The sequence below is a fragment of the Rissa tridactyla genome, chromosome 5, assembly GCF_028500815.1.
Source record: "Rissa tridactyla isolate bRisTri1 chromosome 5, bRisTri1.patW.cur.20221130, whole genome shotgun sequence".
Taxonomy (NCBI): domain Eukaryota; kingdom Metazoa; phylum Chordata; class Aves; order Charadriiformes; family Laridae; genus Rissa; species Rissa tridactyla.
In genome coordinates this window covers 17,029,241-17,173,419 of record NC_071470.1, presented here as the reverse complement: position 1 = coordinate 17,173,419, position 144,179 = coordinate 17,029,241, and the positions used below count along the sequence as shown (strand labels likewise).

The 144,179-nt window shown below is 40.4% G+C and overlaps 2 protein-coding genes across 5 annotated transcripts; both read left to right on the top strand.

The window, feature by feature from the left end:
- Positions 1–31,280: 31,280 nt before the first annotated feature.
- Positions 31,281–87,493, top strand: NWD2 (NACHT and WD repeat domain containing 2). Its single transcript, XM_054203593.1, has 7 exons — positions 31,281–31,431; positions 52,846–52,934; positions 58,392–58,508; positions 78,552–78,755; positions 80,587–80,731; positions 81,036–81,625; positions 83,558–87,493. Exons 1-7 carry the CDS (start codon positions 31,281–31,283, stop codon positions 87,491–87,493), a joined length of 5,232 nt encoding a protein of 1,743 aa, XP_054059568.1.
- A 6,867-nt stretch (positions 87,494–94,360) lies between these two features.
- C5H4orf19 (chromosome 5 C4orf19 homolog) lies at positions 94,361–140,149 on the top strand. 4 transcript variants are annotated; one of them, XM_054204172.1, is made up of 6 exons: positions 94,361–94,496; positions 114,622–114,671; positions 117,207–117,297; positions 120,254–120,308; positions 136,901–136,948; positions 138,045–140,149. In XM_054204172.1, the coding sequence occupies exons 5-6, from the start codon at positions 136,917–136,919 to the stop codon at positions 138,994–138,996; spliced, it is 984 nt and encodes a 327-aa protein (XP_054060147.1). In that variant the 5' UTR covers positions 94,361–94,496; positions 114,622–114,671; positions 117,207–117,297; positions 120,254–120,308; positions 136,901–136,916; the 3' UTR covers positions 138,997–140,149. The 4 variants fall into 4 exon arrangements, 3 of the variants coding, with proteins under 3 accessions (XP_054060147.1, XP_054060148.1, XP_054060146.1); XR_008466824.1 differs by lacking the exon at positions 136,901–136,948 and having other exon boundaries at positions 138,045–138,149; XM_054204173.1 differs by lacking the exon at positions 120,254–120,308.
- Positions 140,150–144,179: the final 4,030 nt, after the last annotated feature.

Genomic DNA, 144,179 nt, shown 5'->3' with positions numbered 1-144,179 from the left:
GCGAGAAGCCTAGTTACCATATGTGCATCGAAGTTATCTTATTGCCAGCAGCTGAAAAAGTGTGGGTGCCAGTGTGTGAATACCAAATAATAAAGGAATCCCCAGGAGACGTCTGATTCAATTTCCTCTCCAGTACAAGACAAACATGAAAATTCATTGTCTTGATTAGCTTTAGTGCAGGGAAACATCTTTCACAGCTGATTGTAAATCTTCTGAATGATCTCATTTAGCTTTTAACCTTCTTCTTTTTTTTATCCCTGCACAGATTATTCCAGCCCAGACATTCATTTATTTAAATAGCGTAAGACATGCATATGTTGTCTCCAGTCAGAACGAGAAGCCTCTGAAGTGCACAAATAAGACTAAGAACATTGTAAACATCCTTCAGAGTTTTTTAGTACAAACATATACTGCAGATCTTATTCCTAGAAATAAGAAAACTAGGAGGAGTGTCCCCATCACAGATAAAATACATCTACTTTCCTCAAAACTGCTAGTGTTAAGACCAGGGAATGGGGAAATAGTTTAAAAGCCGGAGACCACACCCTGTGTTTTAAATCACCTTTCTAAGGACCTCCACAAAGACATGAAAGCCAGTAACGTGCGAAAGCACGGTGCCAGTCTAGGTCACAGAAAGAGTGGGTGAGTGCTGTGATCTAATGAGGCACAGGCAGCATGCTCACACAGCTGCATCACTCTTACAGTCACTGCATCTGGTTTATCTCTGCCAGCTCCTCTGCCCTTCCATTGTTTCATCTGTGATGATTCTGTTACCATCACCGAAGGAATTCTTCAAATGTCAAGAACTGTTATGACCAAGAGAGAAATCGCTCTCTAACATGTTTTTTCCAGAATTGTATTAATGCAAATGATGATGGAAATGACTGATCTGCTTTCAAAAGGCATATGGGAGATTAAATCACAAACAGAGCATCATATCTCAATCTGGTTTCTATCAGTATTCTTCCTCATAGGTCAGAAAATCTAAAATCAAAGCTGTTACACGCTTCCATGGGCAAAGTATAAGCAATCAGAATCTCAAAAAATATAGTACTACCTCAGATACTCTTTGGCCTTATTTATGCTTTAGAAAATTCAGTTAGCTATAAACTTTACAGAATCTTCATGAAATAACTAAACACTGTCTTCTCAAAAGTGCAAAATGTGCAAAAAAAATGGGATGTGCTTTTTCCCACCATCTTTTCCTAATACGGAAGGTGGCAACGAAGATCAGAGGAATATTTCATTTGTGCGTTTTTCATTCACACACATGTCCACAAGACCTTATAAGAATTATGAAAATTAATCCCTGCCTTCAAATATAATTTAAAGGCAGAAAGATTCAGGATGTCTCACTTTAATTCTTCAAATTCAGATCTCACCTAAACCAGCAACTTAGGTTTTCTCTACAGTCTGCAGGGAGAGATGGGCATGTTTAACCAGCTCTTCAATTCATATTTCCTAAAGCCTCTCGGGATGCAATGTAGAGCCTGTGGAGATATTTTCTCTCCTGAATGATGACCAGGTTATAGGAAGCCTCCAGGAGCTTCCTATAGAGCTCAGAGCAACCAGAGATCACCCCACAGAGCTCACCCCGCAGAGCACAGAGCGAACAACCAGTGCTCACCCCAACTGACCGTCGAGTCACAAGGTGTCACTTGTGTATAGAGATCCAGCCATGGTTGCTACCCCGTCGAAGGCTGCTGTTAAAAAAACTGTGGGCACCCAGACAGAGCCCCCACGCGAACATGTGGGCGTCCAGGCCTCTGGCTGCAGAGAGTGACGGAGCCTGGCACTCATGATGGAGGGCAGCGGAGACAACACCTGTGTCAGATGTGAACAGGTAAGTGATCTGCTCATTCTGGTGGCTGAGCTGAAGGGGGAAGTGGAGAGGCTGAGGAGTATCAGGGAATGTGAGAGGGAGAGTGACTGGTGGACCCACTCCCTGAGAGAAAGGGAACAGGGTGAGGCCCCACACAAGTCAGAGGACCCCCTCCCCTCTCGTCTCCAGGCGGTAGGAGGGGATCACAGAGAAGAGGGGGAATGGAAACAGGTCCCTGCTCGGGGAAGCAGGTGAGTCCCCTCCCAGCCCCTCCCACCTTCCCAGTTGCCCTTGCGTAACAGGTATGAAGCCCTGCAGGAGGAACTGGCTGTTGGAGAGGAGGATGATACACCCAGGCCAGAAATGTTAGAAAAAAGAAGTTGCCATGGACCCAGCATCACAACTGGCTCCAAAAGGAAAAGCAGACGGGTCATTGTTGTGGGTGACTCTCTACTGAGGGGGGCAGAGGGGCCAATATGCCGCCCTGACCCACTTCACAGGGAAGTCTGTTGCCTCCCTGGGGCACGGGTCAGGGGTGTGTTGGACAAACTTCTGGCCCTAGTAAACTCCTCTGACTATTACCCCCTCTTAGTATTTCAGGTGGGTAGTGATGAAGTGGGTAGAAGGAGCCCAAAATCGATTAAAAGAGATTTCAGAGCCTTGGGGCAGCAGCTTAAGGGATCAGGAACGCAAGTTGTATTCTCCTCTATCCCTTCAGTGGCAATCATGAATGAGGAAATTAACAGGAAGAGGCATCAGGTCAACTCATGGCTCCGGGACTGGTGTTATTGGCAGGGCTTTGGGTTTTTTGATCACAGGCTGCTATATGAGTCACCTGACCTGCTGGTGGCAGGTGGGACACACCTGTCCCAGAAGGGGAAAAGAATTTTGGGGCAGGAGTTAGCAAGGCTCATTGACAGGGCTTTAAACTAAATATGAGGGAGGAAGGGGAGATAACCGGGCCCATCAGGAATAAACCCAAGGGAGGCATGCCAGGGCTTAACGGATGGTTGACTAGCGAGGACTCTCGCTCTGCCATTTCATTTGAGAGAAGGGAGAGACATTTAGAAATCATGGAAGCACCTGAGAGGGGTCTGGTAGGAAATGGGGCCCACACTCACAAAAAGGTGTTGGAATCGTTAGCACATCTGAAGTGCATCTATACCAATGCACGCAGTATGCGCAACAAACAGGGTGAGCTTGAAGCCATGATGCACCAGGAAAACTATGACATAGTGGCTATCACAGAAACATGGTGGGATGCCTCACACGACTGGAGTGCCACAATCGATGGCTACAAGCTCTTCAGGAGGGACAGACAGGAAAGGAGAGGCGGTGGAGTGGCCCTCTATGTTAGAGGATGTTATGAGAGCTTGGAAATCAAGTATAGTGATGATGGGGTGGAGACTGTTTGGATTAGGTTAAGGTCTGATAAAGCTGATATTGCTGTGGGAGTCTGCTATAGACCTCCCAACCAAAGCGGTGAGGCGGATGAAGCTTTCTATAAGCAGCTGGGGGAAATCTCACAGTCACTTGCCATTGTTCTTGTGGGGGACTTTAACCTCACGGATATCTGCTGGGAATACAACACAGCAGAGAGGGAACAATCCAGGAGGTTCCTAGAATGTGGAAAATAACTTCCTCACACAGCTGGTAAGTGAGCCAACCAGGGAAGGTGCCCTCCTGAACCTGCTTCTTGTGAACAGGGAAGAACTTGTGGGGAAAGTAAAGGTTGGTGGCCGTCTAGGGCACAGTGATCATGAGATGATCAAATTTCTGATTCTTGGGGAAAGAAGGAGAGGGGTTAGTAAAACTGCCACCTTAGACTTCCTGAGGGCAAACTTCGACCTGTTCAGAAGACTGCTGGACAAAATCCCTTGTGAGGCTGCCCTGAAGGATATAAGAACCCAGGAAGGCTGGACATACTTCAAGAGAGAAGTCTCAAAGGCACAGGAGGAGGCTGTCCCCGTGTGCCAAAACACAAGTAGGCGGGGAAGGAGACCGGCCTGGCTAAATAGGGACCTTTGGCTGGACCTCAAGAACAAAAGGAGAGTCTATGACCTTTGGAAGAGGGGGCAGGTCTCTCATGAAGACTATAAGGATATAGCGAAGCTACGCAGGGAGAAAATTAGGAGAGCCAAAGCGCAGCTAGAGCTCAACCTAGCTACAGCTGTTAAGGATAACAAAAAATGTTTCTATAAATTCATTAACAACAAAAGGAGGATTAGGGAAAATCTCCCTCCCTTACTGGATGCAGACGGAAACATAGTCACAAAGGATGAGGAAAAGGCTGAAGTGCCCAATGCCTACTTTGCCTCAGTCTTTAGCAGTGGAACTAGCTGTTCCCTGGGCACCCAGCCTCATGAGCTAGGGGACAGGGAGGGGAAGCTGAACAAGGTCATTGCAATTAAAGAGGACGTGATCAGTGACCTGCTACACCACTTGGATGTGCACAAGTCTATGGGACCGGATGGGTTACATCCAAGAGAGCTGAAAGAGTTGGCAGACGTGCTCGCCAAGCCACTTTCCATGATCTACCTGAAGTCATGGCTAACTGGGGAGGTCCCAATGGACTGGAGGGTAGCAAATGTAGCACCCATCTACAAAAAAGGCAGAAAGGAGGATCCAGGAAACTATAGACCTGTCAGTCTGACCTCGGTAGCAGGGAAGGTCATGGAGCAGATCATCTTGAGTGCCATTACATGTCATATAACGGACAAGCAGGGGATCAGGCCTAGTCAGCGTGGGTTTATGAAAGGCAGGTCCTGCCTGACGAACCTGATGTCCTTCTATGACAAGATGACCCGATTATTGGATAAGGGAAAGGCTGTGGACATTGTCTACCTAGACTTTCGAAAAGCATTTGACACTGTCCCCCATAGAATTCTCATGGAAAAACTGGTGGCTCATGGCCTGGATGAGCATACGATCTGCTGGATCAAGCACTGGCTGGATGGACAGTCCCAAAGAGTGGTGGTCAATGGAGTTAAATCCAGCTGGCGGCCGGTCACAAGTGGTGTCCCTCAGGGCTCGGTGCTGGGACCATTTCTGTTTAACATCTTTATTGATGACCTTGATAAGGACATAGAGTGTATCATCAGCAAGTTTGCAGATGACACAAAGCTAGGCGCGAGTGTTGATCTACATGAGGATAGGGAGGCTCTACAGAGAGACTTGGATAGATTGGACCGATGGGCCAATGCTAATGGAATGTGCTTCAACAAGGCCAAGTGCCGGGTCCTGCACTTGGGCCACAACAACCCCATGCATCGCTACAGGCTTGGGGAAATGTGGCTGGAGAGCTGCCTGGCAGAAAAGGACCTGGGGGTTCTAATTGACAAGCGGCTGAACATGAGCCAGCAGTGTGCCCAGGTGGCCAAGAGGGCCAATGGCATCCTGGCTTGTATTAGAAACAGTGTGACCAGCAGAAGGAGGGAGGTGATTGTCCCCCTGTACTCAGCACTGGTGAGGCCACACCTTGAGTATTGTGTCCGGTTTTGGGCACCTCAATATGAGAGAGATATCGAGGTGCTGGAGCAAGTGCAGAGGAGGGCAACGAAGCTGGTGAAGGGCCTGGAGAATAAATCTTATGAGGAGCAATTGAAGGAGCTGGGACTGTTTAGTTTGAGGAGGAGGAGGCTGAGGGGAGACCTCATCGCTCTCTACAACTACTTGAAAGGACACTGTAGAGAGGTTGGTGCTGGTCTCTTCCCACAGGTAATTAGCAATAGAACAAGAGGGAATGGCTTCAAGCTGCAGCAGGGTAGGTTTAGGCTGGACATTAGGAAAAAATTCTTCACAGAAAGAGTGGTCAGACACTGGAATAGGCTGCCCAGGGAGGTGGTGGAGTCACCATCCCTGGATGTGTTTAAGACTTGTTTAGCTGTGGTGTTAGGGGATATGGTGTAAGGAAGAACTTTGTAGAGTGGAGTTGATGGTTGGACTTGATGATCCCAAGGGTCTTTTCCAACCTAAATGATTCTATGATTCTATGACAGCCCAAATGATTGGTTTAAGTTAGATATCTGACTCTCAGAAAACTAACCTACAAAAATCCTACCTTAACTCGTTATGTTAGATTTTCCATAATACCTACCCAGAGAGAAGAAATAATTAACAAACAAACAAACATTATCACCAATATATATTGTCAGTGCATCATCAAAGAAGGGTGTATTTGGACAGTTTTGATAGCTGTCTGGCATGCAGATGCCATCCTGACGCATCCATTACAAGTGCACAGAGTGGCCATCACGCTTCCTCCTCCAGAGAGGAGGAAATCATAATATGATGTGTTTTCTGATAACTTTAATTCCATTAAAAATAATAAATATGTAACAACATCAATACATAAATCAGTTTTTAATAATGTTTTGTATGAACGTTCTTATGAATGCATCGAGTACCTATCCCTGTCCAGAACTTCCAGTGAGAAGCAGACAAACATTTCTCCCCAAAACCAAGGAAGAATAGAACAAACCTTCCAATCCTGATTTCAGCAGGGACTGGGAATGGCAGCAAAGGTGAAGTAGTGCCCGTTCTTCTTCAGAACTTACTTAATTTCCTATGCATTTTGTCTTTTTCCGGTTATTTTATTACCAAATTAATAATACAGAATACCAACAGTGTGGAGAGAGTCTGAGGATACATCTGCAGACATCCACCAACCATTGTACGTGCGTGTCAATGCCAGACACGCATCTGGTCAGCCTGCATCAGAGGACAAGTCTGGAGGGAACTGAGTGAAGGCTGCCACCTCTTGGTGAATTAAATAGCACAAAAATCGGGTTATCTGCTGGAAAATGACACGCCATATGTATTGAGTTCACCTTCATTCATCTGAAAGTATGCAGCCAGTAACAGATCCTTTATGTCATACCAGTGTATGTTTTAATGTATGTCAGTGTCATAAAAAAAATGCCTAATATTATACAGAGTCTTCCACAAAGGCCAGGATTACAGAATTTCCAAAACAAATGAGCTTCATGAGTCTCCATTCAGAAATATACCTGGACTGTCAAACAGTAACACCACTTGAGGTGATGTCTTATATTCCAAACAGATGATACACAGTGAATAACATTAAAAGACCCCCATAAATTTTGTATCCAAAGTGTGTCAAACACATCAGATAAAGGGAGGATTTCAGACTTGACCAATCTCTAATGTGAAGTTGTCGGTAAATTCCCCTTCATTTTGCTCTACTACTGGCCTTTAATAGATGACAGGGTAAAATGACTTTTATATAGCTCGCTTAGCACATACTGATACACATTAACGCTCCCCCCCCCCAGCTGAAACGTAAGATTGCTTTGTAAAAAGTTGTCAATTTCTTTTTATTTTCCTCTGGTTCAACACCCCAATTTGAGTGCTCCAGCTTTTTCTCTTCTTTGGCAATAGTTCTGGAGCTTTCATAAAAGTTTAGTAATATTGATAAAATCCCCAAAGCCGCAATAGCAGCACTGCAAGAGTTGCCGCTGTTGCTGTTTCTATCAAAGACCTTCATATTGAATTAAATCTAATGATGACTCTGCAAGGTCTCAATAAATATCAGCATGCATTTTAAATAATATCTGTCTTGTATTTTACATATATTACCTTGATCGAACTTGTCCTCACGACTTACATAGGACAGAAATCTGACAGTGATATAATCCATGTATTTTTTCTTCGGGTAAAAGCCTGTGAGATAAATACAAAGTCAGTGCATTCAAATGCCATTTAACTTTGTTTCTGTTGCATTTCTCCTTGACGAAGAACTGACACATTTACTCCTCTGACCAATACTAAGAAGACCAAATTAAAATGAAATGTCTATGTTAGTGCGAAACAAGTGCACAACTCTTTTTTTAGCACGCAAATACAATTACCACAATGATGCTACTTTTACTGACACTCCATATTCTATCTTAAGAAGCCTGAGACATAAGTACCTTCTCCTGACTGGACAAAACCCATCCCAAGAAACATTGAGGAGGATGGTTTGCCCGTCCACGCCATTTACCCCAGTTTTGGGGTGTTGGGGCAGGGGGTGGAACAAGGCTTGGTCCGGTTTGGGGAGCAGAAAGAGATGAAATACTTTAAGACTTTGAACCAACAGCCACTGAAATTAATGAAAGCCTCTCAAAAGAAGGTGCCAGAGGTTCTCTTCAGAAGAGCCATGGTTAAGTGGACACACAGTTCCCAGTTTGTCTTTAATTCCATTTGTAACCCTAAAGGCCCAGCCCCTGCAGAGGTCACTGCAGCTGGGGATTTGGGTCAAGACAAAAACGGTGGGTGGATAAATGTTCAGAGAAGTGCTTTGACTACAGAGTGCTATATTCATTGTTCTGCTGGGATCAGCACTGCTAAAATTTTCTGAAGTAAAATTTAAAAAATTACCCATTATATCTGTTTAAGCCAGCTAGTAATGAAAAACTTACACCAGGCATCTGCAATGTTGACAGGTCTTTTTATAGGCCTACCGAATGTGTTAAAGAAAGTTTTATCAAAATAATTGCTTTGAAAAAGGCACGCTTTGACATCACTTATTGGCTCTGAGTTCATAGCTCACCATGTCAGATTAGGCAGTATATTCCACTTCAGTTTACAATAAGTGCCACCAGGTATTTATGGAATAAAGAAAAATGGTTTAGTATCAAAGAAGTATTTAAGCCTTTAATGGGATGGATTACCAGCTCTATCTCAGAAGAGGTGTACAGACAGATACAAATATTGTTGCTTAACTGACATTGAAGAATTACTCCCGATACAGGCGTGTCCCACAAAATAGGAAATGAATTAATCTGCTCATAGTGCAAATAATTTTGCTTCTTACTACAGGCCTCCTTTAAGGACCACAGTAAGTTCTGGAGCTAATTTTTCACAGAAGCTCCGCACGGTATGATTTAGCTTAATAATATCTAACTTGCCAATGACTTTTTTTCCTATCTTCTGCAGAGCTTTCTGACTTCTAAACAAAACCCTCACTCAAAATTGCATTTAGAGTAGAGAAACAAAAAAGAAACTTGAATGTCAACATGAAGAGTCTGATTCTATAACAGCAAAGACATTCCTAGGAGAATTAGACATTTTTGTAGCCTCTTAAATTCTGATTTCTGGACTTTTGAGTGTGAATTACTTCAACAGACTGAATATCTCCCTGGCAGGCATTTTCATATTATTTACAGATTACTTGGTCTGGCCTACTACATGCAGAGCTTACTCCGGTGTGAGTTCAATACAGACACTCTCATTAGTCTAGGTATTACATGCCCTTCCCCATAACTGGCCTCCGAGTATTACCTATATCGCAACTCCATATTCTTATGCGCCTAACTAGACTTGGAGTCATCCAAGCACACAATCAAAAATACGACACCTAGTATAAAAACTAAGTTGAGATCAAGCCAGATGATTGTTTTTCATTTGGCCTCCATCATATTTGTGACTTGCTCCCTGGCTACTAAATAAACCTTTCCCATCCTGGTCTATAATCTCTTAATAGGGCTGACAAGCTTCTCGTAAAAAGCTTGAATACTTTTTGGCTCCCACAGGCGGGCTACAACTACCCTGTAAGTATTTGGTCTAAACAGATTGATGTATTAGGGGCAATTTGAAAGAGTGGCAACCAGGGCATGTGTGTAGTTTTAGTCCAATCACCTTCTTCAAAAACTTGCTCCTGTGTATGGACCTGTTCCATCTGGAACCAGTTGATTTGAGTTTGGGAGGAACGGATTGCTTCTGAGGGGTCAGCAGGTTCCTGGGTGGAAATGAGGGTGTTCGGGGATTTGGCAGGAGGAACTACTTTTATCTTCGGAGCAAAATGAGTTTTCAGTGTAGAGATATGAGAGGTAAATGTATCACTCATATCTGAACAGGTGTTTAAAATCTTATCCTTCTAGCAATGTAGTAAAGTAGCTATGCTATTATGTCAGGCTATGCTCCCACTGCAGAATCACATCTACAGGCAGTAATTCTGAAACATCCCTATCTCTATTTTAAAATAATCTAGCACAGAATCAGAGCAGGAGCTATAGATGTTGTCACCAACAATTTGTGGTGTCTAGGTGGGTGAGGCAAAGATAATCCATATGGCAGTGATAACACAATATGGAACTTAAGCTTAATTCCTTAGAGAACCTACGGCTATCTACTATTAAAGTATTTTTTAAAAAATCTGATTTTAGGTTCCTCAAGGAAACGTGTTTGAGTTATTGCCCATATCATTTATAATTAATTCAATAGACAATCATCCTTGTTCATAAGCTCTATTCTGAATACTTGAACATTCTGAATATTTTTTGTTGGACATTTCAAGGTTACTTTTCTCATAAAATTTGCATTTAATTCTGACTAGACAAAGGCATCTAAATCAGTCCAAAGTCATAGTACAGTGGCTTTCTATATATATGTAAAATATATAACTTGAATAGGTAGTAAGCGTGCCTCTTCAAGTATCAAGCTAATTACATGACATACTACCACTTCTCTGGCCATTTTAGCCACTGCTCTGTAATTTTTAATATCAGCTTCTCTTGTGCTTTGACTAGCTATAAGCTGCTAGACTAACAATAGCAGAGAGGATGTTAATTTAGCACTGAAGATGCATGCTGTAGTTTGACCCAAATATATCCTATTGTTGTAGGATTGCTTGGTGAAATCTTATGGCTCCTGTTACTCAGGAACTAAACTCACTGGAAATGTTCTGATGAATGCTTGTCGGAAAATGTCAATGTGTGGAACACAAACTGTTGTATTAAAAATATCTCAGGCTTGACAAGCTTTTGCCAACTGCTGACTGAGTGCTCTAGGACATGGAACCTAGTGGAATCAAGAGCCCTCAATGGTCCAGGTGTGCCTGTCCCCAGGACCTTCCCAAAGTCAGGAGCATAGCTCTTTCGAAGTCCACGCTTTCAGGGTGTATCTTTTGATGAACAACCCGGGACTCTAGCTCTGCATTGGAGCTGGGAATCTATAATCCCTGCCTCCATCCAAAAACACAAACCCCGGCCTTTTAGACCGCACCTCAGTGAATTCAGCATTCTTTTTATTCACCAACTTGAATTAGACAGGAGTTTCAGGTTCACAGAATAGCTCCAAGGTATAGCAAGCATATTTAATTTTGAAAATATATGAATGTTTAAAAAAAAGTTTACTTGGAAAATGTCAAAACCAAAATGGTTCTGGTCCACTTCTTAACTGGAAAAAAATTCCCATCATCATATAATTACAGAGAGTGAGGACCCAGCCTTCATCAGCGACCTTGCTTATTAACAACTTAATCCACCCCTGCACACCTGTTCACGAAGCAGCTGATCTTCAGAAAAGCCTACAGTTAGGCCTCGTTGTCTGAATCTAGAGATAAAAGCTTGAAAGACAGCTGCTTCCACTGAACAGAGAAAAAGACTGTCCTTTTCTTCTGAGAAATGTCGAGGATGTTCTTGCTAGCAGATAGAATAAGAATGCCTTTACACTTGACAGCATGGATGTGGAATGGAAACATTGATGGTTCCCTTATGGTTTCATTGACCTTTCTGTCAGTAAGTGAACTCTTTAGATGGAGATACTCTTCAGTGAATAAAAGCTGATTAAATTCCTTTGCAAGCCAACTGAAAAATGAAAGTAGAAGGCACCTGCAGCACCTTTCCTACCTCAAAAAAGCACGAGAGAATAGAATGAGTTAAGGATATCAATGCACTGAAAATATTACTTTAGTCAGCTTCATGTGAGGAAGTCAAATTGAAATGACTATGATGAACAAGCTGAGCACTGACCTGTTTAAAATGTGGGTTTAAAATATTAGTCTGGGATTTGAAATCTGGTAGTACCTACCTCTCACACAGACTTTCTCATCAGCTTAAGCAACCTGGTTGGTACATCAATTTCTCATGTGCCAAAATGAGAACAGACTTCCAGAAGTCACAGGAGCTAAGGAAAATATGCATTGAGAAGTGCAGGAGACATAATAAATCAGCTTCTGAGTATTTTGTAAATATGGTGGGGATTTAATGAAAAATATCCTCACAAAGTGCAAAATCTAAGCAGTCTTACAGCCAGTTCTTGTAGTTTTTATCGTTTCTATGTTTAGAAATGATTTATCAAACTCAAAGATATTAAAATAGTGGAAAATAAAATCAGGATTAGAGGAGAAACATGACAGATGTAGCAATCAAAACAGGTCACACACATTTTTGATTTTTTTTCCCCAGCCTCACTCAGAATCACTGCAGAGTTACAATGTGTTATCTGACAAATAAAATGATACCTCTATTCTGTAATTTAGCTCTATTAGAAATAGCATTAGAACCGCTATCAACAGCTTAAATATACCAACTGTCCGCATAAAAACTGCTGCTCAAAAGAAATAATTATATTCCACCTCCTCTAAAAGACCAGGGTAAACACACGAGTTTTCCTGCAGAAAATCCAACACAGCAGAAGTCTCCAGTTCACCCTCCACCAGGACTAGACTTGCCCCCTCTTTAAGACCCGGATGGTCTCAGATTAAGCCCCCAGGATCTGGTCCCTCCTTCATGCTCCAAGCTGCTCGGTTTTTTGGCAGGAGCCCTGGCCGTGCCTCACATCCTCTTGTAACACCTCCCTGAGACCCTGCCCATAGGCACTGCTCTGGTACCCGACTGCAGCCGCCTTTTGCTGCAAAGTTGTTAAGTGGGGAAAGGAAAATCATCTCAGTGTTACCAGATGGGAAATAGCGGTGGGATCAGGACACGGCCTCTCTGCAGTGTTCTACACTGACTATCACTGTGGGAAGGTAGCTGCCACATCCTGACTCTCTGCAGGCAAAATGCCTCCAGGAAATACTATTCTAGATGTTTCACATTTAGATAAGCAACAGAATATATCATTGACTTTCATTCATACATAGGAGTTGTCTGAAATTTAGCTAAATGCTTCTAAGTCTGGATCTTGGAGGTCTTCCTACTCCTGTGCATTCAACCATCTTTCTCCTGCCACAACCACGGCCTCTTCCTCCTCCATAACCTTCTCTTGGTTAACTTTGCTCGCTACTTTATTTCACTTCTACTTTTTCTGTCTTTTGGCATCTTTCCTTCTCATTGACATCCATGGAATCGCTAGTATTTTCTGCTCACAAATAAAGTCCCTTAACTCCAGTTTTTCTCTTCAGCCTTTATTCCTAGTATTATTGAGTGTGACTCATCTGGGAAAAGAATTCAAAATACATTTGTGGTTCACCTTCATTTAAAAACTCCTTTAAAAGGCCGTTAACCTCTACTACCCTCCTTTATGTTGTTTTAGTACCTTTCTGGAATACTTCAAGCAGACACACAGCTTTGGGTGTGGAGAATCATAGAATCATAGAATCTTCATGGTTGGAAAGGACCCTTAAGATCATCGAGTCCAACCAAACAACCTACAATCTCTGCCACTAGAGCATGCCCTGAAGTGCCACATCTAGACGTTTCTTAAACACCTCTAGGGATGGTGACTCAACCACCTCCCTGGGCAGGCTGTTCCAGTGCCTGACCACTCTTGCAGTAAAGTAATTCTTCCTAATATCTAATCTAAACCTCCCCTGCCTCAGCTTCAGACCATTTCCTCTGGTCCTGTCATTATTCACCCGGGAGAAGAGGCCAACACCCACCTCTCTCCAACCTCCTTCCAGGTAGTCGTAGAGGGCAATGAGGCCTCCCCTCAGTCTCCTCCAGACTAAACATGCCCAGCTCCCTCAGCCTCTCCTCATATGACCTGGTCTCCAGACCCCTCACCAGCCTGGCAGCTCTCCTCTGGACACGCTCCAGCACTTGGCATTACACAAAGTCAAAAACTTCCCCTTTGAGGAAAGCACAGTGAACGTGTGTAAATAGTTAAATGCTAGTGTAGAAACAAGTTGTGCAATAACAATACCCTCTTCACTGGGATATTAAGTACAAGCTTATGTTTGGCAGATCTGCTTGTATTTTTATAGATTAAAAAAAAAACTTTTCTGGAGTTACTGGATGAAAAAGTGCTAAAAATGAATTCCATTTCTTATTCTCCACACAGCACGTGCATCGGGATCCTAATTAAATGGTTCAAGAGTGAGAATCTCAACATGAAAAGGTGTTAGCTCATTGCCACCTGCAAGTGACAGACACAATGAAAAATGTTAGAGGAAAAAGGGTTTTTTTATGGGGGCTCCCTTGAACTATGGCGACATATTGACCAAATGCTTTTCTATTGCCTCTAGCGCATCGTTGTACATCTTTTTAGCTTCAGAGTCTTTCTTGTCCGACATCAGCCAAGATTTGATGAGATACTCATCAAATGAGTGTGTGCAACAACCTTCTGAAATCTTTGCAGTGTTTAACAGAGTCATCCCTATGACCAGGGTGTTACGCAGTCCCCTACCTGGCTGCACAACTGCATTGAGTCTCTCTAATTTAGATAGACTCTATGCATTCCTTCAAAAGCACTAAGCCAAAAAGAAAAGTGTGAGCAACACCATTCTCTTCTTAGAAAATTCATAGAGAAGTGAGATAATCAGCAAGCAGCATCCTAGAATGAGCATCAAGACCTTATCAAGAGGGCAGGATAGTAGCAGACACAAATTCTTCAAGAAATCCTGCCACAGCCAAGGATCTCGAATTTACTTTGCTGAACAATTCTCCTTATACACACTACCTTGGCTTTTTCCCAGACTGCCAGAGCTGCCAGAGAGCTCAGCTGTCACACTACAGAGACACCTCTCTCATCGCACAGGGCATGGCTACTGCTGGAATCACCTCACAGGTCCCGACAGCTTTGTCCAGGATGCAATGTTCTCAAGGGCTGGATGTAGCTACTGCTTCCACCCTCTCATTTTACATCACCAGTTAAACGAACAAATTTAACAATCGCCTTCTTGTTACTGCTTGCGGAAAAAGGACTAATTAGGCTTTAGAAAGCTTTTTCTGTAGAAGATAGGGCAGCCTGTGATATGGCACTTTTTAAATTATGACAAGAAGTTAAAGGAAACTAAATTATGCGAAGTGTCACACGAGACAGTAATCCACAGTTTGTTCAAAAATTCCTGGAAAGGATACTCTTATTCTCCTGATAAGAATCTGAAATAATGTTCCTCACTTATGTCCATGACACAGAGGTCCAGAATGGACAGTTCAGCAAACAAACTAAAGCTTGCTCTTTGAAAAGTGTTTGTTTATTTTGAATACCTCTGTTTTTCATCACCCTGTTCGGGAAGATGAGCTAGTTTTCTGGTCAACGTTTGCCCCTCTGATTTGCTCAGCTCTAAAAATTACTGAAATTCTTTGCAAGTGTACAGGGTCTCCTGTGACCACCAGGATGTCCATGGAGGGGACTGACTCTGGGAAGGCAAGTGCCCAGAGCAACACCGTTCATTCTGCTATAGGGTGTTCAGGGTTGTTTTCTGGAATGCTGCCCAGTTATTTCTGACAAGCTGGTTATGTTGTTAATGTGTTGTAATGCAATTAAAAATGAGGGGGGTTTGCATCAATTTCTACCAATTTAGAAACACCCGGCTCTGTCGTTTCTTTTGCCCCCGAGGGAAGTGCATCATGAAGTCTACAGATTGCACTACTCAAATGGTGAATTTTCCCTTTTATTTGGGCAAATAGCCAGGCGATGAAGACTTTCTTATCCAGAAGAACTAATGGCTGCCTCTGTCACCTTTTCCCTTCAATTATTTAGACTTCCTCCACACTTAGACTGGCTTCCTGCTGGCGGCACTGTGGACTGTGTCTATTAGTCATTAACTGTTATTGTGCTTTAAAAGAAGGAAAGTGAAAAGATTGCTCAAGAACAAAAATAGACCTTTCTTTTTTTTCCTGATGAATAAATGGCAGCTATGCGCTACCTGGATTTACAGTGTCCTCAGATATGTTTTCCCTTTTTTTCCTAGGAATTATTAATATTCTAGACAAGAAGAGCAAATTGGCTGATTCCCAGTAAGTCCATTTGGTAGCCTCCATTAAAGCGTACAAGCCCTCCTCTGCCACCACCTCCAGACGAGTATCAGGGGAACAGGATTACGTTCCCCATGTAGTACTGCAGGCTTAGCCTATTAAATCAATGGGAAGCCATCTCTTCCAGTGGTCAACCTGACCGGCTTCACTATTTCCTAGGATCCCTCCCAGCAGTACATACTCCTAGGCCTCCTCTGCTGTCCTTGCCCAGACAGACCTCTTGTTGACTACAGCCAGGATCCTCCTCTGCAAGCCCTCCCATGTCGCCTTCTTGCTGAGGAGTCCACAAGGAGGTTCCAGGCCCGGAGCCTCTTTCCTGAATGCTGGGACTTCCCACAACGTGTTTTCCTAGCAAGTCTTCTTCCTCCCTGAGTTGTGTGCTCCTCCCCTGGAAACTGCAGGCACAGCTGAATGTTTGGCTGTACCAAGGCAGACACTGCAGAACAAGAGCGTTTCCCAAACCTTGTGCTTTAAAGACACATAAAGGTCATAGCAACTGAGAAAATAGGAAAACACTCCAGCTTCCGCTTCAATATATACTCTCAATTTTGGTTCTTAGAGACTGAAAAGCCACTATAAGCAGAAAATCACATAAAACTGCTTCTATTCACTACTGCACACTGTTTCACACTTAGAATAAACTACTGCCACATGCCTGACCCAGTCACACCAATAAATAATTCATGGTATGTCTCACTCCGATGCTTTCCTGCAGGGTCCAAGAAAAGAGGATTTCAGAGAAAAGAACGTGTCCTGTGAAGAAATGGCCATTTGAGTGAGCATAATGAAAATCCTGCTGGAGTTGCAGTACATCCTGCCAGAGACAGAAGTCAGCCCCAGCTGATGGAAGTCAGGCAGATGCAAGGACTCAAAAGAGCTGAATCTATACAGCCAAAAAGACATTGAAACCAATGAAAAGTTGGTTGGTTTAGAACTAAGGAACCTGCTCTCCTTTGTCTCATTAGGAATTAAATATACAGACTGTGCTGTATATTTATATGCTTTCTCTGCATTTTATGCTATTATGGACACCCCGTTACGGACTGTAAGAGCTGAAAGTTTTGTGCCATTTATAAGGCTAAACATTGACTTTATTCACTGCAATATATTAATACATTTATAATATTATATTATTATTACAACCACATAATACTATAATAATATTTATTACATGTTATTAAATGCTATTAAATATTTGCCATAATATTTATATTATTATCTTATAATACATGACCTGAAAATGTCATGGCACTCATGTAATAGCAATACTGAAATGGACGTTGCCCCTCAGTTTGGATCATGAACACAATGTGTTTATGTGCTGCTGTATCATGTAGTCCTCCTCACGTAGTACATTTGTCACAGCTGTAAGCAGGCAATGTATGTAGCTGGGCTGATTCGAAGCATCTTTACTTCAGTTTCATGACAAGTGATTTCCCTTTTTCAGCACAGTGAAACAGAGGAAACTAAAATTAAAGAAGTCAAAGGTGCTGACTATAAAGGAGACAATACATTGGCCACGTTTTCCATCAAAAACTGATTATCTAGCAGCAGACAGAAACTGGAGCAGCAGATTAGACTATTTGCTGGCATTCTTATTTCTGATCTTTCAAGTACACAGGAATTCAAATAGTGCAATTTAAATAACGAGTAATAATGCACAAGAACGCTATTTCTTTTCTCAATACTGAAAAAATAAAAATCCTCCCTTTTGTCTTCTATAGATGAGGGATATTTTCTGTTCCCTGTTTTCTGGAAATTATCAACAGAAAAAGACTTTGTGCTTTGTGCTTCCTTTCAGCTAGGTTCACATTAGCAAGTAGCGTGGACCACTCTCTAGAGTAAAACTCTTGAGGTTTTGCCACCAACACCACACGCATTTTAGGTTTTTGGTATTTTACTTCAGATTATCCCCAGTCTGGCCCCATGGGCTGAATGCCACAGTTTGTCTTTCAGTTTAGTATCACCTGTAAAGAATCCGGTTCATCCATTCCAAGACTACTGTATGATGCCAGCCAAAACCCAGTAAGTGGGGACAACTGGGAGAGACATCTCAAAAGCGCACTCCAACCCAAACTGAATATGGATGCACTTCCCTGTCACTTAGTGGTGTCTGCCCTTCTGCTGCTGTCACTTCTGGCTTTCAAAATCAATCTGCACCACAGAAGAAAAGGCAATTCTGTTCTTTAGCATCCACTAGTTTGTGAACGATAACATGGATGTTTATTTGCAAGGGAAAGTGAGGCAGGTGGGACCAAAAAATATTAATGTAAGTATCCATTAAGACATTAATTGAATTATAGCATATGTATGATAGCAAATTAATTCCCACTTAAGAAAACTACAGTTAATTAAACCTAATGTTGTTTACCTGGAATACACATAAAATTATTTTTACAACGAAGAGAAAAAATAACTCCAATGACCACCTTAGTGTCTCCTGAAAACACAGCAAGACCCTAAAACGTAATAGCTGTCAGGTGACACCTATTCTGTATTGTTGCAAAATGTTGCAAAAGCCCTTAAGCATACAGAAATAAACAGCTTCATGTATTTCATTGTGATACTAATTACGTTTGTGAGTAATAAGCTTGTGAGATTAAAGTATGTGAGGCTTTACCTTTGTCAGACATTTTCAGTGCTGTTTTCTCTGAACAGTCATGGTATCATTGCACCCCAAAGGCACGGCCAGTTATTTGCTCAACAGATCATTTGGCAGCGAGTTTTTATCTCCTGAACAGCTCAGCTGCCCGTCTCCTCTGGAAAGCAGCAAGCAACCTCTGTGACACCCTTAATATGAAGAATGAAACTTTAATTCATTCCTAAATACGGGCCATCCCCATGTCAAGAAGCGTCTGTGGTGCTTGCTACCCAAAATACCACCAAAGTGTGGCCATATTACTTGCCAAGCAGCTCTGCAGATGTGGACAGACCCAGGAATGTAAATAGGACTGTAATACAAACACATTGTCCCAGGAAGCAGTGTCGTGAAAAATGCAGTACTCGCACAAAAGAGACCGCTCCTCAAGGGAACCATGAAGTGGAAATCGCCGAGGAGGTGCCATGGTAACTTGTAACGCCTATCTGCTCTCACTGATTCGATACCATGGGATGAATTTAGCACAAGATGTGGATCGAAATGCTATTTTCCAAGTGAAAAGCTAAATGACATCTTACATACTTGCGTTACGAGAGTACCAAATGCAATCATCTCAAGAGTAGTAGCTTTAAGTCCACTGTCTTGGCCAAACTCTGACTTGGTAAATTAGATTATTTCCATTTTTTAAATTAAATTCTTCCTTTTTACAGACCACAACCACTAAAACCTGTAAGGATTTCCAGTCATACCTGGAGGGCCTCATATTTATATTTTCCTCATGATCTCTAATGCTTCCAGCATCCCCGTGAAGTGAGGAGATACTACAGCTTGTATCTTAGCTCTCTCACAGCTTACAACTGAGGAGACGATGTATATAAACTTACTGCTAAAGCTATTCAGTCCTCAGCCCCAGCTTTGTCTCCCTGCCTCCTGGACATCCATGGGAAGAATTCTTTTCACGGAATCACGGAATCACGGAATCTTCAGAGTTGGAAGGGACCTCTAGAGATCATCTAGTCCAACTCCCCTGCTAGAGCAGGGTTGCCTAAAGCACATCCCTCAGGGCTGCATCCAGGCGGGTCTTGAAAATCTCCAGAGAAGGGGACTCCACAACCTCCCTGGGCAGCCTGTTCCAGTGCTCTGTCACCCTCACTGTAAAGAAGTTTTTTTTTTTTTTCTGAGGAAAGAGTCTCTCAGAAGCCATGAGGGTGAGCGACCTAAATTAGCAACTATGGAACTAAGGATTCATCAGCACCCAAAGAAGGATCAGGATCACCTGCAGTTATATCCTTAAATTTCTCAGCAGATCTAGTCCTAATTGACTTGCTTAGTCATTGCACAGGAAACTTTGACAGGCCTGGGAGTTAAATCCTGACGCCCTGAGCATGCCTCAGTCAGTAGACAATTCCTTCAGTGAGTTGAAGAGAATACATAACGTATATTTGGGCCAAAGAAAACCTAAAAGGAAATCCATTTTACTTAGCTACATATTATTACACGCCACAACACATTTTTCAACACCCAGTAACAAACTGAAGCCTGCATACTTTTTACAACACTACAAAGCCACAAAATTACTGTAGGCATGGGACTTTGGGATGAATATGCCCAATGACTGCCCGAAGCAGATCAGGCCACCCGTAACAGCAGGTAGCAAAAATAGGCGAGAGTCCCAGCCCAGCTGGCCTGTAGGGAATTGCCTTCCTGACTCAGACTTAGCAATTTGTTTAACTGTGTGTGCACAACCAAGATACAAGCTGGGAGGAAGCAGAGGGCTTCATCCCAGCTCCAGCTGTGCTCTCGCTCCTACTGAAATCAACAGGAGGACCCACGTCCTCGGAGGAAGGCACTTTCCCTCGGTTTGCGTGCTTTTTGTGTGCATCCATGAACAGATGAATTCGGGCAGGGTGGTGATAAAATGCTCTCAGTTGCTTTCATTTTTTATTTTTTTTAAACAGAAAAGAGTAAGAGCCGAAGTTGAGTTTCAGTCACTTCAATCAAGATTCAAGAATCTGGGGTTCAGTTCCCCAAACATGCCTGAACTGTCACTTGGCATCTCCAGGCCTCACCTCAGCCAAGAGAAGAGCACCTCAAAAAAAGCCAATAAAAGCAAGTTCACACACTCGTAGTGGGAGAACAGCTCTATTTCTGAACAAGAGGGAATTTATTATTTCTAGGATTTTTGGGGGTAGTTGGGCACCTTCAAGCAAAGCTTTTACTTAGAGAGTAGTTTTTTATAGAAGATTTAAAGCCATCCAACTGGTTTCAGCTGGCACCCAGACAAACAAGAGAAAACTGTTGGAAGACCAGCCACCAATGCTCTTGCACAGGAAAACTAAAAAAGGAGCGACTGCGCCCATCAGGCAGCTCAGGCAATAGGAAATATTAACTCACAGGTTCAGCACACTTACCTGCTCACAGAATACTTGGCAAAGAGAGAGTCAGAGGCTGGTGCCTGGAGTTAGCAGCCGGTGAGCGTCGGGGCACTTGTCTCTCTGTCTGGTGCCTGCTGCTGCTCCCATCTGGCCCAAAGACGTGGATTTTCTTCAGGAGAAAAACACAAGAGGGGTTGGGACATGATCTCACCCTGACAGCAATCTTTGATACGACCATATAGCCAGTACCTGTGAAACATTTTTGGATCTGCTGGTTTATACGTTACCTACATTGATGAAAGGGCAGACTCTGCCACTCTGTACAATAAGCAATGCATAACTCATAAAAGAGACTTACTGAATTATTTAAATGGCTTACCAAATATGATTAACTGCCAACAATAGATCTAAACTATTCATGCTTCTATAAAAAAAATTAAATAAATCGTTTTACAGAAGCAATGACCCAAATGACAGATTTTATTTGGGGATAAAAATTATTTCAAATTAAAATTCACCCTCGGATGATGATAGTTGTCTTCACGATTCTTCAGCGAATGTTGAATGTTTTTACATTCAGGCTGCCTAAGGGCTTTCATAACACTTCAGAGCACAGCACTGTATAACTGCGGCACAGCAATGGTTGCAAAACATGTCTGTGATGGCATTTGGTAATAAGGCACTCCATGCTCCATCAACTTACAGCAATCAGTATTAGCAACAGTAGACTAGAGACAGAAACCCACTGCCATCATTTCTGTTGCAGAACAACCAGATTCATGCAAAGTCCCTTTTGCTCTCAGTGCTTGCCTCCAAGATTAAGTACTTTGTTCTGGGCTTGGAGCAGGTGGAGAGCTTCCTTTTCCCCCAGCATAGCTGCAGTATCAATTCAAGAGCCAGATGAAAAATGATGGCATATACTAAATAAGACTTTAAAAAGTGACAGCTGCTTTTTTAGAGCCCCTGCAGGTTAAAACAAAGCTTTGCAAGTTTGTGTTTGGTTTTTTTTTCTTAGCACTAAAACACATTAATGTTGCTATTATAATCCCACTCCCCTGGGTCTTCATATGCCTAAAATAAACTTGCCATGTCAATAAATCCCATAAAATCACATTAACAATGGAGTGTAAATGGCTTCATTTTCTATTAGCACAAACAGACCAGAGAGTAATGATTTTATTTTCCATGTAATGTGCACAAATAAATAAATATACACACACACATATAATCACATTGTTGAGCTTTATTTATTGGCAACCTTGAAGCAAGAAAATCCACTTGCCACACGTGCAGCAGGTGTAGTTCACTTAGAAGAAGAAAACACTTATAAAATTGTGCACAGCAGATGGCCCTCTCTCAACTCCGCTGCAGACACGTACATACTCACTAGGCTCAGCCTCTCCCCAGTTGCTGTTTCAAATACGATTCCAAGATTATTTGCCGTAACAATCTATGCAAAAAGCAGCAGCACAGAAACTTGGACAGACTCACAGAGAAACATCTCAGCCTTCTGTCCCTCCTCCTCCTTTACTTTCTGGTTTGTATTTGGACTGCATTTCCTCAGAGGGAGTCCAACGTGTATCTTCCTTGCTGCCATAAGCAATTTCTAGACCCACAAGCCTTTAGGTCCATCTCACATGTTCTTACCGTATGGAACTTTACTGTGCTTGTCACCACTACCAGTATATATTTTTAAGGACTAAAGCTCCTTTTTACTGTTCTAGGAGAAGTGCCTGTCAGGGAGCAGCATGGGCAGGGGCCATCCCACCACTCTCAAGGATGGGAGGGAGCGGAGCAGATCAGGCGGAGAAGAAGGGGAGGACTGAAGTCAGAGGGAGAACTGGGGAGAAAGGGATCTCAGAACAGCTATGCAAAGTCACGATCCCTAGAAAACACAGGGACAGAAGGGCTAAAAGTGAGTGGTTGGCCAAAGAGTTGAGGACAAGGTGGAAAAACAAAAAAAAACAAACAAACAAACAAAACAAAACAAAACAAAAAAACCCCGAGACACTGAGATTGCAGAAAAAGAGTGTAACAGGAGACTAGGGCAAAAATAGGTGGTGGGCAATGAAAAGAGACAAGAATCTAGTAAAAAGATAAAAATACTGGATAAAATAAACTGAATGGGGTAAAGAAGTGGAGAGTGAAGTAGGATGAAGTCCCTAGGGAAGCAGACTGAGCATGTGGGAAGACTGTGATGGTGGGCTGAGGAGGAAGATTACAGATTACTGAATAAGTAAAAAACATGGAGCAAAAAAATATGGAGGTATATTTTGCCTGTTTTGTTGTAACTATGGATAACCTTTAAGGATGATGCAGAACCATAAAACAAAGCAGACTGCTGATTTATTTTCAGCTGAGGTTAGGAGGTGCAGGAATGAGGCAAGGAATCACAGGAGAAAATAAAAAAAAAGGATCATTTCATGGCTAAGAAAGTGAATGTTGCTCCACAGGGGGAGGGAATTACGTTCTACCCTGGCTTCCACCACAGATTCCCTAGGATGCTAATTAAGTAATTTAAATTTTTCAGGAGTGGTCATTAATTGTAGGTTCTTCATTTTCTGGGCATCTGACTTGGAAATCTGAAGGTTAATAAAACACAAAAACACTCAACACTCTCAGCTGCAACTGAAGCTGATAAAAATCGTATCTTGTACTTAGTATCTAATACCAGTTACTTTGAAAAAAAGGCAGTCCTTGGTATCTCAGAGAGGGCATCCAAAATGAACAGATACTTTAGGTGTTAATTTTCCTGTGCTTCAGTGGAACAAGTATTCTTCAATAATGAAACATTCTTTGGCTTGGGTCGGATTTTGGAAGTGCTTATCTACTTACTAGCTTAGGAAATTATATGGAAGAGCTCAGGAGAAAGAGACTACTTCTGTCTTCTAACAGGGTCTGAACAGTGATCCACAACTCTGCCACCAAATGCACACTGACCAACAGCTAAATATTGTTCGTTAAGTGAACACTCCTCTTTTCTGCACTGAGTTATGTCAAGGGATGGTAAAATAAAGTACTGGGTCAGTTAATTAAAGATTGCTATAACGTATATTCGCAAAAGGGTAAAAATTAAAGCTATACAGGCAAATTCGAATGACTGAATTGCAAATCTTTCTATTGGATGCTCCCTGTGTGAATTTAGCAGTCCATACATCCTTGTGTGTCTTTTGAGTGTGTGTGCATGTGTGTATGCACCTGGCCTTGGGAAGTGTACATCTATGTATGTATGTGTGCAAGAGAACACTAATTCTGCATGAAGAAACAGGGTTTTTTTAAGCTTCCAGTAGAAACTAAGACAACAATAATTTCCATGCCTTCATCATGTTATTTTAGCTGTGAAGAACCTTTCAATCAAGTGCAACATGAGACAAAATTAAAGACGTGGTGTAGCCACTTAAAACATTTTAAGAGAAAAGGCTATGTTTGCCTTGCTAGGTTTTAAAGAAAATAAAATTTCTAAAGAAGCCCAAAAAGAAGAAAAAAAAAGAAAAAAAAACCATGCAGACCTCTTCTGTTTCCAGATCGTTGTCATAGAATCAGAGAATCAGAGAATCTTCATGGTTGGAAAGGACCTTTGAGATCATCGAGTCCAACCATACACACACCCAAAAAAAAAAAAAAACCACAAAAAAAACCCCCACCAAAAACAAACAACCTACGATCTCTGCCACTAGAGCATGCCCTGAAGTGCCACATCTAGACGTTTCTTAAACACCTCTAGGGATGGTGACTCAACCACCTCCCTGGGCAGGCTGTTCCAGTGCCTGACCACTCTTGCAGTAAAGTAATTCTTCCTAATATCTAATCTAAACCTCCCCTGCCGCAACTTCAGACCATTTCCTCTGGTCCTGTCATTATTCACCCAGGAGAAGAGGCCAACACCCACCTCTCTACAACCTCCTTTCAGGTAGCTGTAGAGGGCAATGAGGTCTCCCCTCAGCCTCCTCTTCTCCAAGCTAAACATGCCCAGCTCCCTCAGCCTCTCCTCATATGACTTGGATTGTCATTCCAGGGGTTAAGGCAGATTCCTGGTGGTGCACTGTTTTTAGGATAAAGCAGAATTTATGTCAACGCCAGCTAGCAAATAAGACTGAGACTTGGAGGTGAGAATGAAGCACCACTGTACTTACAAAGGTACAAACCTAACCAGCTTCGAGGTATTATCTTCCCTGTTTTCCTTGAAACATAAATTAACCTGTGTATTGCACAGGTGCATAATTACATTGCTTGGCAGCTCATGAAAACCAGGATTGTTCTTATGCCTCTGTATTTGGAAATCTTATTCCAGGTTGGAGTCCCCTCCTTAGCACTAGTGAAAGTGATGTGGTTTGAAGACTTAACACACATTCCATTACTGTATATTTAAAAGCAAAAGAGCAAAACAGAAAATTTTTTTATTAGTATTAAATTGTGCTAGAACATGGAGAGGTTACCAGAGTTTCATTACAAGCTCACCCACAGGAAAAATGTATTCCTGGACTAAAAACCACAGAAACTCAAACTTGTCCTTGTTTTTTGAGACCAAAGTTTAGCATCCTCTTTTGGATGTCATAATGTAGGTGTTTCAGAGAAAGTGTAAGAACATTCCCGTGGACCGATGTGGGATAATCTGCCTCCCATTAATCTCCTCCCAATGTGACGCAGTGATTGATTAAAGTTGCAAAGTCTAATGAAATGGAATACGCTTTCCAAATTCTTATTTCTTATAAGACTGGATTGCCTTTTTTTTTTGGTAATCCATATCCATTTCCTACCTTGCTATTAAGGATCTTGATGTGAGGTGAAGGCTGACCTACCACTGCTTTCAGAGTATGCCTTTCGATGACACAATAAACCTGCGAACCTGATGCGAACCAACACAGCCTCATCTCTCAGACCTTGCAGTCAGCTCACAAACCCCTGCTGCTTCAAGTAGCTCCTCTGAAGAGCAGTAGAGTAAAATGACCATCACTCCAGTCAGGATCTCTGTGACAGCTTGTAACCATGTTGTCAGTGAGACTGACGGCTACCGTCGACCTGTTGACAAAGCCTGATACAGCAACCTATTCACAGCATGGAAGAGATTCACCCCAAAAGCCTAGAGGTATCAGAGCACAAGAAGCGGGGGCTGGGGGGAAGGAAGGAAACAAGCATTTTTAGCGCTCAAAACTTGGAGGAAAATGGAAGTCTACATCAAATAGAGTTTAACTGAGCCCCAAAATGGCTGTAAAAGGTCCTTATAGGAACCCAGTATCCATGTAAAATTTCCTAAGATGTCTCTTATCTCTTGCAATCAGTTTCTTGACATAAATATAAACTCAGTAAGTCTAGGCAGCCTGTCATTCCTGATTTGCAAGGATAATAATAACAGGAATTTTTTTTAGTGAAGCATGAATTCTGTGAGCTCTCTAGTCTCAGCACATCTGTCCCTGCTCTCCTGCCAATCCAACCACCCCAGCAAAAGTAATGCAGCACTGTCAAGAAAAAGGAGCGGAGAAGGAGGACAGAAAGTTTCTTCCCCAGTTTCTTCCAGCAAGCTGAATCAGAAACAAGAACAAATAGATGGGGTGTTCAAACAACAGGACCGTGACCACAGTTCCTGTAATAAGGAGCTTGCTCGGTCTCAGCACCTCAGCAGCTTGGGGAGAATGACGCCTGGGGGACAGACCGAGTCCTCATTAAACAGGCAGAAACAGGCAAAGAGTCACAGGGTCCCTTTCTTGCTTAAAATGTGATTTTATTGCCTCCTTTCGTCTGTCGCTCTAGGCAACTGCCTGCTTCGCCTGCTCCTAAAACTGGGCCAGCTTGCTAGGGAGCTGCAAAGAACCACTCAGCTTTAAGTTAGCATTCAGTCAGAAGATGTAACTCCACACAGGAGTCTTTTACCTTCTGCCTGAAAGGGGAGATGCTGGCCCATTTGCTGACCCTTCAACTTTGATTTTTGACCTGATCTTAAAACTTTGCCTTCCCAACTCCTGCAAAGAGCTACCGTTTTGGAAAGAAGACAATAGGAAGGCTGAGCGTGCAGCTGCTGGCAGAACCAGGCTTTAAACATCTGAGGAGAACTGATGGGTATTTTAAGTACTTAGGTCATACCTCAGTGTCCGTATTTTAGTGCAGGGCAAGACACTTTATTGAAAGATATAAAAAAAAACCCTCAGCTATTATGACCCCATCACATACTTGTATAAGATTTCCAAAAGCTCTAACTACAGATACGCCTTCACTTTAACAAAATTACTGACCGTATCTCCAGTGATTGCAGTGAGACTGAAATTAGACAACTACCGAGCACTTTTGCGCACCCCACAATAGGTATTAAAGTATTGAAGCAACGTATGAACAAGAACATAAATTTAGCTTGCAGTCAGAATAAATTTGTTTCTCATAGTTAAGTCTGTGTCACAACACTGCCTATAGCGTATTGCTCAGGTTACTTCCCAAGCTCTTCAGACTTTTAGAGTTGATCTATAATGCTCATTTTTGTACAAAACTGAACTCAGAATGATGTGCCTCAGAAAACTGCATGTAAACTGCAAACCCTTGTTCATGCTGGGTTCAAGCCAAACAACGTGGTGCATTTTTTATTGATCTCCATGGATTTGGATCAGGACTACTGAGCTACACTTCATACCTCCAGTGTCTTACCATTTCTTGTGGGGCTGCTCAAGAAGTAAAGCGCTGATCTGTCTGAATTACAGCAGGATCAGGCCATCAGGAATAACTTGGCTTTATTCACCTGTTCTACCAAGGGATGCATTCTGTAGCTTCATTTAAATATTTCTGAACTTGGAGCAAATGAGGTCAGAATGATAACCAAGAAACATTCAGATAAAAGGCGAAAAATGTATACTGAATGCATAACAGTAAAGATTCCCTGCTACTTCACTGATTTATGGTTTTTCAAGATCAAGCTGCTAGCCACGTTTATATGCAGAATTACAGATCTGTTTTTATTCCTGTTCAGCACAAGGATACTTCTTGCATTAACTTTAATGACAGACACTAAAGATCTGCCCCAAGTACAGTAAAGGCAGTGTGAAAGTCTGGGGATCCGGCCTTCAGGCAATGCTCTGCAATCCTTCTACAGGATGAGAAGCTGCTCAGGCAGCTTCCAAATAACTAGTTTGGGACTCAAATACAGACACTGATTCTAAAACATCACTTCTGAAGTAGTAATTTTTGCTAAATGAAAAATTTACAAAATCTATTATTCAATATGAAACAGGATCATTTTGATGTATGTTTTATAATGAACACAGCAGTACCCTCTTTATGATTTCTATTTGGATTTACGTAACATTCTTTGATATTCTTTTTTTTGTTGAATTAACAAAGTATTTTTTTTAATTTAAGAAAAGCTACCAACTAATCTCCAAACTGAATTAACACAGAGTGCTTTCATCCTGATAAAGTCTCAGGTAAAGCAATAAATTAGCTTCTCTGCAATCATTTCTTGATCCTCTCCACTTCAGCCTTATTGAACTTCGTTCCCCGCATTTTATATTCGCAGGCACTGAATCTGTGGATGTTGAGCCCCAAATGCAGGCAGATTGAAGCCGGACAGCTGAAGAGATTACCACTCTGAGGCATCTGTCCACTTCAGCTTTCGCCGAGGTGGCAGCAACCGTGAGAGGAAGCTGAGTCATGCATAAAGGCAATCCGTTTTACAGATCAAAAATAGCAATATAGATCAGCACAGGTTCTGAACTGCATAGCGGGAGCCTGCAAGCCGCACGGACAACCTGCTTCATATGCGATGCAACTACGCCTGCCGCCAGAGCGGTGACACCCTGGCAGCAAACAGACAGGGTGGCCAGTTGGAAATGAAAGGCCTGGTCCCATTTCATTCAGCCTGGGTTCGTCAGGCAATATATTCAGTTAAAAGCTGACGCTGCTGTCAACGTTGTCAAAGACAAAATTCCAAAAGTATTCAAATTATGCCAGGTCAAGTTTTCAACTTAGTAAAGATGACTGCCAAAAAGAGTCCTAAAAAAATGCTGCATTATGCCTGGCATGGTAAAAGGGTAGATCAATGAGCCTCTACTTCCAAAGAAGCTGTCTGAGAAATTTATTGATGATAAATAACACCAAGGCAGCAGCAATATGAAGTGAGAGTCTCTGCATCCTTACCAGGAGATGCTTCCACAGGTACATTCATATATAAGAACTGCCTAGCCCATTATGCTGGACAAGCAAAGGAGATAGCCCAGCTGAGGGCTAGTCCCAGCAAAGTACGTAAGACGTAATTCAGCCTACACTATAAATCATTTCCTCCATGCATTCATTAACTGCCTGCAGCCTCAAGGAGCTGCTTTTCAGCTCTGCATTAGAGAAATTACCTGTTCATGACATAAGCCAGAAAAAGGCACATCTAAGCACATTGGCTATACAAAGGGTAAGTGAAGAGCAGATAAGACCAATAGTTTTGTAAGCAGTGACACATATGAAGCCTCATTTCCTAGGGAATTGTATCTCATGACTGTCAGATTTTTTAACTGAATTATACCAAAGCTTCAGGCTTGTCTTAAACAGAGCATCAGAGAATCCACAGAGAAGAGAAATATGCATGTCTACCATGAAAGGCTTCAACTGAGATTTGCCTTTTATTGGACACCAGTGAATCCTACCGGAATATACATTTTGATTGAAAGAGGGATTTTCCTATCCCTAGGGATTCAGTTCCCAACATAGTGGCACAACCCCTCTGTCCAATGTTGACATGGTTGAAATGTACGCTGCATATTTTTCCTTTGCAGATAAGCGCACTCTCCCCTGCCCAGCTATGTTCACAGAACTTAGAGGAACGTTATCTCTTTGAAAATTAATATTTTAAAATTTGCCCTGTGTCTCATTTGGTTGAAACTGCCCCAAAATTTATGGGGCACAGAACTAACAAAGCAACATCAACAAAATTACTCACATGCAAATACACATGGGATGCAATTTGGCATGTGCCTTATTTCTTTAAGAAATCAGGATTAAAAATAAAAATAAAAATCTGCTCAGCAACACTTAAGGAACCCATCTGGCTGCCACCTTCGTCTCTGAAGGAGAGCTGAGCAGTTTGCTTTTGCCTACTTCAGTGGCGTTAGCTCCTTGAAAGCCAGCTCAGCCTCCCATGTCACTGTCACCGCCTGCCACAGTGGGCTCCTGGCCTGGCAGGGACCACGGCGGGCAGGGGGCACAGCAAGCGAGTACTGAAAGGGGAGGAAGACCTCAGCTCCTAAATACTGTGTATAAATACAGAAGAAGGTTGTTTTATACACACTATACACAGTGTATTATATATTTCATATGTGTAAATACACAAACCAGCTTTGTATCAGATATAGCACATGAAACAGCCCATATAGATACTACCCGCATTAAAGACTTTTCTCTCCAGCTTTTTTAGTGTGCAGAAACACCTGCAAACCCCTCCTGAAGCCTGCGGCTTCCTCCTAAGAAGGGACTCCTACGGCCAACAGACCCACCGGGCTAATTAAAGCCCCGTGCCCACCCCTCCCCTGTCCGTCCCCCCCCCCAGCCACTCCCCTCCGCTTTGCTGCCAGGTCCCTGCCTGCCCGCCCCTCCCTGGGAGGTTTCTAAACTCTGCGGCTCGCCCAAGGCCTGCCACCCGCCGGGGCTGGGGCCGCCGCACCGCACAGCGCCGCACCGCGCCGCCGGCAGCCTCCAGCGGGGACCGGCCCCCGCCCGCCCCCCCCGCGGCAGCCTCCAGCGGGGACCACCGGGCCGCCGCCTCCCTGAATATTTCATCGGCGCTGCCCGACGGGACGCCCCGCCACTGACTGCTGCAAAGGGACCGCATCCCGCCGGCTGCTGGGTCTCGCCGCTTCCTTCCTCTTTCATTCTTCAAACCGGGGCTTTTCATTTATTCCGATAAATAAATAACTGATTAAAAAAAAAAAAAGGAAAGAAAGAAAAAAGCAGCAAGAGCATCTCTCTTTTGTATCTGAGCAGGTGGGACTCCTGTGCAGGCGATTACAGAACAAAACACCAGAAGGGCTCTGAACTCTTCAGAGCCCCAAGGATGAGCCGGCAGCAGTTTTCCTATAAAAATCCGATCCCGGGGCTGTGACACACTCGGAGGAGGGAAGGCGCCCTCAGTCTTGTCGGAGACGTCCCTGCTTTGGACACCGCAAACCCTCGTGGGCCGAGGGGGAACCCGAGAGACTCGCCGGCCCCACCGCTCAGCGGCTCGCCCGGCCTCCCGCTGCTCTCCGCGGCGGCCGCGGCCGGCCGGGCGGGCTGCCGCCGTGGGGCCGCCGTCCCGCCGCCGCCTCCCCCGCTCCGCCGCAAACTTTCTTCCCGCGCCCTCCCCGCCGCCGGGCAGCGGCGCGGAGGGCGGCCGCCGCCTCTCCTCCTCCTCCTCCTCGCTGCTCCGGCGCCGGGCGGCGGCCCCAATCCCAGCCGCGCCGCCGCCGAGGAGGCAGGCGGCGGTCCCGGGCGGCCGGAGAGTCCGCATGGCCGCTGCCGGCGAGCCGATGGCGAGCGCCGCCGCCGCGGCGGTGCGGGGTCTGCCCTGAGCCGAGGCCCGGCGGCCGCCTGCGAGCATCGCCCTGCAGCGCGGCGGGATGTGGCCGGCCGGGGCGGGCGGCAGGCTGCCCTGCCCGCGGGACGCGGCGCTGCGGCGGGCGGCTTTCTCCGGCAACCTCTCGGCGCTGCCGTCCCACCTGGTGCCGAGCGGCAGGAGCGTCCGCGTCTTCATCAGCGCCAACCCCGAAGGTAAACCCGCCGCCCGCCGGGCTCCGCCGCCCGCCCCGCAGCTCCCCCTGCCGCCCGCAGCGCCGGGACCCGCAGCCGGCACCGACCGCCGCGTTTCCCGCTGCTGCCGGGCGCCGTCGCTGCGGGGGCCCGCGGGGTGACGGTGGGGGTCGGGGTGGGGTGGCGGGGCTCGCCTCGGCTGTGTCGCAGGGGGGGTTGGAGGCGCCGGTGTACTCCGCTCTGAAGTTATATCGGGGGTGGGAGAGGTGGGGGTGTCTCTTCTACGGTGCAGCGGGGCATAGGGTACGCGGGGGTCTCGGACATGGAAACGGACTAAAGCGAAGGGGAAGGTTTTTCCGTGGGGGTGTTTTGTGAAAGCTCTCCCGGAGAGGCTGGTTAATAGAGTTTCCCCTTGATTTCATAGCGCAGGGAAAGCAGGTCGCCGCCGGCTGAGGATACGGCAAATGTGATCCTTTGATCCCGGTCATACTCTGCTTCCGAGGAAGCATGCACTGAAACCTGCAATTTTAGCTTAATAAAGTCGGGATCGCATAGCCGGTACCTGAACTAATAAGGCATCCTGCTACTTAAAGTCTATTTTTAAAATTACCCTTTGATAGGAGGAATTTGCATACATTCAGGAGGTGTCATTCCCACTCGTAAAATTTAAGTTGCTGAAGCATATTCCCACTTGAAGCACGGAAATAATAAATTAAGCGTTCACACCTATGACATTTCTTGCCTGCAAAAAATGAGCCCGCTGTATTCACAATTCTCTTTCACACCACCACCCACCACCTTCCCCGCCCAACACTTCTAATTCAACAATACTGTCACCTTTTATGCAAACATCAGAGATCTGAAAATCATGCCTGAAATGACAAAATAGTTTGAATTTTGAAGTGAAAATTGTCTTGGCACCAATACTTACGTGAGCATGAGAAATAGCGCTCACAAGCCAAAGAAAAAGAAGTGGGCATAGCGCTGCCTTGAAGAATTCCCACACCTCCAGGTCTTCCGAGTTGCTCTCAACACAAGGAAACTCTCAGCTCTTGCATCCGACGTCCCTGTTTGTTTGAAAAAGATGCCATTCTTTAAGGAGGGCGTGAAAATGCTTGCAGTTTATTGATGCAATCTAAGCAAAGATGTCTAAATAGCAATAATCGAGAAAAATGATTATTTGGCTCTGAAAGAAAATTGGTGTGGATTTTTAGAAGATGTGTTAGTCATTAGAAACGGGTTTTCTGCCAGTTTTGCCTTAACTATGGAGCTACTGATGCCTCTGTATTTGATGCGAATGGCATTTATCATCAGGAGAGCTTGGTACGTTAGATACATATTTGCTAAAATAAAAAAAAAAACACAAAAAAAACCCAAACCACTAAACTCATTCTAAAAGTTGGGTTTTGAAGCCTTATATGTCCATTTGCAGGATTTTAGCCTTTCATTGTTATTTCAAAATTTCAGCTTTAAAAAAGCACTGAGAGGAAGAAAATAATTTGGTCAGTTTGGGATTATTTATATCAGCTTCTTTGTAGGAACATATGATCACAATGATTAACACTTCTCATGTCCAAAATTTTATTTGCAACATTGCTCCTGCTTTCAGAAATTATAGTATGGGACAGAAATTTCGGAGTGGTTACAGATTCTGGTTGCCAACATGAACCACTTACATGAACATTTAGGGACTCCAAATGATGAGAAACAGCCATGAGTACTTATCAGTGGTATCACTGACACTATTACACTGACAGTATTACTAACTGCATGTGACCTTAAAAAAATAATACAATAAAAGAATAAACAAGAACAAGTAGCCTACAATGGGATTTAGATATCGTCTAGTGAAGTACTTAGAAATAAAATTGCTGCTTGCAAAATACCTAGAAGAGTTCACAATGCAAGAGTTCTGGAAAAAAAAGGTTAAACTCTCCCAACTTAATAAACTATTTTGCATATTTAAGCCCCAAACCACAATGTATATTTGCATGACTAAGGCCTTTCTTGTTCATTTTCAGCATATCAATACACTTTATACCCCTTCCTCTTAGTGCTGAGCATTCCTGAAAGGGGCTGTGAGTCCCCAAACTCCAGAGGTAGCAGCGAATACCCCCTGGCTGTGCTCTCTACGTATCAGAATTGTGGTGCCAGGGAAGCTTAGGGATTCATCCTGCTGGCGGTCACAAGAAAACTTTATCCGCAACTCAAAGTGTACAATCTTAAAAGTTTAATGAGCGTATATTGGAGATCTCTGGTGAATCAGTGTTTGGTCTGTTCTTTACGAACATACTTCAGTAGGATTGAAATATATTTTAATTTTATTATGCAATTAGGAAAATGATTCTTTGTAAATTTTCTTAAACACAAATCCCTAAAAAGACCAATAAGTGGCGACAGTGAGCATGGGTAATAGGAACATATTGCTTCATATTACAGTCTCTTGTTTTCTAGAGGAAATGTAGATAAGTGGAATTGTGTTTTCCCTGTTAACTGTAACAGTATTGTCTTGTTCAAATTATTGATATCTGTTAATCAATGTTCATATCACTGAAGAAACATTCACTTTAGAAACATTGAAGTTGCTTCATTATTTGAATATAAATTAGTCTTTTTTCTCATTTCAGTAGATATAAGCAAACAGACATATTTTAAATATGTATTTTGGCAAAGAGAGGTTGAAGATTTTGTTTTAAATAATTTATTGGTTTTCTCAAGATATTGCTGTTACATGTAGAAATCTAAGGACTGTAAGAGCAATCAGTTAATGACAGTTTGTTTGCTACTCAATAGTGCCTGTATAGATGCCTTCCATTAACATACAGTTCTTATTAAATACAACAGGTATAAACTTCCATACGGTCCCGTTATATGGAGCTGTGACATCAGCCCTATGTAGATTCAGAACATTCCAGTAGTTCGCCTCACTACTTCAAGCAGAAAATTATTTGAGTTGCAAAGTTTGGTATTTCGCTTAGCTATTCGCCAAGAAATTATGTGGTGATATAAGGCAATATTACAAGCCCTGGTTGAAACTGATGCCTTAACCGGAGTTAGGAATTAGTCTTGAAAATGAAATCGTGTGAACTGGAACATACAGTCAAAACTCTGATAATTATCAAGTCTCTTGGCTCTTCTGAAAGTGGGGAGGTTAGCCTTCTGCTAGTTTGTCCTAAGGCCTTGTTATTCCTTCAATTAGTTAAGACATCGATAATTTTTTACTCTGAGCTCTATAAGTTCTGGTTGCGAAGGTGCCTTTCATGTCTGTAGATTAGCAGAGACAAAAGAAAGCATTTGAAGAGAGAGATGCAGAAAGCCAAATCCTACGCAGACAGGTGGTTCCATTGAAGACAGGATGATAATACCTTTACATAATTCTGAGTGTGTGCTGGCACAGGTGGTGTTAGCCAGTCTCATCTCAAAGTGTGAACAGGGCTGCATTTAATAATTCCCATGGAAGGGATGCTCCCTTTTCCAGCCATTGTATCAGCTGCATACTGCTCGCTCTTCTCTGTGCAGCACCTCTGCACACCTCCACAGTTCCAACACAGGATCACTTTTTACTGGATCATGGCAGTTAGTACCTTTTAGCCATTCAAAACATTTCTGTTGTATAAACAGAAACAATTGCAATGAGATCATGATCAAGCTCTCTCTTAACAGCCCTTTTTAATACAGAAAGGCTATGTTCCTCATGGCTTCTGTGCCTTAAGTACCCATTTTTTAAAACTATAAGCCCAACTATTTATAAAAAACCTAGCTAACACTAGCTTTGGCATGATTAACAATCTTAAGGATGAAGTCCTCTCTATACATCTAGAAATGTAAAATGAAGATTTTATTCTAATAGAAGATACTACTGGTACTACCACCACTTTAACGCCGCTGTTGTACAAGCACGGTATAAAACTAACCTGTGCAGTTAGAACTTCACCACCTTGCCCATAGACTGCCCAAGTGAGATTTCCTTGTCTTACACTATTGAATGAGTTTGAGTGTTCTTGAGTTATTATGCAATTGTTCAACTTAGTATAGTTTCCATTGACATGCATCATCCAGAACATTGCATTAATTTGAAAAACACAAATGTTTGGTGCCCAGTTTATATATTTTCTCATGATACATAAAGCAAGATTCTCTCTTGCAGTTAGTTTTATCGACTAGATAAGGATTATTCCTATAAATAATGATTGCAGAAATGGACCTTACCAATGTTTTTGTTTGGACCTATTGTTATAGGTTGCTTTGCAGGAATTACATGTATTTTTATGCATTTTGATGAACCTTTGAAAGAAAAAATCTTATGTGCATTTGTAGTTTAGTGCTATCGAACATGAGGGTGAATAACTCATAACAGATGAAGAATTATGCTTGCTTTAATTACAAAGTTATTGCCATATGTGATAAGAGAAAGGTACAAGTTTTCATTCTTAGCCTATTCCAGGTATATTCTATTATTTTTATGAGAAATGTTGTTTCTCCTAAGAAAAACATAATTGAGGAAACATTAATGTGGAAAAATACTCAAAAGCCAGAATAATGCGCAGTTAACGATCGTCCATTTTGGTCAGCCCCAGAATACCATATGGTGTCCCGACTTGGATACATTGCATGAAGATCTTTTTACAAAGACAATTTTATGTAATCTGGGTGGAATTTATTCCTTAGCTAAAGGAAAACACAGATGTTCAAGTGTATGAAATTGCAAGGGAGGTGTTGCGGAGATGTGGAGACAAATAACTCCAGGACTTTTTTTATGCTAAGTGTTAGCTCTGGTTACCTAACTTTGTAGCTATTTATGGTGTTATGTGACGCACATCACTGTAGCGTTTAAGAGCTACAAACCAAGCTACATTTGGGAAAAAAAAGAAGTCCAATAGTTTTAGAGATAAAGTTGAGTATCTCAGAGTTTGGGAGAGCAACGTGGTTCAAGTACCTGGGTACGGTATGGGTCTTGATTTGAAATATTTCTTGTTTCAGGAGGCTCAGAGCTCAGAGATACCTACAGCTCATTAGCTTGGAAAGAAGCCTGCCATTTTCCCTATCTCTGCCTCTATGTGAAGTTTTCTCTCTTTCCTCTTGTGCCACAGAACAACTGTGGTGTTGGTGTGGTTGAGCAGAAAGCAAGATCCAACTCTCCTTTAGACTGTGTGACCAAGTCTCATGGTGACTTTAACTATTTCTGCAAGGCAGGGCTGGTAGATCTCAAGCAGAACAAGTACGAGATGAGTTTTTGCTGAGCCAATCCGCAAGCCTTTTTCCTGTTAGAGGAGGTGATCGTTTTGGGCTAGGACGGAGACAGAATTTAAGTTTATTCTGCCAGACAGATAAACTTGAGAAAATGTTGATAAACTGTATGAAAAGAGCTGCTCTTCATGTCACCCTGTTGGTTTTGTAGGTTCTTTGCTTATCGTAGCTTGGGGTCTGGGCTAAGGATTTGCTCTAAATGTACCAAACATGCAAGTGGAAACATTGAGAACTTTTGTCTAATTTTCAACAAGATTTTTCATTCATGTACTCAAAAGGTAAGATGTGCTTTTGGGGAACAAGACTAAGATCAAGAGGCATGGTTTGGTTTTGGTTTTTTTTTTTTTTAGTAAAACAGCAAGCTATTTAGTTTGTTGGTTTTGTTCTTTCTTCTTGATATTTACAAATAAGCAAATTACCTGTAACCCAGTCACCTTCCTGCTAAGCAGCATCTGGACTTATCAGCTCCAAAAGTTTGGATTAGATATTTACACTATCTACTTAAAAAACAGCACTTAAATTTTTTAACCACATGACTATTCTTTTTTAATATAAAAAAATACTAAAATATATAATTTTTGTATATGTGTCTATATTGTGTATACACACACACATATACATATGCAGAAATTATATAAAATGGTATAAACTGTATAAAATGGTATAAGTAGATGTATAAAACTCAAGCCACGCTATCATAGACAATTTTCAAACTTGCTGTTAGGACCCCTTGCGAGAACTGGGTATTTATGTTCAAAGGGCATCACTCAAGATTGTAATTCTAGCATTACTGAAGAACAGCCTGGGTTTTGTTAAATGCTATTGTAAAAGTAAAAGTTTTGCAGAGGAGTTTAGATTTCAGCCCCAAGTAAACTTGTAAACATTCAGGGTTATGTGTGCACCTACAGCTTAGGTTTTACGACTGTTTTTCTTAGCATTGAAGAAATAATATTAAAGCAGAGCAGAACTTACAATTTCTTTTTTTCCTTTCTAACTTTGCAAATATTGCTTTATTTCTTCAGATGTATTTGCATGCTAGACTGGTTCCATGTATTGTAGTTTGTGTATACATACATACGTATATATGCATGAATATTTTTGTTACACTAGAAACACAGAGCAGCCAAGATATGCGTAGGACACTGGAGCGTGCCTCGTTCTTGTGCCAAGTGTCATCCTTCCAGTGACAGACCAAGAGGAGCTTGCGGCCCCTGGACACTTGACACTAAGTACAGTGAGGGACAATGAAACACTTGTGCAAATTCCGTGTAATATTAATTTGTCAAACAATGTGTTAGATGGTGGACGGCAGCAGTGTTGAATCACGTCCTTATAGTGCATCGTTCCCCGAGCAAGATATGAGACCGCGCTTCAAATGAGCGGCAGCACCGTGCAGGCAGCGTTACAGTGCCTTCCCCATCGACACTGGGGAGCTTCTCTCCTGCCTGATCAAGGGCAGTGGGACGACCTCGCAGCTGAGCAACAAGGATTTTCGAGGCTGCGTTTCCAGGAGACCACGTGTGTTTTGTGGCGGGATTTCTGTAATCGTGTAAGGACAGTGTAGTACAAAGGGTACATAACTTGGCATCCTATCTCTAAGCGTATGCAGTGAAATTTCTCCTTTTTAGATACTTAAATACATGACTATGTAGGCATATGTATGTGTTCACAGACGTGTAAACACAAGAGAAAATCCTACATTAGACTTTAAGTTTTGTTTGGAGAATTTTTTAAATATTTATTACAGAAAGAAAACTTTAGATCAAGGAGTTACTGAACTTCTAATACAAGGTATGACGGCAGTCCTTGAGCAGCAATTTTTTTCATCTGAAACAAATGAAATTTTGAATTTTCATCTGCTGGAAGAGTATTTTGTGATAAGATATACTTTCAGGCTACTATAATACATTAGTAATATTTAGCTACCAGTAATTTAGGTTTTAATATATTGAAGGTGGTAGATATAAATATAATGTAGTCATAGATAGTCGTGTGTATGGAATACAGAGAAATCTGTCGGTTTTTAATATAGGCAGTGCTGTTCAAGACAACTGCTTTATCCCCTTACTGGAATTTTAATTAAAGAAGGATAATAATAGATAGAATTAGAGAACCCAATTTAATCATGGTTGTGCCAGTGCAACTCTAAAATAACTCCACTGGCCTGATGCTACTCTTATTAATTTAGGGTTTGTATCAGAGAGAGGTTTTTACTTCCAAAATCTTTAGCCAGAAGGGGAGTAGGGCTAAATCACAGGTACCTGAAAGCAGGGAGCGTAGCAAGGTAAAGAGGAGGGAGCCCCGAGTCAGTGCGGAGTACCATGTGCATGCTGCTGTGTTGGACAAGGAGAAGATGTACCACATGCAATGCTTGTAAGCCACCCCATCACCACCATAATTACATGCCTGCCTCCATCTGTGACCCGGTCTTAAGCTCCCTCTGTAAGCATCTGCTAATGCCCATTGTCAGAGAGAAGATGCTGTGCTGGACAGACTTTGTGCCTGACCCACTACAGTCATTATTGTACAGAATCTGGACCTAGAAAAAAAAATCATCTTTACAGACTACATTTATCAGGCTGTTCAAAATACACTTGGTGCCAGAAGCTGGGAAGTCAAGCAAATGGGCTTAATCCAGAGTCATGCTGTTACCAAGTATCAGTCTTTGGGACTGACCAAGTAGCTGAACAGATCAGATTTCAAACTGTCAGAGCCTGAAAAAGAGTCTTGTACAACCTACTCCTAGCATTTGCTTGGGGTCTGCAGTCTTCAGTATAGTAACGTGTGTCTTTGCTACAATTAAACACTCAAAAATGTTTATTAATAAGAGTCCATATAACTCCACTGGCAATTGAGTACCTTCACAGTCTCACCTATGCTTTATAAATCTCCAGCTTTGTCCTCCAACTCTCTGTTATCTGAATCAGGTATTGAGACGTAGTTATTACAGTGTATGTATGATACATAGCAATGTTATTTGTAAAATTATTATTTAGAGTCTCTAATTAGTAATGTTTTACAAAAACATTAAGATGAAATGAGAATTAATGACTAAGAGCTCTATCTTGACAGCCTTGGTTTCAGAGAGCCCCCCAACTGGAGTGTTTGCTATTGGCGGGCATTTCTGAAGCCTAGACCCTTTGATGTGTTCGTATTACTAAAGAGCATTTGCATTTCTTACAAGCTACAGCACTTCATAAAAGTACAAAATAGACATTTAGAAGCATATAGAAGTTCAAAGTTAAAAATCATTGGCAAAATAAACGGCTTGTGCAAACCCTCCAAAATCCCTTTTTAGCATAGTGGCTTTGATATATATTATCTGTTAGTTAGTATCGTTTATTTGTATTGTATAAGATTGATGTCTGACCATGCAATGTAGGAAGAAATGACTGGCACTTTAGAATATTTGTAGCAGAATCCCTGACACTGCCTGAGTTTACACTCGATGTTTCTTCACAAGTGATCTCACTGACTGGATTTTATTAGATTAAGATTGAGAACCGTTGAATAACCATGTGGGCTTAATATTTGCAGAATTATGCACATCAGCTATTATATATAAGATAAGCAAGACGCAAATGAAGTAAGATGGGACATAGCGAGACTGAAGGAGCCCAATACTTTTCCTGTGCCCCTGGCAATCTCAGATGCATGATGAAAGACTAAGAAATCACAACGGGGACAAAATGATAAAGATTATGTCTTTATGTTTAATAATCTGTGAGGTCCTTTGCTTTCATGAATTTATCTAGTTGCTTTACTAATTAGTCAGTAGTCTTGGTACTTGTCACAACCTTTCCAAGTTTTGGGATAGATTATTGCCCGGTGAAACGCCTAATTCTACTAACTTCAGTGGGAATGAACAAGGCCACGAATGAACAAGACCAAAGAAGAGATCCCAAAAACCAAAAGTGGGAATATCTGTGGAGTGGAGATATCTAAAAGCAGATCTCCCTAAAAGAGTAACTTCATCCAAAACCATCATTGTAATGATCCATTTTTGGCTATATAGAAAGAGAGGTTAACTGTGAAGACCTAGTTGTCTGAATATCCCTGTTTCCGTGGGGTTCTTAAAATGGAGCTATACTAAGAAGTAAATAAGGAAATGACAATGCTCAATAATCTAAGGTGCCTAAGGGATCGAGTCTAATCTAAGGGAGTCCAGTGTGTCACGCAGGAGTCTAATCTAAGGGTTATTTTATTATCAAGAATATCCCACACCTACTATGCCAGCATGACACATCTAGAGGATCTTGCTTTACTGTCATAATCAAACATAACAGAAATCATGTATGACTGCTTTATAAATTATTTTCTTAAAATTAAGGACTTAACCTTTTTATTTTTTTGTACCTACAGTTGTTTAATAAAGCCCCCCCCCCCAGATTCTAGAAAAGGTGATCAGAGGAAAAGTAGTTTCTTACTTAGTGGCTAGATTTATAGTCTGTACTGTTCTGGCAAGACAAAGTTATTTATTCTGAAGAAAATGCCTATTTTTCTTCTTCATTTTACACCCTCTATTTCTGATAGCTCAGATACTGAGAGCAATGAACTGTAAGTGTTGATCCTCTTTGTAGGAGTGGTTACCGATAAATGTCAGGAAAATGATAAAATCATATTATTGTTTTGTAATGGTCTTGATTCACTTATATATTTATTGGATTAGTGATGAAGAATTACGCAATGCTTTTGAAGCAAGTTATTGAAGCATTCCTGTGTATGTGGTCCCTAATTTGGCACATCAAGACAGTAGCAAAGTTTGTACTTTGAAATGCAAGTCATTTACAACACGGGATTATAAAGAATTAAGCAATCTGGGGTGAGCAAAATGAATGACATTGAGTTCAATGACATGCCATTTAAACCCAAAATATGTGTCAACAACAGAGGCCCAAGGGACCTTAGGCAGTTATTTCATTAGGCAGTTATTTATTGTTGTGCAAATCACAGACCAGGAGGCTGGAAGGGACCCCTTGAGGCCTTTGTGTCTGTCCTGCCCGTAGCAGGATCAAACATACCTGTGCCATTCCTGACAGAAGACAGTCTAGCTCTTCATGAGCTCTCTCCAAACCAGTTAAGAAAATACGTAGGAAAATGGACTTTACAGCATATGCTGCACTATGTCTTCCATAGCACTACTGGTAGTGCTTACTGCAACATATACAGACACAAAATAAACTCATTTTAATAGAAGCTACCAAAAGTAAAAAAAATTCCCTGAAAATTTCCTTGCTTAGAATGAGTTTCAGTAACTTTCACTAGTCTATGTCATTCATAAATTTCTCAAATCTAGTTTCTGCCTCTTCATCCTTTTACCATGTCAGGAAGCCGATCTATGCATGCAAGAAAAGCAGGTATAATATAAAGCAATGACCTCCCATAAATATTATTTTACCATGTATGTATGTCCTGCAGAGAAATGCTTGTTTCAGGTGAAGCTTTCCTGCAAATAAGGCATTTACAAAGTGTCTAATAGCTCATGTTACAGCTTTTCCTTTGGTGGTTTATTTATGAATGGGAAGAGGAGACTCATTTACAGGACTTCTCTTATATACCTGCTGATTGATTCTCATATAGGATATTCATTATATTTGAGATTAATATAATTCTGTCAGACTTGTTTAATGTCAGTCATGAGTTAAAAATATTTTTCAAAAGAGAAGACATGTAGAAGACACACAGATCATCATATATTCCTCCTTTCTTTAGAAAACAGAGCTAAAAATGCACGTGATCTCCCTACATCCCACCTGTTTTAATTATGAATTTTCTATTTTATACTTTCTATAATCAATGATGTATAATACTATATAATTCTACTGAGCAATTCCATTGCTGGTATATTGTTCCAGTGTTAATGCCACAGTCAGCTCCTCATAGTCATTATGTAAATTCAAAATCACTTCAAATAAAAGAAAGGAGATCCCCAGTTGTAGATTCGGTTGTGTTTAACCGTATGTAGGTGTAGAAGGTAAAAGATGACTTGCAGACGTTTCTAGATATTCTGTGGCTAAGGGACAAATACATTCATGGGCGTTGAGAAAGACTGATAGTGTCTGGCAGTGCAAGAAATGGAAATGAAGTCAAGTCCGTGCTTTCAGCCATCTTCTACACTGCCGTTGAGAGTACAGCGTCATAGAAGATTTTTATCCTCCTTTAAAGGTCATTGCAGCTCATCGGGTATTATTATTGTGAAAATTGAAGCAAAGAGTTGGGGAAGATGGCTAAAGTAATTTGAAAGTACTAATTTGGACGGCAGTCTGTAGTTCAGGCACCGATTGATTAAATTGGTATGCCAGTTCTGGAAGTTCTTCAAATATTATTTTCTGTATCACACCTGTGAAATGTATTAGTGGGAAACTGAACTTAGTTGTTTCAACTATATCTGCTGCTTCTTGTCCTTTTTCAATTACTAACTCCTCAAGATTGTTACACTGCAAATTTACTATTGCCTGAATATATGTCATCAACTAAATGTGGTTAGCAAGCAGAAAAAAATAATAAGATCTGGAACAAGAAAACAAAATATAGTAAAATCAAGTCATCACAAAAATATTTTACTCATAAAAACAGATACATTTGAAAAATTACAAAAAAAATGCCTTTTTAACTGGATTGTATAATCTTCATTGAAAGTAATGCTGAGATGAATCATTAGAATTGGAAAGGGTAAGGGAGAATGGAGGTAAGATAAATCACTCTTCCTTTACATGTCAATCACTGTTTTCCTCTCAGACGTTACATAATCTGTCAGAACGAGCCAGTTTTGTGAATTATTTGGTCACGCTCAATGGCTTCTAGTGCAGAAACCACCTGGAATTCTCAGTTTTAGAAACTGTTGTACCGCAGTGCCCATAAGTGGGTGGTTATAGCTGGGTGGAAGTTGTCTCTCAGGTTCTGAAATAGTCCTGTAAGAAATCAGTTGAGATTCTCTTATTTAGGCAAGGTGTTTCTGGCATCCCTCCCTCACGTAGTCCTGTTGCTCTGGGCTTAATGCCCTCTTGCAGCTGCTCTCCTTTGCTGGGGTTGTCATTTAGTGTCTTCATCTTTGGTAACTGTTTCTACAGCAGACAAGTACTATCCTGATGGTGCAGGGATGTTATTTCATAGTCATCTCCATTTAGCATCAAGGAAAAAAAGTCTGTTGCAAAGAAAACTACTTTATTGATGCAGACTTACTGCACTGATAGCAAGCAGCGCCTTACACTTCTTCTCGGGGTGTGTGCACACCCACAAGTGTCAGGTTCAAGACTTTTCATCTTCTGGAATAAAAGTCTTCACATCTTTCACCTGAAACCCATACAGTAGGCTACATTTGACAAAAGTCATGCTTTTCCAGCTGGCCTGACTGACTTCGGCAGTTTTGTAGTGACCCCAAAAATGGGCATGTTCCACCAAACTTAAGGAAAAATATGACCTGGATCAGAACTTTGTGACTTGTGAGCTTAAATGGAAAGTTTAGAGAAGGGAAGGGCAGTTTTACCGCAGAGCCAACAGTGCTTGCAGAGCTATTCCATAGCTTTGCAGCGCTGCCAGAGGTAAAGTCACATAAGAACATTAACTGGAATTTCTTCAGAATGAGGTCTGTTTAATGGGCCTGCACTGGCTTGTGCTGTGAAATTCGCGTGTGCTTTTACAAGCCATGCTTTCTTGTGTTTTTTTATGGCTTACCTCTGTTTTATGCCTTTTCTAAGCCTACAACATACATTCGTTTCCTTCCAGCTCTTGAATCTGCAGTTCAGTTAGGAGACAAAATGTCTGTGACATCCCGTTGCTTTATTGATTGCCACTGCCTCATTACCTCAAGTGCTTTAGTAATGTACCCTGATTGTTTTCTCTTTGGTCTAGTGATGTCAGAAAAAAAATAGTAAAGCTACTTCAGTACACACAACTTAATTGTTAAAAACATTTTTCAGTGTTGTACAGCTTTTTTTCTGCTTTCTAAGTAATTCCATTATTTTTTGAAGGGTGAATTGACACCTCTATATGAATTAGCAGGATTTTTGCAGGTGTCTTTGTTATTGCACTGGCCTTTTTTATGTCTTCTGTTTTGTTTTTTGCACAGCTCACTCAGAAGTCCTCCTTTAGATTTCATGAGAAGTTTTTCTTTTACGTTAATTTTGATTATAGTTGCAAATTCTTGTCCTTGCAGGCTTTGCTATTTTCCAGTGCTTAGTTGTAATAAGCTTCAGTGTTCTGCAGAGATAATTTTCAGACTTAATTTTGGTGACTCGAGATGTGCTGTGTCTTCAGTTTCTCCTGTCACCCTGTCACATCATTTAATTGTATGACAATAATTGTTTGTAAATTGTCATGTTTTCAAGAGCTTTTGCTAGTTTGCTTTATTAAATGAAAGAATTAGGTTTTGTTGAATTCTTCCACTTGTGTCATTTGCAGAATGCAAAATTCTCCCCCTGTAGAGATTCTGCCTTCAACCCACGGTGCCGCCAAAGCTCCTGCTGTGCATTGGCATTTGCAGGCAGGTGCCTTTGCAGTGTTTGCCACAAACCACAGCCGAGGGATGCAAGGACACCTAGGCACCCAAGCTGCAATCTAGGGACCATTTGCAGGATTGGGAAAGGATTCCGAGTCAACCTAACTCTTTTTAAGAACGCCTACCTGTAAGGGTGCTGTGTTGCCAAGGGGTAATGTGAGGTTAGTTATGAGGATACATTATGAGATCAAGTTCTGCCTCAGAGTCCTCACTCATACCATACCCGCTAGATTTAATGAGTATGTAGTGGGGGGTTATTTATTAATTTATTTACAGATTGAAGGATTTCATCCAAACTCTGTGGAAGTCAGTAAGGCATCAAAAGGTAAGGGCTTTCAATATATTCCACACATGTAGAACTGCATTTAAGATCCACTGAGGTTAACGGATCTTTCCATTAACTTCACCAACCTTTGGATCATGTAAGCATATTGTACACATAATAAAACTCAGAACTCTTAGAAATCAACATTTGTTTTGAATTGTGAACACAATCATCTGTGAATAATCAAAAGTCTTTTGGTATTTAGATATAGGAACTGTTTTTCTCTTCTGTCATGACAGTTCCATACTGGTATTTCCCAAAAATTCTGTATTTTAACACAGGTCTTGACCCCTTTGATTTTACTAGTTGCCTCATTTTTTTATGTAAATAAATTGACAGCTGGGTGTTTTTGTTAAGCCAATAGGTGGCACTGGTTAATCATATTAACAGTCAAGATGCTGGGTATTTTATAAGTAAGATGTCACGGTGGAATGTTGGCCAGCTAAGCATTATAATTAAAAAATAATAAATACATATTCTATATGTGGCGTTTAAATTTGTCATCTTACAGAACTGACAGTAGGGAACACTTCAGAGAAACAGATTTTAAAACTACACCTAATTTTAAATCGGATATTGCTTGATTTTAGGATATAAAGGAAGAGCTAATTGCTGCAACTGGAAGTTTTAGGCTTACAATTATGCCCTGCATTTTGAATCCTGCCTCAGATAGTTAGGTCTTTTGTTCTGAAAATGTGTTTGTTTAAATGTTCTGGTGTGGACCACAAATTTGTTGTCACATCCTGTCATTTCTTCACAATTGAGAGACACATTTCAGGATTACTTACTATTTTAATGTCATTTTCCATTATTTCTTCTGATTTTCATGCCAAATGCCCATTCCTTTGGGCTCAAACGCTCAACCCACTGTTGTATTTATTTTTTTAAGAACTGAGAAGGTTGAGGAGACTCTAGAGTCTCTCTACGAGAGACTAGAGTCTGTCTAGTTTCTTATTTGCCTTCTTAAAGAGCCAGCAGAGACCTGAAGGTTGGCAGTGTTGTTCAGGGAGGGCATACTGGAAGAAGTGACCCAGATCAATCTGTTTCCATTCCCTAAAAAGAGTCTTGGGGAGCTTTGGATGCTTATTCTAATGCTCTCTACTCCCAGAAACGCGAAGGGAAGGAAATGACAACAGAGTCGATGGAGTTAATTTTCTAGGAAAGCAAGGGTACTAGGTAGCTCAAGTTATTTTTCCCTGTCTTACCAGCTACAGGATTCAAACTCCTTGCTTGCAAAGTGCTCTGAGATTCTCAGATGAAAGGCACTATACAAATGCAAATGACTTATTATTATGGTATTATTTTCAGAGACAAGGTTTCCATAATATTTAGGGACATTTCTTACCTGCTGGTATTCAAACCTTTTAGTATCAGGGGTAATATACAATGCTATTGTGCATTATTAGAAAAAAAAAAGGCAGTTTAAAAGGAATAATTCAGTTGAATAGTCCTGCGTGACAAGAACATACTAGCATTAAGAGGTTTGGCAGTCACTTCCTTACTTGGTATTGCTGCTAAGTAATTTTTAACCTTATTTGCATCATATCCTTAGATAATTCAAGTACAGAAATTCTCACTGCAGTCAGTAGACAATGGTTATAAAATACCTACAATGTTTAATATTGTAATGCGTTAAAAAAAAAATCCTCTGGCAAGAATTTGTCCTACCCATCCAGCAAATCTAAGCATTTAGAATACTTAGGGGACGCAAATAGCTGGGTATCTTAGTGGATATGCATTCAGGACTAGATTAGAAGATGTCCTCTGCTCATCCAGGGCATCAGACCTCCACAGTTGCACAGAAGACTCCAACATTATGTGATAATAAACATATCTGTGTGCGTTTGTGCAGGAGACTAAGCTAGCAGAGAAGTAGGCAGTGGAAGAGGTGAGGTCAAGACCCCCCAGGAAGCTTCTGTCCTGACCACTGCAAAGCTCGGGAACACCAAGCGCAGGGTGGGTGGTACAGAAATTCTTCTGCGCACGCAGGGACCTGCCCTTTCCTGGGTGACAGGCTGGAGATGCAACCTGCAGGCAGCTCTGTGACCCCGTATGACGTTCATTTCTGACATTTGAACAGCTGCAAGGGCAGCTTTTTCCTTCTTCTTCTTCTTTTTCTGCCTTGGTCCTTCCAGGTTCAGCTGCCTGCCTCAACCTGTTATGTCAGTCAGCAATTTTCCTGCTGGCTCCCGGGAGCTGGGTAATGCCGTGTTCTTCCGTCAGTCAAACCGTGGCAGTGCTGACACCCTCCCTGCTTAGGACTTTCCCCTGCTCGAGGGCTTTAGCATGCATTGTGCTTGGGTAAGGTGACTCATGGGTGACTCAACGTTTCTGTGAAGAGGCTTGCAACTTGAATCTGCTGCTCCTTTGAGGGTGGTCGAGTGGGTCTCTCTGTCCCCACATTGGCACCCCCTGTGCCAACACACTGTGACAGGATGGGGCTGAGCAACCTCCTTATTGAGCTGCGTTGAACCTTGGCTGAGTAAGAGTCATCGTGTGACTGCAGCACACCTGCGTGAAACAGCCGTTCCCATTGCTGGGGCTGAACTCAGACCAGTAAGACCACCAGCAAGAAGAGAAACTCTTTGGTCCTAGAGCAGAATAACTGGTGCTTGAAAATGGGCAATTATTTCCATCAGGCTTCCATGTTAACTCTTTCTGTTCACTTGCATATACGTTTTGAAATTTTCTTCAACTAGGCTATTTTCCATGACTTATTTTATCCCAGAGATTCATGTTTGGCAACTGTTTGTAAATACACATCATGTGTTTACTAACACAGGAATGTGAAATGTACTTTCCCTATTAAAAATAAAATAAGCGACTTTAATAGCAGAACAGCTTGTGTTTGAAGGTCAGACTTTGGCATGGAAATAGTTCATGCTGAGAAGCAGCACCTTGGAGTACTTTAATGAAAACTGGCAGTGATTTGACTGAGCTACAAGCCTTGAGAAATCACACCTCACACAAACACTCATGTTTAAGCAGCGATTGCCTACCATTTAGCAGAGAGGCCATAAATGCCTATGTGGCTAATGTAGTTCTGTCCTCAGCATTACACTGGGGGTGCACGGAGAGAGAGAGGGCTGCGATAGTCGGTTCAAAGTGTAGGGGTAGGCAGGATGGTGTGGTTATGGACTGCCTTAGGAGGCAGTCGTCTGCAAGAGTTAGCACTTGTAGGGAAGATGTACGTTCAGCAAGTCACCGTCTCACTCAAGACAGGGTTGGTTTTTAGTTTGCTTTTAATACTGGAGACGAATTTAGGGTTGGGGCTTTTTTAAGTCTCAACAGTTTTGCAGATGTAGTTTCATTCCCGTAGTTCATTGTGGACTGTCATTTGGATTTCAGAGTATCAGAATTAACATTAGGAGGTGTATAAAGCTCATCTCACAACTACTGTCTCATTTTGGCTGCTAGAAGAATGTCATTTAGTCAATCCGTTCATCTGCAGCAGCAGCCTGGAAGGTGGAATTTGCCTGTGTGACATTTTTGTTGTTAGGATCTGCCAGCTTCACAGATTTGCTGTCACTGTAAATCAGGTTAGATTTTATTTAATTAAACCAGCTTATCTGCCATCCATACTAATTACTGTAGTTCACCTTAACTATACGCATTTCTGTTTCCTTAAAATTTCACAATTATTACAAATCCAGGGATTCCTAATATTCATTAATATAAGCACCATACTCCAATTCCAATTAGATAAGCCCATTCCATCAGATTTGGAGGTAGGAATAAAAATACAGGATGGGTACGCTGAGTGTCTTATCACACAGTGTCTTATAACACGGTTCTAGACGAAGGATTGTTTTATCTGTTTTTGTTTCATTTGTAAGGTATTAGAAATGTAGCACTACTCTCGCAGCGTGTTGTTTAATTTTCTGAACAAGACTCTACAAGTTAACGCTGCAGGGAACAGCACCATGTTCTAAAACTAGAGCCAGTGTGATTCTGCAGGGTACGTCCTACGGGCATAAATAGAAAGCAGCAGAATATGGTTTTATCTGTTGTATACCTCAGATAATATATTTCCTATTTATGATTTAATCATGTTTACTCTTAACTTCTGCCCTTTTCCATATTTTTTTTCCTGCAACTTAGCCTATTTTAGTTCCCTCATAAGACTGTTCCGTCCGCTGTCACATTGATCATTTAAGGAACTGCAAACAGTAACTGAATTGTTGCTTCCTTTATAACAAAGCTGTAGTCGTGCTTAATTTCAGTTGAGAGGCAAGAATCATTTTGTTTTAGCTCAGTAACCGAGTAGTAAATTGGTTTTCAACTGAGTTTATTCTACTCAATTGTGAAGATATGATGCTCTGTGTTTTCGTAGACTTGCATGCCAAAATTAACCGGTCTTAAGGCAAAGAATATAGAATATATAGTCTCCTGTCACTGACTGATCTAAGGTCCTTGGTTACTGTGAAGGTAAAAAAAATAAAAGTGAACTATTTTAAATGAAGCAAAGTACACAGGTAGCTTTTATCACAGGGTACAGCAACACCATGCAGTACAGTGACTCCAAGCTGGGACTGAGAAAAGTTGCTTTGGAGCCAAAATAATACTGTGCATCAGCACAGTGCAACCCTCTGGCTAATTAGCCTTGTTAGCTGTGTACTACATTCTGCAAGAAAAGGTTGACTTAGGCACTAAAGTATGAGAGAAAGTTAATGACTATGGATCCTAAGGAGGGAGAAACTCATCCATCCTTCAATTCCTTATGTACTAACTCAGGTGACTCTGGGCTGAGCGTGATGTTTTTTGCACTCCATTCCTAAATATTCATAGGATGCATCTGTATTAATCCAGATCTGGAGTACATTTCTGAGGTGAATCTCTTGACCATCACAGTCTAATATACTTTGACTCACATCATAGTATGTATGTAGTGCGTATGAACTGGGTTCCTTTTGGATGAAAACCAGACAAATAACTCCAGGATCTCACCTAACGCACTCCAAATGTCTGAGGGAGTTGAGCCCAATCCAGAATGAAATCCCCTGAAATACATACGGCCTGGACACTGGGTCCTTTGCACCAGCTATTGTACTCTACAGTTTTGCTCCCACTGGCCCACGCAGTAGCAAAAGTCTTCCCAGGTACTGTACAAGGGACCTGCATGACTAAGCCAAACCTGCAGGTTCTTCCGAGAGACAGGATCACTGCTGGTTGCAAGGGGGATCGTGTGGGCTAATCTCCCTCCTAAAGTGCTGCCAACAGTAACTTGGTCAACCATGAACTTGTCTGGTCGAGCCTTGAAGAGCTTCAAGGACAGAGGAGCTTCTCCTAGTGTCCCAGCTGAACTTCCCAAGCTGTAATATGCTGTCGTTGCCTTTGTTGCCCTGTCTGACACTGCCACAAAGATCTTGGTTCTATCATCTTTGTAAATGCCTTAGAAGTAGTTGTAGGCTGCAGTTAGGTCCCCCTTACAGTCTTTGCCAGACTAAACAAGCCCAGATCCCTCCATCTCCCCTTGTAGGCCATGTGCTCTTTGCCCCTCGCCATCTCTGTAGCCTCTCCAGTTTCTTCCCCATCCTCCCCCTGATTTGGGGTGGCCAGAGCTGGGCACAGAACTCCTGCTGTAGCCTTTTCAGTGGCAGGCAGAGGAAAGTAATACCTTCTCCAGAGTGAAGTGAGGGGAGAGGGAGTGAGGCCACGCTCCTCCAAATGTAGCCCAGAGCAGGGTCTGTCTTATTTGCAGTGTTCAAATTGGATATATAAAAGCCGTGCACTGCAGATTTAGGATTTCGCCTTGAGCAGAAAGCTTGCAATGCAGCAAGGACTTGACTAAAGCTGCTGGACCATTCTTTGTCTTCACAACACATTAGCATAGTTAGTATATTTTAAAACATGAAATCATAAATATGGAATATTGTTGCACTTAGAGAGGATGTTTTATGAAAACTACTATGCCTTTGACTTTTCTCCCCATCAAAAGTCCTTGAAGGAAGAACTGGTAATTCAGATAAACTTGATTAAGCTCATGGCTGTACTTTTGCATCTTTGTGGTTACGCCTTTTTACCTTGATGCAGATTTCACAAAAAGTAATTCACTGCAGGTGTTCTGGATTGCTTTCTGTTTGTAAAGATAAATGGTAATTATACCACATGTTTGTGTCATACTTGAAAGATATATTTAAATATTAAGAAGAATACTAAGAATTTTGTGTAATTAATTAAAGTATGGATTTCACATTCTCCTAGAATTGTCAAAATAAAAAATACTGTAAATCTGTGACCATGATTCTATGAACAGATCTTTGACTAAAATGTGTCAGCTGTGGCTCTGATAAGCAAAACATTGTTAGATTTACACACATATCTCTGATTTACAACAATATGGGGATTGTTAAATCAGTTTTAACCTATTGTTTTGTTTCAGTGCAGTTATACAAATATTGCTTTAACTGCAGTAGATGTTCTCCCTCATCCATAAGTTAACACTGTTTAATTTTCATCATGTGGCACTCAGATCTAGTGGCTTACAGCAGTTGTGGTTTATTTTTGAAAATAACTTAGCAATGGTGTCATGCCTCTGTGTCTTAACTCAGTCGAAATCAGTCACAATCTAGACCTAGCAAAGTCCATCACATATCTTAGTCTTATTGTGACACAATAAAATTTATTATCTATACAAGATTTCATTACTAACCAAATTTACTTCAGATTAACAGTATGTTTCTTTAGTGATATGTTTTACATATGTGTGTTCAGATTAACTTGGACAGACAGAACTTAATAATAATTTTGGTGTCATTGCCATAGGTACTTCGTTATCAAAACACGTGTCACATTGCGTGGTGAGAATAACATGATATCAGAACTGTGTATTTAGTACGATAGCAGGAATCACCTAGACCAAAAATACCATAAATGATGCTATTAACAACTTACTTCCTTTTAAAATATTATCAGATTAAAGATGGTGAGGAAAGTGATAGTGTTTGACACAATGGCATTAACTCATATTACTGATTTATTTCTAAGTATAGAGATCTACTTAATCTTTGGTATGTTCCATGGTGTTTCTAATTAGTAAAATTCAGCTTCCTGACAACTAAACAGAAGTCAAACTGATAAAGAAATTCTGACTGTTGAATTACAAAATTAATTCAGCTGTGCTTTATTGAAATATGCTGCAATATTATGATGTGCCTGAAGCCTATTATTGCACATACAAACACATTTATGTTAAACATCACAAAGTGCAACATACACTTTGGAGATTAAATCCCAGCACTTGATTTTGATTAGGTTTGTGTGTGTGTGTTTTAAGGGCTCTTTTTTATCTGATAAATCTATATCTCTGACTAAAAGAACAGATTTCATATAAATATTATTAGTAACATCTTTTTCCCTAACACAGATACAATAGCAGAAAGGAGCGCCCTAAGAGAACATGTGTATCCTAAACTGAGAGAATTCTGCAGGGAAAACTATGGGCTGGAATTTCAGGTAGGTTTGTTCTGTTGAATCTTGCATTACTTTTTCTTGAAATTAACTCTGGTTAGAACGTATAACATGTTTAAATATTGTAATTGTTGTCATATCATTGGTAAAATAGAAAATTGCAAAAAAATGTATTTCACATGTTAATTGTACTGGATTGATGTACATAAATTATTTTACAGGCAGATTTGGGGTAAATTCTGAATAGGTGAAAAAAACACAGGGTTTTACAATGGCCACATGGCACTGGTAAAAGCAGTATGGCAACGAACTGACAACTTTCACATTAGAAACTTAATGAAACTACCTCTATTTTAGGTATTCAAAGTATTTAAGAAGAAATAATGTTACATTGAATTACCGTGTTCTAGAAACCATACTTAAGTTAATGCAAGCTATTTTTAATTTCACGTAATCATCACTGAAGTAGCACCACTTGTATATTCAGATAATTGTTATATTATATCTACTCTAACTACAGGTTTGTCTTCCACTGTAATGTGGAAAATAATTTAACTAGGTGAATATTGAAACTGATTACCAAAATGAATTGAATGTGGAACATTTCTATTGAGATTATATACTCTGGAATTTGCTTCATTTAATGTCAATTGTAAAATTTCCATTGCTTCAGTCAGTTTATATTTTCCTTCATGTTGTGGAAGACATAGACCCAAGACCCAAGACATAGACCACATCTTTGGTAAGAGCCAATTGATAATAAATACAGTTGCATTTGACTTAAAACACAGGAGTCTGGCATCACAGCTAAAGGCACGGGTACTTTTAAGTCAGATATTCATAGTCCAGCAAAGTCATCCAGTAAAGTCCCATATATGTCAGCAGGCCTGGAACTGGCTGTCTGCTATGAGAAACAAATGTGGTGTGCGATGCTGCAAAAATGTTGTTCAGTTATTCAAAAATTCTGATTCTACACCCTCAAGCCTTCCTCACATACTAGTATTAACCTCCCATTTTAGTGACCCCAAAACCTCAGCTTTCCAGAGCGTAACTTACCTCGAAACAGTTAATGCCTTTTAGACCACATCCTGTTCCTCCCAGTGTATTATTCTTGATGCACATGCAGCTGGTTTTTAATCAAAGTAACAAGTTCTTAAATTAGGATATTTGGTTTTAATTCCCTGAGTCACAGTGGAGTTGCTGAATCTGCATGGTGGTAAATTCCAGAGTGATTTTTGAGTATGGCTATAAAAGAATTTCATCTGAAGGTCCCAGCTCATCAGCTGATTGGGAAGTCCCAGCTGCAGTGGCACATGCAAGGAATAGCAAAAGATATTTAAATAATAGAGCATTTTTTGCCTGTTATTACCAAGTGATATTAATGGAAAATATGAACTCTTTATTTCTCAGTCATCTTTGAGGAGACATCTCAGTGATAGGAGGGAAATGTCTCCTCCAAGTAGATCATAATCCACTGAATTCTTTGTGAGAGGAAACATGTCTGTCTTCAAATGGATTGTAATGTAGTCTCTTGGGGAGGAATAATTAAGTTTAGTCTAATTTATATTCATGGAAGCAAATTATTTTATTATATAGTTTCAACACCAGGAGCATCCTTATGTGATATGAGGTCTGAGAGACAGCTCCACTGACACATTTCAGAAAGCAGATAGAAAGCTATCACATTTCTGTGGAAGCAAAGTAGGAAAACTCATACAAAAAATTACCAAGGGAAAGTAGTAAAGCATTTTGGAGTAGGCTCTGAAATAGCATCTATCAAAACATTTTTTTTGCCTTTTCCATTCCTGATACACTGAGTTTCTTATGTTAGCATGCAAAATCAAGACTACAGTTCTTAGCGCAGTGGTGTCAAGAAAATATTATGTACTTTTCAGATACAGGGATAAATTTATATTTCCCTGTACAGAGCATAACACAGAACTTTTCATCCTGATATGTAATCTACTGACCAAACAAGAACTACCTTGCATGTGGCTACTACAAATGCACTATAATATAGGGTGTCTTGAAGACACCCTCTTCCTGATAAGTTATGACCCCAATTAAATGCATTTGAGCACATTCATTGCTCCAGCTTCCGCTGAGTCATCTGGCTGCACTGATAGGTGTTTCAGTTGTTGCAAAGCATGAGATCCCTCAGGCGTCCTCAAGTCGGGGGGGGGCTGTTAGGGAACATAACTGCCATGTGTGTGGAAGCAGAACTGAATATATTCAATCACTCTATGAATTTGTTTGCTCGATGGACTTCCTTTTCCATTGGATCAGAAAATATTTCTGAAAAACAGGTAGGTATGGGTGAAGACTGAAAGCAAATAAGTTGAGAAAAAAGACTTCCAGAGTGCATGGTGGTTTGTACCTGAAATACAGTATTTTTTTAGGGGAGGACAGAGAGGTTCAAGAAAGTATTTATAATAGAAAAATTTTGGAGGATAGCTAACCACAGTTAATTAGCAGCATTCTCTTTTCTTCTTGGGAACCATAAACTGTTTCAAATTATTTTTACCATGTGATATATGCTAGAAGGGACTCGGAATTTTGCATGTATGAAATTTTGTAGTGTTTTTTTAAGCACTTGGAAGCAATAAAGATGAAATTATTTAATTTCCTTAGAAAAATCTGTCAAACTGTAAGACTGGTAGGACAAAAGCTAAAATAAGCAAAAGAAAACACTGAATTATGAATGAAAAGTCTCTGTTAGGTGACTAGAGTGGAACTGAACACAACCAGTGCGAGTCCACTGTGCGTAAGTAGCTCTCGCGCAGAGCACTGGTTGTATTTCACCTTGGCAGCCTTACTGGAAATTAGAGTGGGTGTTTGTCACGCAGTTTTTCCAAGTATAAGTCAAAACGTACTTCAACATCAGATACAATTGTCGTCTTGTTCCATTTCTTTAATTTTGTCAATCCTATTTATTTCAGTTTACATAAAGAATAACTGATGAGCCCCTCATTTTGAATTTCTTGGTGTCTTCAGAGGTTTGATCGCTAAATATTTCTTCTTCCAGGAGAAAATTATAATATGTTAAGATACTATGTGCCTGTCACGTTTTAACCCCAGCCGGCAGCTAGGACCACGCAGCCACTTGCACAATTCTCCCCCTTCCCCGCCAGGAAGGGTTGGGAGAAGAGGGAGAAAAGGAGAGGAAAGGAAAGAGAAACCAAACCAAACCAAACCAAAAAACTCATGGGCTGAGATAAAGATAGTTTAAGAGAACAATATCAGAAAAGGAAAATAGCAATAATAACTAGTAATAGTAATAATAATAATAATTGTAAAAGAATATACAAGACACAAGTCACTCTCACGACCCAGTAAATTGGTGAATTGGCACCATCCTAAGCAGTGATTGCGGATTCCCGCCCCCCTGGCTCACCCCATTTGTACACTGAGCATGACACCTGTGATACAGAAAATTCCATTGGCCATTCCATCATTCTGTCTATACTCCTTCTCAGCTTCTATGGGAAGCTGAAAAGGGTCCTTGAAAAGCATAAACATTGCTTGGCAATAACTAAAGCTGTATGCATTATTGACATTCCTTTCACAGCAATCGCTAGAAAGAAAATTAACTCTTTCCCAGCTGAAACCAGGACAGCACCAAAATTGTGTTACCCCATAAAAATAATCTGTAACGCTATAACACACAGGAAGCAGCCACTGAGACCCTACAATATCTGCTATTCCAAGAATTTCCTCTTCACATTTACAGAATTAACATGGTTTCTGAACAGTTAATTAAAATAGAAATTGCTTTTATGTTTCAGATGGGCTTCACAATAAATTCATTCAACCAGTAACTCAAATATTTTTGACTGTACGCTGAGATGCTCTAATTTTATGGCTAGAATACTTAAGCCGTATCATACATCATTCAAGTAATCAGACAGCTGAATACGATGTGAAGTTCAATAATGAAGTTGGATAGATAATAACAGAAGGGAGAGAGGAAGAAGGGAACACTTTTTTCCTAATGAAACTAAAAGAGAAAAGCACAGAGAAGAAATTGGTGCACGTGAGGGAAATAGGAAGGCTGTTTGAGATGCGGTTTTGTGAAGCAGAAGCTGCTTGTTCCAGCAAAATTTTGGAACAGAGTTTCTGTGAAAAAATAAAAATATTAAATGTATTTTCTTGGCAGTGTAAGCTATAGTGCATTCTATACATTGGGCTATTTCATTTATCATCAGTCAGACTGTACATTACCTCTCGTGTTTGGCAACAGTGGGCCTACTCCAGCAAACACTGACCTGTGTCCAAAAATTTTCTGGTAGAAATGACCAACGAGAGTGTTGGTTGTGAAATTAAACATAAATACTTCTAGGATTAGGTCTTAAACCTTGGCATTTATTGTTATGAGAAATTTTCCAAGGAGATGAACCATGTAAATGGTGAATTTTACTTTTACATCCACCCATTATTAGTTCTTATATTAGATCTTCAGGCTGATTTTATGATCTGCTTAGACAACAGCTAGTTTTGTGATTCTGTTTCTTATGGAAACAGCAGAGTGCTTCCACAGTACAAATAATATTACAGTAAACAGTACTGTAATATATTCATGTCTTAATACAATTTTGATTTTTTTTTTAACTATCCATTTGAACTTTTTTTTGTTCAAGTTAGGTCCATGATATATGCAATCAATAGTGGCTTAAATGAGAGAGTTGTAGCACGTACCATAAGTTTTATTCCAAAAGAAAAGTATACGTATGATCCTATTCTAAATTCAATTTCTACAGTAAGAATTCAGACTTTTAGTTAAAATGTGTAGAGAAATCACACTTCATCACTTAATTTCTTCAAATAAGTTTAACATCCATATTCCAGTTTCTTCCAGGAGTTTTTTTGCATCTAATTACCATCACAAAACTGAGTCTGTAGCTACAGATGAAAGGTTGGACAGCAAGCTGTCTGCCATTCCATATCTATACAATCTCTGCTTCCAAAGTAACAAAGACCAGCTAACAAAGGAAGTACAATATTACAGAAGTGTGCGTATTCTTTCTTTTGAGTATTTTTTTTTGTGCACAGGATGAGTTTATATCCTGTGGATACAAATGACACAGGGTGTCAAGTCATGGTCTTGACTGTGATCCACAGCAAAACTCCCATTAATTTCCATGCAGCCAGGATTTTATCAATGCTTTTGTCATTATTCTCACCTATCCATTATATGCAATCTAGTAGCAAATAAAGACTACATCAAATCAAGATCTTGTCATGCTAATCTCTGCAAAAAAATATGAATATGAAATGAGAGACTGTCCTAGGAGGGACTATCTGGGAGGGAAAAGAAGAGGCTTGAATTGCCATTTAGCTAAGGAAACCCTGCCAGTCTGTAAGGACTGGATACAGACCTCATTGCCTTCCACTGCGCTGCAGAGCAATGCTTAGCAGTACAGGAAGTGTTGACAAAGCTAGTTTTTAATTTGACAGGTAGAAAGGGCATACCATAAAGTAACAATATTGTATACTGTTTTCCAGGTCATAGACTTATACTGGGGAGTTGAAGCAGATGAATGGGACAGTCCCGAGCTGCAAAAGACTCGTATGAAGCTGCTAGAAGATTGCCTGAAAAGTTCTGCAGGTCCATGTTTTGTTGTGGGTATAAAAATAATGTTTTACTTTACAACAGAAATACAATGTTAGCTACCCTAGCATGCATGATTCAGTAAAAAATGTATTCTTTTCTTCTTTCTAAAATATTTAATACTTCTTGCTGTACATTTGCTATACTGCATCCAAATGTTTCCTTATACAGCACTGTAGCTTAACAGTGATTACTCAGTGGAGAGGAAAGAAGGATCTTTCGTGATCAATGCCCATAGCAAGATGGGTTTAGAAACCACAAGGTGTGACTGTACTACTATCACGACAGAAGTATGGACTACTTGTTTAAGGAGGCCACTATTCATTACTTCACGGCACTTCTCACACATGCATTATGGGCTGGCCTAGAAGGACTTAGGAGAGCATAGCAGCAGTGAAGAGCTATCTGCTCTTGCCTGCATTTTGCTGTTTTGTGTTGTAAACCAGGACAAGTTAGGGTGCCAGGTATTAGAGTGTGGAAAGACTGGTGGTCAGTGGCAACCCAAGGAAGCTCCAAGACTTAAGTGTTTTACCTACTCCCTGACTTCTCTTTACTGTTGCCAGAACAAGCATCGTTTGTAGGATTCTTCAAGAGTCAGTAAAGCTGGCAAAAAAAGATAGATCTTCATGGGCTTTCCCTATTAGGCCTAAAGGAAAGACTGAACCACTTTTACAGCAGTGGTCTGTAAAGGATTACATATTTATTTTAATGTCAGAGAGGTCTTTTTCTGTAGATGAACCTGTTGTTTTGCATCAAGCTCAACAGTCGTCAGCGATCCCTTGCAACTTTTACAGCTGAAACAGTGTGAATTTATGAAGTCATGCCAAACTTTGTGTAGGGTTCTAGTAGCTGAAAGGCACTGGGAGTAGGCTGTATATGTAAAGTCCTGCCAGGTATGCTTTTCCCTCTTCCAATGAATCATATACAGTAGATTTTGCTGATATGGATTTTTTATTAAATATACAATTCAGAGTAGTGCATTTTTTTTCTCCTTCTTCTGTGCTTAGAAAGATTTGTACCATGTTTTAAGATGAACATAGTTAACTTGAAAAATATTTAAGACTAGTTTAGTGCATGGTATGCCAACTGTATTAGTTTTCAGTGCATAGACAAAAAATATTTGACTTTTGATAAATGCCTCCTCCCAGCTGTTTGTGGAGTAGCATATCCTCATTATCTGTGAAGAGAAAGGCTGTTCTTTAACTTTCTGGGTAGACGTAGAATCTCTTTCAAGAGATTGGCTATTCAGTGGTATATACTGTGTACTTAACAGCAGCTGTTAAAGCATCAAAACAAAATACAAGATGATTTGGGAAGAATGTGAGTTTACTTTGTATATGAGAAGTACTATGTGCAAGGCAGACTTCAGTGAAAGTACAAAACCAGTCACGTGAGTAGGGTTTGCTATGATCAGGAATACTTCTCTAAAAGATAAATATTTATATTATTCCAAAACATATTTCATTCTTTATCAGTTGTCTTGAGGCTCCATCTTTGCGAGAAATAAATGCGGGATGTACGACAATTATTTTTCTATACATAGCTGTAGGACTGCAGCGATATTAGGATAAATCTCAAGTTAAATTAACCGCTATAAAACTCTTCATTTGCATTTAAGAAGACAACCAACATTATTTAAGACAAAGTCCTTGCAGAGGAAAAAACAGATATCCCACCTACATTAGATAAATTCAGTTCCAGTTTCGTTAGTGCTTTAGAAGTAGCAGAACATACAGGGCAAAAGACAGACTCATTCAGTATCTCTCCATTAGGCTGAATGTTTTCAAGTAAACATACCAAATCCTACTTAACTAATTTTGTCAATTATTATACTAATTGTTAGTGTGAGTTTTACAAGCATTTTTCTATTTACAAGCATTACAAGCATTTTGCTGTTATACATCTTTATTACAAGTTCTCAAGGACTGGTCTGAAAGTAAAAAAAAAACATTGCTTCTGTTTACTATTAACACACTACTGATTATCCTCTCCATAGTCACTTGTTTATTCCAACTGGAAGGGTAGTGGGAATGCTTGTCATTTAGACATCAAAGGACACCTGCCACTCTCCTTTGACAGCTTTAATTCTGATTTATTAACCTGTGTTTTGATGTTAGACTTCAATGGAAAACAATTTTAAGACCATGCATTTGCTATTCCAAATTTTCTTTTCTAGAATATATTTGCTAAGAAAATAATTTAGAAAAGGTAGATTTCTCCTCTGTACCTAAATTAGGTAATTGAACTCTAATTCTTAGATAAGGCAGAGAAGAGTTCTGAAAAAACTGCAAGTCCTTGATTTATTTTATTTTTTTTTAGGGAAGAATTTTAAAGATTTAGGGAACTGAAACCACAAAACCCCATGGGGACAGAAGGAATACAAAAAACTGCCTGCTGTGAAGGCTGGAGATCACTTCCCTCCATGCCAAAGATTAGACAAAGAGCAAGCTGTAGCATGTGTTGTTCTGTACTTTTATCACACTATTACAACCATCTCTGGCTCTGTTTCATTCACCTGCTTGCCTCACTCTCTTCTTTAGCTTCAGAGCCCTGGGGAACAAAGGCCGTCCTCAGTGCTAGACCATAAAGAGCCTGGTGTTTGGAGTACCGAGACTGGGCTGGGTTTCATGCTGTCATGACACTGTTTTTCACAAGCACACACTGGCCCAGATCTCTAGAGAGTTTGGGTAGCTTCCATCTTTGGTGACTAAATTTAGTTTTCTGGGTTTATTTTTCTACTTTTTATCTTCCCTTTGATGAAGAAACAGAGTTGGAACAGAAAGGCATGGCGTTTTTTCCTGTAGGAAACCCAGTGTCCTTAGACATGGGTGTTCCAAAATCTCTGACAGTGAAGGAAACCTCATCATGTACCATTGCTGCATATTTTAGCAGCTCAGAATTTTGAAGCTGTTAAGAACTGCCTGCCTGATATTGTTACTAAGGAAAGAAATCAAGCCAAATCAGAAATTTTAAAGAGAACAAAACAGTTAGCAAAGAGGTTGCAGTGCACCAGTGACTTCAATATTTATTCCAGGTTTTCCAAGTATGGGTCAGAGTAATAGCTCTCCCAATGACTAGACTGGCAAAGCTACAGACATCTCTTTGTGCATATTTGTTTTTTTCTCTGTTGCACCTTAGTGGGATGGGGTTTATTTCATTTACAACACAAATTGAAGATTCTGTTCCAACAAACATAATTAATTTTAATTTATAGCAACATAATTAAAAACTGACTTTGGCACCGCAGGCTTGGGGCAAATTCCCGTTTCTTAAGAAAGTTCTATAAAATGTGCCACTTCATGGCACCCCACTTCAGCTGGGTACTATTTTACTTTTCAATTACTGTTTTTTTTTAATTCAGACACAGAACTGGAATTAAATCGAACTATTCAGAATTAACTAGCAGATATGGATTGATTTTAGAAAGTGTTTCTTTATGGCATTTTGTGCCTGCATTGTGATATCAGATGGTGAGAAAATGAAATTCAGTTCTTAAATTAGTGCAGTGCATAAGTTGGAAGCCCCAAGCTTTTCTTCAGATACAGAACAACAAAATCCAAATGAACACATATTCCTAAACACAAAGGTGGAAGCAGTTCTGAAAAAAATGGATAATTCATTTCCTGCAACATTGTCTTTGGGAATGTACAGTCTGCCTCTTACCTACTGCCTGAGCTCTATCAACACTTGATCCAATTAAGGGAGAGGGGAGTTGTTTCTTTTTTGGTTAAGTTGGGTTTTTTGTTTCATTGGTTTTTTGCTGTTTAAAATCAGTGCCTATTATATGTGATCATTTAAGAACTCATAGCCTTTACTGTAGGTAAATACATACCATGCTATTTTTGATCTACAGAATAATTTATCAATATTTATTTATGAGTTGTAAAGTACTATTTCTGTGGGAAAAATACTTTCTGTACAAATTTTATGCAGAAATCATACTGGTTGTCTCTGGAATCTATGTGGGGAGATTGAAATGCAGTATATTTATTAAATTGTGAACTACTTAAACTCTGCATTGCATAACAATACCAAAGACAAAATACATTCATTGCATCACTGGAAGCTTTACATTTTCTTGGGCTATGTTTCCTAGGAAATTCGTAAGAGATGGCAATACAGACAGGATGGTAGAGTGACGATAGAGGTTTATTATCATCCCACAGCTAGTACTGATCATGAGCAGGATAGGGGTATTTAAGAAACATACAGATTTGGCACTTCAGGGCATGCTCTAGTGGCAGAGATTGTAGGGATTTTTTTGTGTGTGTATGGTTGGACTCGATGATCTCAAAGGTCCTTTCCAACCATGAAGATTCTATGATTCTATGATTATGGACCTAGTATCAACACCTTTAACAACTAATAGAAAGATATAGGTGCCTCCAGTAATATCTGAGTCATCTTCTAGATGATCGTTTCTCCATTAACAGCAAGAAGACATTAGGGAGTTAGACTGCTAATTTAGGAACTCAAGTACAGTGCTTGATACCAGTTAAGGCCTTGAGCTATTTAGGGTGTCGTTAGTCTATAGTGATTATTTGCAGAATAAGTTTACTGCCCTTTTATCAGGGTTCCCTGAGTAATACTCCAGTACTAACCTGCAGTTGATTGCGCCTTAGTACAGCTGAGAGAACTGGCAAGCTTCTCTGTGCTTCTCTTCAAACACACCCTGCAAGTTATAACACGTGGGTGCTCTCTTCCATCTGTGCGGCACCACACAGTCTCTGCCTGAACTGCTGTTCTTGCATGACTACATCCTGAAAAGCTGTAAAATGAAAGGGAGACATGGAAATGAAATGTTAGTTTGTCGCCTGTAATGGTTTGCTCAATTAAATATGTTTGGGTTTGTACAAACCTAAGAGATTCTCCCCACCCATCATTCAAATCGTCTGGTCCAAAGAATAGTAAAAACATTTTCTACCTACTCTGGACAGACATTGTAACTTACATTATCCATCTCAAATTATTGACAGCTTGTTTTTAATTTCAGCATTAATGAACTATTAAAAATGACCTAGCATTATAAAATTTGGATTCCAGTAGGATTTTGAAAGACTATCAGCAATTCACAATATTTGGCATGTCCTTAAATCACCTTGAAATTGAAGATGAAATATAGTAAATTGAAGAGCGAAATGGTTTTTTACATCTCTGGATCTTTTTGTTCCTACAGTGCAATGCATGCTTTAATTATTCCATGAAGTACACTGCTACTCGATTCTCTTTGCTTAGTACAAATGGTTGATAATTAATTCTGAGCGCATTCCAGCTCAGAGAAAATTCCAAATTATATTACTCCAGCTCTGCTGAATCTCCTCAGCTCCCATTTCAGGTCTGGTGTTACATTAGGGTTTATTCCTAATGTAAAAACCAAATAGAGACAGGTTCTGGAACACCCAAGTTACATTTTGCTTTTGCTTTCCTGGGAAAATGGCCACATGTTTTAAGTTAGGGAGGCTAAAGTCAGTCCAATGTGTCTATAATAAAACAGCCAGTTCAGGGGGAATGCTAAGCACCCAGTGCTCTTTGGGAATTCAGCAGAAGCTACAAGTGCTTGGTACATTTCAGAATTTAATTTTCCTCAAGGAAGCAACTCTTTTTTTTTTAAGTTAATAAGGAGAAATAGCTGGAACCAGATGTGGCACAACAGCCCACCTCTGCCAATAAAGTATATTCCAAGAAACAAATATCAAACTATGAATTTTCTTCTCACCCCACATCTGATTCAAAACCCAGCCAAATAAGAACTCCGTCTAACATAAGTGAGTTCGGGGTCATATGGCATATCAGGAATGGCTTCATAGGACTTGTTGGCATTAACCTGAAGTGAAGTATATGTCTGTGGACACTAATCCTGTTTAGTGAATAGGAAAAATTTTTCTGTGAATGTCAGAGTTCTGTGTATTTTTTGAAAATCCGTCAAAATGAGAAAGTGATTGAATTTTAAAGACATAGTATGCAACTTTCCCCTCAGCAAGCTTCGATCTTCTTTCACAGCCTCCAGACAAACAGGCAAAGGGTGTGTATCCCTTTCCGTGTTGTTTATCTCTGAACAACACACATACACGCAGAGTGGAATCAAGCAAGGGGTGATATTATATGATTAAGCTATTGTAAGTCAGTTCCTTGATCTGCTGTAGGGCTGGGAATGTATTTTCCTGTGAATCACCTCTGATTCTCTAAATCTAAAATCTAGGGTCTAAAAAGGCTTACCCATTTTTTAAATATATGCCATTGAAAAAACCTACAAGACAAGGCAGCTTTTCCTTGGAACATTGAAACTGCACAGGGTTTGATGTAGTCTTAAAATAACTTGCATTTTCAGCCTCTGGTCAGAAGACTGTATGTATTTTCTGCTAAGTCACTGTATTTCTTTTTCTTGACATAAATAGAATTTTTGGTCCTGCCTTCCAGAAAGGTTAAGTATTATATTTAATACAAATGACCATATTAGTGAGAACAAGATTAGCATGAACTAAAGTTTCCATCATTCTATGTATAATGTGTAGAGGAAGAAAGAGGCTGCATGAGATTTATGAGATTTATTTTCTCTTGACCCTCAAGAGCTTTACCAGACCATCTTCTGAGGTAGTATTGTAATCAGCTAGACATAACGGTCTGTTCTACAAATGAAACTAGATCAGAAAGCCAACATTGGCTATTCTGCAGAAGTGGTGGTGGTGGGGAATCCTAAACCGTGCAATTCTATTTCTGTGTAAAGAAAGAGCACACTTTACAGTATTTAGCAGGTAGTTGATAGGTTCAAAGAGAACTCTTAATGCTATTGCTTGCACTTAGGGTATATACCTGCCCTTTTCTCAAATTCAGAGATTCACTTCAGGGATCCTTTGGTTCTCCAATAACAGACCCAGAAACAAACACTTACCCACAAAATAACTAGTTCACTTTTCAGTCTGATTATTGTTAAAGCCAGCTGGTAGTAGCTAGGTCTGTTTTTTTAAGATAATCAGAGTGTATAAATTTCACAGGATCCTTTTTTCTTCAATTAAAGATATTAATTTACAGAACTAAAATAAGAGACAGTATCAGTGTTCGTCATAGTAATGCTGGTATGCATCCATAAGGTATTGCCTCTTTTCTCTTAAAATATTTGCTCTCAGTGCAAGGTGCTTTTTTTGGAGTTCCTGTTCTGTTAGCATGCCACATAGCAGCTAATTATATGCTTCTTTCTTTAATAAGTGGAAAACTTCACACAGTAACGTTTTATTCCGTTCCACCTCGAAAACATGAAGCGGAGAATACTTGCTTAGAATGCTATGCAGACTGCAACTATTATAGGTAAACCATATGTTCTTTTCTTGTTAACTCATTTGCATAGTATAGAAATTACTTTAATGCTTAAATCTGTTTAAAAAGAATTTAGAATAGTAGAGCTACTTGTGGCTGGAAAAACAGCACATCCCTGGGCTGCATACTTTTGCGGAGCATGTACTCTGCCGCTTGGTCATGCCATTGCATGGCAGAGCAAGATAGTGTTTTTATTGAAAGAAGTGTTACGACCTGATGTTCTTTGCTACATTTCAGTCCTTTCCCATGAGGATTTGCTACAGTTTTTAAACATTTGGCAAATGATTTGATCTGTTACCTGCAGCCAGTATTTAGTTTTGTACACTTACCATTAATTACCTTGTAGTTAAAAATTAGTGTTAGAAAAGGCATGAAGATATCCCACTAGAAAGCTACTATAGGTAAGTTTTTATTTTAACATATTTCATTATTGAAGAAGTATGGTAAGATAAAGTTAAGAGGATTTATATAGGTGGTTTTTTTTCCCTCTATACTATAAATTGAAAACTAATATTGGGTAGTATTGAAGAACAATAGTTTTTGAAATGTGACATTTCTAAAGGCGGCTTTATGAAGAGAGGGATTTATATTTAATATAAATTATTAAATTATTAGGTTTAGCATTCTCATTGTAATATTTGGTGATGTGAATTAACAGTAAATACTGTTGATACTCTGTACTTGAAGTAATGCTCTTCATCAGCCGCAGTCTTTGTCAAGTGTGGAAGGGGTGTGGTTTATGAAGTCAAGGAAAGCTTTAATCTCTATTATCACAGTGCTTGCTTTAGTCTTTTTCCTTCAGTTCAGCTTTTTTGAAGATCCCTTACACATTTTTCTTTCTCTCCTTAACTGTTATTACAGTTTAGATTATTAGTTCCTTTCATCCTACTGTCCTTTCTAGCCTCCTAAAAATTTATAACATTTTAATAAACCAGAAAAAAATGGTTCTTCCCCTCTAAGCATGTGAAAAGTAGGGGGAACATGCAAATAATTTAAGAACATACAGAAGGGACTGATAGTTCCACATCAGTCTTAAGTTTACTGGGCCATCATACTGCTAGCATTGTTGGGGAAGGAAAATTATACTCTTTTTATATGTGTCTCTTCTTGTGGAATGAATTAGCTAATCATTTCTTTTCATCTTTGAAGGACTAGATAGATTGATAAAGTTTAGAGAGTACCAGCCACCAATTGTCCCAAATAACAAGCCCCGAAACCTACGCCAGCTGGCCTGGAGAAAAGAATGTTTCATTACAATTGGCACATAAGGATACAGAAATCAAATAAAAGTCATCAAAATCCAGGAACCGGTCAAAATAAATAATATAGGCCATTCCACGTATACTTGCAAAGCAGGTTTGATGTTACATTATGCTACTGTTTTGCATACTGTGATAAACACTGAAATTAAATTCTGAGTGCTTGTAGAGAGGTGGCATTATAATCTGACCAAACTAATGTCCCTTATACTAAAAATTGGCCTTTGGGCCTTCATTTATGTTATATCTCTGCAAAACAAGTATATTAAATGTGTTTTAGGTGCTTCACTACACACTACACGGCCATGGGTCATACCTGGCTCATGGGGACTGTATTATTCTATGCAAGTTGTGAAATCATTTTCTTGACATTTAATTACAAAATTAGGTTTTCATTTGTAGACTCGATGAATACTAATCTGTTCAGCTCTAATAAGAAGGGGAAGAAAACAGCAAACAGAAATTTGCAGCAAAATCTCATATCATGTTATAACTAGCTTCAGTTTTCCTAAAGTCAGGAGTGATGTTAAAAACTCTGTTATACCACCAGTGATCTCTGCCTCTGATAATGCTCACTAATTAATGCTTTCTAATACCTTCATAGTGGCTATATATGTTACTGAGAAACACAGCTTAATTATGTTACGGAAAAGCATAAATATATAGGTCTGTTTCCAATAAAGAGTGTGTGTATGTGCTTACAGTAGCATTTGGATAGTTTTTGCAGTCCTAAAAATCCCTCCTCAATTGCTGCAATTTTGGCGGCGACTACCGACACGATGCCTCTCTGTTAATCCCTTAGTGCCTAATTCATCTCTTCCTGCCACGCCCAGCATTACCTTAATCTAAACTCTTTGACTCATCATTTGTCACTTAAGTACCATCCCCAAATGGTATTTAACACATTAAAGAGCAACAGTAGGAGAAGCTTTTTTTAGGCAGACCTCACCTATGAGATGCAAGACAGGATTTCAAGCCCTTTCACAGTTCCTCCCTGCTTTGGTAAGCATTGTGATTATTCTACAAAGCAGGGGAGGTTACTCCACCATGCCCTCCTGTAAACAAGATTGATCTCCTTGCTGTTTCCAGGACAGGTACATTTCCCACTCCCTGTAGTGATTTCCACAGACAAGGCTATTGACTCCAGTCTGGGCTGAGTCCTAAAGTCTTTTATTAAATCTAGCCCTTGTACTTTGGTTTTTCTACCCAGCTCCACTGTTACAGAGTGTAGCAAGACCTGTCAGAGAGTTGACACGAATCAGGACTGCAGTAGGAGTTACCTGCATGGTCCTGAGCTTTATGTGAGAGGAAAAATGTACATACATGTCTATCAGGAAATCTCCACCCAATTTAAAAAAAAAAAAAGCAAAGTGAGAATGATATATTTGTTTGTTGGAGAATCAGAGTGAGCAAGCAGCTCAACTCTATAGCCAGAGGTAGGCAAAAATCTTCTCCAGTCCTTCCTTTATCCTACCTTTATGCACAGACCTCCTTCCCAATTTTATTCTTTTTGACTGGTTTTTCACCTGCACCCATGTTCAGGGAGATCGAAGACCCAGCAATGATGAACAGTGAAGGAAAAGGCAACAAAATCAACATGATCACGTAGAAGACAGGAGAAAGACTGTGGAGGAAGCAGACCATTGATACTTTCACAGGCAGGAGAAAGGAGAGTTCTGTTGAAACAAAATGTATCAGGGAAGTAGGTCATGAATTTCTTCTGAGGAAGCACCTTCACTCTGCATGACGGACTGTTAGCTCCTAGCCACTATGTCCCAAGAAATTACTCATCGTTGTTTCATACCTCCCTACCACTAGGGAAAAGCTTTGAGATTTAAAAGTATTGCACTGTGGATGAAGTTCAGAGTTGAGGGAATTGTTTCATTTACAGCTGGATTCAGCTGCTCTCTTTAATTCTCTGAAAGGTGGGTTAAGCATCAGGTAACTCTGCCATCATTTTCTTCTTACGCCTTATGTCAAGAACATTACTCACAGCAAAAGACTTCATCACTTGCACCTCATCCTTCCAGTCCCAGTCAGTTTTCTTACAAGGTAGTTTAACAGCCTTTTTATGTTTTTCATGGAGGTGAAACCAATACCCATCTCAAGCTTCTGAAACACCTATAGCCCCACAGTGTACCCCTGGAGTGCCTCCAGGGAAAAAAGGAAGAAAGAAATTAGGGCATGGCTCTGTGAAACAGTACACAGCAACATTTCTCAAGCCAAGGAACATAAATACATACCCAGGCAGGGTGGAAAAAAATAATCTATTTCTCAGCACAGAATTGTCTTTATTATGCCTTCAGTTTTCTACTCACTTCAATAATTTCAATTAAAAATCTGTACAGTCAGCTGAAGTTCTAAAACTAAATCTATTTACCCATAAGCTTCAACCAAAGGATTGAGGTATGGACACTATTATTATCACCTAGATATGGAGAAAAATCAAATTAAAATGTGTGCTACTGCTCTATGGTATAATTTTTCCCTTAAAAGCTAAACAGGACAAACAATGTAAAGCAACAGTCCCATCCCTGCTGATACCTAAATACACAGGATCCTTTGCATATCAACACTCAAAATAGAAATACTTGTTTTGCAAGCTATCATTAGCCCCATTTTATAGATAGGCAATCTGAGGCAGTGGCAAAAGCATCAGGAAGTTACCAGTTTCCATACTGGGGTGAAGCAAAAATGGAAAGAAGATTTAAGAGTTCTGCACCAGCTCTGATGTTTTGGCCGCTAAATTGCACTGCCTTACAACTGTTGGCAGTAGAAGAAATATACTGTTCTGAAGGCACTTTGATCTGTACATCCTAGAAATCACAGGCTACAACTTTTTTGGCCTTTTTTCATATTTTTGATTTCATATTAAAGTATTTTTGGGAGATTAAATTCCAATGCAACAAAACTTTTGTCCTTTGATCACTAGCATGAATAGGCAAGAAAAGCAGTCAAATGTATTTAATTGAAGAATATTCTCTCTGAGCATATATCAGGTGGCCCTCACACTGTACCACATTGCAGCTAGAAGGGAAAAATTGGAGTAGAAGCAGCTATTTTCAAGACATCTCTTGGGCACCAGCTACTCTGGAACTCCAGCTTTCTAAAACTTGGTTTAGATGAAGTGCCTTATTGCAGCTTTCTCCATCTTGGTTTCAGTTGTTCAGTTCGGTTTTAATGGCTTGGAGTTTACCCTAGCAATATATACTCCATTGAGATTTTCAGTTAATTCATATATTTGTTTTTCTTCTTACTGAAATCATTAGGGCATTGCCAATAAATTTAAGTAAATATACTTTCCTAGTTTCAGTTCAGATGATTCACAGTTGCTTAGCCATTAGCATTTTTGCTTTGAGTTTGAGAAAAATTGGCTATTGTTGCCTTAAGGAATAAAAAAATAATATAGGACATTATTTTCTGTTTGTTTCTGGTAGTAAATTCTCAGTTTCCATTCAAATCATATTTATTTCTCAGAAGCAAGATTCCAGCTACCCCTGTTATTTTGTTGGGGATTTTTTTTCCCCAAAATGTCTCTGGCTGTGCCTAAACATCTTATATCACATAAGTAATTTCTATAGGGTACCGTTACAACAGAGTTACAATCTACTGGCAACAAACCAAAAAGACCTGTAGTTGTACTAAAATTCTTTGAATGGGATGTTAAATGAAAGGTCCTTAAAAATTGGTACCCTGACCATTTGTTCCAGATTGGGAAGACGTGATTTACGTGTATATTTGGTTATGTCAGTTAAGCCCACATTTCTGCAGACCAGGTGTTACAAATTCTGCGTGCCTTCCCTGACTTGAACATGCCAAACCTAGGCAGGTTTGCACATGTAAATGGGTTGCGTTAGCACATCCGAATTCAGTATGAAAGACAGGACAGAAAGCGTAGCCAGTATACATATAAAATGTAAGGTTTGAAAACAATGGAGCATTTCTTGTAGTTATGCTGAAGTGATTCTGTCTTCAATTCGAACATACAGATAATCAATTGAAAGAAATTGATGGATATTAGCATCCGATTATAATAAACGTGCTTTTTGACAAAACTCTTATAAGAAATTTGAGTTCTTTTAAAACTGAAGTTAAATAGATATGTCAATCTTTCACTTGTATTTTTCTTTATGAGTCTTTTTTGTCTATAGCAGTCTGTTCTATTATGGAGTAATGTACTTTTTATCAGCTAATAGATATATTAACATCACAGCAAGCAATAGCACAAAAACCACATTTCTCTGAGTAAAATGGCTATTTGACTGAAACGTATTGCATTAAAGAGGAAAAAAAGCTTTTCTTTCATAAGAAATATTTAACTGCAAGAGGAAGGAAGCCTAGAAGCACAGGCTGAGGGAGCAGAGGGTTAGATCTCTAACCCCAGGATTCACAGGAGGCAGTGAAGAGCAAGCGACAACAGGGGAGACGGGGATCCAGAGGACTGCCTTTGCAGCCCTGGAATAGGGCATTCATGCAAACTGGAAAGATAAAGTTCATGTTCCTGCTACAATTACTATTCAGTTACTTATACAAAAGCTATGTGGCTTCATATACAGAGATGAGCTGCACTAGCAGCAGCTTTGGCACGCTACTGTTACCCCATCACTGATGCCCAGAAGCCTGATGAGTAGGGTATATACCCGGTTACCACAGACTTGTCCTCCTTGTTCAGAAGAGATTTTGAAACAGGCTTCTTGCTCCATGGGTCAGCTTCCTCATTAGCTGCCTCGCGTTAGATTATGACCCACTAGCTACAGCCTGCTCCTCACCAGCTTTCTGCCGAAGGCCTCCTGGTGCGATGTGGCACGAGTTTCTACCAGACTGCAATCCACAGTTCCCTTGAGGATGGTAGGACACCTCCAGGACATCAGGGGGAGCAGCATTTCCCAACCCTTGACAACAGATGAACAACATAACATCCCAAGGGATTTTAACAGCACTTAAGTCCCTACAAGTCAAGCACCTGCTGAAGAACGACTTGGTGTATCTCAGTGACACCTGAATGCTGATGCTGGGTGCCTGCAGGAAATTTTCATCTCAGAGTATGAAGCATTCATTGCATCTTCAATAATGTGAGATACACTCTTTCTCCTAAAGGAGCTGTTCTACTTTGAATAAGTCATCTCAGTTTAAGCTTACATTAATTTAGCAGGCTGAAAAGTCAGTCACTCGAGACCTAATTGATGACTGGGCAAGGTTTTCCTCCTTTAGTAGTGAGCAGTTTCTGTAAGGACAGGGCTGAGAATTAGGAACAACTTCCACTACCCAGTTATAGCTAACCACTGCATACCTGTCACGGCTCCAAATCTCTGCCCACTCTTAATTCCCTGCACCTACTTCCCACATCAAATGGGGACAAGAATACTCCCTAATCCCTCATGGGTCTTGCAAAACCAAATTGTTTAAGAAGTGCCTAGATCTGGACACACAGAGGTGTATTTTATGTTAAAAAATTAATTGTGGTTAGATTAAATTCCTTCAAAGATGATTTCTTGAATCCTTATTCTTCAAAAAGTTGGCAATCCAAGACTGCTGTGAGAAGAGGCAGAGAGGACACATGTATGCGCTTCAGTGTCACATGTGGAACTTCACAAAGACCAAGACGTAGAAGTGGAATGGCTGATCCCATGAAGCTCAGCAAAAGATCATTGAATTGGATCAGATCATTCACCAGCTCCAAAACTGTATTTTCAATGAAACTGAAGCTTTCTGTGTTGCATAACAGCAAAAAAAATTGTTGCTCTTAAGCTGACAATTATCTGAAATCGCTTCACAAAACATTACAAATCTGACTTTTCACATTACTTGGTTTGCAGATGTCCACATATAATTTAAAAAAAAAGAAAAAAACCAAACACCCAAACAGATTAATGAAACCAATCGGTAATGAATATAACTTGCTGTTATTTGACAGCTTGTTTTTATTAAAATTACCACTAAATATCTTAGATGGTATTAAATATATCTAACATTTCAATTTGTTCTGTATCAATAAAAGGCATGGTATTAGGGTTCATGAACATCTTAGTGATGACGTCTGAATTAATTACACGAGGTGCACTATGAAACCCATCATATCAAGATCAAATCCAAATCTGGTTAGTTTCCTCCTTTTGGTCATTGTCCTGACTGTGCCTATAATTTGAATATCTTTCCACACCAAGAAGATCACAGGGAAAAATATTTCCCATCTGGATCTAAATGGTATTTTTTTAATCTTCATTTAATAGTAACTTCAGCCTCAGGCTCAAAAAAGCTAACGAGACAACTGCTGAGCTTGCTCTGTGTTAATTCTATAAAGTTTTGTTAGATACAAATGGTTGCTGAGGGGTTTATACATCTTTGCCAGCCTGGTAGCTTTAAACAGTTCAATCACCTTCAATCTAATGAATCTTTAATTTGTTTTTTTACTATTAAAGGAAAATGACTCATTAGGTGGGAGATTTTGATTCACAAGTCTGCATATAAAACTGTCTCTTGGTACTGAACATAGTGTAAACATTACTGTTCCCTTTAAAAATAATTTCTTACAATAATCATCAAAATGCTGCAATGTTGTTACCACAAATTGAAGTTTTAGGTTATTACTGTAGAGTACTCTGATATTTTTGATAAAGGTCTGAAATAACAGTATTCTTATTTGCAGACTCAGTATGAAACAACATGAAGATTGTGAAAAATTCTATTTTCTTTCAATTCTGTTGCTTCATTTTTCTTCATTTTTCTATGAAGAAATTTGCATTTGCTTGAATGTGTAGGGACTATGGAGAGGGGGGCAGATATTTCCAGAGGCTGCTGCAAGGCTCTGGCATGGATGCAGTGCAGACACTGAAGCCCCCAAAGGAAAAGTGCAATTCAGAGTTTCTCATTTAGGCCTCTAAAGGCTTGAGTGCTTTTGTTGTACCCTGATAGACTACACAAACACAGTCAGATATAAAGATAATGACCCCAAAAAGAGTGGAGGGGAGGTGGGTATTCCCTGGTACCAGCTAGATGGAGATATTTCCAAGCCTCGCCTGTGTCTAAACATGGGAAGATTAAGTTTTCACAGCCTGTGCATGCAAATAAACCCATCCTAAGGCTGTCATTTAGCCTTACAAACAAGTAGTTTATTAAGATTAATATTTCAACAAATGCAGATAGTCTGTTTAGAGTCTTTTTTTTTTTTTTTTTGCTAGTGACCACTGTTAATGGAAAACATGCAGTGCATCTGGAGGAAGGTGTGTTTAGGTGAAGAACTGTTGCCCACGAGCCTGGTGTGTTTATGTGATGCAACCCAGCACCCCAGTCTCTCAGGAGAAAATGCTGCATGTACTCAGCAAGTCTCCTGCTTCCAGCAGTGGGGTGTGATATCGCAGTCCTTTAGAAAAACAGTGTCAGTTACTTTTGTCCTCTCCAAAAAAATGAAAAGAAGTTGTGTTTCAATACCTCAGTTAAATGGCCAATGAAATTGGGCTGTAGATTGAGGCTAGTCTGGAGTTATTGGGAAGCACAGGAATCACTCCAAGAGATTTCTACTATATAAATTTTTTTACCAGAATATTTTTCAAATGGCTACAGAGTCAGGTACTAATACTAGAACCTCAGCTAACTTCTGTTGGGGCACCAAGAGGAAGACAGCTGCAGTGCAGTGCCTGGGATTGCTCTGCTCTAAATGATAGACCAGCTCAGCACAGTATTCACGATTTGCTAATTCTACTCGTGTAATCAATTCCGTTCTTCATTCCAGTGCTGTTCTTTTTATTCCCTAACCTGTTTCTATTTCTATTTCTCTTTGTTTACTTATCAATTCTACTGCATTAGAACATCAAAGACACTAATCATTTAATTGCCTTTCTAAATGCACACATTCGCCAAGTAGGTGCCGCAGGTGTCCTCAGAATCTCTGTTTAGCTGCTCCTTAACTTTGCTTTAATTGCAGAAATGCCTAAGTTATGGCTAAAACATGGAGTTCTTGCTCACACCAGCCACACGAAGCAGTATTCCTGAGTTAAACACAGCCAAATTTCAGAGGTGTGCTCTGGCCTGGCCAACTTATGCAGCTAGTACGAAAGACTTCCACCACAATCATTTTCTGGTGTGCAGTTACAGAAGGCTGGTTGGCACCGTGCTGCCTGCTGTTCCCTCAGCAGTTCCCAGGGAACAAATATGCAGTAGACGGGTGCTGGCATGGCCTCTGCAGCTTCCTTTTTTGCCATGGTCCACTTTTTAAGTTCTAAAACTAAACTGTTTAGCACATTTAGATCCTTACAAGATATTTAACTGATGTGTTCCTTTCTTGGTACAGCTGTTAGCTTTGGGCAGTCCTAAACACTAGATGTCAACGATAACAAGCTAGACCCAGTTTGCACCTTGCATTGCAACATATATTCACTCAGACTTCTCTTTCCTCCACACTTCCTCATTCCTTTTCTTCCTAGCACTATGCATGTATCCTCTTTTAAGATTAACCTTAAAACTCTTGCATAAACCACAACCAAACCAGAAGAGGAGAAATACCTCAAAGCAAAGGCTTATTTTGTTGTTTGTTAAACTCACTGCCATTATTCTAAATGGAAGGCACTCTTTTGTCTGTGTGATTCCTCTTCTATGTGTCTCTGTTCTTCCCTCAACTAATACTGGACTTCTATCAAAATATTAGCAATGCCATCTATAGCACCAAGGTACACCATGATAAATGTATGTATGTCCTCTACTGCTTAACATTTGATTTTATAAAATGCGACGGCTTTCCAGTAGTATTTGTATAGGCCTGTGTCTTATTTAAAAGCTTGTGACGCAGTCATCCACAGTGGTTCTATTATTCTGATCACGTCAAAGTTCCTTTTTATTGTGTTTTGCTCTAGTAGCCAGAAGGATGATCCCTAATACAGGTTTATTTACATAATGTCTGTTGCAATGACAGATAAAATACAAGAAAAAAAAATCCATCTTTTCATTTTAAAGTACTGCCTTTTGTAATTTACCTATAGTACAGTGAAGAGAGAACAGCACAAACTGTACCAGAGAAGCAGAAGAGTACACAGAATAATCCCAAAACAAATTTAGTTGATAAAATGCAGTACATTAAAACCAGACATTTTAATGTTGACATTTTAGTATTGTTAATGAAGGGCCCAGCTATTGATCTTTGCTTGGGCTTCTATTGAATCCACTGGACTTAAATTCAGAAAAAGTGTAGCCTAATGAATTTCAAGTAATAATTGCTATAGAAGGTAATTGCAAAATTTGCATAGCAAAGTTCCTCTGAGAGAAATTTATGAGATTTCTACATCAATCTGAATGTGCAAAGGCTTGCAATTCAGCATGATATGAGTTATTAACCTCACTTGAATAAAGAAGGAAAAAAAAGATTACATTTTGTTTAACCTCTGCACCTTCAGAATGACAAAATTATAGGGCTCTATGAATAGCTCAGAGCAGTAAAAACTCAAAAATTTTTCCTGGTCATCTCATTATGTGAAGCAACGTAGCTCTATCTATGAGGGGACATAGTAGTTAGAATGACCACATAGAAAAAATAAATTCATATTATAAAAACAGTGGATCATTTCATTAAATTGATTATTATTTAATTCTAGTTACTGAACACGTTTGTTCCTTTCTCCTGATTCCTTGATGTGCACCCTCAATGAAGATATTGTAGGATATGAATGGGCAGCCAGGCAAACCCATCTTTTCCCTAATGCCTCTCTATCAGAGCAGCTTCTTGATGGATTTGGGTGCTGGGACTTGTCAGAGACCAAAACCCGGACTATATGAACTATCACAGGTCCTACATTCCTTCATTTCTCCTGAGCAGTGGACAGACATTGACTTGTTCATGTCCATCAGCTCTTTGTCACTACTCTGTTGGAGGATGCCAACTGCTCGCCATCGGAGCCAGCAGTGTAGTTTATGTGAGCTCTTCCTCATCTTCTTCAGGCAAAAATCAGCCAGGTTCATTTATGCAACGTGAACTGTGGTCTGAGCTAACCGAGGTGGTTTTGCCTCAAAGAGGATAGGGAGCGTTCACATGCACTGCTCTGCCGCCTCTGCTCTGGGGCTACAGCATCTAGCATGATGAGCCACTTGAGCACCTTCTGCCAACACAAGTGGATTCAGAAAAGGGGTCTGCAGCTTCACGTTTTTATAATCAGTGAAGCAGGGTTCATCATCATCAGTTATTGATTTTCAGGGTTTAGTTACAGCTGGAAAAGTTTAAAACAGCTTCTCATTATGATAAGTGCTTTAAAAATAATGAATATTTAGATTTTTATTATTTACAAACAAGGTCATTTACATTTTTGGGGTAACTGTATTTGCATTAGCATTACTTTACTAAGAGATCTTTCTGATTCAAATCAAGATGCTGATACTGTTGGTTCCTCTCCACATTAAGTACTCCTTCTCATTAACTCAAAATCTTCACTGAATACATTTAAATGAGGAAAGATATAAAAACTCTTACTTTAAAGGAAGTGAGAGTTCTCACTGGCTTCTATGGACCAAGATTTGAATGCAGAACTAAGCTGACGATCGCAAATTTGAAAAATTTGGTCAAAAGAATGCAAGAGTGTCCTGCAACTCTATCTTCTATAACGTTTTCCCCAATACTTTTTTTATAAAATATTTATGGACAGCAACCTATGGAAATAAATTTAAAAAAATTATTCAGAGTATCACAACCAATATTTTAATCCTCAGTTTTGAAGGTGAAAAATATCCTGTGCCACAGTTTAAGAACTGATTTCCACAAATCTTTGCCTGTATACCAAATATGTACATTTAAGGACTAAAATTTCTATTTCTATTCAGTATTTGATCAAAACTGTCTTCCCTTGCCCCTCTGTTCATTCAGCAGACAGATACCAAGGCAAAGACATCGAACATTTTTGCAACAAGGGAATATGAGACATCAAAGCAGCTTGTGGTTCTGCAACATTGATCCTTGGTATTGCTGGTATAAGCCACATTTTTAATAACATCAATATAAGCTGTACATAATATCATGTGAATTTTCATCAACAAGCAAATAAAATCATCTCTTCCATTACTGTGGAAACTAAGAATAAAGCCAAGAGCTAAAGAATCCAGAGACGCATTCTTAGCCTGAGTCCAGAGAAAAGGATTTCCACATTCACTTTTGCATGTGAGATTAATGCCAACCTGTGGCTGATGGGAATCAATAATATTCGAGTCAATACTGTGCTAAGAAAGTATGTTGGACATTTTTAAATTTCTTCTTTTGAATGCCTTTTTATTTTTATTACCAGTTAATAAAGAAAGACTATGCACCTACTTGAAATTTTACCAAGCCATCATAGTAGGATGCAGCTCAGCCCTCAACCATAATTCATCTTACACCGTATCTGTTTCCCTTCCTAGTAATTTCAAAGTCCTTAAACTTTTACCACACTGATTTTTATGAAATTCATATCCTGAGGAGGGTTTTTGCCTAACCAAAAAGCAAAATTTAATCCCTACTTTCCTGCAAATACTCAGGGCCTATTAGGAGAGAAGTACGGGAACATCCGAATACCAGGAGAAGTTGAGTCAGCAGAATTTGAAATGATCCTGGATGCTGCTGTGGAGGCCAAGCTAGAGACACGGATTTTAGAAGAGTGGTACTGCAGGGATGAGAATGCGGTGCCACCAGCGTATTACCTCAGACCAAAATCTGAAATGCTGAAGAACTACCAGAATACCGTAAGTCATAGTCACCTCCTTACCAAATTCTTCTCTAGCAGTTACAGTGGCGGGCAGTCCCCCAGGCCAGAAACTTGCTGCTGTCTCTGAATTAACTTCTACAGCCCTGTCCACACCTGAGCAACCTGTGCTGTGATGCTCCTTTCCCATAGGTGGTGAAGGGAGCAGCTGTGAAACGCCAAGGGACACGATGGGTCATGACTCCTGTGTTGATGCACTCTCTAATAACAGCTAGAGCAAGTGGATTGTAGCCATCCATGACCTGTTGAGGCTAGTGGGACAGTGATACAGATTTCTCTTCCCTTCCCTGATGCTGGAATAGGGAGAGCCCAGGCTTTCCTGCCCTGGTATTGTGCTTTTGCTAGATTGCAGTGAACAGGACTTGCAGAGAAAATACACATTTTTCTTTCTATCCCCACACAAGAAAGGTTTTTAAGTCAAACAAGTGCTGTGCTGTCCTGAGTCAGATCTCATACTTTGAACTTATGAACTGTATTGTAACTGAAGATTTTTGAACACTTTTAATTATAAAGTGTTTTAATTATAATTATTAATTATATTTGTTTTTAATTGATGTCAATAAAAACTGCATGTTACCTAGGGCTCAGTTCTACCCTTCTATACATCCTATATACCCAAGGACAGATTTCAGTGTACGAAAAATTAAGTCCTTAACAGCGTATTCCCTTCGTTTTGAGTGCATACGGTATTATACAAGAAAATTAAGTTAAACCATTATGCTGCATTCACTTACCGTGTAGCAGAATGTTTTCTCTGTTGCATGAAAAAACATTGAAAACGTGAAAAGCATAGACACAGAAAGAGTTTTAATGACCTGAAGACAGTATAATGTGCCTAATTCTGTAGTATTGATCACAAAGGAGAAAGCAAGATTTGTAACTTTGCATTGTTTTGCTAATGCCCAGAGTATCCCTTTGAATAAAGCTTGGCTTTTTTGTTATTAAAGCTTTGTACCTTTCCTCAAGCTACTGATACACAGGAGTAAGTAAAAAGATGTTCATAACTTAAAGCTAACATAAAGTTACATCTCATAAACTTAGAGAAAGTAATAAAAGATACACAGCTCTGAATGTGTCAAGAAAGAGTTGCTAGGGAGCTCGTCCTGGAGGCCGTTCTTTTGCACCCTCCAGGAAAACTGGAGACCCCTTAAACCCTTCACCTGCAGTAAGTAATGCAGCAGCAACTACTGGCTACCTGAGAGAAACCTCCATCGTGGCATCTGTGAGACACCATCTGAAAGGATTAGTGAATTTATATTAGAGTCCCTCTCTGATGACAGTAAGATTACCGTTACTATAGCAATGAATGAATGAAAGTAACGTCAGATATAATCTTGTATTTTTCAAATATGGTAGCTAATATGAGGTGCTTAATTACAGGTACCAGGAACCTCATTTTCAGTTTTGAGATCCAACTTTAAATAATAATAATAATTATTATTATTATTATTACTTCTTATTAAAGGAGCGATAATTTCAGCAGTATTACTGCTGCTTTATTATCATTATTTCAGGCTTGGTTCTCAAAACCCTCTTTCTTTAAAGGTGTTATTGGTCTTATCCTTGAAAAATATTGCATTAAGCTGCCTACAAAAGGAATTCAGAAAATACTCAAAGTAGATAACTTTTATATAATTCTAAAATTGAATACATTATGACAGTATAAAAAGTTTAACTCTTATTTATTTATTTTTAGTGTATGTGTTTCTCTGTTACCATGTTATTTATGAACTTGAATATTAGACTTTTACTTTCTGAAGTTGTAGATGTGTGTATTACAGCTACTGTCTAACTATGGATATTTTTAAAAGATGGAATCTTCTTCAAACTCTATGAATGAGAACAAATGGCAAGATATATCAGAAGAGATTAAGAAGATTTTTAAGACTGCTGTGAAATTGCTGTATGAGAAAGGGAAAATGAAACACAGCCAAGCAAAAAGATACCTTTCCTCTGGTAAAGTTCAGTCTAACTATTTCTATATATTCATTTATTATCTTTTCTACCCACTTTCCACAAAAATGAAAACTTATTTCTCTCGGCATTTCACGTATAATTGAAGAAAAAAAATAATGTTCATTGTGCTTGCTTGAAACCAAAACCCATACGAAAGCACCCAGCGATTTTTCTATGCTTTTTCTGTTTTTTACAGAAAACAGATGCAATCATTTAAGAGTCTGCCTGTTGGGGGTGGGGGATGTTCTTGAACTGTTTATAAAGAAAAGATAACAGAAACTCTGTGTTCTCTTTTCATCCTCAGCTATTGAAGATGAACTTGATTTTGCCTTGGGTAAACAAACACCAGCTTTCCTAAAGAAGTGTGTTTGCTACATTCGGAAAATTGCCAACATTGAGCGTTTTGTTAAAATTCCAGAGATGGGAAAATACATGGATGTGGTACATACAGCTGGGAAGTTTCTACGAGATCCCGAAGCCCTTGAGAAACTGATCAAGCTCAGGGATGAATTCATTCCTACCATCGTCGCATCATCCAATCTGAGAGTGTACACATCCGTCACTCACTGTGACATGAAACTGGGCTACTCCCAAGAAGTGGAGAACCATTACATCGAAGGGCTTGGTAAACAGTTCTATGAAGACATGATTGATATAATCCAAGCAACAGTCCAGCAGAATTTTGACACCGAGACAGACTTGCTGTACGATGAAGTTCTTCAACATTCATCCCTATGTAAAACATACTCCACTTTTTATGAATATAGATGTGAGGCATTAAACATAATTCACAAATACATTCTACCTAGTAAAATAGGACACATTAACCCTCTTATCATATACGGAGGACCATGCACAGGGAAGACTCTTTTATTAGCCGAAGTGGCAAAGAAGGTAAATAAATACTTTACATAATACCGTGATGTTAGGAGCATTAGTGTGTAAGGGCCTCATAGTTTTCTTTCTTCCTTTTGTCAACAGATCTGATACCAGCCCTCAATATATAAAATAAAGATAATAAAAAGTATATTCTACATATTACTGTACACATATTCATAAAAAGACTTACCGTTCAGTAATAACATGTCTCTGTCATGTGCTTAGCCAAAACAGAAGTACTTTAACAGACATCTTAAAAACCTAATAGGAATCAATATATTTTTGAATTAACAACATGTATTTTAGAAGGGTCTCTTTCCCTCTTGTTCCACTGAGCTCCTATGAATCTAGAACCATCTAAACGTCGTATGCTGGTTTTAGTCTTACTCACAAATATAACGTGTCTTTCCAAGTCATGCCATCTTATGTTCTTATCAGAAATTACTCCAGAATTAGGCTGCTACACTTGCTACAAATCTATCTGTAATAACCTGCAAAAATGCCCGTACTTTTTTATCTGACATACGCTGTTTAAGTCATTGAGCTGAGTACAAGAGGAAGATGAGTGAAACACTTGGAAGGCAGGACCAGATGCAGAAAAAGACCGAACTGGCATCTCTGAGCCTAATTCTCCAGCTGAGAGTCATAACTTTGAGTTCCCTGCAGGGTGCTCAGAGAATTTAGCACAGTGGGCTGGGAAACAGCCGTATCAGCCAGAAGGAAATGGAGAATCACACAGAATCACAGAATCTTCAGAGTTGGAAGGGACCTCTAGAGATCATCTAGTCCAACTCCCCTGCTAGAGCAGGGTTGCCTAGAGCACATTACTCAGGACTGCATCCAGGTGAGTCTTGAAAATCTCCAGAGAAGGGGACTCCACAACCTCCCTGGGCAGCCTGTTCCAGTGCTCTGTCACCCTCATCGTAAAGAAGTTTTTCCGTGTATTTGAACGGAACTTCCTATGTTCTAGCTTGTGCCCATTGCCCCTCGTCCTGTCACTGGGAACCATTGAAAAGAGTCTGGCACCATCCTCCTTCAACCCACCCTTAGATACTTGTAAGGCAACAATAACATTTAAAATCCTGTATCTTTCCCAAATGTGACGTCCTATAGATTCACATTAGTTGCCTACATGAAACTGGGATTTGCAATTCAAGATCTCATTTCAGATCTGAGTACATAAGTTAACCTAGAGACTCTCGTTATGCTTTTCTTTTAAAGTATTGTGTAATAAAGTGAGGTGAAAAGACTTAGCAAGTAAGAGAACCGAGCGTCCTACCCTGCACACACTGAGAGCATTTAAAGTCACATTCCTCGCTTGCTTAGAGTATGCTAACCAAAAAAACCAGCAAGAAATACTTTTTACCCCTTGTGGCAGTGTGAAAGAGTCAGAGGCACACTAAAACAGAGCGTACTTCTGTGGTCCAGGAACTAAGGTAACCTGCTAGTAAAGGGCAACAATCCTGTACTCTCATCCCTGTCCTCCAAAACCATCAGGGCATCCACTCAGATGGGGATCAACGTTAAACAAGCCTAGGTGGCAAGCTGGTCTGCCTGGCCAAGGATGACATTGCTTAGAATCTAAGGAAGGTGGTTAATAAAAGAATCTCTCTGCTGACTTTCAGAAGTGGGACATAGATTTTGCAAAGAGTACCCTGGGATTTATGGGCTACATTCTACTCATGTCTCCTTAAATGTAAGGGTTTCAGTGTTTTGGGTATTACCTGTGCTAAACAAAGATAACATATCATATAAATTTAATCCACTGCACACATAAGTTTCACCCAGTGCACATAAATCAAAACAGCCTTTAACTCTGCCAGTGAGAGCATTGTCTTTCAACCAGTAACATTTTAAAGTGTTTATTTATGTATAGGCAATCGCTATTTATAAACTCCGTTACTGTGCTTCATTTACATATTAACAAAATTATGCTCTATATTCTAGGCCTATTCCTGGCTGCAAGAAGAGATGGGACCAGATTCTGACCCTGTGGTAGTTATAAGATTTTTGGGATCCACCGAAACAAGTACAGACCTGAAGAATATACTTCAAAGTATTTGTGAACAATTAGCAGTCAACTATCATTGTCTCGTGCAAAGTTACCCAAAAAAGATTCATGACCTTCGGGACTTGTTCATCAATCTCTTGAATGAGTCTTCATTCCACAGGCCACTGGTGATAATATTCGATGCCCTGGAACAGCTAACAGATAGTGATGATGGCAGAAAGCTCTGGTGGCTTCCCATTCACCTTCCCCGTTCAGTACGGATAATTTTGTCAACACTGCCAAACAAGCACGGGATCCTGCAAAAACTGAGGTGCCTTATTCATGAAGAAGACAACTACATTGAATTGACTGCAAGGGACAGAAAGATGTGTAGCCAAGTACTGAAACATCAGCTGCTGCGGGTTAAAAGAAAAGTAACATCAGGGCAACAAATCTACGTCAATGAAGCATTCTCCAAGTGCACGCTGCCGATGTTTGTGAACTTAACCTTCAGAGAGGTCAGGAACTGGAGATCTCACAAAGATGTGGATGAGTCCTCCCTCTGTGTCACTGTCCACGAAAGCATAGAGCAGTTGTTTTGGTCACTGGAAAACAAGTGTGGATCAAGACTATTGTCAAGGGCACTTGGCTACATCACTATGTCCAAATCTGGCCTAAGTGAAATGGAACTGGAAGATATTTTAGCCCTTGACAACAGTGTTATGTATGAACTGAGTGAGAGCGTTAGAGAAAGTAACCCGCTGAGAATTCCATATATATACATTGCAAGGCTTAAGGAGGGCTTACAGGGGTACTTGATAGAGCGACAGGTGAAAAATGTAACACTTCTTCTTTGGGCAAATAGGCACTTGCAACTAATTGCCCAGAAATTGTACCTGCACAATGAAGAAGATTTGCATGAAATGCACACAGTCATGGCAGAGTATTTCCTTGGTGTTTGGTCAGGTGGACGAAGAAAGCCTTTTTACAGCAGTGACCAATATCTGAATGGTTGTCCTGACCATGACAGTAGAGGCCTGAACGAGGATGAAAAGCACTGCATGGATCAGACTGCTTTTGACAGGCAGGCACCTGATCAGCCATGGGTCTTTCAGTGTAATCCATTAGAGCCTGATATCTTTTTTATCAATCACAGAAAAATGACAGAACTTATTCACCACTTGACAAGATGTGGAAGAACAGATGATCTTCTGTATGGAGTCATCATGAACTTCAGCTGGCTGTACACCATGATTAGAATAGGACAGTTTGATAAAGCTCTTTCTGACATAGAACTGGCTTATACCTACTCGCAAGAAAAGGAGCTGAAATTTCTGGCCAGTACCCTCCGCAGTATAAAGTTCAAAGTAGTAAAATACCCAGGTTCGCTCTCCGCTGAATTGCAGCAGAGGCTTCTCCCAGTGGTAAGTTCATTGCCCAAACTCAGACATCTCCTCTTAGAATGTGACAAGGACGGACCCAAGTACTGCTCTATCGTCCCTTTGCATTCCTCCATGGATGTGACTTACAGCCCCGAGCGCCTGCCGCTGTCATCCAGCTGCATGCACGTCACTGAGATTTTGCCTACTTTTAATCCCAGCACAATTATTGCTGCTTTAGAAAATGGCTCCATCAGCACTTGGGATGTAGAGACCCGCCAGTTACTAAGGCAGATCACAACAGCTCCATCTGTTATCTTAGGCATGAAGCTTACTAGTGATGAAAAGTACCTTGTAGTGGCTACAACAAAAAACACTCTTTTGATATACGATAACGTAAATTCCTGTCTTCTATCTGAGGTGGAAATTAAGGGGTCGAAACATTGTGGAATTGGGGGGGCGTCCAGTTTTATAAATGGATTTACGCTATCAGTCAACCATGCGCTTGCTTGGCTGGAGGCCAGCAAAGACGTCACTGTAATAGATCTGCTTTACGGTTGGCCTCTCTATCACTTCCACTGCTGGTACGAGGTGACCTGCGTGCAGTGTTCTCCAGATGGAGTTTATGCGTCCTGCGGACAGTATTTGAACACCGCCACCATTTTTCACTTGGGCAGTGGAGAGAAGCTGGCCACTGTGACCTCCGAATTTTCCAGTGGATTTGTGAAATTCCTTCTCATTCTGGACACAGCCCAAGAAATGGTGATGGTGGACAATGAGGGTAGCCTCTCTGTGTGGAATACAGAGGAAATTGCGAATCCCCAGCTTACGGATGACTTTGACTGCAGGAGAGAAGACAGTGAAGTTGTCAGCATAGAGCTTTCTGAAGACCAAAGTGCAATTTTAATTTGTAAGGCTCTCAGCATTGAACTTCTTGACACTCGTGTGTGGAAGGTGGCTGAAAAGTTTAGAGCTAAACACAATGAGCGCTTTATATCTGCTGTGTTGTCCAAAAATGGCAACTGTATAATTGCTTCAATGGAAAATACCTCAGCCATTTTTGTTTGGAGAAGAGATACGGGACAGTGTATGGCAAGCTTACAGGAAATCTCAGGAACTATAGTCAGGCTAATTAAATCAAATCATCATAACATGCTGCTATCCTTATCCACCAGTGGTGTCCTTTCTATTTGGGATATAGACATCATAACTGCTATGTCCAATATTGACAAATCTGGCAAGCCTATCCAAAGACTGGTGTTGCCAGCCAGGGGGGAATTAATATACACATTGGATGGATCAGATTCTGTCCATAAGTGGAACTTCAGCACTGGATTTATTGAAGCCGTGTTCAAGCACGAAGGTATCGTTGAAAACTGTGTGCTGACCTCTTCTGGAGAGATAATGGTTACATCAGACGATAAATGCAGCCAGTATGTATGGCACACTGTTAGTGGCGAAAATATCTTTCGCATTAATGGACAAAAAATCTCAGAGCTAATGATTACTCATAACGATCAATTTGTAGTCTCTCTCTGTGAGCAAAATGCATCCCGAGTTTGGCGATTGGCTACAGGACATAGGGTTTGCAATATTTTAGTTGCCTTACAGAATGCATTTATAACAACTGCAAATACATTCGTAGTCGGAATGGCGAAGAATAAAGTGTTGGCAGTGAGTCTCTGGACAGGCAGTATAACCAAGAAGTTTTGCTGTGATGATGGCGCAAGCATTGTGGATATTAAGCTGATACCAGACTGCCCAGATATTATAGTATTTATAACATCTACTGAAACTGTGAACATCTGGAGCCTGACGGAGGAAGTCATCTGCAGACGCGTACAATTGCCTACCAATTTCTTAAAAAATTTGGAAGACTTCGAAATATCCCCAAACGGGAAGCTAGGAATTATAACCCGTGGTGACGAAAACATCAACGTGCTTGATTTATACAGTGGAAAACTTCGTGTGGTTCACGCTCCAGGTGTCATCTGGCGGCAGAGGCTGTCTCGGGATGGCCGCTATCTTGTGTACATCTGTTTTCGCAGTGAAGAAGATGATGACAACGGTGCGGTCTCTAGTTTAATAGTAATGAGGCTAGCGGATGGCAAAAACATCGGTGCCTGTTCTCTTTATAAAACTCCCACTTTTCTTGCACTCTCACAGAGACATTTAAATATTATTATTGGATTTGATGACGGAAGTATAGGTACTTACACTGTAGTGGATCGAGTTGACGCTGCACTAAAAATCAAAATTGCTACTTCAAACAGCCGTCAGATTTTCAACAACACAACACAGGTGATCAGGCCAAAATGTCACAATTATAGCTTCAAAGTGACTGCAGACTGCATTTGGAGGGAATCAACAGAAGTATTCGCAAGGGATAGCCCCATTACAGTTACAGAGCCTGAGGTGAGTGAAGCAACACCAACCAAAAAACACAACTATTGCTATGAGAAAGTGTGCTCAGCCATAGATTGCAGAGGACACAGTTTTGCTGCTAACAACTAAGTAACCGTCTGGACTAGCTTATCTGAATAATAGTATACATGCATAGATTTGTCTTCTGAATTCACGTAAAAATCAGTGCATTTCTTGGAAGACAGACAGAAACAGCAGAGGGCAGACCAGCTGTTTTTTCCTCAAGAAATATTCTTACATTTATGTAAACAAAAAAAAAAGCAAACATAAAGCAAATGGGCTGCAGGGTTTTTTAAATTTTGGAATACAAGGTTCAGTCCAGGATTTCACCAGGGCCTTGATTAAAAATTTCTAGCAATACTATCAAAATTGTTATGCTATTACAGAAGTTAGGTGATCTTATCTGGGATTGACAAACTGTTTTAACTACAGCTAAAGCTCCACACGATTGGTGAGAAGTGTCAGACCACTATTTTCTATATCAAGTCACCTAGATGGGTCTATAGCTAACAGCCAACTTTATACCCACTTGCAAAAATGTGTTTTACTGCTTGATGGTGCAATGACAAGATGTCACCTGCCAACCTGAAACACTTGATACATTCCATCATCATTTAAAAAATACCGACTTTTTTTTTTTTAATTGGGATTAATCTTTGGGTTGAAAGGAGTAGGTGCCAGTCAGCTGCAAACATGTCAACATGTGAGCTGATAAGTATTTGTTCACCTGAATGAATGGACTGAAAGTTTGTTTGTTTTTTTTTAATTGCATGCAGGGATTTCAGGTTTCTGTATTGTGATAAAAATGATAAAAACCTAGGTCATAAAAGGAATATAGGGCTTGGGGTTTATATTTTTGGTTTGGAGAATTTTTTCGTCTTCACAGTGTATTAGTACAGGTTGTAATGAAAACTTTTTCAAAGAGAAAGGGCGTTACAGTTACACGCATTAATTTCTTTATGTTAAAAGGTTGCTATCCATTTTGTTGTAAGAAAGTCTAAAGTATCTCCTATGTCCCCAAAGTAATCTTAATAGAAAGTTTTCAGACATGCCATGTATTAATCTTGATAACATTTGCCTTACTATCATTTCTGCTCTTTCCCATCATAAATACAGATCAGATGACCAAACACTCTGGGACTGCTTGTATATGTGCTGAAATACTCCACTAAATGTAAAGGCTGTCCAAAGGTTCTTTACTGGTCCAATTTGTAATGGGTTTTTCTTACTTCCACATACATACAAGCTTCACTTTCTGCTTTCGAACTGTTCTGAGCCTTTTGTACAGTTTTACCAGTTTCAAGGCAGAAATTGTGAAATAATGACAAATGCTTTAAAAAAAATACATTTTGACTAAGGAAAATAAAATACTGGACACCATCTGAAAGGATAAGAAGATTTTTTTCCCTCCTTACGTATGTTAAAGTTGACACACCAGTAGAAATTTTTTCAAATTATTTAAACAAAACAATTTTATTTTTAAAATCAGAACTCCATGCCACAAATTTCCAAGAAATGAATGCTAAGCTAGAACTTAATGTAGTGTGTGAATGTTCAATGTACAAGCCAATATAGTATATTAAGTGACTTGAATGATTTTTTCCTAACCTGTTTGCAACTAATAGATCATATTGAATGTTTTTATGTAAACTTTGTATTGTTGGGAAAACCTACCCAATCAGAGATTTATATTTTCATAAATGTCAAATTTAGTTAAATTTTGTTACAGAGTTGTTAAATTAGAAATCTATTGCAGTCTTCAAACAATATACAGTCTTGTGTATGCATTGTTTGTACTAATAAACTAAGGAAACAGTCTTGTGTGTGTCCCTTAATTTTAGGGAAATTAAAGGGCTGAGGGACACAAGGCATTTGCAGCTCCCATTAGCCTGTATTTAAATCATTTTTAAGGGCTATATTCGTAAGGAAAAGTTCTAGTGTTTTTCCCACCAGTTAACTAAATCAAGCATTCAAAAAATCAATGAAATTCACACAAAACATCCGTGCTTAGATGCTGCTTATGACTAGATTGCATACTGCCACTGTGCAAGTCAACAGGCATGAGGGCTTGTGGAACCTATCTAGTGGAAAGCTCAGAAAAGAGGGGAGCACCTGAAATCCTACTCCCTTTCAGACCTTTGGAGCTACAGGAAGGGGCTGTGGGATCCACGCCTCCGGGGATCCTGTTCTGAAGGTAAGCAACTTCCACCTTCTTTCAAACACTGGGCATGACTCACGCGTTTCAGCCTTGAAGTTCTTGTGCATAACCTGCATAATGTTGGAAAGTTAGCTCCTTCATTATCTCAGAAGAGTAAAAACACATCTCCTCTCTGCCAGGAGAGTGGCTAACTTTGGGCAGTAAAGGAGTATAACATAGAAACAAAGCAAAACACAGAAATGGAGTAACATTCTTCCTTTTGGGGAAGCACTACCAGAACCCAGCTGGTCCCAGCTCAGCTGAGTGACTTACTGATAGAGTACCCAGACTTGCTCCTCTTGTTTTCTGTTTCAATGAACTTCACAGTCTTCTGCACAGTGGCACAGCTTCTTGGGGCAGGAGATACCCAGCAAAACAGAGGACCCACCTAAAAGTGGAAGCAATCTTCCCTTCAGCTCAGGTCAAAGAGGGAATTGATTTTAGGCCTCGTCTAGTTGGTCAAAGCAATAGGCTGACACGTGAAAGCAGTGATGCTGTATATTAAAAGGCATGGGTGTTCTTGTCCTGCTTTGAACCTTAGTCTTTTATGTTCTAACCAAGGACAGCATGAGTGGTTTTTACCACTATTTTTTTTAATTGTAAAACAATGACAAAGCTGAACATGAACATGACTCCTAATCTACTTAAGCCCTGCAGCCAAGTATTGGGTTCCTAATCTCACTGAAGGATGCTGTTTAAGTCCTGTCCCTCCTCATAATTTATCTATGTCTTAATAGATAAACGATTTCATTCAGCTTTCCAGCTTCCTGAATCTATTTCTCAGGGGTCAGACTCCTCATACTGAGCCTAAGCAGCAGACACAGGTTCCTGAATGGCATTAGGCTGCTCAGTGTCCGAATAGTTGCTACTGCAAGAGTGACTACCCCGTAGCCCCTCACAAATCTGTCCCCGGGTATGTCTGTGCAGTGGTACAGGGACAAAGTAGTTTCTCTAATAATGAGCCATCCAAATGCCAAGTGCTCTTCTATCCCTACATAGAAATAGAGCAATTTACTTTCTTTTAAGGAGCAGTATTTGCATATCTAGAACAAAGCTTTCATTTATTCTTTATCTTCAGTGCATCAATAAACAGGCTCAGATGAGGTCCATAATTTCTGACACAGAAGATTCTAGGAATAGGCTGTAGCTGCAAGAAAGCTTTACAGGGGAATTAGCCGGAAATTCTTTGGCAGACAAAGGTAAGCCGGAGGTCAGCTAGAAATAATATTTTTATCAGTCATTTCCTTTGTACCACAGCTGGGGAATGCACAGCCCGTGACTTCATTTCATACGGCCTGTGGCCATTCGACTTTTTTCACATTATTATCAGATAACATCAAAATGTGAGTTAACATGTAGCCTGGAAAAGGCATTCAGAAGGCATTCAGGTTTCAGTGGTTCCCCAGCCCTGATTTCTCCATGTTGCATACTCAAGCCCTGTACATAGACCGGTGGAAACAGAAGTTTTAGCTGTCTAGCAAAGGGAATTTCAAGCAAAAATCCATTGCTGAAATGGCGTTCATATGCAGGGAGGACTATTTCAGCTCCACATCAGCTTAAAATCCTGAGATTTTGCTTCTTATGTGTGTCTGTATCATACATCCTTTGAGTCATTACTATTAGGCTATTAGGAACAATCTGCATTGTTTTATTTTGTGATTAAGGATTAAAAAATACCTGTTTTAACATAAATATTAAGAGTGTGAAAAGACAGAGTTCTGAAATCTGTTTTTATTTCTTCTAATTATAAAACCAAAGAGATCTTATTTTTCTACACATTTTTTATGTAACCATAAAATTGATTGTGTAATCATCCAAACGTGGACTGCAGCCTTTGGGAAGTTTTGATTATCGAGGTTTTGTTACTAAGAATCACTATCAAGCATTTACAATACAAATATGACCCACTTCAAAGTTCTTGTACCCCATTAAAGATGTTACCCGATATCTCTTCCTGCAACACTGCTTCGCTGCAAGGAGAGTAATGAGCAACATTTTTTCCTGTGGTTTCCAGCCAGGTCACTGAACACCATTCCTTGCATTTTGTAGGGAGTCCCCTGACTTACGTGACATGGTGATCTCTGTGTGCATCTAAATCATAGTCTCACTTCTCAGTTTCAACAGGGAGGTCAAAGGTTGAAGGAATAGCCATCACAATCCTTCCCAGGGCGGGATGAGGCATTTTATCATGTGTTTCTCCAGAAGAGGCAGTTTGCACTACCATCCTTCTGTGAAAAAGGGACTTTCACTATCAAGGACCAGTGCTAAATTCAGTTGAAAACACAGGCCAATAACCAGAGGAGCGTGAGGGAACATTCTCTCGAGATGTCCAGTCCAGCAGAATATCCTCTTAAAATCACAAGTGGTTTCCAAAGTGACTGTTAAAATCTGCCCCTAGCAAGCTCTTGTCCCTGCCTCCGCTGCCCCATCATCCCTATGTTAACAATAGTATCTGAAGTTACAAAGTTAACCTTTTAGGCTGTAATTTTTCAAGGCAGACTTCTATCTCAGCAGGAACATTCTCCAGAAAACGTCAGCCAAAAGAGTTGACTAAGGTACAAGAATTAGAGATCAGAGGAAAAAGAGGATTTCTGCAGGCTGAATGTCTCAACTACTTTTCCCTTGAAAAAAATGTTGTCACGCCCGTGTTTTTGAACAAGGACTATGGATTGGTGAGACAAGTGATCACTCCATGCAGGACACGTCTTTGAAAACCTGACCAAACCGTCAGCCTGAAAAGATCCCAGCAGTTTGCACATACTCATAGAAAATATTAGGTTTTGGGAATAGCACTACAGGAGCACAGCACGCTGGGCACTGCAGGGGCTGGGGCAGAACTTTACTACTGCAGAAACCCTGGCTATGGTTTCAAGAAACTACAAGAATGAATAGTCTCAGGGATGCCAAAAAGAGGGAAGTCCTGAAAAGGGTCTGATGAGGAGGATGAGTACCAGCAGAAAGGGAGAGGCAGCCTCCCTGAGGTCACTTCCAGTGACCTCCCAGCCTACAGCACAGCTTTTCAACTGGGACATGTCTCAGCCTCATTAGCCCAGCTCATTAGCCCAACCGCCATGAGGATAGTAGCAAAATGCCACCAGATGGCCCACGGGGCCTGGCTCTGACTCAGCAGGGCTGTAAACCGGGCACACAGCACACGCTGCGCAGGGGTCTGCCCACAGCATCACGCTCCACGCTGCAGAGGCAGACCCCAGCCATTTGCATCTCCCACCTTCCTCACCGCCTCTAACTAATTGGGGGTATATTACCCTGGCGATTCTTTATTTACTGACTAGAGAGCTTTTGGCACAGTTTAGTGAAGGTTTTGTAATAAGACATTTCTGGCTCTTGAAGTCCATTTTCAGCCAGTGCTAAAAGCTTTCAGGAATAGTAAAATAAAAATAAAGCCAAAAAATCTGCCAAAGAGCTGTTGCAGAGCTTTGCAGTTCACTAGCTCACAGACTGTAAATTATATTTGGCCTTTGCGTTCTGCCGTAGCTCTCTGCTTTTAAAATAAGCTTATCCAAAGCAGCCTTTATTAATTTGTTTTGTGGCATCCGATGTGCCAGGCCGGGGTGGCGGTGCCGCAGAGGGCGGCGGGGGCCGGGCAGCGCAGGTGAGTCTGCGCCCCGGCAAGGGACCCGCCTGCCCTCAGCCCACTGCTGAAATGAGTTTGACGGTCTCATCTTTAGCTGAGCGCAGCGCATACAGAGGGGAAGCACAACCGGGCAAACCCTGCCCGCTGCTGGAGTGGGATTTCAGGAGGATACTTTGCATGAGAAAGGGAAGCGGGACTCCAGCACGCCCCTTACACGGGGAGGGCAAGGATGCAACCTCCGTCAGGCAGGGAGGCAACCCGAAATCCACCATTATTTAGGGCAAGGACAGCACACCTACAGGTACAGCAGCCGAACCTCGTATAACTGCTTCCACGAGACTTATCACCACAAACAAACAAACAAAGGCTTTAGTAGAACATTTCCAAAGTATTATTGAGTAAACTCTGGTAGCGCTGCTTTGGACCCCCCGGCCGTGACACAGCAGTTAGATGATGCAATGTTTAGTGCCAGTTCTTTCCGGGAGGGTTGGTTTGTTTTTTTTTTTACAGTTTCCAGGTACATCGATATACGTTAAAGATTACAGCTGGAAAACACCGGATCCAGATGCTTGCAGATAATGGCTAAGTTAAATCTCTCCTCCTGCACAGGGAACACTATCCTAAGTGGATTGTGGCAGCAGAACTTCTTTAGTATCACTTCTGGAAACACCACACCCAAACCAAAATGATTCCAGGAAAGTCTGCAACTTTCACAGGTAAATGTGATGCGATGCCTGCAAATATACCACAGAGCAGAGCTCCCCCGTAGAGCAACCCCCAAAACAGCAGGGATCAAATGGCGCTGCTAGGCAAAACATAACAGAGCAACTTTCTGCCAAATCCCTCCAGCGCCGTTTCTGACGTGGGGAGATTTAATTTTAAGAATATGCAAATGACGGCATTAATACACTGACAGGCTCGGACTTTGTTGTGGTTATTGTAAGCAACTGTCCCAGAGGAAAAGGAATTATTTGGCACGTGTTCTTGCTCTTCTCCTTTTTCTAACCCTGGCCAGAAAACAGTGAGCTCTATCAGGTTTTTATCCAGCTTGCAGGTAAAGGGTTACAGATTCTAGGAAGTATTAAATGCAAACTTTAAAGGATTTTATTTTCATCTACAGTCACATGACGCCTTAATACCCAATGACACTAACTACAGTGTCTCATTAAGAGGTCATGCAAACTCCCAAGCTAAACAAGGCATTCTTACATATTTAACATTCAAATGCAGAAGCCAAGCTAAGCCATGGAAGATTGTAATCAGAAAAAAGCTACACTTCCTGATCCTCACAAAAGCTACAGGTAGGAAAAGTTCTTCTTCCTTTAAACTTGTAATGCTGTGCTTTCAAGAGAAACTGTTTACAGGGCATATTTTGCACTCTCTTTCTTTTTTAGCTTTCAAAATAGTTTAACAGTTTGATCCTGAAAATATCTAATCTTACTTGTTCCACCTGTTGTAGAGTCAGTGTTGTTTTTATACTCAGAAACACAGTTGGCTCAGCGGAAATCCAAACGAAGCAACTTTTTAAAGCTAAATCTATTTTAAACGTAATATTTTTAAAGATTTCATAGTTATTGAAATGGTTGTGTTAGAGTACGTGAGGCAAAGGGGGAGTTAATATGTCTCTGATGTCTGAAACGAAGGGATTTAGAACTCTTCTGACTTTACTTATACCATGAATTGCACATTGTTTCAGTCACTTCAATCCAAATGTATTTTAAAGGATGTGGCTTCCTCACTGAACTCACACGATTTCTGATTGTCTCTCCTCGAATTTGGTACATTAAAAAAAAAAACCAAACCTTACAAAAGCAAATGAAAGGCAGATGGGGAGTATTACAGTGCTCCATAAAAGGAGAAAAATTTACAAAATAGGGAGTCACAGGAAAGTCAGTTAAAACACAGTTAATCGAGATTTTAAATTACATTAAAGCATATCCATTTTCACATGGAGTAATAAAGTTTCACTGGCAATTGTTGGCAATATTGCAGTTGGGTTTTTTTTGGTTTGTTGTTTTTTTTTTTTTTTTTTTTTTTTTTTTTTTTTACTTATGCTGAAGGATTTTTCCAGGGTACCACATTAGCATTTTTATAACTAAGATCTTTTTCTCATCACAATTTTTCTTTAAACTGTAATTGTTTTCAGTGTTCTTATTATTTTAATCCCTTTATAGGAATTTAGTTAGAGACTACACTCTATAAAGCTACAGAATCTATATTTACAAAAAGATCTCTAGTGCACCATAAGATTTCCACCCCCTGGGGACTCCCACTGCACAAAGGCAGCAAGTGGTGTTTATTGGTTTACTCCTACAATGGTTGGGTGGTGATTGCAAGCAATTAATTTTTTCCTTAGTTTATTATATAAAGCCCATGTCTTTTTCTTCTTCCCACATAATGCTAGGGGATACTAAAAAGAAGCAGAGAATAATAATACCTACAGCAACTTGCTTCAGATAAGCTCTCAACTTTCTTTGCAAAAAAAGGGGTTTGTCATTAGCAGTACTTAAAATAAATTTGAGAACATGTGAGCCCAAACAAGTTTACCAGTAGTGCTTCAAAAAATTAATATTGTCATTCACTTTCAGGATGCCCATCTCGAAACATGTCTATGTTGAGGAGGACAAAGATCCTAGTGTGGCCTAGTATATTCAGCTTAAGACACCAAAAAAAATCTTTTTATCAAACTTATTGTACTCCTAAACTCCCAGCAGAGTGGCTCCCAACTGCGCTAGTGGGAATGTAGCAAGAAGCCAGTAACACCTTAAAAGAACTGTTCCAAATTTACTATAACTCACCTCTGAACTTAAATTATTTACAAAAATCTATTTAGAAGCTCTTGTAGATAAGTGGCTTATTTGCTAAGCTAAATTTAAATCTTAGGGCAGTGAGGGGAACGCACCAGCTCCCAAGCAAACAGCCAACCTATTACACAAGTTTTCATTGAGGAGGAACGTTGCACCTGACACGGTAGGAACAGCCTGCCATGGCCAGGCTCTTTTAAGAAATGTTTGTACAAATTGGGCGTGTCTTGGTAAACCAGCACTTAGTAGCTCAGTAGTTGCATTTGTTGAATGTTAATTACGCAAAGTATCTCTGTAGGGTGGAAGGTGGAATGAACACTGAAGTTATTCTGTGATCAGAAAGACAGACTGTGCATTGAATGAGACCGAACCATAACTCCTTTCCTAAAGAAAGGAATACAAATGAGGCACTTGCTGTTTAACACCCTAATAGTTCAGATAGGTTTTATACCCACAATTTTACACTTATTACAGGAATTTGTACTGCTCTAATTATTACTTTTTTTTCTGATGAAACAAACCAACCTATTCTCTTGCTTTGTCACATTGAGTAAAACATAGCATTGCTTCATGGGAAAGACATAAAAATCAAATACTTCCTGCTCACAAACAAGGAAAGAGAGAGGTTCTTGGAAACCAAGATTATTGGAAACCTAAAAGACATTTTTTCACTTGGATTTTGGGAGAAGTCAAGCAAACATAAAAATCAAAACACTACCAGAAGTTTGAAATAGTCTTCTCTACCCCAAAACCACAGCTAAGACAAGCATTGGTCAAAAGTCAATCCAGATCTTCCAAAAAGCTTGCAAATCTCAGGAAATTCGTACCAGATTTAAGGCTTATAATGAAAATCATCAACCTGATGATTTTTGCACAGCTCTAGGTAGGTGGGAAGATAGAGCAAGACCTGCAAGTGAAGGGAACTGTGGCTTCCTTGAAAAGCCCAGTTGAAAGTGGTCTCCACGCAAGGTAAACACTTGTGAGCGCTGAGGACCTTCTCTAACCACACTGTTGTTTGTAGCTGATATCAAGGAAACAAACTTACTTAAACTGTTTGCTCTCAGGCTTTACTGAATGAAAGCCTTCGTTCACGTCTTTCAGGAAGGGATGGTCTCTTGCTATGTTTGCACAGCATCTAGTTAAACATGGCCTTAGCATTGTCTACATTTTCCACTGATATCATTTCACAAAAGACTTGGGGTGGGGGGGACTCAACACACACAACCCACTGAAACACAATGAAATGTAGTCAGGCAATAAATACTTGCTTGGAAGTTGCAATTCCTCCTTCAGACCCTGTTCATCTGAGAATTAGATACGGTCACCTGTCAGCAGAGTATGCCCGTGATTTCCACACAACGAAGTTGTCATGGAGAGGGCACGGCTACCGCAGAGCAGGAGGCCAAATCCCCACTGCTCCTTAATCAGGAGCACCTCATGTAGCACCTGCTCGTGCTGGAGAAGTAACATCAAAACTTCAGGTCCAAGCAACGATACGCTGCAATTGTTGATTTTTTTTCTGAGCTACAGAAGAGTGCTGGCAAGCAGGATGTATTGCTAAGGACAATAGGTATAAAACACGATGTAGTTTTATTTATTGAAAGTTTGCTATCAAAATGGACAAAATAAATGAGTTTCGGCAGAAAGGTCAAAAGAGATTATTGGAAAGGGGAAAAAAAAGGCAGCAATTTTCCTGTGAGCTCTCCTCTGAGTCACTTTCATTTAGACATATGGAGGAACTTTAAAATTTTATTAAGAGCCGAGTACATTGTTTGGAAACTAAACATTTAATCACTTACAGCAGGAAGCAGGGAAAAAAGACCCAAGTTTTCTTTTTTGTATGACGTTTTTCTGTCTGCAGTTTTGATACAAGTTTATTTAACTTCCATTTTTTCACCCTAACCACAGATGTTTGCTGCAAAGCCACAGATGCTTTCTGGTTAGAAAAATACTTCTGGTTGAATATTCTATTATTAATTCACATAAGTTACTTTTCCATTTGGGATAGCGAGGAGTAAGCCATCTCCTTGGGGCTTGATTTTTTTGGGTGTTACCAACTGAGCCTGGTTTAACTTTGCGTCATTTCCCAACTATTTAATATAGATGTGTATTTCTATTAAAGAGCAGTTAATTGTCTGACTTTATGTAAACAAGGTCCCATGCCTCGCTATAGCAGGCAATCTTCTGAAAGAGCTGAGTAACAAGGACACGAGCAGCCCACGTAAAGAACACACACCCAACGACAGAAAACCCTTTCAACCTGAAGTCCACCCTGGGAACTTTTCATACTGGCTCCAGTATCAAGTCCTCACGCTAACAACAGAGGCCAGGAAAAAAAGAAATAGCTTGGTGTGTGGCGGTGCTACCCAGCACACCGCTGCCAGCAGGGAGGACAGCAGGGCAGCTGCACAGGTTTGCCTGTGCTAGACAGAAGCTCTCCAGACCGTATGAAAACAGATTATTCCACTTCTGCCCGATCTCCCGCGCTCAAGACAGGTGCATCTGGATGTTAAGGCACTTTGCCCAGGCAGGTTGGCATTAACGTCCCCTCTCAATACACTCTGATGCAGAGTCTCTGAAGGCAGCTTTCAGGCAGGAGAGGCGGGGAGTGTCCCAAACGAGCCGTATGGACCCACATTCCCACAGTCCTGAGGACTTGTCAGGCTTTGGTCTGTTCCTCCCCTGACTGCCTATCCTCCCCACTGTATTTATTGCACTTACTGTATTTATCGACTGGGCTGTATTACACTCACTTCCCCCTTCATCCCACAGCCACTTTGCAACGCTGTTTTATCAGCGGTAGCTTCGGGAGCGCCCAGCTTTATCTACCTTATTAAGCACCTCAGATGCAGAAAGCACCACCTATGCCCTGACACAGCCACCCAACAATTTCCTCCTTTCCCTCCTACAGTCGCCTAGGTAGAGCGGGGGCCCTCCCAAGGCCCGCCATGCCAGGGCACCTCCCAGGTCCGGGACTGCAGCCAGCCCTTGGGCTCCCTTGCCTGCTGCTCCTCTTGCCCACCTAGTTAATCCACACTGCTCCACGTTACACGCAGTTTCTTCCCCTACAAAAAAGCGTTATCAGCTCTTACTCCTCTTACGGCGTGCAAGCTTGATAGTGATCGCTTTTGCATGATTTTAACACTACTAATTTCCATGGAGCTATTCTTCTCATCTACTCATAGGAAAAGAAGAATAAGTCTCAGGCAAATTCAGGCTTTTGAAGTAAGCTGTCAGTCTTGTTCACTTGGAGCTCAGTGGAAAACAAGCAGTTACTGTCAGCTGTCAGGAACCTGAATAAAGCTTTGTTAAGGGCCCCTCTGTCTCTATTTTTGGTTTGGGTGTGGCATGGAAAAAACAATATTTACCATCTCAGTAGCTGTGCCCTTTGTGTATTTGTTTTCATATTCCTTTTCCCCATGTGAATTTAGCAGATGTTGCACGGCTTGATATCAGCCCTGCATTTCTCTTGTCAGCGTACATGTATGTCTCCACTGAACATTAGTAATGAATAGGCAATGTCTGTGCAGCAAAGATACAGATTCTACTGCCAGGCACTGTTTCAGCGGCAAACGTGGATAAAGACCAAAAATACCGTAAGCTTTCATCTGCAATGTAAATGAAACAAAAGCTATGGTCATCAGACCTAAACTGAAGGCCTCCAGGGGCCTGGGAAGCTACAGCCATGTGCAATGTCCGATTTCTGTGCTTAACATCTCTTTTTAAATTAAAATCACTTGGGAATAGTTTCCATTGCTTTGGATGAATGCATACAGATTGCTAGAAGGCTAGTCCATATTTATCAATACACATTAAAAACTAATGCTCAGTGCAATTATCCAAGTGCAATTATCCAATTAATTACCTTCTATAAAAACATTTCTATTCACTTTCTGTTTATATAGACTACAAACACAGGGATTTACTAATGCAGAGATGATCAAAAAACCCCAAAGACAGTTTAAGAAAACAGAGCAAAGTCAAGGACAAAGAGCTAGATGCTAGGGGAAGGCCAGCTTGCTGCTTTCACGGCTAATACCAGCACCAAGTATTCATCAAATTACAGCCTTAGCTTTGTTTCATTTCTCTGCTGTCCTTCCACGGTAAAGCTTTACAGTGGCACCACTGAAATCAATGCGGCTGGACTTTCCTCCTGGAGAGAGCAAAAGAGCACCTTAAAGCACATATTGTTACCCACATTTTGGGCGGGGAGGCCAGGTTTGACAAGCAAGGAGCTAAATCACGGAATCTTCAGAGTTGGAAGGGACCTCTAGAGATCATCTAGTCCAACTCCCCTGCTAGAGCAGGGTTGCCTAAAGCACATCCCTCAGGGCTGCATCCAGGCGGGTCTTGAAAATCTCCAGAGAAGGGGACTCCACAACCTCCCTGGGCAGCCTGTTCCAGTGCTCTGTCACCCTCACTGTAAAGAAGTTTTTCCGTGTATTTGAACAGAACTTCCTATGTTCTAGCTTGTGCCCATTGCCCCTTGTCCTGTCGCTGGGAACCAACCCTGTTGGTTGGTTCCAACAAATCCAACAAATCAACCCTGTGCTCTGTGCAGCAGCCAGAATTTTAATCCAGGTCTCCCAAATCCTCCAAGAGACAAATCTGCCTCTGGAGACTAACACAATTTAAAAATCCAAACCAGTGTCAATAACTTTCACTTTCTTGTCATGGGGCAATATGTCAGACTGGCCAATAAATAAAGTTCTAACACACAGGCAGCAGGCATTTGCTTTACGATAGAGCTACCTGAGACACACCGTTTATTGCCATGGCATAAACTCTTTGGAACAAGGAGTTCTGTTGGAAACGTCAGCCTGTGGTTAGCATACAGCCTCACGAGCTATTCGCTGCCAAAACACAGTCCCACAAGTCAGACTTAATTGTGCAATGTTCATTGATAATTTCAGTGAATACAGCTCATTCTTTTGCATAGGATTAAAAAAAAAAAAAAGACTACTAAACTGGCTAGGTGCCAGACAACATGAAGTCTTTAGTCTTTTAAGGCAGTGAATACTTTTCTATAGCTTTCAAGTATTGTTCTACTGAGAGACTGAAAAAGATTGCAAATACAATCAAGATAAGCAATAATACAACAGAAATGCAGCTGTATTGCTGTATTTCACTGCTATCTCACCATTACTATATCTTAGCCACATTTTGACCTTTTCATTGCGGTGGTCAATACTTTGGATTTGCCTTGGGCTGAGAAATAATTATTGTAATTACAGCATAAAAACTCTTTACTCTTGTTCACGAAATCGGTGTGTCTAATCGTTCCCTTAGCTGCCCATCATCACTCAATGTCTGTGAAGGAAATTGGTTTAAAATAACCAAATGGAAAAGTTCACAGGCACTCTAAACGGCTCTAGATTAAATTATCTCTATGCTTTACACATTAATCTAAGTGCTGTATTTAAAAGGAAAGAAAAACCCCTTTGAGTCAAAAAGAACTCGTATAAGAGAAAAAGTCATATCACATAAAAGGGTCTTTATTAAGGTATTGTATCAGAGTCTTTTCTTGAAGATTCTTGAGTGTGACTTTTAGTGTTTTCTGTATTTTTCTGCTTTAAAAGTTTTGTTATCCGTTTTTACAGTACTTTGTAACTATATAGCCAATAATCCCCTGCTTTTCTACTCTCTGCTGACCATTCTTTAAGTGAAACGTTCGGTAACAATGAGGTAAAAAATGCATCCTAGTATGTTTCCCACACGTGTTATGTAGAAGCAGTACTGTGTAGGGGGAGCATCTTGAGCAATGAAACTGGGAGAAAGACACCACCACCACCCCTTCCCCCCCCCAAAAAAAGGGTGAAGGAAAACCAGGTGTATTAATATCTTTCAGGCTATGTCTGATCTGAGATCTGATACAGATATAACCTGATAAAGAAAACAATTTATATACCTTATACTGTTTTAGAAGGATTCCTATTTTTCGTGTACGTATTTGATCCTTCTCAAACATCCCCTTATCTGACTGGGTCTAAGCAGTTCTACTTACAGGCTATGAGATTATCTCAGAAATAACTGCTTGAGCCATACCATTCACTGAAATACAGATTCTAAACATTTGGTGCCCGTACATGCTAGGCATTCATAAAAGCCGTGGACCACTAATATCTGACATAACTAGCAGTATTACCATTTTGGTCACAAAATAAACCAAATTTTCTCCCAGAACATGACAAATTATTCTGCTGAGGAAAGGATCTTCTTTTGGTGTTGCAACACAAGCTATATTACTTATTTGAATTTCATGTTGTGATCCAATTAAAATGCAACAGGGATAAGAAATAATGATGAAAGTGATAAAATTGATTTTACCACTGTTTACATGCAGGATAAATGGGTAAAGAAAGTTTGAGTTCAAGGTTCGTTTTTTTAAGATGAGCAAAATCAAATTTTTCTTTCAAATCCACTGACTCATCTGCATTAACTATATTGTTCTCCATGCTTTACATTTACTTCTCCCACTCCATTCTTCTGTATATGCCTTAGCCCAAACGCTGTGCCCCATGCACAGCTTCCTGATTCTCAGACCTGCTAGGAGCCATGAATTTGGGCAGAAGGCTGAGTTGGTAATTCATGGCATTTTATTTCAGTCTTGCCAGGAAAATATATGTTTGGGCTAAACTATGAATTTACAGCATGTGCTTTGTGGGTCATACCTAATCCTCTGTGTAGAATTCACTTTGGGCTAGCAGTAACAAACAAAGGATGTAACTCTTGCAAACTCAAGCTATTTATAAACAGGTTTCGGTATCTTTTCCTTCTGTTTACATTCCACTTTGAAGATCCATTTATAACTTGAAATCTGCACAAAAGATTTTCCAGCCTGCCAGCCACACAAAATACAACTTTTTCCCTGTATCTACTTAAATTTCCTTTGAAACAATGAAACCAACTTTGACTTTCTTCCCTGTGGGTTCTGTTTGCCCTCAAGGAGTTAAAATTTCATGTTTTCCTCCCAAACCTGATGAGTTGCCTTAACCTGCTAAGCTACCACAAACGTTAGATTGCCTTTGTCATGCGATTTTGAAGTCTGTAAACTACTGATTCTTCTAATCTTATGAAATTATTTTCCATTCTCTGTATCATTCCAGCTTGATGCAAAAAAGACAAATCTGCAGAAATTTGTTTCATAAGGCCAGTATTTCAGATGAGCCCCAGAATCATGGCTTATTGCAAATCTGTGGTTTACACTGCTGTAACAGTTGCATTAAATGAGTATTTGTTAGGATAAAGTAAACCTGACTGAATTTCTCTAAAGTACGTTTAGGACAGATAATCCAGCAGTGGTATGCTCTCCGTGCTACAGGGCTTGTATTGTTCAGTATCAGGCCATGAAAGAGCCTAGATTTGTATGTTCTACTCTTGACATGAAATAAAGTTAATCATAGACTGAGATTTCTTTGTTCAGTAAAACAGATTTTTTTTCTGGCCGGTTCAGTTCTACTTTATCTCACATTCCTACAGCCTGCAATACTCCTCTGTCCACAGAGCTCACTGTGCAGTGTAGCGCTAACGCAGTTGAACAGCTCACCTAGATACTGGCATAAATTCTCTAACCCAAGGACTGAGTCCATCAAGAGCCACCTGTTTTCTAGGTTTGGCCTTCTGTTTCCCAATCTGTGCAAGTTACCCTGCAGGATTTGTACTTTATTCGGGTTGTTTTGGTTTTCCTCATCTCCATGGCATCTCCAGTAAGGAGCATAATATCCAAAGATATCATTAAAAAGCCTTTTGTGCTCCAGGAGATATACAGGGTTTCTTGAATAACGCTCTGGAAACTTTGCATAAGAAACTACGTGAGTAAATATACTACCGCCCAGTAAAAGCCATGCTCCCTCTCCCAGGTAAATGGAAAGGTTAAGTCCACAAAGCCCTGCAGATTCTGGAGTCCTTCATCCTCAAAACTTCCTCATCACACAGCTCTCACAGCTCATTTTACAGAAGAAAAATTAAGCTTAAATTGGCAAAGACCCCATTCATTTATGCCAAGAAATTCCCACACAATTTGGAATTAATCAATAGCACAGAAATGCCCTCCCACCTACCACATGGATCCCAGTCTCCAAAAATCTGCAGTCTCTCTCTACGGTGGTACTTGAAACAAGGCTGTTTGCAGAACTGTCTTTACCCCCCTCCCATGCCACCTTCCCACACAGAGAGATCTTTTGCTACTTTCCTCCCATGGAAAAAAAATAGCACACCTGGAAAAACCTGATTTGAGAAAATCTTCTCCTCTTTGAGCCAATACACTTTTCTCCCACTAAAACATCTATTTCTAGTCCAGCAGAAAGCAACACAAACAAGACAGCACTCCTGTCAATGAGCCCTTTTGAAAGGCCTGGTAACAAAGGCATGCCTGAAACAGAGTCTGCGCTTCACCTTTCTTCTTTCTCCAGGCATTTATTTTGCTTTCCAGGAGGCCTGAAGATCTCTATATGGAAGCAAAGATTGCAATTAATTGCCACAAAGCTTTCCGTGAATGGCCTTTTTGAGGCATCCAGGTGAGATGCCTGGAAGACTAAGGTGTTTGTTATTCACAGCGTGCAATTACCCAGCTCCCATTATACTTTAGAGCTTTTGCCCCCTCCCTTCTTGCAGGATTTCCCCATATAAAGAGGCTGTAGGTGCTTTACCTCTGAGTTACCTTCGTTTTTTTTGCCGTATTTCCTTGTTTGTGTTACAGCAGCATCTACAGGCACCAGATGCGATAAAGGCCTCATTACTCTGGCTGTCACAGAGACACCTAATAAGACATACCCTATTTAAACATTTATAGATTACCTAGAGAGCTCCAAACTGGATCCAGACTTCTGGCACCTGCTTACTTTAGGGAGAATATAGAAGCATAACCCAATCCCATCTTGCTTATTAGTAAAGAATATACTATCCCTGAGAAATAAATGCTCTGGGTTTTAATCCCTTTGGATTCAGGTGGCACTTAACCTCCACGTTAAGAGGTACCTGAAATCTTAAGTGATGGGTGACATCATGAGGTTACTGCACAATGTGTGGTGGCCACTGCCTCATGTTGCTTTGATAGCAGTGGGCTCTGGTGTCTGCCCTGCGCATGAGGTGGGCTCAGAGCTCACCCAGAGCAGTTGCGACTCTTCAAGGTCAAGGAAACACTAGGTTTGTGAACGTTAAGTTCCTTTCAACAACGTGTCTGTCAAACTGCGTTGCCCAGACCGAAGGTTACCTGCCATAAGCACGCTGCTGTGAAGCCCGGCAACAGGACTTTAGACAGCTACACAGATTTTGCAGGGCAAAACCTTATACATAATAGGCACTAGTATCCCACACAGCTAGGTAGGCTTTTGTGAGTTGTTCTGCCATGATGTGGCACTTAAAATCACAGAAATCACAGAATCATTTAGGTTGGAAAAGACCCTTGGGATCATCAAGTCCAACCATCAACTCCACTCTACAAAGTTCTCCCTTACACCGTATCCCTTAACACCACATCTAAACGAGTCTTAAACACATCCAGGGATGGTGACTCCACCACCTCCCTGGGCAGCCTATTCCAGTGTCTGACCACTCTGTGAAGAATTTTTTCCTAGTGTCCAGCCTAAACCTACCCTGTTGCAGCTTGAAGCCATTCCCTCTTGTTCTATCGCTAACTACCTGTGAGCCACTTGTCCACTGTGGGAGCTGGGCTGGAGCTGTGTTCCGCAGACCACTCCTGCAGCCCACCCACCGCTGGGGCAATGGAGATCACGGGCAGGCAGCACCAGCAGGGAAGCCACAAACAAACTGCTGGGTGTTAGTTAGGCCTCTTAATCACAAAGCTGTCCTCCCCAATCATTGCTCCACCCAAAACAGGCAGCTAATTGCCCTAATATTAATGTTTGCACCCTGTTTCCTTATTATTAGGCTTAGCCTATGGAGACATCCTTTCCCTAAGCCCTAGTTCCCAAGTTTTCACACTTCCTTCATGTCTGTAAAACTTTCTACTATCTGAAAAAGTAATAAATGAAAAAAAAAATAATCAGTGAATCTTTCAAAATAGCTTGATCTAGCCAAGCTTTGTTTCTTCTGTACAACATTACATGCAACATATTCCAACATATTCCTTTCCAGAAGGAACAACAGTGATGAGTTTGCACTCCCCTCTTCCCGCACAGGCTGCAGCAGGGCTGGTGTTTTAAGACAATGTCACAACAGCACAGGCATTGCAAACTGAACAGCAGGCTTGTTTTGCAAACTCCCTGGTTGTTCTCTGACTATTAAACACCACGTGAATATGCAGACTCCTTTGTTAGAGGAAGAAAGGACAAAATTAGCAGCGAGCTGCTTCTCTGTCCTCTCACCTCTGGGGAAAACCTCTACCACCCACTTCTAGGGGCCACCAGATGCTGCTCTCAGAGCCAGTGCCCAAGGGGACACCTTCAAGGCACCCTCAACTCCAGCTGTCTTAGGACAATGCAATGGTTTCAGCAGGTGTCAAGGCCTCTGGTTCACAGGCTCTCATTTTATAGGCTCAGATTAAGCTCTAGCCACAGCAGAGTGAGGGGTTTTTTTTCCAGGACTTTTGTTCATTGTGAATCTTCAAATTCAGGACTTTTTGTCCTTTTGAATACATACAGCACAGCACAAGGAATAGGTGAGAAAAGGGCCATCTCTGGTCAGCATTTCAGCATCACAGAAATTTAGTTGTAACATGAAAATACACTGCAAGTCACTCGTGTCACTTTTGCTGCAAGAAAGTTTTTGCTACAGAGAAAATAAATACATCAGCTTGATACATTTAAAGGATTTCAAGAAGCAATATGCCAGATAGCACAGTGTGAAAAAGACTTCTTTTCTGTAAAGTACAAAATATCTTATTCTTCCAGACCCCTTCCTCACCTCATCACAATGAGCCATCTAGACTGAAACTTGATGAGATAGCAGAAGGGTTAGGAAAGCATCAGCTACGTTTTTATGCAGATTCGCCAGTCCGTCCTAGCTGACATGAATTCTGGTGTGTTTTTGACATGAACAAGGCAGGATTTGATAGAATCTAGCAGATATCTGGGTCTCCATCAGCAACTCTACCACTTCCCTGTCGCTTCACCATCTCATCTTACCAGCATTGTGATCCAACCCGGGAAAGGAACTCTGTTCTTTGGAAATCAAACTGGCAGCCTGACAAGTAACACAAAGACTAAGCCCTGATGTTTTTTCCAGGGGTACAAGAACCTCAAAGCTCTCTCAGATAGGGAAAGATCACCACAAAGATCATTCTATAAAGTTAAAGGGGAAATGTTTTTGTCATGGAGAATTTTAAAAAGAAACCACAAACAAAAATGTGTGTTTTGTCAACTGGAACAAAGCTATATTTTTTGTGTCTTCTGTAAACCAAACTTGCAATTCCCCATTCATCCTTATTACTACATGCTGTTTGAAAAAAATATATACAATAAATCCGAATGTCTCGAGATGTTAAAATGTTGTGGAGTGTGTATGGTGAGTCACCACAACAAAAGACCTAGAACACTGCAGTGCAAGGGACAGCACAGACCCTTGCGGCGTCCAGTTTCCCCAGTCCATACAGATGGCCCTGCCACTTGGACCTGAGAAACAACTTAAACAGTTGAGGGGAAACAAGTCCTTATTATTGGTTATAATACTAATTTTTAGTTCCCATAGATCACTTAGGCCCTCAATTAAAGGTGATTTGTAAAAAGAAAAGCACTGCATCAATATTGGCTTTGGGATGTGTAATGAAAGTCCAGGATTTTCATTTTAATTGATTTTAACATTAAAACATTAGATTTTGTCACAGATGAGGAATGATCCATTCTGAGAATTAAATCACATGACTGAAGAACTGATACCGGTCATATTTGATTACATTGCAGGAAAAGAAAGTTTTTGCTATAGAATTAACCATCCTGAGCAACTCCAAAATTTAGGCAAAACTCATTCAAAACGCGATACACAGCATTTGTTAGTGTAAAATCAAAAGGAACACTGATTGACAATAACCTATGCATTCTCTGCTTAAAATCCCAGGAATATGTACAAATGATGCCAGTTAGTTAAGTTAAACCTACAACAGAAAAATAAATACCTGAATTGGAGACCTTTTTCTTCACAGGTCAAAGACTGCAGACAGTGAGGATGCCTCTCACCATTTAAAACTAACCCTTTGGTTTCAATCCTGTATATGCAGCTTGCAAGTAAATACCAACACCTAGCAAAACCCAAGGAAGCTGGTCTCACACCAGGGCACTGCAGGGGTCTCTTGGCACAGGGGATGCAAGAATCCAGCCTGTATTAAATGCTGCAATGGCACTGCTTCAGCTGCAAAGCCACTGCTTCAAGCAGCTCATGGAAAGACCAGTGTGTACTACACACACAGCTCTAAAAAAAATGTGTCGTGTTGCACTGGCATACTTATACTGAAGCAATTTCATGCATAAGAATGATGCACTGATTTAAAATTGGTTTATCTTGATTAGTTTACTCTTGCTTCACAACAGTGCTGTTTCTGTGGGCAAACAAGGCTTCAGTCTTAAGCGGATGCTTGGACTGTCAGTCTCATAGGATTAGCAATTTTAAATTAAGAAATAGGTTGCAAGAAAAAGTAATTTCATGCTTTGAAAAGAACCTTCATTTATTTCAAAGTCTTGGAACCTAGAACCATCACTCCATAATCTCATCCAAATGTTGATGCCGTCAATACATTTTAAAGCGGCTTTTAATTAAGTTAAATAAAGAAAACAGATGCTGCTGAAGAAATATCCAGTAAGAATTTCTATTTCTAGCTAAAACTGCTTTAAATGCATAACCAGTTCTGCTAACTGTGGGATGTGATGCGCACAGCTGAGTTTATAGGTGTTTAGTGAGAGTTTTTTGCCATTTAATAAGTCACTGTGAGCAGTCAGCACAAAGATAACAATATAAATATAGAAGAGTGGGCCTATAACCTCTACTTCTTCTAATTAAAAAGTGTATAAATGGCATAAATCATAGCCAGTAGCATTTCCTCTGGGCTGCAACAGAGTTTACTTTCCTCCTAAAAAGTTTTATCTGCCCAAATCAAAGTCTTTTTTCCATTTTCTTAGCTCAGATGAGCATATACACAAGACAACCATTCAGCGAACATTTTCTATATTTAAATTCTGTCAATTAATGGTGCTGTAACTCAAGGTCATAACATGATGGTAAGGAAGTTAAATTGGATCAGTGTGGAAAACTGTAGCAGAGAGAGAAGAAATAAAAATTAGGTCAGTCTAATTGAATTGCAGCAGCTTGTCTGAAAAGCACTTTTGCTACCCGCTTTGAAAGGGCATTAGAGACCACATTAGGGAAATGTTTTCATTTTCAAAATCTTTATCTTCGCTACTGCCTTCTTTGCTCAGAGGACTCACTGCTGATACATCTTCCCAAGCTTTTACTCGGATGGAGGATGAAAATATTGCTAGCATTAAAACTAGAACTTTCAAACAGAGCAGGAGAAGCTAGCTTCAGCAGGATTTTATATGCTTTTTAGGCCCTTACGGGCACATTAAGGTTTATCAAAACCACCTGTTTCTCACCCAGAGGAGCTACCCTACTGCAGTCTGGTCTTGGTCTGTTTCGTGCAGCATGCTGCCTGCACAGAAAGCAGAAGGAGAAAAGGGTAGAGCTGTTGACTACTTTGGCAATGGGGCTTTCTGGCCTCCGGGGACAGCTTTAGACCTCCCTCACACAAGTTGAGCAACTTCAGGAAGAGCAGGAAGCCTCGTACTAACACTTCACCTCGCTGATAACAGCTCCAGCCTTGGCTCTCCAGCACTCAGTGCTCCGGGCGAGATGCAGATACCAGGAAGCGGTCAGCCAAACTTCATGCTGTAGCTGCAACTATTTCATAACAAATTGCAAAATAAATGTATGTGTCATTTTGTGCATGTATTGGTTACATTGATTACTGATGTAAGATGAGCTGCATAAGTGTACGCCAACTAAAAAAATAAGGGTCCATCCATTTGTTCCACTCAATATCATAGCAAGAGGATACCTGGTTCCACCTTCTCAACAAAAACTCATTTTCAAAAGGAGGATGTACCCTACCAAAAGCAGGAGAAAGAAGCAGCAGCAGCTGCTGCTGCGACTCACTTATCTTTCTGACTAGAGGAATATACACTATTGTAAACTAACTTTGATAGTGTAGGGCTTTCTACACACTAACCACAGAAAACAGGGAAAAAAAGTATATATATATATATATACATATGCACATAACAAAAGTGATAGGGAAAACCCCCTTCCAAGCCAGTGTTTGCTAGCACTGAATATTCAAAATGTCATCTGAAGCACCTCTATTCCACATCAGTTCTTTTTTTAATTGTGGCAGTGTAATATTCACACAATTACGAACTATAATGAACAAGTCCCACTCTGAAGTTGCGGCCTTAAGGGCTGTATATGTTACCCAAATATATAAGTGAATGCTAAGCACCCTGGGATTCTTTCAAACACAAACCTACGTAATGACTATTATTTCAAATGTTGCAATAGAAGAGTCCTGGTCAACTAATTATAGCTCAGAACATTTTGCTACTATGTCTACTCAAAATGAAAAGAAATACCATTTCTCAAAGTTCCACAATTTTCATTGCCTTCAGCAAAATACATTTCTTACCTCTATTAGCACAGTCTTTACTATTAAGCCATTTTTATAAGTTAGTTTTTGACTGAAACTCTAATCTTCTGACAGGATTATAGACATAATGTGTTTCCTTAAGGGATTTTTCTCCTTATAGAATCAATCTGCAATCTTCTCACTGTCTAAATTATAGCTCATGACTTAATGTAGTCCATTTCCGCATCCTCAAAAACGTGAATGGAGGGAAATCCCATTTCTACAGGTGACTCCAGATGGCTCTTTGTAACACACTGTCATAAGCTCTTCTGTTGGCAGTCTTCAGAAACATTCATAATTTCAAAACCAGCTAAATCAGATGTTGCTCTGTCACCATTGCCTGAAAATAGGCAGAGACTGAGATGACCAGGTATCTGGGAATACCACTGACAGAGCCAGGTCCTAAGCAAGATAGCTGCAACCCAGATAAAAGCTGGCAAGACTGGCTAATATCATGGATACATTTGCATCAGGTAGTGCATGCCACATCAGACAGTTTTAATGAAAGAGTAGAAAGCCGTCCAGCACACACACAATCTTCCCTTCCCCTCCATCAGTAAATACATGATTTGGTGTAAGAATATAGACAACACAAGCTCCCTGGTAAGTCCAAGCAAGGAAAAGAGCCATAGCAGGTCTGCAGAGAGGGAGCAGAGCATCAGGGAAATAGTGATGGGTCAGGCTTACAGTATGTCCTTGGCTCTTACCTCTTACTGTTAGGTGACACCATGGCATTACAGCCAGGCACCGGGCCTCAGTGTTTTCCAGTACACCCTCTTTACTTTGAGGGTGGCAGAGCCCTGGAACAGGCTGCCCAGAGAGGTGCTGGAGTCTCCAACTCTGGACACATTCAAAACCCACTTGGATGCATTCCTGTGTAACCTGCTCTAGGTGACCCTGCTCTGGCAGGGGGGTTGGACTAGATGATCTCCAGAGGTCCCTTCCAAACCCGATAATTCTATGATTCTACAGGAAAAAAGGCCAAAAACAAGCCTTTCCCCCACTGCATCCCCATGAAGCTCCTGACAATGCAGAGGCAGGTTGAACAGCTAAAAGCAGGGCATGACTTGTACATTAAGTCCCTGCCTCTAATTTGTCAGACCCTTCAGCAATCAAGCAATAAAACAACACAGAGCCAAGTCTAACACTCAAGTATGAGTGATTCAAAGTCCAGCTTTGACCAAGCTTAAGGACCACACAAGTTTCTTCCCGTTGGAGGAAGGCCCACTGCCATGAAGAAGTCATCGTAGAACATGCAGCAATGAAAGCTAAACTGCAACAAATTTCATTTTACATTAATATGTGCTATGACCCCTGCTAAAAGGAAAAGAAGAAACACAGCCTCTTCCACCTTCCCTGCGCTGAAAATGGCCTTAGCCAGTACTGAGATAAGGCCAACAGCTGGGGATGATGATTTACTTCTTCAGCCATCACTACATAAGATGCCAGCGCGTGCAACACAGCCTTTACAGGAAGTTGTGCTGATGAAATCAGGCTGAAGAAGATTTTTTTTTTACATGATAAAATGCTGCCAGGTATAGCTTTAATAATAATTTAGGAAATTAAAAAAATCTTTTGATTAAAGCTTTTATATATAGATGAGAAAGCTAAACTATTTATTCTACAGTTAAATGAAAAAATGTTCTCTTACAACAAACACAAAGAGATAGTGCACCAGTCGCCCGGTGTCTGGCATTCTTTGTGAACGTTTCCCAGAATTACCGATGTCAGTGTCTGGCCAGTACAGTTATGTGTGCTTAAGTATTTAAACTTAGAAAAGAAGAAGCATTTTTTGACTGAAATTTGTTATGGATGTTCTTGTTTTGGCATGAATGTTTAAAAACCAAGGATCATGGATCTTGTCAGGATATGAGCATGACAGAGAAAGGAATAGAGGTCTGAGATTTTGCCTTATTAAAATATAGAATGGCTTGCACTCTTAACACTCACTCCGAATCTTAAATTCCAGATAGAAATTCATAAATGCACTCACCACAGGTCTGGTAACGTTGTTCTGAAATTCAGGAGCCCAGTTCTCCTTGAATCTCCAGTTAGGTCCTGCCCAAAAACTTTCTCTAAGCAAGAAACAACCCTCCCTCCCTCCCAAGAAAAAAAACTAGACCTGATACCGATAGTTCAGCATCACAGTGTTAAAGCAAAAACAAGGAGAGTGGATGCCGTTCTGCATCTAAAGTTTCCAAAACACTCTCATACCTGTAAGCAACACTGGGAATATAAAGCAACGTCCAACCATTTTTTCAGTATTTTTCAAGCTTATTTTTCAGTATTTGAGTAAAGCGTCACTGTTTTCCAATTTTCTTTACTCAGAGATTAACTCCACAACTCAGACATCCATGCTAACCAAAAAGACCTATCCATATAGAAGAGCTCAAATAACGTTCTGCGTAACTTTTTCTTCTAAAAAAAAAAGCTGCATTTCTCAATATCCATTTTTCAAAGTCCTCTAGCTGTCTAGACAGCAAAATCCTACACTGCATTGTGGACTAAAGGGAAAGTGTAACCATCTTGTTATATAGCATAAATACTGGGGAAATTCAATCAGATCAAAAAGGGACTAACGCAAAGAAAATTCTTCCTCCAGCATAACTAGTCTGGGCAATTGCTATAAATTTGTTACTGAGGGGAAGAGTGTAATGAGGTTTCCATAGCAAAAAACAAACACTATCCATCATCACAACAGTGAACATGACAAAATCAAATTCAAGTTTTAAAAAGTTAAAGGGTTTAGGAGACTGTAAGTCTTCAAACTCAGAGAGTTAAGCCATGTTTGATGTGAATGAATGTAAAAATTGCATAATACCAGCTCCCCACAGGGTGTTTGCACAACTTCTTCTGAGGTATCTGATGCTGAGTGCAGCACTGAACTCGGGTCTGATCCAGCCTCACAGTTTCTGTGTTTCTTTACACATAACAAGGTAGAATTAGAAATACAAGAAATATCAAACAATGCAGAGATTTCCTGTCCATTGCAGGCACTGTTTAAAAAAGAATAAGCTTTTTTCCTTTTTTTTTTTAAACAGAGTGGTGGGATAAATCTAGTTGAGGTTTTTTTTAATAATTAAATTCTCGATCATAGAAAACCGACAAAACACACACTGTCTGTTTTCCCCTAGAGTTTTCTGTAGCAGCCATTATTAATGCCTTTGTTGAGCAGAACTCGGGTGGAACCAAGAAACCAGGAGCTAACCTGCTGCTCCTTTGTGGCTCTGATCTGGGTGTCCAAAGAACAAGGATTTGTTGCAGTCATTGGCTCGCCACCTGCCTGAGGCATTCAACTGTGTCTAACACAATGATGCTGGAAAGCACTCATGAGTAAATACACAATAACATTTGTATGTTTACAGCATCTGTGAAAGGTGTGGGTAGGGCAATTTTTCTACCGTGTGTTTCCAGAGCAAGTCAAACCCATTAATTAAATTCATGCTCTTGTCCTGCTTCAAAAGGAAAAACAGAGCTGATTTATGGGCTGGTTTTGCTCACTGCCTCCCCTTAATTAATTTTTAAGCATCTTGGTAGGTTGATTTTTCAGATTCTGATCATAAGAAAGGCTGCATGTCCTCAACTCCTGCAAAGGAAGAAAAGGAAGCTGCTCCATGCAGAGTACTGTCAGATTGCCGTGGTTTCTCAGTGCTGGCTGAATAATCTCTGCAGGAATTGGGTATCTATCTGAACATCTCTGTGCCCAAGCAACCTTCAGGATGAAGCTGTAAAAGGTCCCACTCATAAGACATTTCTTATCTAGTCATTATTTTGCTTGTCCTGACAACAAAAACTTTAAAACAAGAAAGCAGTACCTGAGGAACAGTGTATTCTACTGTAACAAAAAATTCTCTTTTTAACACCAGAGCCAGGGAAATTGCCACAAATACCTTCTTCTCGAGGGAAGACAAATGTCTCTGTATTGCCATAGCACATAGCGATATATGCAAATAGCAATATACAGCAATACACCAGTATGTTATTTTCTTCTTCTAGGTTCTTTAAACAAGAGAGAGATTGCTGGCATTTTGGGCTGAAATCTGGAGGTAAGCAACCAGAACACATTTAACACCCAAGCTAAGAACAGGAAACTGTTACAGAAGTGAAAAGTTTTCGATGCTGAACTTTCACCCTAGGCTTTGGGAGATTTTTACCAATAAAGAACTATACAAACACAGACAGAGTATATTGACACTGCATCACCTGCCCAGCAGAGCCATATGCTGCTGTTGCAGACACTGTCAATAAAGATCAAAGCTTTCCATGAATTAATGAGCTGGAGGTTATACGCTTCATACCACACTGTAGACCCATATTGACCTCTACGGAGTGGAAGGTTGGGCCAGATGAACTCTGGAGCTCCCTTTCAATCGATTATTTTACTATTTTGTACAACACTTCATGAAACATAAGATACATTTATTTTGTTGTTATTAATAGTCTAGGCAGCAGAAAGCCTGCTAGGAACAAGGATACTACCATCTAAACTAGCTCACGATCAGTAGTTGCCAGGAAGAAACAGAAAGTGGCAGCACGGTCTACAACAGTGCTGGAGCAAACAGAACATAAAAATATCTCTTTCTGATAGTGATCCAAAGGGGCCTCACTAAAAGACAACAATAGCTAAGAACCTGTATCTAGACACAAACAGGCACGTGATAACAGGCTGCAAGATCAACTAAACAGACAGCACTATCCTAAGCTGACTTACCTAATGGAAAGGTGGTAATTCTCCAGGAATCTCCTGTACATATTTGAACATACCACTGCTTACAGTCCAACACACCAGCACTTTACACCATTTTCTATTTATGGCAAAATGAGCACAACTCAACTCACACAGGTGGTGACTGGAAGTTCAGCCCATGCACCCAGGAACTGGCAAGACCACAGAACTCTTTCAGATGATTACTACCTATTTTCAGCTGTGGATCAAGATCTCTCCTTTCATCAGCTTGTTTTTACCACTCAGGAAACAACCTGTGCCTTTTCAGTTACTGAAGAGGCTCTCAAATCAGGGACATTGGTCAGATCTCGAAGAATTGTTAAACAGTGTTCTTTCAAGTGGTAACAGGTGAATGGTATCTCAGTTACCTGCTTATGCTTTTCATATATAGTGACAGGTCTGATATTTACAAGTAGCATAATGACAAAATTCAAGAACTAGCATACCAATAAATACACAAAAAGTCTTGAAAACCTTTTTGAATTCAAGATCGATAGAACAACTAATCTCAATATGATTATATTTCTTAGGTGTTTTTCATAAAGAAAACTGACTTTTCATCTCTCTTCCTCCTCAGTTCCCCCAATAAATCAAGACAGTTATAGTTACATACATTTACATACATACTTCTCCTCATCCCTATAGAAACTAGGAGAGAAGCGTGCAGTTTTACAGTTGAAAAATTATTTCTTTACTCCAACATTCATAGAAGCAGTTTAAGAGTTTCAAATTCAGCTTTGATTTCACAAAGCTTCTCCATTACATGACAATGCAACAGAATCTTAAAGGCTTTGATTCTACTCCTAGCAAGGTCAATCACAGTTTTACCATCAACATGCAGTGGACCTATATTTTATACAGTATCCCTCATATAAAACGCATCTCAGCTTGCCTTGCGCAAAGAGCACATTAATACAACCATATGTAAACAATTATAATGAAACACATGGGAAGAAACACAAAGAATGCATGGAAATAAGAGGTTTGTTCCACTGAAATTTGAATTGAGATGAAGAGTTGAACTGATCAAAAAGACCCCAAAAAAGCCATTGGACAGCAGAGTTTGCAGCAGAGAAAGTATTTGAACAATACCACAAAAGCACATATGGGGCAGGGCCAAGGCTATTAGAGAAGGGAAGGAAACTGTGAGGAGAATGCAAACCTCAGGGCATAAATTAAAACAACTGTCAATAGCTGAACATTTTCTGAAACTGTTGGGACAGCATGGAGTTCTAATACTTTTGACCAACAAAGGAAAAGAAGTAATGTCTATAACCAACTGATCTTCAGACCAGCTTGGAAGACCAAGTTATGAATTTTGGGAAGAAAGAGTTAAACCCTGTATTGTCTGAGTAAAACTTGTGTTAGTTCTCTTTGATCCTTAGGGTGAAGGAGGCTCTTTTCTTATGAAAAGTGCTGGTCAGCTTCACACAATGTTATACAACAGAGAAACTGTGAACGGTGCTTCAAAAATTGAGGGTGGCAGCTCCTAATGGAGACAACAGGTGGATCAGAACGACAACTGTCCAGCCTGCGCAGAGAAAGCAGCATCCCACGCACACTTTGAGCAGAGGACAAATACAACTTTAAAAAACAAAAACCTAGAAAGAGATTCAACAGCAGTACTAGAAGGTAAATACAGAAATAACTGCTTAGTGTCCAAAAGGTTTATTTTATCCTGCACAAAACACACCCAGGTCTGAAGCACATCCAGGGTCTATGCCAAAGCAGGCCTAGGGTATTGCATTTAGATTTTTACTATATTACTTGAGATAGCATGTTTTTCAGCAACTAAATGAAATGGAAAATGCAAATAGGAGCTTCTGAGAGCCTAATGATTTTGTTTAAATTCCAGGTTATTTTGGAATGTGAAAACTACTTGCTGCTTGGATCCATGACAACCATGTAGATACTATTCACTCGCTTTAATGATCTACACCAACATGGTAAGCCATATTCCAAAGATTGGGTCTCAGGTCACTTGTAGTTGTCTCGTGCAACAAGTTGGAGTGACTGGGTATATAAGGCTTCATGCTTCTGTCTCAAAAAGCGTAATATAAAAAGCATTAAACAACATAAGCGAGCAGGATGTGGCAACATTCCTTGATTTACGAACACTGTTTTACACACCAGACAAATATTAAGTTTCCCAGAATATCTCAAAAGGGATGTTGCTAAGCAAAGATGATGGTAAAAAGAGTATTTAATTAAGATTTCTGAGTGTAATTTGCTGGGCTAACAGCAATGTTCCAAGCTATCACCAAGCAGAAGAGGAAAAAGCTCCAAGTACAATGAAAAGGGGATATTTTTAACTCTAGTTTAAGTACAAATATAGAATGGTTTATGCCTGATTCTGTCTGAGAGAGAAAATGAACTATTGGTTCAATTGAAAGCCAGCTTCTGCACATATTTTTCTGTTAAATATCCACTGTTTGAGACTGAGTTTTTGGCACTCGTTTCAACATTATAGGCAAACAGTTTCACTAATTCATTGCTTTTCCTTTTTCTTAAAGAAAAAACACACCATACTTTTTGGGCAAAAGCCAGTCACATGCATCAGAGAAGTTCACAGGGAAATCGGTTATCACTTGACATGATACAATGGTAAGCTTACAACTTACCAATAGCTATGACTCCAATCAGCTCTCCATTTTGACGTTTTCATTTTAAATTTCCAGGGAATTATAGAAACATATTTCCTAGAAGATTTAAAATAAACAAACAAAACCCAATTAGAAATTAAAAGAAAACCCTACAGCTAACCTACTACTTCAAAATTTGTTAAGCAGACAAAAGCAATTCACAGGAGATAAGAATGCACTGTAAAGTTTAGTTAAGCAGGCTACATCTCTTGCATTTGCAAAATAAAATCTGCATCCTTTCAACATGTGGCAAGAGGCCATCAATTTTATTTTTCATTTTACTTTCATTGTACACATAAATGTTTAGCCCATGGCTTACACAAAACAAAGAAGGACATCAAGACAGAGTTACACTGTAACATTAATTAGAGATTGGAACAAAAATTAAATGGAAGAATCTACCTGGTAATTAATAATGACAGCTATATCAAATAAGAACAGAATTAAGGTAAAAAGAGACACCAGATGACCCCAGTAAAAGGTTGCCTAAAAACAGGAAAACACAATGACTCATTCTTCATAAGCTTGATTATTTACTCCACCTAAAGTACTGACAGCACCTTTTAACAGATGCACAGAAACATTCTCAACTCTTTGCAACAGTATAATAAGATTGAATAGGGCTATAAATCTCCAAAATGCCCACACAAACATTAAGCTATGAGAAGGATATGAAATGGTAGCATACAGGACAGGTTAAGTGACTTGCTGTAGGGCAACAGAGCAATACAATGAATCAAGGGTTCCCAGGCTCTACTTAGCTATGAGTCACATCAGATATCGGGTGCATTCAATGCACTTCAATTTGCATTTAGTTTTCAGTCATATTTCAGGCTTTTAATCGAAAATCTTCCAAATATCTCCTATGGGTCAGACATCACGCATTGTTGTCTTCTTGACTTTGTAGGCCAACAGCAACCATGAAACTATACAGCCAAGGGTACTTTGAAACCTGAAAGCTAGCAGTGGAATTTTATAAGAACTTTTCAGAGTTTACCCATAAATTCTGAAAAGTATAATTGTAAGGAATATATATGCAAGGATAGTGTACCAAAACCAGCAGCAAGAGCAATGACCATGAAATTGCCTTGTACTGTTCCTCCCCATCCGTGCTACCTATGGATGCTGAATTCAGGAATGAACTGCCTTGGCATAGATCCTAGGAGAATTCTACTGAAAGGGATCTCAAGGCCAGTAAAAACCTCATTCTCTTACAAGAAAAGCCTTGCAGGTTTCAAGAATGGAGCAACCAAAACTCTACCTGGATTTGGGGCTTGTAATATAAGCTGCACCAAGACTTCTCAAGTTATTGTCACTCAAGCAGAGAGCTGCCAAGAATGAAAAAAAGCACATGGCCCAAACTCTAAAATTCACAGCAAAATACATTGCCCGTTTCACATAAATTAGCTCCACTTGGTAATTAATATTCATTACAGGTTTGCAAGCACACACAGGTCCACATGGGCATATGCCCACATTCTACTCACTACAAGAAACACAGAAAATATTAATATTTTTAAAGGACAAAAAGCACCTGCATTGTTTCATTCTAATTCTATCATTATTTCATGAATTTATCTGTGTCTCTAAATTCTTAATAGAAAACATTTTGCTGAATTTTCCATTTAGCCTGGAGCACACATATCTGAAAGAACAATAGCTTTAGCAATACCTAGAATATTATTGCAATGCCAGAGGCATTCCTTAAATTTCAAAGTTCGTGAAAATCTGAAGGAGAAATTTCTGACAAACATACAGACAAGGGCTCAGACAGGGCTCTGAGGAACCTGATCTAGTTGAAGATGTCCCTGCTCATTGCAGGGGAGGTTGGACTAGATGACCTTTAAAGGTCCCTTCCAACCCAAACTATTCTATGATTCTATGATACAGTAAAGGTAAAGTTCTACTTGATACTATAAATATTCTGGCTCCCAGCACAGAAAAAAAGAATTCCCATAATGCTGCACATTTGAAAATTTTCTGATTTTATTGTTGTTGTTTAAAGTACAAACACTTCACATGAGTCCTAATCCACTGTTGCAGGCAAGCTCATGCTCACTTTAAGCAGGTTAGCATTCCAGTTCAGCTCAAGGGGATGAGCATACTACTCAAGTGATTTGTTTGATCACTGTCTAAATTAAAAATTCACAATGGCACGAAAAGGAGGTTGTTATATTTCCACATTATTTGCAGTAGACAGCCTACACCCTGTGTGGGCACCTGAAGAAACCACTCGCAAAGTGTCGTTTTACTATTCCAGGATCAAGACATTTAAACCAAACCTTTCAAGCAGTCAATGGAGTACAATCTGAAAGGTAGGATTATTTTTTTTACATTTTTTTTATTCTACTTGTTTAGGTTTAAAACTTATTGGCCATCGTAAGTTTTAACTTCAATTGTAACTTCAGCACTCCACAACAGAGAACATGACGAGATTATTTTTCTCTCTGTGATACTCCACCATATTTTCTAATGATGATGCTTTGCTGCTATTAGCACTGGTAACAGAACAGGTTCTGAACTGTGTTTCTTTCCAACCCCTAATATTTCTGTTGTAACAAATAAAATCTTGCCAGTTTCCACTCTGAAGTTTAGAAAAAGATACACTGACTCATTCACTTAACACAGGTGAAAAATAGAAGGAGAAAATGGTACAGGAAGAACAAGCTAAGGCAAGGGCAGAAAGAAGGAGGGGGACTTGGGGAAGAAGAACAAATTGGAACACATAAAGACTGATCTGGCTGGAGAGGGAGAGCACACTGACTTCTAACGTTTCCCTTACAAAGAGCTGCAGGTTATTCCATTACACGGTCAAACGCAATATCCTGACAATTTTAAGAAAGCCCCTTGATCCATTTGTTGTTTGGTTTTGGTTGGGTTTTTTTTTACAGAAGAGAATCATTGACTCATATGATCTGCTTACAGCTTTATCCAATTTTCTTTGTATCAAGAAAGGCTGATGTCCTGAGCAGTAAAATACCACCACAATACCTGCCACTAGCAATATTTCGGATGATACAAACAAATCAGAAGCATTTGAAATATTTAGGGCAAGATGATTTTTGGGGACACAAAGCTAGAATTGAATACCACAGCTGAGATCACATATCCTACCCTGGCCTCAATCCTGCCTAAAGGCATATATGCAAAAAACTCCAATACCTATTTGAAGCAATCTCCATCGACATTCGAGCCTACTTTCAGAATCTTGCTCCCTGAAGTAAAAATGTATGGCATACTTAAAGGATAAAGGCCTTCTAAACTCCAGCAGTGTCTCTGCCCACTTCCAAAGACTCAACAGCGGAAAAAACCCGAACAAGCAAACAAAGAAGCACTGAGCCTATCCACAAAACTGATGTGCAAACAAAAAAAAGTTTCCAATAAGCTAGAATGGCAGAATTACATGAGTTAACTTGTACCACTTAGTGCACTTACACTTAATTGTTGTTTTCATAGGTTCTATTATTTTCTTACTTTAACTTACAAGAATTTTACAACTAAAACATATGTAGTCTCCACCTTCTCTCCTTTCCCGTCTTCCTCTGTTCACAAAGTGTTTCCCAGATCATGTCAATATTCAAAGTCTTTCAACAGCATTTTTTAAAGATTCTGCTATCTGTAGCCACCAAATCGCTGCAGAAGGCCAATAAATTGTTTCTGGGTTTTCACTGCTGAGCAGAACTCACAGGAAAATGCAAGAGGCAACAGCTTCCAGCAGATGAAGGATCAACGGAGAGCTCGATTCCATAGCAGTGTACAGTGTGTTGCTATGCTGCAAGCTAGTGGCAGCTATGTGACAGTGTACACGGCATAATCACATAACATAGCTGGGAACCAGTCTGGCTTCCCAAATTCTTCTCACAGACTAAATCCTGTAGCAGTAGGATTGTAGCCTTCATGCCCACTGTCTGATATTTTCCGTTTCCTAATGTCCCAAGCAGGATTTCTCATTGATATCAGCATCCATAAAACTGATACAATAAAAATTAAATTATTCCAGAAGGTTACAAAAATAACTTTTTATATATTCATATTATATATAAAAGTAAATATTCAGTTGAGAAACAATCCATATCTAGAAAATACTTTTTTATTTAAGCAGGCTCATAGTCTTCAGCTGATTCTGCAAATGGAAGTCTAAGGAAAAGTGACTTTGGAGCCAGAAGACAGAAAACAAGCAGCTCCGCAGCCAGTAAAGCTGACATATAAAATTCAAGTCAAAGGATTTGTTTGCTTTCCTGTCAGTTCCGCAAAGAAAATTGAACTGTGCAGTTTCTGGCTTATTCAGCCCCAGAGTATTAAATATTCTGAAAGGCAGATTCTGTTCTTATTTGCATTCTCCCAGTCCCCTCTGGTGAGGGTGCAGCAAACTAAGGCCACATACATGGCCAGGAGAGAATCTGCTTTGTATTCACGCTGCCATGTGTACCCTGCATTGCTACAGGATCTTAGGGACTGCCATACCAGTTCAAACCAGTGACCTGAGTGATCAGCGATATCCCGGTTTTCAGCTCAGTTTAGTGCTACTTCATCTTTAAGTCACACATGGGTATTGAGATCCCCCAACTATGCCTCATTAGGCACTCCAATTCATCAGTTTGCTCAGCAGCATCTCATACACAGCCAAAAAGGGACATAGCCAAAAGTAAATCTGTCAAGGGCTGGATGCAGCTGCAGACCCTGACATGTTGATGTTTTCTTCAAATGTACCTTTCTGGCGTCAGCATTTGCCCTTCCTCAAAGTCAGCTGAAATTTCAATCTGATCTTTCACCAGAGACAGCAACATCTTTCAACTATTGCTATCATTAATGGATGTCTTTGACCTCTTAGAAAATGTTGAATTTTCTCAGTCTTCAAAATTTACTAAAGCCTTTAATATATTGATGGATCAAGCAGCATGCTTCTATCCTCTCTCTCTACTCTTTGAGACCTAAATTTACTGAGTCCTGTGAAGTTATTAAGTCCTTCTTCGTTACCTCATCTTTCATCCAAAGGTTGAAATCTCACTTCTTCATCTAGCCCTGTAGACAGAACTAGAAGCACCTGTAAGAAAGCTATCAAAAGACCTTTAGTTTTTCTCATTTCCTTAATATTTTAAGGATAGCTCTGAGACACCTACTGGGGAGAACAAAAAAGTCACCAGATTTTGTATGTAGCTTTTATGCCAGGAGAAAAGACTCAACCATTAGGAAAAAAGAAAGCATAAAGAATAATAACATACATATAAAAACCTCAGCGTTTCGAGTGAAATAGACAACTAGTCAGAAATTAGTCAATGGATGGACTCATCAAGATTTTTGTTGATGCCAACTGAAATGTCTCCACCTATTTCTGTGTATGACCGTTTCTCAAGTAGGCACACAGAATATGGATGCACCCAGTATAAAAGGCTTGCGGTCTTCAGGATGCTCAGACCAGGCCACTGAACAGGGTTGAAATTACAGAATATCACTGAACCAAGATAGAGCAGTTCAAACTTAGGTTTGATCCTCCAGCCAATTGACATAGGACAAGCATTAGGTAACACCTTAAAGTACAGATATTTCTAGCAGGAACTAGGAAGCAGCCTCTTGTGAAGGTACAGAATAGGAACTATACGAGAAGACAGGGAGCAGAGAAGTATTTTGGAATATTCAAATATTTCAGAAACTATTAGGAGCAAATAACAGCTTTTAACAGCTACACGAAAATGATGTGAACATGTAACTGAATTTCCAAATTATAGCTTTTATTTTTACTGCAACATCTTTATAAGCTACCTCCTATTCTAAAATTAACATTAACAAATGGAAGTTGGGCATTTATGGCATTCATCAATAGTCATGCACTTCTCCTTCAGCAACCTCATGCAACAAAATCAAACAAGTTCTCTGTCTTCCTACTATTCCCTTGAGAAGTCCCTGAGGCATAAGACCAACGACTCTTTGAAATCCACAATCAGAACTTCAGTAGTTGTGTTTCAAAGCTGGGGAGAAAATAATGAGACAATTTTACCAACATGAAAACTGTTTGGACTACCATGGACCTATTCCCTATGTAAGACCTTTTTATTTATCTATACATATATGTGTATGACACCTGAGGAGAGGTACATTTATAAGTACCTAAGGAGACGTAAACGCATATAGAAATACAACCTTACAACCTAACTTGCCATGTCATTTCTTTATCATAAAAATTATGGCACAAAAATGACAAGCCACTTCCTCTAGCTGAATCTGAGCTGACCTGCAAGACTGAACAAATGAGGCAAATGAGTCACGTTTTTCTCTTGAAAAGATTTGCTGTGTCATATATATGATGCACGGGAACTTTGCACTGTCCTCAGGGAAGTCACAAATCAGCTTCCAACGCTCAGTTTCTAACCATACCACTGCTATGCCAGTGGGACCCAGATTCTCTCTGGTGTAACATCTAGCCAGCAGAAAAATAAGTTATCCATATGGACAACCTGTCCTCAGACCCCATACAAGCTTTGATTTCACTGAGCCCAGGCCAATCTATCTGTTGTGTATCACACAAATGTATATCATTCAGTCAGGATAGAACCTTTTAAGTAGAGTCAGGAAAAAGGGCATTTTAAAGGATTTCTTATTCCAACTCCTTTTTTAATCGTGTTCACTCTTTTAGCATCCTGGTGACACTTGGGTGAATTTTAAGTGCCCAAGCCCAAAACCGAAATCCACACCACTCTCTGGAAGTCCACAGACACTGCATTTCCACCAAGGTGTCTAGCTGACTAAAGCTGTTTTGATAGACATACCAGAGCTCCTACCATCTTGACAGGTCTCAGCAAAATATCTCCTACCAAGCTCATCTGGGAATTGTAAAATAAGCAGATTATTTGTATTAGGAATCAGGAAAGGCTGTCCAGCCAAATACATGATAGAACAGGGAATCTAAGTTAAGAGCAATGATTTATAATCAAATATCCACATGCGTCTAAGCCAGGAGGGACAAGGCACAAGTCTGCTGAGAGCTTAGGAAGCCCCTTGCCCCAGAGTGTGACTATACCCAATTTCCTGTGGCCTGAAACCACATGGTGGTGTTGAGGCTCCAAAGCCTGGCAGGTGCATGAAGGCCACATCTCACACAGACCTAGAGTACAATGTTCAACCTAAAACACAGCAGCCACAGCAACTCTCAGCCAAAACCACAGGAGAAGTGGTATTATTTTACCTAGTATTCAAAGGGTTAGAGAATTCCCTCTTAAATTAGGAGCCCTGGTTCAGTTTGACCCTCAGCCTCAAAGCCATGTCTCACAGCTATCAAAGTCACATCCTCATGTGCTGCTGAAGCCCGAAGGCTGCTGAAGCCACCACTGGGAAGGGAGCTGTTCCAGGCAAAGCGTAAGCAAAGGATCCTGTGAATTGTAGCCCCATGGCAGCAGTATCTCAGCCCTTAAACTCTAGGGCTCTTTCTATGTTTTAAAAACATATTGGATAAAACCAAGGTTTTTCAGACCACGAGTTGGAACCCAAGAACCCGTTCTCCAAAGTGCAAAGTTGGACAAGGTTGCAATGAGACACTTTAACCTCCCAAAAGAGATGATATTTCAGATACAGTCCTTCTTTGTAACATAAAGATAGCTATTTTGAGGCTCCAGCTGTGTTCCCAAACACAGATCCCCACTTGGGCCTAGCCTAACACAATTACTGAATCAAATATAGTTTCTCTGCTGATTGCTTCTTTCACACGTACATGACCATCTGTTTATCATATCCTTTTTTTTTTTTTTTGGCTTTGTCACACATTTACACCATGCATCCCCCTTGGAAAGCAGTGCATTTCTATGTTTGCCTGTGTGTAATGTGGCCTTAAACACGATTCAGCGTTTTATGCCCCACCAGAGTATAAGCTATTCTATTTTAGAGAATTAACAATTTTAAAGGACAGGAAATAACTTCAGTAACTTAAACACCAGACAGTGAAGTAAGTTTGGGAAGACCAGATGTAGAGAATAAGCTTGGCTGAAGAGGAAATGAGTGGTTTTACGCTACAAGCTATATTTGTTTTTCCTTTGAGCAAACTGGCTAATGATTGTGAGAGTTTTACCCTTTGCCCCACTCTTCCTTTTAATCATCAAAAATAAAACAAACATTTTGTATGGTAAATAATGGGGGTAGGGAAACGTTCTGTGACCTAGTGCTATGAGTGATGAGGAACTAGTCAGAGACAATGCATTTCCTCTTAAAAATCTTATAAATATTTAAAATCAATTGCAAAGAGCATAACAGGAAAAACGGACACATTCAGATCACCTCCAAGTTGTAACCCATGTGCCCTCTGGGGCACTCACATATGGGCCTCACAAATAGGTCTACCATCCCTGTGAGCTGGCCTTACTTTCTCAGAGGCGCTTACAAAAAAGCCTACAGCTACCAGAGACATTAGTCAGTGAATGAAATAGTACAAAAATGACTTTAAAATAAAAAACATTGGCAGAGTGGAAATAGGAATCTATGATGAGAATAAAACATGGGACTTCATATACTGACTAATGCCATCAGGAAGCTACTAGGGGTAAGTGGAAGATCTGGCTGACCTTACTGATTGCAGAAGAAGGACATTTTGAGGAGGAGCTAGCAGGACTTAACATAGCTATGCATATTATTACATATTTTGGAAGATCAGCTTAGGCAATAACCAACAGTTACAACTCAAAACAAAACACCTTTTGTAAAACTGATAGCATCTACTTTTCATTACCTTTCCCTTCCGCCAGCACACCTGCAAACAACAAGTGCAGGTGTGCTCAAGCTGAACTGGCAACACTCAAGCTTCCCTGCCTTGAGACCTGCCATCACTGCATCTTAGTTTGGTGCAAAACAGCTGCATGAAAAAACAAGAAGGTGAAGAGGCAAGGTGGGAGCAGAAATACCATCAGGATATGATAAAAACATAGCTAGATGCCTGCGGGCAGGGGGAGAGAGCAGCTGTAAAGAAGGGGAGCAGATTCTAATGCATTTTCACCAATTCAGACGCTCCGCATTCCAGGTAAAGTATTTACACTGGCATATGACAGCCGGTAGTTATTGCCATTGCCAACAATAGTGGTATAGTTTCCTGGTATTACAATTACACATATGTAAAATAATTAGCAAGTATTTTTCTAATATCAGCAGAATCAACCTAAATCTGACCTTTTCTCAGCTCTTTGAGTGAGAATATGAATGTAAGCAGATATTTCCATTACTCTGAGCAACCTGACTGCCAGAGTCTTTTCTCATCAGATTGTAGCTGGACATCACGCTGGCAGGATTCTTTTCCCCAGCGTTGAGAAATGCCACAGCACACACCCACAATTAGAAGACATAATTGACTCCTGCCCAGTAGACATACTTCTCAGCTGGGAGACTGCACTCTCCCTTGGATGCTGTTATGAATAATCCAAAGGTATAATATGCAGTTTGTACTATTTCATGTACCTAGTAATTAGTGTTGACTGCTAATGTTGTGATCCTGGGACAAAGAGCACAGTAAGCGAAAATTTTTGTCAATTATTATTATTGCAAATTTCCTGGATAAACACTTAATACACACACACATTTTCAGATGATGACACACAGATAGAGGTTAAAATCATGATAACATTACTCCCCCTGGTTATTTGGTGAGTAGGCTGTGGTTAGCTGATCATAGAATAGTTTGGGTTAGAACGGACCTTTAAAAGTCATCTAGTGCAACCCCCCTGCAATGACCAAGGACACCTTCAACTAGATCAGGTTGCTCAGAGCCCTCTCCAGCCTGACCTTGAACGTTTTCACGAATGAGGTATCTACAACCTCTCTGGGAAACCAGTGTTTCACCACCCTCACTGTGAAAAATTTCTTCCTTATATCTAGTCTAAATCTACCCTCTTTTAGTTTAAAGCCATTACCCCTTGTCCTATCACAACAGGCCCTGCTAAAATGTTTGTCCCCATCTTTCCTGTAGGCCCCCTTTAAGTACTGAAAGGCCACAATGAGGCCTCCCTGGAGCCTTCTCTTCTCCAGGCTGAACAATCATAACTCCCTCAGCCTGTCCTCATAGCAGAGGTGCTCCAGCCCTCTGACCATTTTTGTGGCCCTCCTCTGGACCCACTCCAACAGGTCCATGTCTTTCCTGTGCTGAGGGTTCCAGAGCTGGATGCAGTACTTCAGGTGGGGTCTCACTCAAGCAGAGAAAAGGGGCAGAATCACCTCCCTTGACTTGCTGGCCACGCTTCTTTTGATGCTGTATTGATGGTTCATAGGGCAAGCATAATGTTTGTGATTTGGGTGTTTCATATTAAATCACTTTGCTCTGTAGTCTCCTGAATAGTGTAGGGTTCAGCTAATTGGAAACAATTCTGTGTTGGTGTCACTTGGCTTGCTTTTTCCCTTGCTACAACTGCTCGCATACCTTTGTCATTTAAGAATTCTGTTATCCTGTCACGTGCTACCTTGACAAAGGAAAAACATGTTGTGATATCAGAGATACTTCCTCAGTAACAAAAGAACTAGTCTATGTCAGAATACAAAGCATCAATGAAGCCATATGAAGCCAGAACTGAGTCAGTCCTATAAATTCCCAGATAACAAGCAACACGTGCTTCTGAGGCATGAAAATATCCAGTTTTTTGATACCCGCCCTGGTTGAAGACACTTTTCTCTCTTGTAAAAACTACCAGTCTAAATTAGTTTCATGGCTTCATTGGGAAGAAGCATAAATGAATGCTAAATCCCTACACACAGAACCAACCCCAAAATTCATGCCTTGAATAGCCTACCAAATACATCAAATTCTTCCCTCACCGAAGCAAACAGCCATTGTCTGTACATAGTGCCAGTGTGTAATATTACCCAGAAGTTTGACACTTCAGTCACAGAAACAAATAAAGAATCAGGCCACTGCCTTGAACAACGTATAATCCATGGGCTCAATTCAGTCTGGCCAGGGAGAAAATAAGGGAAAGAATCATCTTCAAAAAATACATAAATATTCTTCTCAACAGATGAAGATAGTCTGAAAAGGAATTATTTGCATTCACACAATGATGTATTTATCTGTGAAAAACAGGGGATCTGATCTGGAAAGCAACAAGCAGAGAGCGGCAATGGGAGTCAGCCGAAGCTGACTGCCGCAATCACCACTGTAATTAGGCAGTGGCTGAAGTTTTGCATGAGTCTTTGACGGGTCCCTCCATGTCAACTTCTCTTCACAGTTAGCTGTACTAGAGATGCATGCAAGCCGTTCAGTAGACAAATAAGGCCTCAGTGAAGAATAAAAGTGACTGGTAGACCTGTGCAGCTCCCCAGCTTTGTTTGTAAAGTAAATGGAAACAGCACATTTGAGGGGGAGGAGTAACAAGGGGAAGGACAAGGCAATGATAACCTTGGCATTAACCTTGTGCTGGCAGGATAGCATAAGGCTCTTTCTGGCAGACACACTGACACTCCAAACTTCCAAATATAGAGCCTGCCTTCCTCAAAACAGGAGAGTAAACCAAGCTGCACCAGGAAAAACACTTCCACAGTTCCCATTTCTCACAGAGCAATGCAGACAGCAGGGACTACAGGGTGCCTCAGAGCCAATCCACAGATCATACTCCATCAGCAGGATGGCACAGCCAGGTGTTCTCACTAGGGCTGGGCTGCATGATGGCTGAAGCGTGGAAACAACATTTCAGTGCTGCACTTTAAGAAAGTGTGAACAAAGAGTCCGAAGTCATTTCAGCTACAGAAAAACAGACAAAAAGAGCCTGTGAGGTTGGATCCACTTCCTATAAGGGAGCATATTACGGTATTTCCTTGGGTTAGTTCATTTCCTTTAGATTATATGACCATTCAGTTGTTCCCTGAAGCACTTTTAAAACAAATTTCCAGACTAAGAATCAGTCAGAAAAAAAGGAATGTAGACAGATTTTAGTCCAGATTTAAGTATGGGTCTCAATGCAGAGTTAAACACAGACTTGTTATCAAATTGTTGCCTCTGTAACAACTACACTAAGACAGCAGTTGCCAAAGATTCTATAGACTCCATGAAAGAGATCAGGCATTCTATTCTGCTTTAATTTTCACAATTTTTTTTTGGTTCTCACCTATACGCTAAATGTGAATGTTCCAGACAAACTGGGCTGTAATTTTCAGGTACAGGAGTAGAACTGGTCTGGACTTTTGTGGGAAAGTAATTTGTTTTCAAAAGACATTTATCTGTGAGCTACAGAGGTTTTATCAGCGTTGTTAGTCTCCACAGAGCATTAGTAGGAAAGGATTCTGGGCCCAGGATGGTGGGGATTTTTTCCTCTCTCTCTCTCTTAAGGCCTCTGGCCTCATAATAATGACTAAGGTCAGAAAAAAACCCAAAGGATTTGAAGTGTTCTCTGTATTGTAAGCAAAGTGAGATAGTTCTTATAGATTATATTCATCCAATAGTAGTCACTATCCTGCACAGTACATGGATAATGAAGTTATGTTCCTGCTGTTTCTTTCTTTACAACCTTTTCCCCGTTATACTCTCTCTACTACAGGCTGGTGATTTTCTTTTACTGTATGTTTACTAGTTTTCTAAATTTCTAAATATAGTTCTTCTCAGCTCTACCATCTGTCCCACAATCTTTCGATGCTTCTTTTATATTATCTGTCATCCAGATCAATTCTTCCTCTGCCTCCACCCCTCAGTAACACATTGCACTTCCCTCCTCCAACCTAGACAGACCTGACCCTTTCTCAAACCTTGGCACATGCTGAGGACAGCCTCTGAAATCTTCTGAGAGCTGTGAATGCCTACTCAGCACAGAAAGCAAACCGCACCTCCCACTAGGAGAAGCTTGCCAACTGCTAGAGCTCTCTAAGGTTATTCCCACCCCAAATTCTTTATATCCCTCTGTACACATTTCTCTGCAGACACCTTCTCTTCCCACATTTGCTTCTGTGAATATGTCTCCTTGCTGGTTATCTTTTGGTATCTATGACACCTCGCTAGCAAAAAAGAACCCCACTAAATAAATTGTGTTTGTGTTAGCAGTGAGGCTGACAGGCTTAATTTTGATGAGCATCGGTTTGAGTCCATTGCAGAGTCTGGTAGCTCAGGCCGTTACCCTGAGAATGGACAGGTTTCACTGAGGAGCGCAAAGAATAGCAGACTGATGGGGAAGACACCAGCAGGGTCTAGTCCAAAAGGTACCTCTACTGGAAAAAGTGAGCAGAAAGAGGTGTCCCAGGCTCCTGGGAGATGCATCATTCAGACTCAGCAGCCCAGATAATACATACATGGAAAAAAAACCCAACTCCTTACTTTGTAATCCAGAGAGGGAAAGGATGAAGGAGAGTGAAAACCAAAAAAAACAACCAGCTAAAGCTCATAAAACACCAGGGTGTGGGGGAGGAAAAACCCAAACAAACAAAACAACTGGCTTAAAAAGAATGACCCAGATCAAAAAGCACCAAGCCAGAGTTTATCAATTTGAGACCTAGTAAAAAAGCTATTTTAATATGCTCTCCCCTCACCTTTCTGCCTCTGCTCCTGGAGGGGTTTTAAGAAATAAAATTAATTAAAAAAATTCAAGACAGAAGAAAAAACACACCATGAACAAAAATAAGATTGTCTTTTTTCTGTTTCTATGTAAACTTCCAAGAATATCAAGGAAAGGCTGTCAAGCTATTTTTATGTCTCCAAAATATTTCTCCTTCCTTTTTCATGACATTATCTTTCATTTGCCTTTTGTTTATTCATAACACAGCTACTGTTTAAATAGACAATAGAAGCTATGTTATTACATAATTTAAAATGAGATATGTTGTGTTTCTTAAATCTGATAAAGCAAACTTCCCTCAAAGCACACTATGGCTTGTAATGCAAAGTTAAGTTTCTGGAGTCAGATACTATTCTTGTTACCCTCAGAAAGGTCTCACACTTTAAGAAAAATCCCATTTCATTCTCTTTGCAGGTGCCACCATAAAAATATTTTTATTATAAATCAAATAAAAACAGACTCCCCTTTTTCAGCATTTGTGTCACTGATGGGATTAGCGTTCTGCTCTCCTCATATTAAGTCTAATTACTACCTCTTTAATAACTGTAGTAGGATTTTTTTCCCAACTGATTTTAAAATAGTTGCTCTTCTATATCATTTCCTTTTAAAGGAAGAAATTCACTCTTTTATAACATCAGGTCTTCCTGGTCTCTCTGTGAACACTCATTTAATATATTGCAAGGACACTGTAGCTAGATTATCTTCTGCATGGCCAACTGCCTGGGGGAAACACACACGGAGTTGGGCCTCTTCCCTGTCTTTCACTGAAGAAAACCATCATTACTGTAATTGAAGCAAGTACTGACACTGAATATGCAAACCACAAGGCTATCCTACTCTTTCACGCTGCAAGAATCTGATTATTTTGTAGAAACTGGTACAAGCTCAACCTCAGAAACAAGCTTCTGAAGATTCAATAGCTACTCAAAGCTGTAAAGTGAAAGTTCAAAATTAAGCAGAGTTAAAAAAAAAAAAAAAATTCTGGGCCTCCCTCATTCCTCTCACCAGAACAGCTCCATCTCCTTCCTGTAAATGCTCCAAGTGTTCCAGTGCATATCTAGAAAAAAAAAAGAAATCCCTACTTAGTATGGATTTTAGTAGAGCTTTAACACCAGATGATGTGTTAGTGTTCAGGATTAAATGACTGCATAATAACTAGTGACAGAAATTTACAGGCCTTCAGGAATTTCATGATTGAGAAATAATGATGTCTAGGATTACTGGCAGCTTGATCTGAATTCTGAGGACCTAAATATTAAGGCCAAGCATTTTACTACCAATTTAGTGAGGCAGCCTTTTTTGCGGGGTGGAATTAGTTTTTTGCAAGGGAGCATTCCACATCACATCATGTTCATCTGAAATTAACTAATCAATTTAGCAGCATAGAATATGTAAGAGAATAAATGTTTTATAAACATAAAACATAAACATATGAACATAAAAGGATGCAATGTTTCTAAACTCTATATCAGAAAACACATCAGTATCCATTGCTTGAGCTCTCTAACCATTTTTTTGTTGCAAGTCTGCAGCATGTGCTTGACTCAAACTGCTCCAGACAGGAGTTTGTTAATGCTACTTATTCATTAATTGAACTACAAACATCACACAATACAAAAGTCTTTAGAGCAAGGTACCTAAAACAAGATAAGTAGAATTAAAACATGCCTTTTCATGCTATAAAAGCAATTTGTTCCCCAGTAATCTTTTCCAACTTGACTTGAAAGATTATTATACGTGTGAAAGAAAAGTGCAAGGGAAAAAAAACAAACAAACCAGTGTTCAGACAATGACATTGGAAAACCATATTCCTATTTCAGGGATGTGAAATAATTTATAAGATAACATAAAGTATTTTCCATATGTAATAGTTTATTCATGCCAGAGGACAGATCCAATTGTAACTAATCAGTGGAAAAGCTTAACACAGTAGCTGCAGAGATAATTCAAACAGTAACTCTAATTAAAAAAAACACAACACAAAACAAAAAAAACACAGCCAGGAAAGTGCTTCCTATGAAAACAACAACAGTAATTTTCATTTATAATTGCCTTCTAGGACAACCACAAGCATCTTTACAACAGAAAGGACAGCAATTAGCACTTCCCAATGGTTAAAACATATGAGGAAGATTTTGTGATGTAAAAATCACAAAAAAATTATAAATAAAAGCGCTGAGTAGGAAATTTGTCAGATAAAAGTTTAAACAGAAGCAGCCTGACCTGAAGTGCCCACACCCAGCTAGAAGCACTATCTGTTCTCAGAACTGGTCTGCATACAAACCAGGACTGGTTTCACCAAACCTATTTTAAAGCCAAGCCAAAGGCTGCGTGGGCATGGCAATGACAGCAGTTTCAGTTATCATGATTTAGCAGAGCTGAAATAACATTTGCATAACATTGCCCATGGCACGCACAAGGGATGGTAAGAGTCCGTATAGATAGAGGCTTAACATAAGCCAAGTTACGTTGCCTTTCCCCTGAACAGAGATCACGTGGTGACTTATCTAACATGTGGTAACCTGCCAACCACTGAGACTTGAAGGTTGAATCTATCAACAGCTGGTCAACTTTATGCAGTTTTTGTTCTTTCAGTTTAGAAGCAAGTTTAAGTGAAAACTAAAGGTGTCAGATAAATCAAAAAAAGTGTCCACATCGGCCTTAGCTCAACTGAATTAGCGTCATACCAGTCCTAACTTAAAGAATTGCTATAGCTAATTCAGCTTTTAGTGTGATCAAAGCAAATTGTATTAAGAATTCCTCATTGACTGGAAAAGACGGCTACGCCAGCCAGCTCAAATAAGCCCCGTTATCTAGTCAAAACTGTCCAAACGCCTTTCGACTGTAAAGCAACTGCACATAAGGAGGGTCAGCACAAATGACCACCTCACCAGTTACTGCATCCTCTTCAGATGAAAACCCCTGTATCAGAATTCCTGCTATGATGTTGAGGGGTGGGGCACAGTGACACACAGCATGAGATCAGCTGAAATGCGGAAGGGAGAATGCCTTCAAGGAAGAGAGAGAAACAGCACCAAGACAAAGTAAGCAAAGGAGCTGGCTTACAAACCATCCCAACAGGCACTGAGTTACAGCAAGCTGGCTAGTCCTGATAAAAGTTTCTGCTCCAAAACAGTTCATGTGCAAAGATCAAAGGCATAGGTAGGAACAGCTATACCCTAGCTAAAACTGGCTGCTGAATGACTGCAGGCCCTTAGAGGCTCCAGGAATCAGGGGCTTGACATCAAGCATTTTGTTCAGTGCTAACACCAAAGTCAGATTTTGGAGGAAAGAAAGTGAGACAATAAGCCCATACAACAGAGAGTTTTGATTGTAATTTCTGCTAGCATAATCACTGGTGTGCAGTGCAGGCCATGCCTGGTAAGAATAAATCAATACTACTTTCCCTTGGTGTTTTGTAAATAAATCAATCTAAAAAATACCCTGACCTTGCATCATCAATTTCTGTTTTATGGGAAGTGAGCTGCTGTCCTTAGGCAATGGCAATACTATGTGAGGTTGTAGAACATCTCAAGAGAAAAAGAAAGAGCCCGAATAATGATAGATTAAAGATACTACCTACCTGTCCTGACTTGATTAACTTGAAATAAGATTGCCCCAACCCATAAAGAATAATGTTTTTTCCAGGATTTTAGGATGTTCAGATCTGCATCTTCACTTTAGGTTCAGAATATAAAAGTTCTCAAGGGTCCAAATTAGCAAATTATTTCTTCTCATAATAAAAGACTGGCATATGAACCATGTAATAGATAGCTCTTAGCATCTCACTGGGTCAGGCAATGACACACATACACAGAAAGCTTGCAGTATACAGCGATGTAGCAAAATGCAAACACTCCACTAACTCATCGTGGTTTAATCCCAGCCAGCAATTAGGACCATGCAGCCACTCGCTCACTCCACCCCAGGCCCCAGTAGGGTAGGGGGAAGAGGGAGAAGAGGAGGGGAAAGGAAAAAAACATCCTGGGTTGAGATAAAAACAGTTTAACAGCGCAGTAACAGAAGAGGAAAATAACAATAATAATAATGGTAAAAGAATATACAAAATAAAGTGATACAACACAAGTAGATCTCACCACCCAATGACCAATCGCCCAGCCTGCCCCGAGCAGTGATCATGGATTCCTGCCCCTTGGCCAACCCCCATTTATATACTGAGCATGACATCTATGGTATGCAATATTCCTTTGGCCACTTTGTCCTGTCTGTGCTCCCTCTCAGCTTCTATAGGAAGCTGAAAAAGTCCTTGACTAGTGTAAATATTACTTAGCAAGAACTAAAACAATATGTAATATTGACATTCTTCTCATACTAAATCCAAAACACAGCAGCTACTAGAAAGAACATTAACTCTATTCCAGCTGAAACCAGGACACGGCTCTAGTCAAAACCTGAAGAATTTGGCATAGCAAAATGCAGGTGCAACACACTGCATATAATAAAGCCCCAATCCCAGCAATATGTCTGTGTCTAAGAGACAGTTTCACAAAAATGTCACCTCAATGCTCAGTAGCTGTCACAGAGCCAACTGAGTGAGGACAAGAGTTATTAGGAAAGAATAAATCTGTGGTTCCCCACACCCTGGGAACTCTACATCTGTGGTTCCCACACCTCATCTGAGAAGGATGTTGAAATGCAAAAGACCCAGAGAACCACCACAAGGACAATCTATGGATATGAAACAATGTCAGATGGGTACTACTTAAAAAGATGAGGATTCTTCAGACAGCATATCAGAACTGAAGGGGCAGTACAAGACCTGTACTATAGTGACAAGAGGACAATGCTCACCATCTGTTCTAATACAAGAACTAGAAGGCACCAAATACTGCTAGTAAGAACCAGGTTCAACTCAAAGAAAAGCAGGTGCTTCTTCACACAGGTAAGGTTTGGCTGTAAAGGATGCTGTGGATGCTAGCAGTTTACTGGAGTTCAGAAGACAACTGGACAAATTCATGGAAGAGAAGTCCATCAACAGCTGCCAAAAAAAAAAAAATTCAAAAAAAACCCACAAAAAAAACCCCAACACGCAAATAACAAAACAAAACAAAAAAATCAACAAAAACCCACCAAAAAAACCCAGCAGTACTCTCTGACTCCAAATCATAAAACTGCTTTGGAAAATATTCTGGGTGAACACCACTGTCTGTTTAAGAATTGTTAATTTCTTCCCCGGATTTTTCCCCAACTAAAGGCCACTGTCAATGCAAGATAGCAACCTAAAAAGACCTTAAACTGTACTGCATCCATTCTTGTATAGGCATCTTTCATTTTAGCTAATAAAACCCTTCTAAACATGAGCATCATTTTCAATGCAATTGCCCATACATTAATTTCATAATGCTTCACTCACTTCCCCTCTCCCTTGCCTTCCCTCTCTCTCTTTTCAGATTAAAGAAAATCCAGATGGGGTGCAGGTGCTGCAAAATGATACAAAGGTACAACAGAACAAGAGTTGCTTAGAGTGAATAAAAGAAATGCATTAAAACATGTGTCTGTGCTTCCCTACACCTGTTGCTTAAATTAAGCCTATTTACAAGGCTGGAGTTTTCCCGAAGTTTACGTTATCTTTAAATTCATTCCAGAGCACAGGCATACTGATTTCCTGTGAACGTCCTTTTGATTTACTGTAATTGAGGTCCATTTCTATAATTCTTATCCTACAGAATAAGTGAACTCATCTTTAGCACCTCTTTTCCTTATTGAGGTGGCATGAGCTTCCCTCAGTTTAGCATAACAAGGAGCAGAGACTTTGTCAGATCCCCCCTCTCCTCCTAAGCAATGAAATTGGGCTACAGATCCTTGCTTCCGTCATAGCTTTTAGATTAGTTGTGGGAACAATTCCTACATTAAAAGTCTCCCTGGAGAGGGAGACTAGCTAGTTTTAGAAAGACAACACTTCATCCCTAATTGATGGTTACTCCTTCACTCAGACACATCTCTAGAACAGGTAAGGAAGTGGGAAAGAAAACCGGGACTATGAGAGAAAGAGGAGAGATAAAAACAAGAGAGAGGCTCTGGAAGAAATACGTCAAGGAAAAGTTAGGAGAGAGAGAAAAAAATTGAGTAAGAAAGGAAAAAGGAGGGGATAAAAATAAAAAAAGGACAAAGAGATAAAGACTTGAAAGGAAGAACACCAGGGAAAAAAAAAGGAGGTATTCTAGCAACTACATGAGTACATATTAATTAACAATTTATGTGGCGAATACTTATTGGCTAATATAACCTTCAGAGAAAATAAAAAATAAAGCTGGAAACATGCAACAACCAGGACAAGGTTCTCTGACATCCTCCTTATGCTACTGGTGAATCTGACTACAGGGGCTGGTTATGGTCGGTCCCGGGAGACAGCAGCCCATAGCTCAGTTCAGCAACTTCATTCAGTTTAGCTTATGCTCAGGACTCCACGTAAAGTTTAGTGACACCCGTTCCTCAAGATCTCCAGTTTAAAAAAAAACTTAGCTTAATCCTTTTTCTAATTATACTGATTAACAGCATAATTAACATTTCCTGTACAATTTTTCCTTACTCCAGCTATATTTTTGATCAAGAAGAAGTACAATCACCTGGATGTATTCCTGAAGTAAACAGCTACAAACACAACGACCAAGGCAGCAATAAATCAAAATTCAAAGAGAATAGTGAAATTCAAGAACATAAAAATGAACTCCAGAAGGATGAGCTAAACAGAACAGAAAATAAAAATCAGGTACATAGCACAAAAGAAAATCTCTGGAACCATGGAGGCAATGATTTTCAAGAGGATGGCGTGAAGTGTGTTGCAAAGCTCAATGTTGCGGTCAATGGTGGCAACTCCTGTGCAGGAGTGCACCCCACGCTCGATCCCAACACAAACCCAGTGACCGAAGCCAGTGACCAGGGAACCTCCAGCCAGTCAGCAGAGTCTGCTTCAGCCAGCAGTAGAGACTTTTACACCAAATCAAATAGGTCTGGCCAAGAACTTGACCTAGAGGCAGGCAGACAGAGGAAGGCAGCCTGCAATGAGCCAAACAGTATTCAAGTTGGGAACTCCCGGTCTGCAGAAGATAGCATCTTTCTCAAAGGAAGCACAATACCGGAGACACAAAACAATGCCATACAACTGCCAGATATTGATTATCCCCAAAATGGCAATCAAACCAGGAACTATGTTGAAAAAGATAGCTTTTCAGTCAATTGTGCACATTCAGACCAAAACTCTGGGCCTTCACCAATACAGGACCAGGACCTTTGTGTAACTCTGCCTTCACCTATGAAGGAAAGCAGTATTGAACCTTTTAAAACTGACTCCACAGGTTTGAGTGAGGGCATTCCTGGTGGTATCACTGCTGTGGCTGTTACCAAAGTAGCACAGGCACCCACACAACCCAACCACAATGACATCAATGGAGAAATTGAGGAGGAAGATGCAGAAGTAGCAGCAGCTCTGGCTGCACTGGAAGCTGCAACTGCAGGGGAAGACCTGGAAGATGACGATGAGTACTAGATGAAGCTTTCTATCTAGTACACTGGGTGAGATCCAGATTTTAGTTCTGGATCTATATGAACACATGTACAGCACATGCGGACAGCTGTTATGAACAGCATATATAAAAGGAGTTGGAACTAAAGCTCTGTCCCTTCAGCTGTTTTATACAGCCTTTTAATTTCTGCTGCCTGAGGTACAGAAGTGCTCCGTTGGCTAATGGTAATACTCACACTCTTCTCTATGGGGCCAACCAGGAGTGCAAAGCATCATTTCTTCCACACAGGATATTCTGCTGTATACCCACCTCACCTGGACTCATGCAAACGTTTCCTTTGGTTTTGACCCTCAAGAGGGTCTGTGCACACTGCATGTTCCAGGTTCAGTCAACTTCCATTATTTAAAACACGAACATGAAGTTAGAAACCACAGATTTTCATAATGTTAGCATGAAAAAATAAAACTGACTCAAAGTTCTGTGATTTAATGAAGTACGAAATAGGGAAAGCAGCTTGGCTTGCTCTTCACTGCGGTTACGGTTTCATTCCAGGTTAAGCCTAAATCTGTGCACACGCAGCTGGTGTTAGGGTGATAACCTTATATCTTCCCTGACACCTCCCCTGGACTTTGTTTGATACCCCAAGTGACCTGCTTCAATTCATTAAAACAGCAGAAGCCCAGCCAAATCCAAGACAGTGGGTAACTTTCTGTTGGTTTAATGAGCTGAAGTAGCTCAGGTAGGAATTGCACACACATTATCAGAGGTGCTGGAGAGGGATCAAAACTCAGTCCTACCGGTTTGGATAGATTAAAACTGTTGTGAAACTGCAGACTGAGACTTCTCAACTCTGCTAAATTTTCCAGGCACACATCACTTGCCTTAACAATACAGTTTGCAAACAGATTGCGTCTCAAACTTCCCCAGCAAGCTGTGTTTTGTTTATACACACACAGCGAGAGCCAGCGTGGACCCATCCCCAGCTCTGCTGCAGTCCTTAAACTTCCAGCAGGAAAGGGAACAAGCTTCCAAGTTGAACTGAGTGTAAGATCTGAAAATATCAGAGATTCATTCCTGGAGTGTTTACTCTCCCTCTCATCTTCAGACCAGTATGTTAACCTTTCTTGTGGGAAGCAAAGGAGATAAAGATCAAATTGGTGCTGCCATTTCATCAGAAGTGGGATCTTAATGGTTGAAATAGAAAGTCCTTGACATTTTATGCTGAAATTTTGTGGTTTCTGAGTCTGTTATGAACTCTTAATAAAATTTTTTAATCATATGAAAAATCAGCTAGTGGCTTTTGTGCTTTATGCGTTTTCTGATTATATAACATTTGCATAAAAATCAGTACTATAAGATACATCCTTCCTTAGATACATGGAAAGCACCAACTGTGTATTTGACAACGGCATACGCTGAATCCTAGTCTAACCATTAACACACTTAAGGATCAGAATATTAGGAGGTGGATTTTAAGTAATGTGTAGATATTTAAATTATTTCTGTTTAAATGCATAATTCCTTCTTTCCTCCAAATACTGAAAGACCAAATCAAGATTTCATTTTCTCAAAATACAAATGATATCCCTAAGAGCAATTAAAAAACCTAGTCTTAGCTTCAAAAAAACTAAATTCAGATAGATGAAAGTTATCACATTGTATCTGTAAAATAAAAAGCTTTAGATGTTTTCAAAGTAGTGCAGTACTGTTTATCATTTGATTTCTCTACTACTTTCCTACTTTTGTAGGCCCTTCTAAGCATTGCATACAATAAACAGTACATACAAGTTTTACATGCATATTTGTGTATCAAAGATTACCATAATACTGAGTGACAGTGGAAGACTATTTGTACATTGCATATTGCTAGTTACGGTTGTACCAGAACACAGAATCATAGAATAGTTCATATTGGAAGAGACCTTTAAAGGTCATCTAGTGCAACCCCCCTGCAATGACCAAGGACATCTTCAACTAGATCAGGTTGCTCAGAGCCCCACCCAACCTGACCTTGAATGTTTCCAGGAATGAGGCATCTACAACCTCTCTGGGAAATCTATTCCAGTGTTTCACCACCCTCACGGTAAAGAATTTCTTCCTAAAACCTAATCTAAATCCACCCTCTTTTAGTTTAAAACATTACTCCTTGTCCCATCACAACAGGCCCTACTAAAATGTTTGTCCCCAACTTTCCTGTAGGCCCTCTTCAGATACTGGAAGGCTGCAATAAGGCCTCACTGGAGCCTTCTCTTCTCCAGGCTGAACCCCAACTCCCTCAGCCTGTCCTCATAGCAGAGGTGCTCCAGCCCTCTGACCATGTTTTTGGCCCTCCTTTGGACTTGCTCCAACAGGCCCATGTCATCCATTCAGGTTGGGGGCCCCAGAGCTGGACGCAGTACTCCAGGTGGGGTGTCATGAGAGCAGAGTAGAGGGGCAGAATCAGCTCCCTCGACCTGCTGGCCACGCTGCTTTTGATGCAGCCCAGGATATGGTTGGCTTTCCGGGCTGCAAGTGCACGTTGCCTGCTCATGTTAGCTTCTCACCCACCAATACCCACAAGTCCTTCTCAGCAAGGCTGCTCTCAATCCTTTCATCATCCAGCCTGTATTGATATCAGGGGCTGCCCTGACTCAGGTGCAGGACCTTGCACTTGGCATTGTTGAACCTCATCAAGTTTGCACAGGCCCACCTCTCAAGCCTGTCCAGGTCCCTCTGGATGGCATCCCATCCCTCAAGTGTGTTGTCCACACCACTCAGCTTGATATCATCAGCAAAGTTGCTGAGGGTGCACTCGATCCCACTGTCCATGTCATTGATGAAGGTATTGAACAGTACTGGTAGCATATGTCTGCTTTTATATTGTGAGGGCATCACCTGGCCTGACTGTCCCTAACCATTCCCAGGGCTCACCCTCCCTGTCCTGCCCAGGACCCTATGTCAGCCCCCGGGGAGCATCAGACCCTGCCCCAGCTCCCCACAGCCCTGCCCGGCCTGGCCACAGGCCCCACTGAGCTGGGCCTACCTGCAAGCTAACGGCCTGGCCCAGCCATGGCCTGGTCCCACCAGAGACACCTGAAGCCTGGGGTTGCCCCAATGCCCCCCCTGCTCCCAGGCAGGGGCAGTGGGACAGGCCTCAGCTGCAAGGCCCAGCCCTGCCATCCCTGGGGGAACCTCTGCTGCTCCCCACATCCCAGCCCCAGGGAGCCACCAGCTCCTGCTGCACCACAAACCATGAAAAATTATTTAAGCAAGAAAAAAAAAAAGTTAAAGAAAGAAATGCAACACACACCTCAGGAAATGTATCCAATTTTTCAGTATCCACTCAATTTGATTTTTTTAACCTGACCTTCGAGTGCAAGTCACAGCAGGTTTCATTTTGCTCCCCCCAAGAATTAAAATAGACTAGAGGAAAGCACCTGGTCAAAGCCCACCAGTGCCCCGGACGCTCCAAACCAGGCATCTCTTTGAGGGGCAACTGCCCACAGTTGTGGACCGCTGGACTTAAATCCTCTGCAAGAGACCAGCTGGGCCACAAACATCACATCTCTTCTGGCCCAAGTTTTCATCAAGGCCAGGCTGGATGGGGCTTTGAGCAGCCTGGTCTAGTGGGAGGTGTCCCTGCCCATGGCAGGGGGGTTGGAACTAGATGATCTTTAAGGTCCCTTCCAACCTAAACCATTCTGTGATTGCCTTAAAGGTAAGAAAGGCAAAAAACAGTGTAAAGCACGTACTTTCACTGCATCAGAAAGTACTGGTCAATGCTTCTCTTAAACAAAAACAAACAAACAAAAAAGTCAGGCTTTGCCTCCAGCCAAACCTGGAGGATACAGAGGATATGGAAATCTTCCATAAAATAAATCTATGAGGTTTATTCAACCTTCATACTTCTCTTATCTGCTATCTAAAAGGGCCCTGTGGAGGTTTGGCTTTCTGTTTTGTTTTGGGTTTTTTTGTGGTTGTTGTGGGGGTTTTTTTGTTGTTTTTTAAATGTATATGGTTTTTATACTTATATGTGTTTATTTCCCTTCAGTTCTACCATGCCATAGCTGCTGGGAATTCTTATCCATTGCTCAGACTGCAGTACACTTCACACAATAAATGTGAAATGAGAATAATTTCAGAAATAGTAAATACCACACACTTTTTCCTCCATAAAAATCAGCTTTTAAATAATTACATGAGAACCAAATCTTCTTCAGTTCCCTCAGATGTTGATGTAAAGAAACACAAACATTGCTAACTTGAACAATCCATTTTGCTCAGACAATTGTGAGAATAAAATTTGATAACTTGAGAAAACAGAGAAAGTCACAGACAAAAAATGTTACTGGAATCCAGAGTAAACTGCATATTTTAAGACTTCTCTCAAAAACTACACAGGTTTTTATAGACCTCCTCCTCTTACCACAAACACCACAACTTCAGATACCGATCAATTGATGCATCGCTACAGGCTTGGGGCAGTGTGGCTGGAGAGCTGCCTGGCAGAAAAGGACCTGGGGGTTCTAATTGACAAGCAGCTGAACATGAGCCAGCAGTGTGCCCAGGTGGCCAAGAGGGCCAATGGCATCCGGGCTTGTATTAGAAATAGTGTGACCAGCAGAAGGAGGGAGGTGATTGTCCCCCTGTACTCAGCACTGGTGAGGCCACACCTTGAGTATTGTGTCCGGTTCTGGGCACCTCAATATGAGAGAGATATCGAGGTGCTGGAGGGAGTGCAGAGGAGGGCAACGAAGCTGGTGAAGGGCCTGGACAATAAATCTTATGAGGAGCGATTGAAGGAGCTGGGACTGTTTAGTTTGAGGAGGAGGAGGCTGAGGGGAGACCTCATCGCTCTCTACAACTACCTGAAAGGCCATTGTAGAGAGGTTGGTGCTGGTCTCTTCTCACAGGTAATTAGCAATAGAACAAGAGGGAATGGCTTCAAGCTGCAGCAGGGTAGGTTTAGGCTGGACATTAGGAAAAAATTCTTCACAGAAAGTGTGGTCAGACACTGGAATAGGCTGCCCAGGGAGGTGGTGGAGTCACCATCCCTGGATGTGTTTAAGACTTGTTTAGATGTGGTGGTAAGGGATATGGTGTAAGGGAGAACTTTGTAGAGTGGAGTTGATGGTTGGACTCGATGATCCCAAGGGTCTAAATGATTCTGTGTTTCCTATATTCAGAGGGCTCGCTTATGAAGTAGAGCTTAAATGTTTCAGTTTTC

Bases quoted from the DNA above. Each gene is read 5' to 3' on its own strand.
- NWD2 (XM_054203593.1), top strand. From the start codon at position 31,281: ATGTGGCCGGCCGGGGCGGGCGGCAGGCTGCCCTGCCCGCGGGACGCG. The intron at 31,432-52,845 runs GTAAACCCGCCG...TCCCTAACACAG, and splicing joins CATCAGCGCCAACCCCGAAG to ATACAATAGCAGAAAGGAGC. The intron at 80,732-81,035 runs GTAAAGTTCAGT...TTTCATCCTCAG, and splicing joins AAAAAGATACCTTTCCTCTG to CTATTGAAGATGAACTTGAT.
- C5H4orf19 (XM_054204173.1), top strand. From the start codon at position 136,917: ATGGGGTGCAGGTGCTGCAAAATGATACAAAG. The intron at 136,949-138,044 runs GTACAACAGAAC...TCCTTACTCCAG, and splicing joins TGCTGCAAAATGATACAAAG to CTATATTTTTGATCAAGAAG.